At 39.4% G+C, this 144,179-nt stretch overlaps 1 protein-coding gene across 3 annotated transcripts; it reads left to right on the top strand.

The window, feature by feature from the left end:
• The first annotated feature begins 38,969 nt into the window (after window positions 1-38,969).
• Window positions 38,970-128,283, top strand: ZFAT (zinc finger and AT-hook domain containing). Of its 3 annotated transcripts, XM_038164570.1 has the most exons (17): window positions 38,970-41,355; window positions 41,447-52,338; window positions 62,052-62,222; window positions 67,248-67,508; window positions 76,847-77,020; window positions 84,582-84,732; window positions 85,012-86,480; window positions 87,643-87,875; window positions 94,248-94,335; window positions 98,121-98,270; window positions 100,129-100,302; window positions 103,548-103,636; window positions 106,173-106,311; window positions 112,205-112,323; window positions 113,715-113,841; window positions 115,942-116,072; window positions 127,329-128,283. In XM_038164570.1, the coding sequence occupies exons 2-17, from the start codon at window positions 52,320-52,322 to the stop codon at window positions 127,566-127,568; spliced, it is 3,735 nt and encodes a 1,244-aa protein (XP_038020498.1). In that variant the 5' UTR covers window positions 38,970-41,355; window positions 41,447-52,319; the 3' UTR covers window positions 127,569-128,283. The 3 variants fall into 3 exon arrangements, with proteins under 3 accessions (XP_038020498.1, XP_038020490.1, XP_038020507.1); XM_038164562.1 differs by having other exon boundaries at window positions 38,970-52,338; XM_038164579.1 differs by lacking the exon at window positions 127,329-128,283 and adding an exon at window positions 123,243-125,963 and having other exon boundaries at window positions 38,970-52,338.
• The last annotated feature ends 15,896 nt before the right edge of the window (window positions 128,284-144,179 follow it).

The following is a 144,179-nucleotide window of genomic DNA, read 5'->3' as shown; positions in this document are numbered from 1 at the left end:
TGTATATTGTTGTGATTGCTCTCCTGTTGTTCTCATGTGGCATTTCACTTGGGCAGATAGTGATAGGATGAGGTGGGGGATGGTTTTAAACTAAAAGAGGAGAGATTTAGTTTAGATGTCTGAAGGAAATTGTTTCCTGTGAGGGTAGTGAGGCACTGGAACAGGTTGCTCTGAGAAACTTTGGATGCCCCATGCCTGGAAGCATTCAAGGCCAGGCTGGGTGAGACTTTGTTCTAGTGGAAGGTGTCCCTGACCATGGTGGGGGCCTTGGAACTTGGTGATTTTTAAGGTCCCTCCCAACCCCAGCTTTTCTGTGCTTCTACAATTCTCATATGTTCTTCACATTCATTGATGAAAGATGCAACACAGAAATAGTCAAACCCTGAAAATATAATGTATCTATCAGAGAAGGTCTAGAATTAATGAGAGAGAGGCTGTGCATTTTCTTCTTACTGACTTTTCCTTAGGATGGGGAGATGGTGTGAGCGGCATCTGTCCTTCAGGCCTTCTCCTGCTTCTCCAGTCCTGTCTTGGCAGGTTGTTTTGTGATTGTGAGCCTTCCTCAGAGAAACTGCTGCTGAGCTGGCTGCTCCTGCCCGGGAGTGTAGGACTACAGAGAGAACACTGCCTTTCTGTTCTCTCACCCCGTCTGATCCCCTTGGCCAGAGGACGTGGATCTGGCCAGCTTCCAGAGAGTGAATGTGGTGATAAGGAAAAGCAGAAAGACTTTGGAGGACAAAGATATACTGTTACACTGGGCACCAGTAAGGAAGGTAATGTCATTACTGTGACGCTGGTATGCAATACTCAAGGGCAACCTCAACCATGAAGTCACAATTTTTCCCAACACTTAGAAATGACTGAATATTCACTCAAAAAAAAAAAAAAAAGAAAGAAAAAGAAAAATAAGAAGAAGAAAATAAGTCATTTGTAATAGTACCAAGTGAAAAAAAGCAGCAATTCTTGCTTCAAAAGCATTATCAATGTGAATTTGATGGAAAGATGAAGAATATCCTAAAGGATAGGAAGAGAGAGCTGAGAACAAAAAAGCACAGCCACCTCCTGTTTGTTGCCTCCTGTCCTGCTCTGGAGGGGAAAGAAAGCAAGGGAATGGGGAGGCTCTTTTCTCAGGAAGCACAGTGCAGGATGGAAACTCAAATCACATCATCTCACAGGTGACTGAAAGGTACTGACGCCCTCCAGAGTTGCCTGCTGACCCCATCCTGGGCTGTCACAGCCTTCCCTGTAACTCATCCCCACCTCCTCATTGCTAATTGTTTCCTAATGTCCAAGCAGGGTTGCTCTTAGCATGCAACAAATGCCTCTTCAGTCCTGGTTTGGGGAACAAACAGTGATTATCCCCTTTGCAGCATTGCTCCCTGTTGAAGTCTGTTTCTACATCCACATTTTTATGCTGTTTTTATTAAACCAACAACCCTGCTTTGGTCACCCTTTCTCCATAGGGTCACGCTGTACCAATCTCTGAGCTCTGCTGTGGCTCTGCTGGGCTCTGCCCTGTGCACAGAGATGTCTGTGTGCACATACACACCCCCTGCTTCCTAAGGTATGTGTGCCCAAAATGGGACACACACTGCAGGAAAGGTCTTGTCCCTGCTAAACAGAGTGGAATAATGGCCTTTATCTCTTACATGTGACATACACAAGAACGGCTCAACAGCATCTTATCTGCTGGCTTATATCAGCCCCTGGTCTAACACAGCCCTGTATTCTTTTTTTAATATACAGGGGCATAGACTAATATTGACCATTTTGAACTTTTATTGATTTTGTTTTTCTTTCAAAGGCAAAACATTTTGCACTTGCTTTTACTGAATTTTGCTTTATCAGTTCTAGGCTATTTCTCAAAGTTATTATGATTATTTGAATTCTAACACTCTTCCAAACACTTGCATCTTTTCCCAGAACATTATCTTACAGAAATTGTATCTGAGTAAGCTCTGTATCACCAGGAAACCTGGCAATAAGAACATCCAACCAGTGTGGTGCTGGGGCAAACCTGTCAGCCCCAAATGACCTTGTTGGTGTAAAGTGAGTAATTTATAATTTCTCTTCAAGAACAACTTTTTCAGGCAGTTGCACCCTCCCCCTTACAGTGATTTCTTCTGGTGAAGGACATTCCTCCTTCCCAGACATTTTAGCTCTGCCTTCCTCCATCAATTCCTCATGTCTCATCACAGAAAATAGCCTTGAGGATCTGACATGTGCTGATGTGGGGTATCACCTGGGTTAAGCAGAGCCCATCCAGACCAGTTCTCTTTGCCTGTCAGAGAGGACATTTCCACAGGGCTGTGGCAAGATTTTTTTATAACAGCCAAGGCAAACCTGCTTTTCCTTTCCACACTGGGCTGAAGAACTACATGGGATATGCTTTATTCTTAACAACTCCATGTCAGCAACTTCTCATAGGGATGGAGCAAATAATTTCTTTTTAAGTATCTTTACAAGTCTTAGAACTCCAGTGTTTGATTTACAGTTGTGGATCCTCCCCTCCCTTGTTTTTTTCAAATACATAATTTATTTTAATATAAATTACCAGACCTGTCATACAGGTTATACTTACACAAACAGATGGAAAAATGCAGGGAAAGTTTTTGGACACTGGGACTGAATTCTCCCTATCTTACACTCTGAGATGCTTTTATTTTAGCCAGTTAGTGTCTTCCCAAAGAATTCCTGCACACCATGCAAGAGTCAGTACAGTCTGCATGAGCCCATCCTGTCTTGAATGGTAGAAATTTTAAAATATAGCTATAGCCAGCTATGCCAGTCAGCCCAGAGCAAGATAATGGCCCCACTGTTGCTTATTTTGTGGATTTTTCCAATTTTGTTTATTTTTGAAATTTTGTCTCACTGATCACTGTAAAAAAAAAAAAAAAAAAAAACAATTTTCCGAATATTTTCAGATATCTGAAATGATTAACCAAGTCCGTAAATTAAGGAATATGATCCACTTTTTACAAAAGAAAGGGACTTTGGCAAAATAGCTGATGCCAAAAACTTTTTTCTGTTTAGAACATCCCCACCAGCAGGTGTCTGACACTATAAAAGAGAAGTCATCATCCTTCAAGACTGCATCGCAGTTGCTGAGGCCGAATCCCTCCCTCTGCTCTCCATCCAGTTTGTCCTTAGCGTTTGAGGTTTTTCAGAAGAAATTTTGGATGAGGTAGAGCTTGCCATAGCCATTAATTCCCAGCCAGTCTCTGGAGCTACATTAAGCAAGGTTTCCAATAATATTTCCAATTACTTTTTAGGTAACAGCAGTGAATGGCGTTCTGCAAGGAACTCTGAAGGTTGGTGGAGGTCCATCCATCAAAACCTGATGGGAACCGTGGCCTCCGTGGTGTACACAGATGTTGTTCTGGTCTAGGGAAACACTGGAGAGAATAGTTAACACAGCAAGACAAAAGCCACAGTAAAACATTTCTAGCCATATAATTAAAAAGAGAAGAGGGTAAAAGCATTTCTATCCAGCAGAGAGAGTGGAGTAATAACTAAAGATAATGTAATTACAGACTGAAGCAAGAAAGAACTTTTTTTCCCCACGGTTTTCAGTGAGATGGATTACCCTCTCTTGTGGAGGGGACTCAGAAGTGAGCAGAGACTATAATGATCACCAGCAAAGTCCTTCTGGTAGGACAGCCAAGGTGACAAGGGAAGAATGTGATGACAGGTTTGACACACTGTGATGGCACCAGAGCAGAGCCAAAGCCAGAGTGCTGACCCACTTGTGAATGGTCCTCAGGATGAGCATACCAAACCACTAAAAGAGAGTTGATGATGAAGGGTTTGTTTTTATTAGAAGACAAATTAGAACAATCAATTTCTAAAATACAGAAAATTGGATGTTCTGGGTGAGAGACTTCAGCATTAAAGATTTTGTAAGGAAGTCTACCTCCATATGCCCTCCCCTTATGAGAGTCCATGGAAACTTCTTAAGATCCTGCTCCAGCAACCTCAGCAATGAGCCAAGGGGCAACTCCAATGGGATCTGGTCTGGTCAGCCTGGTGCTTTGGCAGAATTTGGCCACATTCAGGGGCAGGTCATGGGGCTACAGGGAGGAGAGGCCAGGGCTCCCCATGTGGGACACAGCTGATCCCAGTTGGCTCCAATGGCCTCACATAGGGACATCTGAGCCCATTGCCCAAGCAGAGGTGTCCAGATGATGCTCTTACTCATCAGGCTCTGTGATAGGATGTCCTGCAAGGAGCACGGAGTTGGACTCCAAGATCCTTATGGGGCCTTTTCAACTTGAAATATTCTATGATTCTGTGACCATAACCCCCATTTCCACCTAGGGCAACTCTTTGGGCCTGTTTTCTCTGGCAGAGCAAAGTCTGGGACCATCTGAGAGCTCTCTTCAGCTACAGCAAGATGAGAGCTATAAAGACAGTGTAGACAAGTGCTCTCAACCCTGGAAGACAGGATAAGAAGAAGAACAATGGCCACAAAAGGCACCATGGAAACTTGAGGCTGGACAAAATGGTAATTTTTTTTTTTAATTTTGAGGGTGATGAAGTTCAGGCATGGGTTTCCACATAGAGGTTGTGGATTTGCTGGGCATTTTTAAAGGTCAAAGCCATGGCTTATCCCAGCAGGTGCTAGTACAATACCTGCTTTTGAGTGAGTGGTTGGACAAGAGACCTTCAGAAGTCTCTTCTGACCAGCACTTCAATGACTGTGATTATAACAGCTGTAAAACAAAAATGTGGTGGACTAGTTTTGAAAAGTAAGAAAAGTAATATAACTCAGGAAGAATATTTGCAGCCACTGCAAAAGAGCTCCCATGCTTAGAATAAGGAGTCTGAAGGTTAAATCCTCCTGAGGAAAACCAATAAAGATAAAGGTGGTATAAAGGAAGTTGGTGAGATCATAAAGATAGATGACCTTGGGGAATAACACTTCCTTTATTTTCAACATTTATTTTACTTTGCTCTGATTTTTAGGGAAAAAAAAAAAGTGTTGTGCTGTCTTTTCAAGGGAAGCATGGCAGGCAATGCTCCTTGCAGGAAAAGTATTGCTGGGCAACAACTGCTGTGTTCCTGCAATTGCTGGAGGGTTGGTAGGACTGGGATCCCTCACAGAGCTTCATAAGTGCTGTGTGGCAGAACCTCTCCCCGATGTATTGCCAGCATTTGGGTTTGGACACAGGTGGAGGCTTTAAAACTAAGCAGAAGAACTGCCATCTCACATACAGGTATGAATCTAACTCACCTCATGTAAAGGGTTTCTACACTACTGGTAATGAGGAGAAGGGGGAATCACAGCCTTCCTGGAGGCAAGTTAACTCCAGCCAGAGGTCCTGTCCTGTTGAGGGAAATGGCCAAGTCTGGAAGCCCACGACCCCTCAAGTATTCCACTGGAAGGGCAGAAATGGCCTGTAAGGGACCATGACTGAGACATGCTATGGATCCTATGCTATGGATCCTGTTATGTGTGGAATGACTGGAGAGGCTGAAACCAAGACTCTTGAAACCTCTGGAATGCAGCTGTGGTCACAAGCAAACACTTCTGTCCCTCCAGCCCCTCTGAAAACTGTGCCCACATCTGACTGAATGAGTTCAGAAAAGACAGGTTCAGTGTGGACTAAGTAAAAGGAAGGGCTTTTTGAAGGACCATGGGAATGGAGGGCCTATTTTATAATGTCCTGTTTCATAAGAAGCCTTGTTTAGTCTGGCAGAAGAGTGGCTACAAGGGAACATGACTGCCTTCTAAAAATACAGCAAGGAGGGAAACACTGGGGAAAACTATTTAAGTGAAAAGCTAATTCTGGTGCAGAAACAGGTGATATAAATTGTCTCAGAAAAAAATTAGTGCAGATTTGTAACCAACTGAACAGGGAGGTCTAATTGCTGCAGTGTGTTAAGAATGGGGGGCATCCAAACTACTTTTGTGACAAAATTTGACAGGTTTGGACCTGCTCATGAGGCTGTTTGTAATAGCAGACAGTGGGACTCACTGACTCAGGAGTTGTTCTGCCTCTGGTGTGTCAGAGGGCAGAGATGCTGCGACCCCCATGCTGTTCTGCCATCAGGGCAGAATTACACTGTTCTTTAAACTGCTTTGATAAACACTGCCTAAATGTTTTCCTTTGCTTTCACAGATTTCTTGTTAATCTCAACACTGTCCCGCTGGTGTCCTGGGGCGATACCGTAGTCCAGCCAAAGCACCAACGCCTTCTTCTGCTCTTTATCTTGTTTTTTTCCAGCATTGTCTGATACTGCCTCTCAAGTAGCATGCTATTCCCTCTTCTCCTTTATCTCCATGTTCTCCAATCCATCTGTTTTGTCCTTCTTATTTATTTTCTTCTGCCCTGTGCTACATCTGCTTGATCTTCTCTATCATCCTGGATCTCTGATTTCAATTCCCAGCTATTCTTCCACTGTTGCCACTGCTTGTCTCCCACATCTTCCTGAAGAGGGGTTGATATTTGATACTTCTTACTTCCAACTGATAATACATGGGAATCTACACCTCACAGATTCCATGTGGAGTGTGTGCCTAACAGGAGTATCATATGATTATGATGCAGAACAGAAATTAAACCAGAGCAGATGTGGCATAAAGTGCGACTTGAGGGACTACAACTGCTCATTTATATGAATGGACCATCCGCCACTCCAGGAGATTGCAAGGCTTGTTTTGGGGAACAGAGAAGCACCACAACTGGGTTAAGAAGGATTTTGCTTGGGAATTTGTCTGCCTTTTTTAGGTGTTAGCCTTCTAGCTGAAAAGAAAGTCCTGGATCCTCAATCCTTTGCTACTTAGCTCCTCCTATGTGGCTCCTTCTCTGGTGTGCAGAGACTCTTTAAATCAGATTTCAGCATGTACACCAAAAGAGCAAAACACTCTCTGCTCAAGAAAACGTATCAACTGAATGTCCACCAGAAAAGCATGATGATCCCATACCCCAACGTGGACACTTAAGGCCTGGTCAGCTGGATGCTCTCCAGGCTCTGCTGGCTGGGTCTCTGTTGGCTCTGCTGGGAATACAGACATCCACCCCAGAGAGAAATGCCTGCACACAGCCCAGTTACATTTAACCAAGTGAAATGCACGTGCCAAGAGACACTGGAGATGCCCCAGGGTATCTCAGATGCATTTATAGGACTGTCAGAAATGACACAGAACCTAGAGTGGACTTGTGACCTTCTGAAGCAAGAGCTGTAGTTGTCTAGGACATCCTAAATGGCACAGAAGTTTTATGTCTGGGCAAGTGAATAAAACTGTGTTTGTCTTAATCTGGAGCTGGATTGTGTCTGAAAAGCTAAAATAAAATTTTCATGTGCAGCTGAAGAAACCAAAAAACTGGTTTTGCAAGCTCCAGAGCTTCAGTGCAGCACCTGTAACTTGATATCGATTATCCACTAAAACCAACACAGACCTAAATCAAAAGGAATCACTCAAATCTCCAAAGAGGTGCAAAAGCAAAGACTGAGGGAAAGGCAGGTGACTGTTAATTGAGTTATATCACAGGATACAGTGGCTGAAGACTTTGATACTGTAAATAAGAAAGAAGTGTTAGAAATGGCCTAAACTGAAATAAAACCAACCTTGAATGAAAGCAAAGTGTTTGCTGGCTCAGAGATTTGAAATTGACTTGGCTGCTGATTCAATGGATCAAAAATTGCATTGATCTAATGTCTCTGACTTTCCACTTATGTCCAAAAAAATATAACTTAAGTACAGCTCGACTGGAAGATTGCTGTCTGAACAATGCTTTCTTTTTCTTTTAATGGAAAATTTCAGCTCAATTTTTCCAGCAGTCCAAAACATCCTCTGCTTCCCACATTGTGAGATGACAACAATGCTCAGCTGTCTTTGGCCTGAGTTGTGGCGCCCGGCCAGAAAGTATCTCAAGTTGTGAAAAGTCTTAAATCAACACATTTTACCACTAAAGATTGAGGAAAAACAGTTTCTAAACTATATGAAATATTCATGTCTAGCATCTTGTGAGATACCATCTGGTTAGATCAAACCAAAGCAGAGCTGATAGTGACAGAGAAATGGGTAGAAAGTGGGGAGTGTGACTTGAAGATTCATTGTTTCATGCCCTATAAAAGAGCACTACAAAAGCAGCATCACTTCAGGAACAATTAACTTTTCCAACAAAAAAAAATTGAAATAAAACTGTTGATATTTTGGGCCTGTTATTAGGAAAAAAAATAATGTGCTTCAGATAAAATCATGCTTCTCATAAGAACATTGATAATTAAATTGTAATTTAATATTTGCCTAAATATTGAAGTGTCGGAGAAAAAAAGCCAAACCCCCAAATAACCAAACAAGCACTTCTACAGCCAGCAAGAAGAATAAACAAAGAACAAATCCTGCTGCAGACATTGTGATTTTCCAGCATTTTATATTCACATTCCCAGAAGCAAATATGTCCTTTTATCCCTAAAAGCTCTTGTTCATGGGGCATAGCACTTGGGAGACCTGCTTTTTCCTCCTGCAAGAGCTACTTTTCTGATATATTACTGCTTGCCCTCCCACTTCCAGTCTCTACCAAATGGCAACAGGTTTGCTGTGCCTTATACAATGGGGCCTTCACGTGCTATTGCAGGGTAAACAGTGGCAGTACAGGTGCAATTGTGAGTAGAACATGGCTTTGATTATTCAGTTACAAGGTCACCCTTGAGTGGAAGGATTGCTGCATAAAACATTGCTGAGCCATCAGTCTGTGGCTGCCTCCTGGTTACATAATAATGTTATTTGAAATGTACTGAAAGTGCTTAAGGCTTTCCCAAAATTGCCAAGTTTGTGGTGCAGTGAAGCATCAGTGGTAAAATGGTCCCACACAGGTGAGTATGAACACAGAGATGCTTACAGTGCTGGGGTTTTCCACACTCTCTCCCTGTTGTTGTTGGCAATTTATCCCTTCCTTTTCTCAAGGTTAATTAAGCTTCGTGCCACTTTGGAGAATAAGGAACTATTGTACCTGGCTCCATGGAGGGGGAAGATGAGGAAGATAGAAATTAAATGGCTGCTTGGAGCATAGAGCTGGAATCAGGACCAGAGTGCTCTCCTTTTCCTCTCTGCACACCTTGTGATAAAATACAAATGCTACCCCTTTAACAGCAGTGTCACTCACACGGTATGGGTTTGGCACAGCCTTTGAGAGACAGGGAAGAGAGCATCAGATGTTCAAGCCCGCTTAATTTGAAAGCTGCCTATAATAAACATTTGAGAACATGTAAAACAGACAGGTCAAATTACACAGTTACATAAATATCGCTGGATTTCTGGTATAGGAATACATTTCTGGTGTTTAGGAATAAAAGGTTTTCATCTGTTCAGTTTAAAAGTGCCTAAAACATCCATGGGCTGTGTTAAAATCTAACATTAGGTGCTTTTCTTTTTGTACTTTCCAAAAGCCTAGCTAGAGACAATTTGGACACAGCATGACAAAACTTTGCCTTAATAATATAAATATCCATACACAAGTAATTTGACATGGTGTGCCATTGCAAAATATTTTATATTAAGTAAAATGACAGTTCTTATCTAGTTCTTATCCACAGAAACCCTTGAAGAAACAATCCATTGCCCTTTAAAAGCCCCTCTCAATTCCTCACTTTCCCATCCATCTTATTTATAGCTCTGTCTTTGTGAAGCGCTCCAGGATCTACGAAAGAGAAGTGCTTAAAAACCTCTGTGAGAGCTGGGATTTGAAATCAGCAGCACTTATGGATGCTATGCATATGAGGGGAAGGCCTGAGTGCAACAGCCTCAGCATTTAAAATCAACCCCACATCCCTGTCCTCGTCAACAACTTTGCTTTAAACCAGCGCTCACCCGACATCTGTATAAATGCACCAAAACGCCTCTTAGCCCTTCTCCCACTTATTTTCGACAGGCGTTTCACTGTGTCTATGAGCAGGGATCCTCCCTCCCTGTTTTCCCTCATTGCACAATTGGCTTTCCATGGGCCTCTTTGGCAGCTCCAGCCCTTTCGGAAAGCAGAGTTCATTCCTCCCCTCCTCTTTCAGCCTTGCATTGAGGAGGAGCTCTGTGGCAGGGACTCCATGCAGCAGAATGTCAATGCCAGAAGTGGCCTTTCTCATGGAAATCAGGTGCAGGAGCCTGGCATTTTCTGTGCAAGAATGAGAGGCATTGGTGGGTTGGGGTTTTTTTTGCCCCCTCCCTTTCTGGAAGATTATATTTGAACTGATGAGCTCTGGCTCTCTCATGCCTTGTGGGTGCCAGATCTTTCCTCAGGACTGATTTCTCCATCTCCTCCCTCACCTACATTGTTGTGCCATCTCCTTTCGTCACGTCCAATTAGTCATTATGGGCTTATCTTGGCTTTTTTTAAGATTTCATGGATAAAAATGCCAAAGAAGTGTATTTGGTTTGAATTTACTCATGCTGAGGACTGTATTTATGTCTCCCACAAACACTGATTATATCACTTGACCTCTGGGGAGAAAAGAAAGGGCTCTCCTTGCTGAAGTGGGGAGCAACAGGAGATGTGCTGAAAGGAAACACTGAGGTCATACTGATACATCCCTCCTGGCCCATTTATATATGCCCTTCCTAAAAGTCAGCTTTTCAAAGTCTTCTTCCTGATTTGGGGGTCAGTAACATGGACACTGCTCTTTTTCAGCATTAAAAATATGAAGGTCCAAGTCCTGGTGTCTTGATATGCAGTTTATCCTGGCTGACAGGCACATCCAGCCCGGATGAGTGTCTGTCACTCCTGGCTGCATCTGGCTGGCCAAACTCGTCCCCTTCACAGCCCTGCAAGCTGGCCACAGTCCGGCTCATGGTTTGGAGACTGGAATTAAAGGAACCCATGAAAAAGCAAATTCCAGCAGAGCTGGCACCTACCAGAACTGCTGTGCAAAGCCAGCAGATGCACATACGGCCTCCCAGGACAGGCTGGTGTCACCTCCACTGCCCACCACGCAAACAATCCTGCTCTGAACAGCAGCCAGTTGCAGTGTTTTCACAAAATCACAGAATATTCCGAGTTGGAAGGGACCCACAAGAGTCACTAAGCCCAGCTCTTAAGTGAATGGCCCATACAGGTATCAAACCCACAACCACAGCATTGCCAGCCAGCAATACAACACTAATTCTACTTGGGCTGGTAAGAAATAAGCCATGTCACAAATTCAGTGATAGCTAGAAATGTCTCTTAAAAATTATTTCCTTATTAAAACTCTGCCTTTAAATGAGCAAGACCCAGATCATGCATGAATTCACACTGCAGATCCTGGTCATGCCGTGATAGGATTTAAACTGGTTTTTTAATACTCTGGAAGAAAGGCATTGTGCATTTCAAAGGCAGGAAAACTGTATCCATGCCCTTTTATCCACCTTCAGGAAAGGTTTGATGAATACATCTCAGCTTATATTTTTGATGAATACAGGACTGTATTTCTGAATGAATATTCTGGTTAAAATCATTTGAAATTTGTCACAGCTCCAAAAATGACAGCAAGTGGCACACATAAAGTATGCAGTGTGTTCTGCATGTCGGGCAGATGAAAGGCAGTGTAATTGCTAATTGATAGCATATTTAAATATCATGCCTGTGTACGTATCTTGACTGAAAGCCCGAAAAATGTAACATGCTGATAATGCACACACCTTTAATAAAACAAAGTACAAACCCAGAGTCTAACACTGACCTTACACACGTTGCAAGCTGCACGTGCTCACAGCTGACAAGTGTTTTAAGCAAAGCATTTACACATAAAACATTTATGCACACACTGTGCACTGAGGCATTGAAATATGCAGCCTTCCATATGTTATACATATTACATATATGATTTCTCTGCCAAGTATTTTGGGAGAAGAAAAAGCAATTACTCATATGTTCTCTAAACAATGGGAACGTGCTGTAAGTTGTGGCACTGGAGAGACAGTTTGATCCCCAGGGAATATTTAAGTGCCATGGGATGTGGAAGAACACTAGAGATGGAAAGGAGCAGGCAAATTGTGATGGCACGAGCTGGGCTCGTGTAAATGTGTGCATAGAAAAGGCAGCATTTAAATTCACAGAACAGAACCAGCCAGAATCAAAGAGAACATCCCGAGTTGGAAAGGAACACCAAGGACCACTGAGCCCAATTCTTGGTCCTGCACAGCACAATCCCCAAGAGTCACACCAAGCGCCTGAGAGCATTGTCCAAACGCTTCTTGAACTCTGTCAGGCTTGGTGCTGTGACCACTTTCCTGGAGAGGCTGCTCCAGTGCCCAGCCACCCTCTGGGTGAAGAACCCTTTCCTGATATCCAACCTAAACCTGCACTGACACGACTTCAGGCCATTCTCTTGGGTCGTGTTGCTGGTCACCTGAGAGAAGAGATTGATGCTGCTCCTTGTGAGGAAGCTGCAGACCACAATGGGTTCTCCTCTCAGTATCCTCCAGGCTGAACAGAGCAAATAACCTCGGCCACATCTCGTATGGCTTCTCCTCCAGACCCTTCATCACCCTCATGGCTCTTCTTTGGACACTTTTTAATGGATTAATGTCTTTATATTGTGGCACACAAGACTGCCCCCAGCACTCGAGGTGAGGCCGCCCCAGTGCAGAGCAGGGCAGGACAGGACAATCCCCTTGCCTGGCTGGCAGTGCTGCCCCTGGTACTCCAGGACACGGATGTCCCTCCAGGCTGCCGTGGCACTCATGTTCAACTTGCCATCGACCAGGACCCTGCATTCCCTCTCTCCCTTCAGAGAGGAAGGAAGCACTGACTCCATGAAGGACTGAGTGCTCCCACATCCTACACTCCCCGGGCACACGTGCCCACAGGAACACCGGACTGTCCCCGGCATTCAAACCCTGCAGCTGACAGCAACTCTGCTCCAGGGTTTGCTAAAAAAAGGAAAGGAAAGGAAAGGAAAGGAAAGGAAAGGAAAGGAAAGGAAAGGAAAGGAAAGGAAAGGAAAGGAAAGGAAAGGAAAGGAAAGGAAAGGAAAAGGAAAGGAAAGGAAAGGAAGAAGGAAAGGAAAGGAAAGGAAAGGAAAGGAAAGGAAGGAAAGGAAGGAAGAGGAAAGGAAAGGAAAGGAAAAGGAAAGGAAAGGAAAGGAAAGAAAGGAAAGGAAAGGAAAGGAAAGGAAAGGAAAGGAAAGGAAGGAAAGGAAAGGAAAGGAAAGGAAAGGAAAGGAAAGGAAAGGAAAGGAAAGGAAAGGAAAGGAAAGGAAAGGAAAGGAAAAGGAAAGGAAAGGAAAGGAAAGGGAAAGGAAGGAAAGGAAAGGAAAGGAAAGGAAAGGAAAGGAAAGGAAAGGAAAGGAATGGAAAGAGGAAAGGAAGAGGAAAGAAAGGAAAGGAAAGGAAAGGAAAGGAAAGGAAAGGAAAGGAAAGGAAAGGAAAGGAAAGGAAAGGAAAGGAAAGAAAAATTACCCCTAAGGGCCTTGCTCTGTAACTGTCTCAGATTCCTGCTTGTGCACTAGGCTGCTGTGGGGGCAAAAAAGAATACATATATGCATACACATGTATATATATATATATATATATATATATATATATATACATGCATAGATACATGCACACACACACATACATGCACACACGGATATATAATGTAAATGTGTGTAATATCAATATTTATATTCATTATCGGTTCTGTGCCCTGTGGGTGACTCCGGGGGGGCGGGGCCAGGCCGCCCCCGGCGCGCGCTCATTGGCCGCGGGGGGCGCGCGGCCCCGCCCCTCCCGCCGGCGGCGCGTGCGCGGGCGCGCGGGGTTGGAGGCGGGGCCAGGAGAGGCGGGGATTGGTTGCCATGGCGGTGACGTCAGAGGGTGCCGGGGGACGGGCGGCGGAGACACGGAAAGGTCAAACGGGAGGCGAGGGCAGCGAGGCGCGGCGGGGCCGCGGCGGCGGCAGCGGGGCACGGCCGGGCGCGGCCGCTCCGCGGAGCTCCGCGGGACCCGCCGGCCGGGCGACGCAGCCCCTCGGTCCCCCGCCGCCTCCCCGCACAGGTACGGCAGGAGCGGCGCTCCGGGGCCGAGCTTGGGGCGGGGGACAGGCGGCGGGGAGGGTGCCGGGGCTGGGTCGGTGACCGCCTGTCGCAGGACCCCGGGGTGTGGGGTCGCGGCCGGCCGTCCCCGGCGGTGGGGGAGCTGGGAGAGGGCTCCCTGCGCTGTGCGGGGTCGGACGGGAGCCCCGCAGGCTCCCGGTGTTCCCCCGTGCCGGGGTCCTTCTCCCGCGGAGCCCCCGGGGCTGTGACCCCGGCACTGTGACCCCCGTGACCCGCCAACACAACTTGGGTTTTTTGGTTTTTGGGTTGTTTTTCTTTTTTTTTTTTTTGCCTGTGGGCCTCAGGGAGCGCTGCTCCCCGCCCCGGCCCCCAGCTTTGCATAACTTGTCTCCCAGTTGACTGTCCCTTCCTCCCTGCTCTTTGCCCTTGCCCGGTGGGCTGTGGCGTGGGGGAGTAAAACTATTCAAGGACTGGGTTTTGTTTCTCCAGGGAAAGAGCTGGGTCACAAACGAGGCAGGCTATCTAATTATATACATATATATATATATCTATATATTTATAGATATATATAGATATGTATATTCCTTTTTTCCCCCACAGCAGCCCAGTGTACAAGCAGGATCCTGTGACAGTACAGAACAAGGCCCTTGGGTGTGATTTTTTTTTTTTTTTTTTAGCAAACCCTGGAGCAGAGCTGCTATTAGCATGTAGAGTTTGAATGCCACAGGCAGTCTGTTGTCTCTTCCTGCTGAAAGAATAATTTAGAGGAGCAGCAATGACTCATTAATAGAAAGTATTAGTTGCAGGAAGGCAAAACTGGGTGAAGTTTCTTACTTTACCACAGACTTACTCGGTGACCTTGGATCAGTCTTTCTGCACCAGTCAGTCCTGTGTTTGCTTTTGAATTGGGAATAGCGGTGCTTTCCAAAAGCGTTCTGTGGATAAACATACTAATGACTGTGAAATGCTTATCTGCTGTAGTAATAAAGGGTAGATAGTGATGCTATTTCTATCGCAGGAGCAGAAAGGCTCCAGACAGAATGTGAACTGTAGTAGCCACCCTTTGATGGAAAGAAGAGCTTGCTTAAAAAGACATTAAATAACCTGTGATATTGCATGATTTGTACTGTGGTCATCTTGCGTTTCATATTTTGATGTAGTGTGTGCTTTCAAAGAGCTGCTGTTCCACGCTGCAAATACTTTGTGGATGGCTTTTTTTTCCACTTCTTTTGGAACAAGCCTCTGTGGTGTCCTCTTCCACTGCTAAGGACACCCTGTGAATTTCTAATGTAGCAGATTATCCCTGATAGTTGACATCTCTGAACTACATGGTGCTTTGAAAGGAAATACTAAGAGAGTGAAGGGAGTGACAATAAGTTCATTATATGTGTAATAAAAGGCAGTGTTAGTTTTAGGAACAGTATTTTTTCCCCTCACTTTATAGGATGCTCTCTGTGGAAAATCAGAATACTTCCAGTATTTCATAGGTAAAAACCTAAATACAGGAGTTCTGAAGCTGAAGGGTTTGACTGTCCTGGTTCACACACTGCTCTGAAGTGCAGCCACTGCAGTAACAAATGGAAGCAGCCAAGCACAGAGCTGGGAGCTGCTGCTGCAAATCCTGACCTGAGTGAAATAAGTTTTCTCTCTTTACAGTTTTGCTTAATACTGACTTGTGCAGCTAGATTAGTCATGGTTTTTCCTATTTTTTTAAATATATTGTATAAGAATACACCAGGAAGAAGCAATGCTTGCCTCATACATTGGACATTTTTTGAAAGTAATTCAATATATAGTGTCTCACTTACCTACTCAGTTTAATATGAAACTTCCATAATCTGATTAACATTAAGTAGGAAAGCTTTTGTGTTGAAGAGGAGGTATGCACAACCCAGTTGGGTTTGGTTTGGGTTTTGTGTTTTTTCTTTTTTTTATTTTTTTTTAATGAACCTGAAAGCTGCTCTGGTAGAATGGCAATTCATTGTTAATTCTTAATATGTAGGTGCCCTGGAAAAATCAAATACCTGGTTTCATAGCTACCCTTAGGCACCTTTAATTTATGCAAGCAGGGCTCACTGAGTAACTACTGTAAGTCTCATTGACCTTAGTAGGTTTGCAGAGGTCATGTTTTAAAACGGGTAAGTTGTGCTTGAACTATTTTCTCAGTAAGTATTAGGAGCAAGTGTTTGTTTACACAATTACACGCTTTTTCCAGTTCTCCATTACATTTTCTGTTTTACTTTAGATTCTTGCTCATCTTAAAGAAAGCTCTCATTAGGGAGGAACACAGGTTTTTGAAAACAAGCTTCTTTTCAAGATCTGGCTATAGCAGAGCAGGCTGCGAGCTTTTACAAACAGCCAGAAAGGCCAGTGTTGGGTTCAGAGAAACTTGGCCAGCACAAGCCAAACGTACACGAGTGACATCAGCATTTTCTGAGCCATTTATGCTGTTCACTTGTGCTGGTTCCCAGCAGTGCCTTGTGTCTTATGTAAGCTCACACTGTACATCCTGTCCCGCTGTTCTCATGCATGATAATTCACTGGCATTATCTTACGGGAGGGGTTGAGAGCTGCTGCTTGTCTCAAATGTCTGCATGCAAGTTTCCTATGAGCCAGGAGCATAACAGTGTCCTAGGAGACATCTGAGGAATAACTTGGAGTGAGACACAGCTTGTCCCCTGCTCCTTTTGGTAATAGAGCTGTAACCACTGGGAAGTCATGAGACAGAGGTTTTACTGGATTGAAGCCTTGATCTGTATCATATGTAGATGGGCCACTAATGCAGTTTTGATGGCTGGTGATAAAACAGCCATGAAACCCAAAGGACTTCAGTGTCAACAGAAGCCTTGATAATGCTAAGACTGGAAAATAAAGGCTTTTATTACACTGTCGCTGCACACTTCTTTTTTACAAGATCTTTGGGAGGAATTGTGTCTTCAGATACTGATCCTTCAAACTTGTCCTTGAAGTTAGCATTTAATCATGCGTAATGAATGTACTGCCACTTGATGGGTGAAATTGAGACAAATCCTCCATTATAAGCACTAAACCCAAACATTTCTTCTGTTTTTCTTGCTTGCTAAATCTAACTGAAACTTGCTGGCATAAAATCCTGCAGTAAAGCAATGTGCATAAAATCTAGTTCTAGGTAAACAGAGCGCCTTCTTTGAACAGTGTCTAATGTTTCATACTTCAGTCTCTTTTGTTAATGCTGTAGCAGTGTGAGGGAGCCAAATTCCTGATTACCTGTCTTGGTGAACGTGTTTGTCCTTGTCTGACTCCATGGCTTGTTTGGAGCAGCTAGAAAGTTTCCTTCTGAGCTCTAATCTGGCACAGCCGTCTACAAGACTGTGAAATTTATAGCTCTGTAGGGGAACCACCTACAGAGGGTAGAAGGGTTGACCTGGAGGAGAAGTGCACCTGGAGAGGAGTGCTGATGTTCCCTGTGGAAGCAACAGAAATCTTTCCTGTGACTTTCCAGAGTGACTTGCTCCGTACAGCACAAAACAGTTTCTCGTTGTAGTGGAGAAACAAGAGGATTGCAAGACTTGACAAGGGGACTGGTTATCTAAAAAGGAGCAGGTGCAGTCCTTAGACGCTGGAAAGATGAACAGATTCCTTTAAGTAAGTTGTTCTTGCAAGTTTAAGGACCTTTATTGGCAAAACATCTAAGAGAAACTTGAAATTATATTTTGAGAAGGAAATCGAGTTATCGCTATTACATTTATTGACCAAAGATAGGGATGCATGGACTTTTCCTAGTGCTTTTGTTATTTATGGAGGGTATGCATATCTATTTTAAAACCATATAGAGGAGAATAGGCAGCAATGAAGTTGTATTTCAGAGCCTTGTAGCAGCTGTAAGAATAAATATCATACCAAAAAAACCAAAAAAACAAAAAACTTCCCCCCAAGCTTCAAAAGTACCTTCATGTGGCATGTTCAGGATTCTGTTAATTATATTTTATTGTATGACAGATACTTATGTAAATATAAAGGTCCACATATATGTTGTCATGAATCAGTAGTTTTTTTAGTAGATGTGGGTGAATAAAATGCAGTCTGGATGCTTAAATCTGCTAAAATATTTATAAGGAGGCTGGCTCTTGGAAAAAATTTCCCACCGGATGCAGTGGGTGTCAGGTCTAAAGGTCAGCGGCAGAGAGAGTAAAGAGAAGGATCTTTTGCATTTCTTTTTCTCCACATTTTTCAAACAAGCATTGTATAAAGAAGCAGAGAATCTTTCTTTTTTCCTAAATTTCCAAGTGCTAACAGGCACTTGGAGATTTGTTCATACTTCAGCTGTTAGTTGTGAGCTTCTTTCTTTAAGAGAGGAGAAAAAAATCCAAAACCCTCAGTGCAGTTAATACATTCATGAACTCTTAGCACGGAAGTTCCTGGTGTAAGTCATAAAAGCCAGATGGAGTTTTAAGTGACTGTCATGTACAACTTGGGGAATGAACATTCCTGCAGCTAATAAAAGGGCCAGATTGGAGCTACGTAATTAATCCCAGCGTCCTTTTCAGTGCATGATAAGATTTGGCTACAACAGCCATGGAGTTAATAGAGACAACTGTCAAGTTCTATGAGGTAGTGGGTTGTTTGCCTAAAATAAAAATACCTGTGTACTTACTCTGGTATGTATCTTCTGGTGATTAGTGCTCAAATTGCAGTTTAAATGGGGAAAAAGTGATTGTGAGTAGTGGCTGACTTTGTCTTGCATCTATCTCCTGTCTTAAATATGTATGTAAATATATTTATACATATATTTAATATGTATAATTTATCTGCATGCATATTATATATATATATATAAATGTTTTTAAAGCAAAAGATAAATGTATAGGGCTTTTTTGAGTGTTACATGGCAAAACCTTTTCTAAATTTGAGCTGATTTGAAGTGTAATGCCTGGGGAGCTCCAGGAAACAATCTTACAATGAAGTTTATTCCCTCTGTGTAGCAGTGTCCTGAAGGAAGTGTGCAGAAAAGTGCCAAAAAAAAAAGGCTTATGAGATGGCACAAAGTCTGTGTCAGATACAGACAGGAGGAGGAGTGGGCAGATGGCAGTCAGTACAGAACACGAGAATAATCAGATTGAGAACAAGCTGAATAGACTGTCAGTATGCTCTTGCGTGCTGCTGCATTTTGTGTTTGGTGAACATACTGGGGATTTTTTCTGTTATGATCAGTGTTCCATACTCCAGAGAGGTAAAAATCTTCAAGCTAGAAGTATATATGAGGGTGAAGGCATACATTCCCACCAGAGTCAGGGGAACTTCTGGATGAGAGAAAGGTCAGTGCTTTCGGAACTATCAGGACTGGAAAACATTTTAAAAATCCGTTCAATTTGTATAGACTTCATCTGCACGTTTATTCAGAGCTACCTTTGGCATGCATGACATGGAATAATATTAAAATGATCCAAAATCTTAGTGCCTGAACCTGTGGGATGATAGATTTGTTTCTCTTTCTGAAAAGGTCTGGAAGGTAGTTAGACTTACTTGTGATAAATTGTTTACATAGCTTACTTTATCTAATTTATTGAAAAACTCTTTGGGTAGCTGTCTGGCCTGAGTGTTCATTGCCTGGCTCAGTGGTGTTTTCCAGATTGTTGGTTGGATGCCCTGTTGGAGTGTGGAATGGAAAGAAGAGCAGGAGGGATGGCTGCACTGGTGAATAATTGATTCTGTAACCTCTCGTGCAATGCTGAGGATTATAGAAAAACATAAATCCAGAAATAGAACAAAAAAAGCCCTTCTTCCTTACTGATTCTTACTTGAAAAAGGTTATAATATCACTTTATAATAATAATAATAATAAGGTATACATATGGAAGAGAGTGTATTGAGATCCAGTTGATCAATAGTAACTTGGTTCTGTTTGTATTTGTTTTGAAATGTTCCTGCTTTTTTCTTTCTCAGAAAGTTCCGTAGGCTAGAAAAGTAGTCAACTAGTCTAACTGGGGAATGCCCTACTTCCCAAAAAAGAGGCATTGTCTGAGCTGGCACTTGAGTGGAAGTATCACAACACACCTTTCAGTTTAAAACTCATTTAGTACAGATAATTTTGCATGCCTCCAGTTATCCTTTAGTAATACCAGCTTGCTCCTTATATACTGTCTTAGCATGCCTCAGTCTGAGCAACAGCAGTAAAGAGTATAACAGCACAAGAAGGTAGAGCAAATGGGGTCTGTATTTCTTGCAGAAGTGAAGGTTAGAAAGATAAAGGGAAAATGATTAAAATGTTCGCAAGAAGTGCCCTAGATAAGATTGTTTCATGTCTGAGGGCATGATGAATCCTGTGGGAATGAGGAAGCTAAAAAGCTGTTTAATTCTGATGTTTCTCACTGAATCAACATGTTAGATATCAGTGGTATTAGTGAAATTTGTAAGAACATGGACATTTTATGTAAAGAATATAGAAATAAAGTAAGTTTAGTCCAAACCAAATCCTTTGCTGTATCCGAGCTATGCAGAGAATGAACATTGGAGGCTTAACGTGAGTATAATAAATCAAACTGCCAGCTGAGCCTCAGAGGGCTTTATTCATGCACTTCATTGTTCTCTCTGCAGATCCAGCAGGGTTCAGCCAAACGCAGGGCTGTCATTCTGCAGATGTTCAGAGTGTTTCCCAGTGTTCTGAGACTGAGCTGGTGTCTGTGCGTTCTCCGTGCTGCTCCGTTCACCGCTCCGAGTGGCCGTGCTCTGACTTCCATGGGCACTTTCACATGCAGGGATCACAGCGTGAGTTTGCAGTTTTGGGTGAGTGGGGAGCTGTGTATATTGTTGATAACTCCCAGGAAAAGCTCAGATTTGTAGCTTCTGGAAAGTGCTTTTTGGCAACAGAAGAGGCCCTGCTGACCCTCTGCAGCTTGGCAGAAAATGTTCCTCAGTGCATGAGCTTCCAAAGCACTTCTCTCAGAGTACTTCTTGGGGCTGCTGGCACAGAGCAGGTTTTTTAGCCTTCACCAAACTGTCTCCTTTCCCTACATCCTCAGTACCAGGCAAACAAAATTAGTAAAACAGAAGGCAGACTTATTAAATAAGATTTAAATGGGAAACAAAAGGGTAAAAGCAGAACAGACAGAAAATTGTGTTCTGGTTTAACACATGGTGACATATCTGGTTGTTCTTACCTAGAGTTCTAAAGCAGGTCTCTGCTGTTGGGCCTGACAAGACAGTAACAGTCTCTCATTAGCGTTAGCTTTAAGTATTCGAAGTTAAAATTACTGAGTTTTCCATCACATCTTCCTTTCTTTTGCCTCATCCTCACTCAGGCACTGGCTGGAGATGGGCACCTTTGTGTTGAAAGAGTTGCTTTTCCATTCTATCTGTATTCATTTTGCTGGCTGACTGGTCCATATTTGATATGCATCAGTACTTTAATGAACATGCTTGCAACATGCTCATATGATTAGTGTGTTTTGTTAACTCCATGTTTTCTGAGAGTATCTTGAGCATTTTATAGAGATCTCATGTCATATATTTTTAGCCTTGCTGATAAACTAAATTATCTGATTATATACAGATCATGCTTGTAAATAAATACTTTCTCGTCTTCTCCCTAGTCTGCTTCTGTTGCAGTTTTGCTTATCTTAAATTATTGTTCAGTAAGCTTACCCAGTAAAACTTTAACTTAAGAACAATCAATATTTCACTCACTTGTAGAAGGATAAGTAAACACATTTTTTCTATCAAATTAGGTTAAGATAAGAAATACTACAGCTAACTAATTTTTAATATTAGTTTGACAGGTGTATACTTTGTCCCAGTAGAACAAAGGCAGTGTTCAGGAATGTTTTTCTTGGCTGTGGTTCTGTGAGCATAACCCTTGGATCTCCCTGTAGGTCAAGGACAAATTTCACACAGCCCTTTGCAGTGGGATAGCTAAGCTGTCTGCTCACAGGATCAGGTACTTTCAGGTCACTGGAACATTTGGAATGTTCTGGTATCAGGGCAGCCAGTTTTTCTGCAACCTGCCTCTCATCTGTTCTGAATATATCAAGGGAGTATTTCAAGGAAATGCTAAGGAAGGTGAAGGTGACTTCTAGGGCTTTATGAAGATTGGTGTGCATATCTCTAGCTGAGAAGAACTTGCAGTGTTCAAATTTGACTCAGCTGTGATACAAGACAGATTCTTTAACAAGGAAATTTATGATATTTTCTTAAACTACTCATCTGTCCATTTTGACTTCCTCTCTTTTTTAGATTACTCTAACTTGAAAAAAGAGTTGCCACATCGATCCAATGATTTAATATTATTAATTACAAAGTAAACGTAGTAGTTGATATCCTCAGATATTATATGATTAAGCACAATTGTTTGGTCTTGCATTCTTTCATTTGATTTCAGCTTGCATGACTGCTTTGAGTTCAGAAACCTAATTAAAATTTTATTATGAGTTTTTTGCTTTGACTATGGTGGCTGAATTACTTGTCTTGATAAACACACTAGTTAGATCAGGGTCTGCTAAGCTGATGTTTCAGTTAAGAGTCAGGGCATGCCAAATATTAACTAGAAGCAGTAAAATCCCGTCTAAGTATAATGAATCTTGTGTACTTAAACATTCCTTGGTTCTAACAAACTGATGGAAGCTGTGATTCTGTATGTTAATGTGAAGTTGCATATTGCAAGATCAGGGAGAAGCTTGGTGTGTTTGTTGCTTTTTCTTACACAATACAAACTTCAGTGTGAAGTTCCTTCTTGTCTGACTTCTTGCTTACATAGAAATTAAGGAACAAGACCTTTATTTGCACAGCTTGAATCGCTGTAATGTGTAATACTACTATTAAATTTCTCCTGAGAGTACCAGACATCCCAGTAAAACCAAACCTCTGCTGCAATTTTCAAAGACTCTTAATCATTAATTTATTGGGGGGGGAAGGGGTAACATTTTCCTAAGTTGCCTCCTTTAAATGAGGTAACTATAAGTTTTATGTCAGTCTACTGGTACACTACAAATCTATTTCTTAATAGTTTAGACAGTTTATAATCTGTGGCTGTTTGCTTCAGTCATTTATTCCCTCTCTGTAGAATCAAGTTGTTTTAGCTGTCTGCTCACAGGACAATCTTTGCACGGGTGGGTCTTGCAGATCATTGGAGGCTGAAGCACTGTGGTGTACAGGCTATTGATAACTCAATGGTGTTTCCTGTCTTTCAAGCTTCTGGTTTAAGTTTTTAAATTGAATTAGTTTGAGGTGTTGTACTTTTAAGTAGTATTTTACTTAAGTTGGTATTTGTAAGATTAAATATTAGCTTTCACTTGCGTACAGAGCTTGACAGATTTTGCCAACTATGATTCTCTCTTTCCTGCATTTAAGTGGAGCCTAAGGCAGCTGACTGTGGCTTTGTGCAAGAGTGGTGAGTTTTGGTGCTTGAGTTTATTGTATACAGATGACTGGAAGCTTGTGTTTGCAGCATTTCCTTTAGTGTGCAGTTGTAGGTCCCATTGTACAGGTAAACTTTTAGCAATTTTCACAAAGCCTGCTTGTTCTAGAAATGCTACTGCTGGTGCTTTTTGCTCTAGCACCAGCTATATTTGAATGCTTCACATTGAAAGATTACAAACTGCACATGAAACTGTCTTTTTTTTAATGAAATTGATTGCTGAGAGGAAATTTTTGATGTTTTTACAACATTTCTCTTGAGCTAATATGGTCTTAGCTCTTTCAACAGGTGAAGAAAGTCTTAAGGACTGTTGCATCCTTGCACTTCAAACTTCTTTTGGGGGACAAGTCTGTTTCATGAACTGAGTATGGCAGGATTCCTATGAAGAGCCATCTGTTTGCTTATTTTTCTATTTTTGTAAACCTTTTTCATATGCAAATATGGTGAAATGAGGTGGGCAGCTTTAATTATTTTTTTAGCTGATTTATTATGATTGATGCCTAGCTTTAATGAGCTTTATTTCTTATATAGAAAATAAAATCTGTAGTGCAGAAAGTCCAGATTTAATGACATTTTTGTGTGGGAGCTCTACTCTTGGGCTTGGCTTGCATCACTCATGCTAATTCTGCAGAGCTGTACCCTTGACCTAATGAAGTAACTGATGCTCATGTGTCAGCAGCATGTGTGTCATTTCCAGTCAGTGAAGGAAGGCAGAACCACATCCTTGGGTGGAGGTTTTCACAGATATTTTTCAGGAATATTAGTATTCAGCAACGTGTTACACCAGCAAAGTCTTCAAGAGAAATTTTGCCTGAGGTGCTTTAAGATGCTTCTGGTTACTCAGAAAGGTTTTTTGTGTATTCTTGTGTTCTTTTGGTTTGCCTTGGCCTCCCCGAGAGCTGGGTGCTCTCGGGACTAACCTGCACTGTACCAAGTACTGGCAAGCAGAGCACTGGGAACAGAAAACAGACTTGGGACTCCTTCCAGCTTTTAGGAAAAGTGATTGCTGTGGAATTGCTCAGCTGATTTCCATGGAGGTGGAGTCTGCTGACTGTGTTGGCACAGAAGCCTGTGGGAAGAGCTCCATGTTAATGTGCAGTGTTAACAAAAGAGGCTGAAGGACAGTGTTCAGACTTGCAGTGGGGGTGAACTTCAATGTGAAGAGTGAAAACCAACTTGATGTTCCTCTGCTGATTTTTTTTTTCCCCAAATGTCAGGTTCCTCTTGCAAGGCATGGAATTATTTAAGCTGCATCTAAATGGTTGCAAAGTTAATACTACCTTTAAGGAAGCGTGGTTTTGCCAAATTAATTTGTTGTTATTTACTCTTTCTCTGAGATCTACATCTTGCTCATATTACTGTTCCCCACTCAAAATGTTGATACCAAATGTCATAAGTATTTCTGTCTTTTTCAGGAGCCAGGGGAAGGGAAGGTTCTGTTGTGGTTAAACATTTCACTTATCTTGGTTTAGCACTGCATTGCCACCAAAACAGGCAGTCCTGGCCCATGCAGTACCTTCCTGTCAATGCTGTTGGTAGAACTGCTCTCCAGTGATTGAAATTATCTGCCTTCTGTTGCAAAAAACTCATATTTTTTCCTCTTTTTTTTTTTTTCCCCAGGATTATTTTGCAGCTAATATAGTGGTTGTCCAAGTAAATTGCATCCTGAAATCCAAAAATTCCTGGAGCAGTAGAGGAAGTAGGAATCCCTCAGCTGGAAGACAGAGGACGTGACTACCCTTCTGTCACAGTCCTTTTGCCATGTTCAATTTAAACTATCCTGAAAATGTACCAGTAGTCAGGCTCTGTGGTGTGAGTATACTTTTCATGGTTTTGGAACAGTCATTGTGCAACTGCCTCCCTCATCAAGATAATTATAAAGCAATACTAAGTTGCATTAAATGATGTTCTTGTTGCACAGTTGTTTTCTCTTTGAAGTACGACACAAAATCCAGCTGCACGTAGTTGTTATATTCTTGTATTAATTACTCTGTATTTTGCAGAGCTAATAAAAATTGCTTCAAGATTAACTTGAGAACAACTGTGTGTTGTTGTCCCCAGAATGCCTGTCACTGTAGGCTGGGTACTGGCATTCTTTGCTGCTGATCCTGCTGAACATTCAAGTCAGGTTTTGGAAGAATCAGAATTGAAGCATGTGCTTCTAGACTTCACTGATGGGCTTGGTTTGTGGATATTTAGACCTTAGGCAGGATTAGAGCCTTTTCTGAAGTGAGGTGCCCTGGGGTAGGTGTAGTTTAAATATTTAATCTTCAGCACAAACTGTGGTTTCACAGATCTCCTCCCATTGCAATACACTACCCACTAATGTGGGCAGAGGATTGGGGTTTGTGTTTTTTTAAGAGGACTGCTTTAGTTAGTTAACAAAAAGGTATGAAAAGCATCAGTCAACACAAAGAAGAGAGTTCATTTAGCTACTAATCTTGATAAAGTTGAGTAGCCCTCATTGTTAGTTTGAAACTTGGTGACAGCATAGGGATTTCAGATTTGCTGTGCCAGAAGTACCCCAACCCCCAGATTTTACTATCAGGTAATGATCTAGGTTTCCCCTTCACCAAACTATTTTGTTGGTTGCATTGAATTGTTGCTTCAACTCATTCCCATGACAGTGCAGTTTTAGGAACCAGTCCTTCTACTCCTGAGTTACTTCTATACTGTTTGTTTACTGTAAATGGTTTATTTTGATTATTACAGAAGCCCTGCCCTTGTAGGCTGACTGAGAAATAGTTTGGGTCATACTGTCCATCTTCAGTATTTAGTTTATGGTGGTTTCAAAAGCTGTATTCAGTACCAGGAGGAAACAAAAATGAGATTTGCTGGGAAAAAAAATAGAGGCTGAAAATCAGTAGTCAGTCCTTAAATGCTGGGAAAAAAAATAGAGGCTGAAAATCAGTAGTCAGTCCTTAAATATAAGGCATCCCTGTGTACTGCTTCAGAGTAACATTTTAAAGTTTTCATGTTCAAAATAGTGTATTGTAGGAAACATTCTGCTGCCTTTTTCAAATTTGAGGGAGTCCCTGCATGCAAGCTAAGTAAAAATATCTTTCATATTGCTTGTTCTTTAAAACACTGGCATAAAATTATAATCTTGAAGGGTTCTTTTTCTGGAAGAACATTGAGTCATCTACAGAAGTGACCATGGGATGGTGTTTGGCAGCATGTTTAAATACAGTATGTTTAGGTATGCAACTTCTATATTCTCTGTAATTTATTTTTAAAAATATTTGGCATCAGCTTATAAAAGTAGTGTTAACATCAAATATTTGTGATTTCAGAACTGTTGGACCTGCTGGCAGTGGAATCTATTGATAACACCTGGTTATTTATAGAAAAGACTGTATTGATGTAATCTGTGGATAGTTCTATATCCAATATTGACTTCATTATGTCCGAGGACAATTATATAAACAAGGCTATAGTTGCTGGAAGCATATCACAGGAGTTAATGAGATGATGGAGATGCAGGTAGAATGGTCAGAAGAGGCTTCTGGGGGGTCTCTGGTCCAACCACTCCAGAGAAAACAGGCCTGTCTCCCTCTGCCTCTCCCTGTGAATGATAGCCCTGAGGCCCTTGACCAGCTAGGTACCCATGGCTGGACCCTCCTTGGTTCCTCAGGCTCCTGCTGGACTGGGGTCCCCACCTGGGCACCAGATGTGTGCAGGCTGGCCTTGCCAGGGTCTGGCCAGGCAGGGACCACCCCCTTCCCACTGGCTCCTGTTCCCTCTGGAGTCTGCCCCAGTGCCTAGGCCCTTTCCTGCAGGGCTGCTGCTGTGCCAGCCCTCCCCAGCCTGTGCTGGGGGCTGCGGGGTTCTTCTGCCCTGGGGCACAGCTTTGCTTTCCTGCCCTAGGCCTGATGACGTTTGGTTTGGCCCCATCCTTGGGCTTATCTGTGTATGTTTATGTTTGTGGAAGTGCTGCCATTCCCTGTGGGAGCCCTCTCTTCCCCGCTCCCCTCCACTTTCCAATCCCCTGCCAGTTTGCTGAGGGTGTGCTCTGCCCCAGCTTCGTGGGTGCTGCTGAGTGTTTGGGGCTCTGGGATAGCCCCTGGAGTCCTAGCTGGCCAAGATGCAGCTGGGTGTTCAGCGGCTGGTTGCAGCTGTGTGATCCAGAGATCTGGCCAGCTTCCCTTCTGTTCATGGAGCTCTGGGCACCTCAGACTCCAGCTGAGTCTGTGGTGGGAGACCTGTCCTGGGAGAATGTTCTCTGGGCCATTCAGCTTTCATCAGAGCCCCCCAGGAGCCAGCCATGCTCTGCCTTTGGTAAATGTTTGTTAACTCCTTAAGATTATCAAAATTAATTTCATCCAGACTTTTTCCATGTTCCTTACAGAAGATGATGGGACTCTGTACTTCTGAGTTCTCAGGCATAAGGATGGTGGGAACCTCCTGTGGATGCCATGATGCTTTAGTAGGTGACAACACTCACAGACACATGGTGTGATTCGTGGGATGTTGCATAAAATACAGAAAAAAACCCAACTAATTTAACAGTTGGTAAGCAAAATTTTTAACAATCAGTATGAGAATCAAAAATTATTTTCATTATTTAGGAAAGAAAAATTCCTACTAAAAGTTACTTCTGTCATCTTCAAAAAGTTTTATGCCTTGTATTGTATTAGTCCAGTAACTAAATTTCAGTTCTTATGTTGTTCCAAGTAAGGAAACATAACTCAAATTTATCAGCTATACTCCCGGAAAATTTACAAACTAGGAAAGTCTATTTTAATTCTTGTTTGTTATAAATTATTGAAGGAGGTGGCTTGATTCCGGGGGAGATGGTGTTTGAGAGGCTCTGAAAGCAGTAATTTTCCAAGTCTATTTGTCAGATGTGATGTAAGATTGATTCTATAATATGGAGTTAATGTTTTCAAAATGAGCTGCTTGGCCAGCACACTGTGTCTGGTTCCAATTACTGTCAGTAAATCCTGAAAATTATTTTCTGAGACAGACTTGGTGAAATCTGCATTTTAAATAGAGATAATCAGTATGAAAGTAGTTGAAAGGAGTTTTGTAATATTTCATGCTGTATGGTTTTGGTTTTGAGATTGTTGATTCTGAAGTGGATGCCATGACTGTGCTGTTCTGGCAGGCACTGTTTCCTCTGTGGAAGCAGGATTACGAATATGCTTAAAAGAATGGATCTCCTGAGTGTTATTGCAAAACAAGTAATTGACTTTCTTAAAAAAAAAATCAAAAACTCCTGCATAAGAACAAAGATGTTTTGTAAACCCCAGTGCTGTGCACTTATCTGATGTTTGTGACTTGCATGCTTGCTGGGTTGAGTTTATTTTCTTTGAAGTAATTTTAAAATAAGTGTATATGCTCTGGGAGCAAGGTTAGGATTGATACCAATGTATAGATTGCTTCTCAGTCTGATACCCTTCAGGATTTAATTGCAGTGGAGCAGTTGAGCCCTCTTTATATACAACAGGGAAAATAGGTGGTTGTGACACTGTACTTTCAGCAGAATCTACAGGCTGCAGCAGCAGCCTCCAGACTCTGCTTTCAAAATCCAGTGTGATGATGCCAAGACTTGTCATATTTGCAGCTATACTCATTTGGAAGGATTGGAATACATTCACAGAGGATTATCCTTAAAATGGGAACATTCCCTGTGGATCTCTTGGTGGCCTGGCCCTTACCAGCTTCTGCAGTAATTTAGTAATTGCTGCAGACTTAGTTGTTGGACCCTGCTGTTAGCAGACTGTCCAAATGTGCCCTTGTTCAGCAAGGTAAGCAAAGGGACTTGGAATGTCTGCTTGCAGTTCTCTACTTGTTCCTTCACAGTGTTACAGAGAACTATTGTTGGCAGCTGATATCACCAGAGAATTATAATTGCAAATGTGAGTGAAAAGTCATTAAGTGAAGGAGTGTGCTAAATGTCTCATTGATTGGAGTCTGGGACACCAGACTCAATTGATATCCACTCAAAAGAACCCCAAACAACCAACAACCTACTTAGTAAATGACATATTTATATAGATTTTTTTTTGTTTTTGTCTTTTTAGGGAGGTTTTTCCATCTGCACTCGGCCGTGTTTGAGTCAGCAGGTGTGGAGGACTTCAGTAGTGAGCTTACTACAAATAATTCAATCTTTACCATTCCTGGTATTTAGGAATTTCGATTTTTTTTTTAGAGGGCACTGCAATGAACATCTATTAGATGTATTCTTAATTTCTGTTTCTTGTCAAGTTTAAGATTGTTTTGTGTCCTTGTGCTTCTGTCTTCCACTCTCTTTGAGCAATCAGATCACTGGGATGAACTTCTGAATCTTATGCTTTAAAGATGCCTTTAGAATGAAAGAGCTCAGATTTACAGGCAGTTTTGTCATCATGGATCAGTGAGATTGGTTACCTTGGAAGAAGAAAAGACAGATTATGGGCCCATATTAGGAGTTGGAAGACTCTTCAGTATAACATGGAGATATGTCAGGTAGAAGGAGCTGGAAGTACTTAGTGATTTGTTTTAATAGTTTATTATTAAATATCTACAATAATCTGTCCCACGTTGAGCAATCTAGTTTCTTGTAGATCTTTACCAGGAATGAGGCAAAAGTTCCTTTCCTGTAAGAGGGAGCAAAAGACGTAAATAGCTGAAACTATGAAATTAGAACTATGCCATGGATAGCAGTAATGAATTATAATGTCAAACCTACTAAGATTGTATAATCAAAATTTCTTGCTGACACTGAGAAAGGAATACTTCAATGAAAACTTGAGGGAAAGGATGGAATCTTTATGTGAAATCTGGCCTAATACATTCATAGTATTCATATTTCTCCTCTAATTTTGTAGTTCTGGTTGTTCAGGTTTCTCTTGTGCATTGGTATGAGACTGTCGTGCTGGAAAAGTTTAAAATCTAGAAAGTGAAAATAACAGTGCATGTGTGCTGTATGTGCTGTAGCAATACAAACAGCTGGATGACTGTGTACTGAGGAAGAGAAATAAAAGTAAGAGTGGTAATACTGTTGCTTTTTTCTGTTCTTGATTGCAGATTAACCTTCTGGTTGGGACTTTATGAGGGTAATTCATTATGATAACTTTTTAGTGTGGTAGATGAGTTTTAAATTTTTTTAGCTCATTTTTAAAGCAAAATGACCTTGAATTAGCCACTTTCTACCTCCTGTGGTGACTGTGGAGATTACCAGTTACTGCAGAACTTCCCTGAAATAAAGACTTAATTGGCCTGAATGACATCTTGGGTATGGTACTCCACCCCGTGGAGAGCCAAGATGCTGTTCCATAAATAAACATATGGTTTCTTTAGGCTGAGCTGTGTTGCTCAGCCAGAGGAATATGAGACTCTGGTGGGGAAGAAGAGGGTATGTAACTGCTGCCATCATTCTTAGGCAGAGCACAGTAAATTTATGACTTTTTCGAACTTTGTTCAGACTAAGATGTGGGGCAGTCTTGAATCAGGATCTGAACTTTATTTTGTCTCACACCATTATCCTTTTTCGGTAATTTGTCCTCCTTAGAACTCCTTTTGACAGATAAACATAATTAATTTACCACACAGACTTCTAGTTGTTTGTTTTACTGAAATAATTTCATATAGTGTATGCATCCAGCTCTCACTGAAATTCCATCTGAGGTGTGCTAGTAACATTCTACTTTCATGCTTTCCCAGATATTTTTAAAATACGAAGACACTTTTTTCCCTCTTTCTTTACAATTGGTAATGTTAGATTCAATCTTTCGTTTTGTTAGAATTCATGTCCCAGTTTAAAAGGTCTTTCTCCCTCTTGTGCTGAATTTATTAGTTGCATTGTGTAAGTATTAGTGATCAAAAGAAGCTGAACATGTTTTTCTGAAAGTACAGGGGAAATGCAGTGTTAAAACTACTTGTGTTCACTTCCTACTTCACCATAATTCCTCATGATGGGTATTGTTAACTTGTGCTACAGTGAACTCTGTGTGGGTGTCAGAAGTTCACTGCAGTTCACAGTGGAAGCTCTTGATTTCCACTGTGAAGTTCTTCCTACTATATTTCAATTTGTGTGCAGTTCAAGGATCCCTTTAATAGTTAGGTTTTAATGTTTAATTCTCAGTTCTCCTCTGGTTAATATGCATCACTTCAAAAAAAAGCCTCATGGCAACAGTGAGCATCTGTCTGCCTCTGTCATGTCTCATCACTCTGTGCTTGCATCAGGCATCTGAGGCTGAATTGCTTTGACTGACAGATGGACTGACTGACAAGATCTTGGCTCCAAACACACACACATGAGCATGTACACACACAGACAGGCTCCTTGGGCTCCCATTCACATTTCAATATTTTTATGTGGCAACTGAGGCCCCAAATACAATGAGTTTCAGTGGTGATGGTGGTTGTAGAGTGAGGAAGTCTTAAGATGTGGGGAAAGAGAAGAGGAAGCTCTTTGGTTATTTGCTTCCTCACCTTCTTCCTTTCTTCTTTCTCCTGCTTCCTGTCTTGCTGCACTTTTTGCTCAAGGTGCTGATGAAAGGTGCAATAGAAGTTTGGTGTGACTGGTAAATTAATGATGGAGGCTTGGGAAAACTGCAGTAAATCTTGGTAAGCTGCATGGCTTTGATTTGGAACTGGTGAATGAACACAAACAGTACTGTAATGGTGTGTCTGTCTCTTCTAAATCTGACTTTTCCATGAGGAAAATCACATGAGGGTTTTTTTAAAGTCATGTATATTGACCAGAAGAGAATTGAGAATTAAACATTAAATCCTAACTATTAAAGAGATTCTTGAACTGTACACAAATCTAAATACAGTAGGAAGAACTTCACAATGGAAGTCAACAGCCAGCATTCACAAATTTTCTGGTAGTTAAATTAGGATTTTAATTTTTTTGTTGTTATTCTGGAGTATTGACAGCTGAAGAACAGTTCCTAGGAGGGTGATCTTACGTTGCTGTTAATGACAAAGAAGTAAATTTCAGGTGTCAGAAGGACTTCATGTATTATTGAAGATCTGCATCATTCCTTGTGTTCTCTGCGTGTGGAGTTAGGAGGGAACTTCACACTTCAAAGAATGGTGTCTCTTATTACTGTTCTCAAGAGAAACAGTTAAAGGCATTAACAGAAGCCAGCAACCAATTTTCTTCAGCTTGTGATGATATTAGAAAAAATCCTGGTTATATTCAGATCTTTTAGTCTTTATGAAAACAAGAGGGCTGTGCCATTAAGGAAAATTGGAGTATGCTCTCTACTTTTTTTTTTTTTTGAAAAGAAGAAAGAGGTCGGAAAAATAGCTGAACAGGCTTCTTAATGAATGTATGGTTTCAGTTTTGACTGACCTTTTCTAGAAATTTGTCTTTCACGCATGTAGTTGTACTGTCACCTGTAATGCCTCTGCCTTTTTCAACACCACGTTTGGAAATGAAAATTTCAAATCCTTTTATACAAATATAATTAGATTGTAAGATGTTATGCAGGTATTTATGGTTGATAGTGAATCCAGTAAAGCAGCAGGAGATGTCATTGCCATGTAGATTGGCATTTTCGTGATGATGTAAAATGAGACAGTAAAACAAAACAAGGTTGTGGAGGATTTGTTCTCTTTGGGCAGGTAACATTGTAGTAACCTTCATTATTCCTTAAGAAGTGTTAAAGAAAGCAACCAAAGAAATGGCTCATTGCAACTTAATGCTCAGCAGCCTAATTAGTCAAATACCATGTGCCTACCTCTGCATGAAATAGCCTATTTCTTTCCAATGTAAAATAGGAATTTTCAGTTTTGGAACAGCCTGAAGAGGCCTTTGTTGCAAATGACCACTGGCTTTTTAGTTATTTATTCTCAAAAATAATGAAGGTCAGCATGGTATCCATAGTGACTGCATGCAGCTTCCTCGTTAATCTTGGCATGCTGCTGCAATAACAAAATTCACTTACTAGTAACAATTTCTCGTGCTGCAGAGGGAGACTTTTCTTTGAAAACTGAATGTGATTGGGTTTCTGTAACTTGAGAAATCTTTAATACATTAGTTTTTCTTCAGTTTTAAACTCCTTGTTGTAATTTCTGGTTGTATGAGCTGCTGTGGAGGTCTAAACAGAGAACAAGCAACCTTGAATTGCTGAAGTTTATGTATAATCTGGCCCTGGAAAACTTGTGACTTGAAAAATTATTTTCATTTGGAAGTGATAAGGACTGCTAAATGGGGAATATATCATTCTGCTTGCAGCTCTGTTAGTGGGAGGAAGGCGTTCTGCTATAAACTACAAAATTAAGGCTTCTAAGTAGTATGTGAATATGATCAAGCCAGAATGGTTGAATGCTCCCAATTCCACGGCGTGAAATCAGAGCATTAGGAGAAAGTGCAACAACCAACTGGGTGAAATGCTTTCAGTAAAATACTTCAGTGTAATGTACTATTTCCTCTTTGAGTATTACACAGTGTGAATACTAAATTTCAATATTATAAAGGTTCTTTTAACTTAGAGAAAATATTGTTGCAGAATTGAATGCAATTGTTGGGGGAGTTTTGATAGGAACTTGAAGATGGGGAGTGAAGTGGTTCCATCCTGAGGCTGCTTTGCCTGTCATCCCATTTCTCTCCTTTAATGCTTACCCAAAGAGAGTAGGTTTGGTTTGGGTTTATTTTAATCAGTTGGTTGTAATAGACCTTTAAACTGATCAAGCAGGATTCTGACCTTGAGGGTAAATATTTCCAGAATTCTGTCTAGTTTCTGTTTCTGGTATTTCTTCATTGAGAGCATGGCTTGTTTTTGCTTCTGTCTTTGATTTTGCATAGAGCTGTATTTAAAACCATTAATATTTATGAGAGAATAACCATTTTCAAAATTCATGGGAAAGTTCAAAGTGGAAGTCTGTTTTTGAGAGCTCCAGGAATGAGCCTATAGGGAAGTAATGTCAATGTATCTTTAAAATAACAATTATTTTATGTCTCTTTTAAATGTATAAATTAAATATATATTTATAAATAAATGTAAAATAATACATAAATAAGATTGAATCTATTTGAACCTAGAGACATCTCAAAATGTATATTGAAATTGAGAAATTTCCATCTAGTTGCTACATTTAGAAATGTAAGTTGTGTGTGAATCTAAAACTATTTGTGCTACTGAATGTAAAAACATGTTTTCTTCAATATTAGCTGCACAGTAATTGGCTGGAATTCTGCAGAAGCTAGTCTTAAATCCTTTCTTTTTTTATTTCCCTCTCCTAGAGGTGACCAGCTGCTCTGCACCAAGGCCCTCGCAGTGATGTATCGTAGTCTGTTGCTGTAAACATCCCCGACTGGAAGCTGTACCAGCTCCAGCTTTCAGTCAGATGTTTGCTGCACCTGGCTATGCTTGGACAACAGCAGAAGGAGAAGCTGTCATGAATACATATGTGCATTTGTGTTTGTCAAGCAGTGTTTCTGCAGACAGAGATGAATTGCCTCCCTGTGAATTATCCTGGCTGGTAGGTGTGATCTCCTGAAATCTGATCTGAAATGGACATCCAAAGCTGGTGCATGCATTGCTCAAAGCTGAGCTCTTTGCTGCTTTGTGTTATAAACTACAGGATTGCGCTTCCTTGGAATGGCAAGTGGTGGTGAACTTCTGCAGTTACCCATGGACCCTTCATTGCTTCATCAATGGTCTGTTTTAGCAGCTTTTGTTACTTAGGGCTGTGGGGACAAATTATTATCAATGCTGTCCAATACTTAACAGGCCTTATATCTGCTGTGCCTTGCTTTTTGTTGTTTTCTCTGGAATTCTGTATTCTGAGTCTCCTTTTGAGAAGGTTGTGCTCCTGATTGTTAGCTGGGCATAACCCAAGAGCAAAATGAAGGTTAAAAACACAATCACCCAGTCTGTTTTTGCTGTTCTCCCAATCCACAGTGTATGGCCTTGTCTGGGGTGTGGTTTGTGCTGCCCCCACCATGGTTTGCTTTTCATGGAAATTACAGCTTTTGAAAGTATTCCTTCAGAAGTCTTCACTGGTTCAGTTCCTGAACAACTTTAAGCAGTCATGACATTAGGAACAGTATCTGCAGAAAAGCATCAGCTTTCTACTTTTCTCCTGTGAGATCTGCACATACTGTTGCCTGGATCTTGCCTGGAATTCCTTTCCTTCTTTGTTTCACTATAGTCTTGTATTTTTAAAGGGATGGCCAATGAGAGTAACTGCTGCTAATAGAAAATACATTCTTGCAATAATCTAGCTCTGTGTTCTAACCCCCCAAATGTTATTTTTTTATTTCCTAAAACTTAAATGAAATACTTTGTTGAATTTACATGTTAGTATACCAAACCTAAGTATTTATTTGTTTAGCTTCACTACAGTGGTTCTGTAAAAGATGATTATGACTAAAAATACAGATACTTTTAAAAAGTAAAATATTTTCTTCTTAACTTCTCAGAATTAAAGCTCGTAGGATTTCTTAGTGCTGGGAAGGTGGGACTAATAAGCATTGGAAAGGTGATGATTTTGAAGCTGTCAGTGAATGACCAAAGGTGATCCAAGGACAGCCATTTTTCTGTGATGGTCCCATTGCTGTAACCATTTTGTTCCTTACCCTGTGTCCTGTCTGGTGACACAGGAACATGTGTGGTGATAGAAGATTGTGAACTTACTTATTGATCTAATTCATTACTAACACCTCTGCAATGATTTTTTAAAAACAACTTGCACACCTAATATAACCTCAGTTAAAATAGCTTTTTTAAAAATAACAATCTTATTTGGTTTGATAAATCATGGCTATATATTTATAAAAAGGACTTTGATGCAGAAGTTGCAGAGCTTGATGCCTTAAAAAAATGCTGGTAGGTGTTTTCCAAGCTTTCTTTGCTGTAAGCATTTAGCATTTCCTAATTCTAGACAGTATTTGGACTTAGAAGAAAGGAAATGGTTTTTGTTAACAAACTTCTTAGTTTAAAGTAAACTTATTATAATTAATCTAGTGTTCATTTTGGTTAGTGCTGTCTTAGCCATTCCACATGCCACGTAAGTGCTGTTTTTTGTTTTGTTTTTTTTTTTTTGTAATAAGCCTAGTTCACGGGCAGTTTGTCAGTCCAGTCTTGTGGAATTGGACTTGTGCATACCTTCATATTGTACTGGTGTCTAATCCATGTGCTCAAACACAGCTGTCACATGTCAGCACATGAAAATAATTTGAAGTGGCTTGTAACTGCAATAAATAAATAAATTTAAAAATCCACGCTGTATTTTTTTTTTTGCCAACTGTTTGAAATGAAAGGATCTGCTTTCTCTGGTCATGAAATGCCAAGTCCTAACATCTTAACGTCTCAAATGTGGCTGTTGTTTGCAGCTGAAGAAGGTGGGTGTTGTAGTGTTGTCCAAATGCATATTTATGCCATGATCCCAGGTGAGCTTTGCAGTACTGGGATGTCTGGGAAGGGATGATGGGGATTTGGCCTGGCAGCTGTGCAGTTCTGGTGGGGATGAGTTGAAGCAACTGTTGCAGAATGAGGCAAGGCAGGCTCACAAACACCGCAGTGAAGTTTGGGAACAGAAGAGGCAGATGTGACCCTGATGCCCAGCGAGCAAATGACCTCATCTTGTTCGTGTGAAGCCAGTGATGTGTGAAAAGGATCAGTTCCTGGTGTTTTGCAGCACAGGGAAATACCTGGATGAAAATCAGGCTGGGGATCCAGAGTGGCCACACAGTGGCCACACAGCTGCTGCTTTTGGGTGGCTGGCATTAGCTGTATGTGCAGGTGCAAGTACAGCTGCCTTTGGTGATAAAAGCTTGTGATGACTACCAAGGCTGACCCTTGCTGAGTACGTGGAGTGTCTGTGAAGTCCAATGTTTGGCTTGCCTGTGGTATTCCTCTGAGCACTTTCTGTGACCACTTGTGAGCAATACCCCAAAGTCCTTGGTGAGTGCACTGGCCTGCTTGAGCACGGTCTTTCCTTGCTTGGAACTCACAGCTGCGTTCAGCAGAATTGCTGGAGCTTGTGTTTTCCTTCATACAAAGAACAATTGTTAAAATATTTGGAGGGCTTCCCCCCTCTTCTATGCATGAAATAATCTGCATCTGTGATTCCTTTTACCCAGTAAAGCTGCAAACACCTGTTCAGAGAAGAACTTGGAGAAGGCTGAGGCTCAGCCTCTTGACTGATTAAGTTCATCAAAATTTTATCTTCCTGCACTGCTAAGGTCTTGTTTGTTCAAGACTGGACATCAAATTAAGAGCACCTGTAAAATACAAGTTAAGATGCTGAAGTTAGGGAGTGTTTTGCTCTTCTGCTGTTAAAATGGCTTGTATTTCTGAGTAGCTGAAACTGGAGGTGAAAATAAGAATGAAAATAATTGAAATTAGAAATGTCTTAAAACAGTTCTAGAGAAGAAATGGGAATTATTTGAAGAACATAAAAATAGGATGTTCAAATGTTGCAACAAATACTGTAAAATTTGGCTCACTAAGGAAACTGGAAATATAAACAAAGGGTTGTTCTTGCATAGAATTTGAGATGGACATTTTTGAGGACTCAGAGTTTGTACCACCCCATGTATCTTCCATATATATTTTAGAGTTGAGTTTCAGTTTTAAAAATTGGGATTTCTAGAAGGTGCCTGTACTGAACATCAAGGGTCTTGGCATGTAAGTGCAATAGCATGCTCTTCTACAGGGGCTGTGTGAGTGAAACATCTTAATTTTGCTTTTAGATCTCTACAACATCAGGATACATGGATATTACTGTGTTCTGATATTCAGAATATTAAATACTAAAATACATAGATTGACTTTATAATGCTAGTGAATGTTATTAAGAGTTGCATGTATGAGTGGTGCAAATACACCAGAGTGTGTCTGTGCAGATCTGTTTTTTGATATCCTGAAAGGCACTGCTGTATTTGTATAGTTCAGCTAATTTTTAGTTCCTGTAAACATCCTACACTCAGCTATAATAAATGGTGGGGCTGGGGGGGCTGGTTGTTTACTTCAACTGACTTGGAAAGGCAGCTTTCCTCAATGACCAAGTGACATTGGCAAGCAGGGAATCCTATTTTTCAGTAGTATTTAGTATTGGAAGCACTAATTTCTATGGAAGCAGTATGTATTTCTAGAAATATCTTCATACTGAAATTATGATTTTGGCTATATAAAGGCCTACATGTTTGTTGGGAACCAGGCTTTAACTGATGGGATCTGTATCTTTCTAATTGCAAATAAACTGTGACAATATATCTTTGCTTGCAAAGCAGTGTCTCATACCCAGATGACAGAAATAATCTAAAACCTTATCTTCAGTTCTCAGTTGCAGCAGTGATTTATTGCTTATTATCTACTTGATCATTGTCAAAGGAAGAATAGATTTACAGGGCACTGTAAAATCAATTCCCAAACCAAGAGATCATTAAAGTAGTAAAACTACTAAGCTTTAACAATTTCTGTTGCCCCTTAATCTTAAAAAATGATAAATATCTGTGATAGGGGAAATCTGCATAGGAGAAAAAAGAAGACAAGCATCTCTTGTTTTCCTAGTAGCTCTTCTTCTATCACGTCTTAGAATCACTGATGGTTCTACTGATGGGTGTGTTATTAAATGAAGTATGGCTTCAGCATCTGGGCATTCTTAGGTACCAAAAAATTTAAAGACAGAACTTAAATATTTTTATTCAAATGGAAGAATGGGGTACATGGAATTCCTCAAGTATAAATAGGCTTCTTGAGGATCACTTTTACAATCTGGGACCCTTGTTAATATTTGAAAGGCTCAGATTCTAAAATCTAATATTTTTTACTTATGAGGCCAAATACATTATAAAAATCAGTAAGAGGATTTGTCCTCATTTAAATTTACACACATGAGCCCCATTTTGCTATAATTTAATATTTTGTTGTGCTTCTATTTTTGCTTACAAACTGAAGAGGTCTTTTTTAATACATAGAAGTCTTTGTGGGCAGGTGTTATGCAATATATGGCACTGAAGGATATTGCATGGAGGAGATAACATCAAATCCTGTATTTGAACATCACCCCTGTCTGTGGGAACACTGCAGTGCAACCATGTGTTTGCTGTGTGTGCGCTTCTGTATGTACAAAACTGTTCTTCCAGATTTTTATTCAGTGCATCTGTTTAAGTGGTACAAAACATGCATCTCCAGCTGGGACGAACTAGGGAAGAATGAGGGAGGCAAGCTTTCCTCCTCAGGAGAGATGATGTAATTAAAAACAAGCTTATCTCCAGAAAGAATCTGCATGTCTATTCTATTCCATTTCCCAGAATCAGGTGCCTTGTGGTGTCCCTGACTTTGCCTGAGAGAACTTTCCTCAAGTTCTGCTGTCTTTGCTTCACCCATCCTGCCGTGGGTTGCCATGCTCTGGGAATGCTGGGTTTTGACAGCTGTGCTGAAGCAGGAGGAAAGTGCCAAGACAGAAGATTTCCCTGGGAGACTGTAACATCTTGCAGCTTTGCTGTCACTTGTTATGTGGTGGTGAATGCTGATGCACACTCTTGACCCATCCCACTGTGATCGCTGCCCTTGCTCCCAGGAAGGAGCACACTGTAACCAGCACAGCTCTCTGCACGGGGAGCAGTGAAATGCTCTTGCTGTCCTTCCTCAGGCTGGATCCCTGTCCTCGCTTGGTGTACCGTGTGCACCACAAGCACACAGAGCCACGCAATAGCACAGTGACAAAAAAGAAAAAATAAAAGTTTGATGGCAAGAAGGAATCCTCAAATCAACAGTTACTGCCACCCAAAATGTCTGAGATTCATCTTTTCAGCCAGTGCCTCTATGTCGAGCTAATTTCCTTGGTAGCACAGACAATGAGGAAACAATCTGAGCAGATCAAATATGGAGGCATATTTGGTATTTCAGCAGACTTTTTTGTTTTGTTGTTTTGTTTTTTTTTTAATGCATTTGAAATCTAGAATTTATACTGCAGAAACTCAAGTATGATCCAACTATACACTTACTGTTATTTTATTAAATAAAAGTTCTGACTGCTTTTAATGCAGTGCTTGAAAACTCATTAGGAGTGAGATGTAAATATAGTAAACCAATGAGCCTGTTGAAGCTTTCATTAATGTAAGTATTTGAATAGTTGGGTTTTTCAAGAGTTAGAGTTCTTTGTGGTTCCAGGTTTCTGGATTTTGTTTAGCTACTCCTGGGTTACATAGGCAGTAGATTATAATGATGCTGTATCAGATTGGCTTCTCCTAAGGGAGAAAACACACTCACTGAAGAGTGTCAGGACCAGTATTTGGCAGGGGGAAGAAGAGGTTTGTTTTTGCTTTCTCTAAGTGAGGATTTGATAGAGGAATGAGTACTGTGTGTGTGTGCACCCTTCCATGGGCTTGGCTGCACTTGTTAGTGTTGTCAGTGCTGTGAGTGCTGACTTGTTTTCTGTTTTGTGAAAATCTTCATTTGAGAATCAGACACTGATTTTGGGACTGTTCCTCCTTGTTGAGGTAATGTTTGGCATTCTGGTTTGCGCTAAACTAAAACTAAACTTCTAGAATATGTGTTCAAGGATTCCAAGCATAAAATAACCCTGCAGAATTTGACACACTGTTTTAAATAGTGTAGTTCACTTTTTTCTTCCATTCTGTTGATGCTTTTTAGGTAAACAGTGATAATTCCATGGTGCCAGTGATGGCCTAACCAAAATGGGATAAATATCTTGGGCAAAGATAGAGTGTGAATGATTTATAGATTGTCTGGAAGTTTTTTATAGATATGACATCAATGGTAAGTCACTTAAAAATTAAATTTCTCTTGAAAAACACAGAGGCATAGTTAATGTGGATTTTTTCACCGCAATTTTGAAAATACATTTATTCATATGTTTTATTCTTCCTGGATTTGTCTTCTATTGCGATAGTATTGCAATAGATGTTTATTGATATTTGCTTTACTTGTCTGTTGTGTTTACTAAGACTCTTCCAAAATTCAGCTCACTTCCTTTTAATCAACTATGCCAGTTCTGACCAGCTTAATTCATGTTTTATAGAGGTTCTGTGTCTGGGGAGAGTACAGACAAAGTTAAAACTGCTTGAAACTTGAACTTAAAACATTATTTTATAGTAGGTGAGTATGAGTAGTGAGAGTCTTAGCTCTGGTACTGAGTTTTCTCTTTCTGTTAAATAGTAGCTGATCCTTCACTTGTCCACTTTTGCAGCCAAGGAAAGCCTGATCCATGGAACAGTACAGAGGCTCTGGAAGCAGAAAGGAGGAAATGCAGTTTATGTCAGTCAGAATTGTTTGTTGTCTGATAACATCACTGTCTCAGCAGGGAAATCATTTCCTGTAAACAATATGGCTTTATCTGAAAAATCTGCTATTTTAATAAAGTGAAAAATTATTTTTCCAAGTTTCACAGAAGCCTTATCTTTGTCTGACAGGAAAAAGGGAAGCGGCAGGGATGAAAGATGCTTTGTGAACTGAGCTCTGTTTACTTAAGCTATGGAAAATATGCTGAAATCATATACATTAAGTGCATAGCTTAATGCATTTTTTTAATAAACACATTTTCCCACATACTATTAAATTAGTTGAATTGACTAACTACCATCTAATGGAAAATGAGATCTATTAACCATCTCTTCTTCTGGAGATGTTTTACACTTGTTCTAAGGAATTTATAAGATAGCAAACCTCTAACCTGGATCACAGACCAGTGTTGCCAGTCCACAGAAGCTTTTTAACTGTGTGTGATGTCCCACTAGACATGAAGTCTTGTTCATCCCATGAACTGCCTGCCATAGCTGCTGTGGGCTGCTTCCTGCCTGTAATGGAGACATGATGCACCCAGGATTTCCACTGTCACAGCTACTTTGGTGCTCCAGGCAGAGGCACTTCTTGGATTTATCCCACACCAAGGGGTTGACATTGGTCTGTCTCTGTCAGCTGGCGACACAAACTTTGTACCTTCAGAGATGTGTTAATGAAATCTGGCTTCTGCTACAAAACAAAGAAATACCCCCAACCCCTTCCTGCTTAAATTGGTCTTAGAAAAAAGCTGGTGTTATAGGATAGAGGCAGAAAAGCAAGACACAAACTCTGTCTTATCAAAAGATGGAATCTTTGAGGGGCAAAGGAGAGGGAAGATAATTTTGTAGAGTTTTCAGATCAGAGGCACTAGTACGTATGTTGGTTCTTTCTGTTCTGTAGGAATTTCAACACTGATGTTACATCTCCCACTAGTAAATGTATTTATATCTGTGTTCAGCTCAGGGATCCTCACATCAGAAAACATAGTGAAAACTTAATTAAGAAGTTGTGAGGAATTTCTTCTATCTATGTTCTTTATGCTATGATGCTTCTTGGTCAACTAAATTGATAGGTGTTTTGTAGGTTTTTGAAGCACAAATTTCCCAGATTTCTCCTTTCAAACTTTTTTGACTTGTTGCTATATAAAGTTTTTTTCCTATTTGGAATCAGTGAATTCAGGAAAATTTAGCCACTTCACATGCTTAGTAGAGAAAATAAATATTTAAATAATCTTGGATGGTGTTTCATGGTAAGAGTAAAGATTTTTATATAGTTTTTTTCTTTTTCTTTAATATTAAAAAACCAAGTGCATGTTGAACAATCAGAAGTAGTTTCCATACAGATGTTCATCTTAAAACTGTTTTTTCTATTTATTTAGGCTGCTAAAGTGCAGATTTACTGTAAAAACTGTGTATATATACACACACAAATACATATATATATATAGAGAGAGAGAGAGTAGTGTAAGAATAATCAAGATCTCGTGAAGTTTTTCACAGGGCAATGCTAACAAGAATGTTTGCTTATTAATACTTCAACTGATGGAAGAGGCAGTAGTTAATATTGTGAGATGCAGAATGAAGGCAGCAATTCCTTCCATCAAAACCATTCTTTTTGATGTAGATGCCATTTTAATTAAACATCCATGTGTGCTGCTGTGTGACAGTGACCATGTGGAGGATTGCACTGTGTCAGGCTCTGACCATTCACTGGCAGTTCTGGTTCTGGAGCTCTTGCAGACATGGCCTGCATGCATGGGAACCACAAGGCATGTCAAGGTTCTGCTGGTCCTTGGCTGGATGTCCTCCACTGTTTCCAAATGGGATATTAGGAAATCCTAGAATACCAAACTTCCCTGAATTTTTCTTTGAGCTGCAGCATTTCTGCTAGAAAAATAGGTAAGTAAGGTCACACTAAAGTAATAACCCCCAAAGGCTTGATCTCAATGACAGCTCACATCTGTTAATTACATTTGATGGTTGTTTTTATGGCAGAGTAGTGCTGCTGATGTGGGACCGTGTAATCTATCTAAAATTGTTGTGACTGAAAGCCAGATTCTGACTCCATAAAATTCCATAACATCTGAGTGACTTCACTGATTTCTAAGGTGTTTTTTTTTCTGGCTCTCATTAATATGAATGAGCTTATAATCAGGCTTCAGTTATGGTTCAGAATATATCAGAAGATAAAAATATGAGCAAATGTAAACTGTCATAAAGCAGGTGAAGTGTCCACAATACATGGGTTTAATCATAAATAAGTTTTGCAAAATTGTCAGCTGAGCTATAACAGGGATGAGTAATTTCTCAGCAGAGTTTCCTTGTATGAACATAAAACCAGAACTCATATAGTTTTATTGGATGTTTAAGTAGTGGTGTCTGTGTTACAAAAATAACCAAACCCAAACCCTTGCCATGGTGTGCTAACGAAAGGAGACTGAGCAGATGGTTTTTAGGGACTGCACTTCACGTGTTATGCAACTGTGCTGTTCTTCCAGAGAAAGAGAAGTGAAGCAGAAAGAAGTCTAGCTAAACCTTTAATGCTTAAACTTCCACTCATTGTTAACACAAAAAAATGACTGAAGAAAGCTCCAAAAATAGAGTATTCAGGTGTGCAAGCTACAAAATTTATTTGTTTTTACCCTCCAATTTGAACAGTTATCTCATTAGAGCAGCAGAGTTACAAATTAAGCACCCTCAACATGTTTTTATCAAGGAGGAAGGGAAAAGGAATAATAAATTGTTCTTGAATGAGGAAAAACCTTGTAGCATGGCCAAGAGAACAATGCCAGACAGAATACAGAGTTGCTTGGGTTTGAGATACTGCCCAATGAAACCTGAAGATGAGAGCTTGTACTGGAGGAGTAATAAAAAAAGAAATTCAAACAGCTTATTCCAATTAAGGAGTATAACTGGAGTTCCTGTCAGCCCTAGTAAATGGTATTTAGAGAAGTGAAGTCACCTTCTCTTACAAAGACTGCCTGTAAAATATACAACTCAGTGTTGTTATCACATTTCAGTAGCTGGAGTATTCAAAAGATAAGCAGTATTAGTGGTTTTTAGGAAAAATGTAAAACTGTAAATGTTCCTTAAAACATTTTGTGGTGTAATCTCTATACTATAAAAAATCCTCTGTAAGAGAGAGGGGAAGGAGGGGTTGGCTAAAATACCCACAAACACTGTGCAGCGTATGTGTTTTCCTCCTTGGAGCAAAGAATGAGTAGGTGGTGACTGGACCTTTTGTCAGTCAAGCAATATTACTCTGAAAAAGGATGTATTTACAGCTTTTCCCTCTTAATGGATTTTCATTCTATCACCACTATTAATTATGTCAAAGAGGGAGGTATTGGGCTGTGGTAACGTGGAAGATGCAGAGATTAATCAGCAAAATCAATGGCATCAGTATGGCACAGATCCCTTAGGTTTCTTTTTCATAAGTACAAATGTGCTCCTTTAGAGTCTTGTTTATATGGGCACAGTGGTCCCATCAACCTCCTTCCGTAGTCACTGGGGAATTCTGGATGCTTCTGACCCTCCAGAAGCTACAGGCAGACAGACCTAGATCATGGCATCACAGAAGGGTTTGGGTTGGAAGAGACCTTAAAGGTCATCTAGTTCCAAGCCTCCTGCTTTTATCCAATCCATCCATCCATCCACCCATCCATCTATCCAATCCATGTCTCTCCAATTTGGAGACAAGGATGTTGTGTGGGACGGTCTCCAATGCTTTTCCATTTCCATAAGTCCAGGTAAATGATGTAAGTAGGTAGTGGTGGTGGTTCTCATTTTCCTGGGAGAGAAGTTAATGTATGAAGATATTTTGCAGAAAAGTGATGAAGATGATTGAGAATTGTACAGCAATCTGCTGAAGTCAAACATATGATGCAATGTCTAATCAAATTACCATCACACAAATCATGGAGGAGCTGTCAGATTTGTATCGTTTGGGCATATCATGCTTGTCAAACTCCTCCTGTAGAGCTAATAAATCAAACCCAGCATGATTGGTGCTGTTTTTCCTCTCTGTTCCACTATCCTATAAATAGCTCCCTGTTCCATGAGAGCCGTGGCAACTTTCCCAGCAGAAATAGGATAACAAAGATGTCTATCCTCTACACCTCTCTTTGTGCCTTTTTCAGTACCACGTAGTGGTGTGGAAAATATTCCATTTGTACTATGAATTTACCTTTTTTATTTAGTGTGTATATATATTTCCTTTTGCCCTGAATCACAGTAAAGGTGAAAAAAGGAAATCAGAGTGCTGTTTGGCTATTGTGCTGCACTTTTTATACATAACTATAAATATAAATAATCTTCTGTTTTAACAGTCCTACATTTTGAAAAGCTTAAGGCAAAGTTTGCTTTCTCACGTGCATTTCTATCACAGTCCAGCTGCACAGTGTTCATTTTGTACTAGACTGAAGAAACAGCACATACTAGCATTTCTTAACTTTCATTTTTCTAGTATAATTTCTTGTCTTACAGGTCCCTGTGTAAGAAAACAACCCCCAATCCAAAAGTACTTAAAAGAACAAGGAAAACTGCCATTTAAACCTGCACAGTGTTCCAGCCTGTGCTGCTGTCTCCAGCTAGTTGACACCACCTACCAAAGGAAAAACATGCTGTACAGCTGTAATAGGATTAAACAGTATAAACCTGCAAGCAGAAATGTGATTAATACAGGGTATTTCTGAGTCCTGCAGTGACTATATTGCTACACTGAGAAAACCAGAATCTTTATTAGAAGCATTTTCGGTATGTATATATTTTTTCTGAAGTTATTTATAATTGTTGCCTTTCTCTCAGACCTGCAGGAGATAATTTTTAAATTAACTGTGCAGTGTAATCAGTATCAGTAGACTATACAATTCTGAGATGTCAAGAATTATGATAAGCCTCATACTAGGCTCTGGAGAGATTTGTAACTGTGTAGTTTGCACTGGCCCATTTTTATTAGCATTTTCATTATAAAGTTGTTACTGGAAGCATAAAGTTAATGTTCTGTAACAAGAAAACAGCAATTATGCAGTCCTAAACAAGAACTCAACATTAAACATGGCAGATAAAAATAACAAGCAGATACAGTTACTGCAGACAGATAATGTGGAAAAAAATAATGTAGCATTTACAGGAAGGCAATGGTAACTTTTCTTCCTTAAGCATAAAACTGGTTGCCAAACAACCCCCTATAATTTCTGAGCATTCATCTTTGCATTTTCAAGTAGAACTTCCAAAAGTGCAGAGCACAAGCTCAAACTGTTTTCCCTTTGAAATCAATGAGAAGATAAAAATCTGATAAAAATGTATGTGTTAATTAACTTAAAAAATTTTTCTTAAACCTGTGTATCTTTTAAGAATGCTCTTTTCTGTGTCCTCCCTCAGAATCTGTATTAAATGGATACTGTCAATTACCTCCACAGCTGTAAATATAGCTCAAGTTTTCCCTTAGTGGAAAAACAGTTTACAAAACCCAGGAAGAGCTGCTTAATTACTTTACAAAGTTTAGTCTTTGCTCTCACTAAACAATGGTCCCTTTTCTTTTAAAAATAATGCAACACGTCCATGGGGCCGGATGGGATCCACCCCAGGGCAGTGACGGAATGGAGGAAGAGCTCGCCCTGGCACTCTCCATCGTTTATCAGCAGTCCTGGCTAAGTGGGGAGCTCCCAGATGGTTTGAGGTTGGCAAATGCAACACCCACCTACGTGAAGGGCTGGCAGGAGGATGGGGGAATTACAGCCTGACTGTGGTGCCATGGTGCAAATCATTGTGTGTGTCACCACATAAAGAGCAATCAGGGGATCTGTCCCAGCCAGCATGGGGTCATGAAAGGCGGGTGCTGCTTGACCAACCTGACCTTCTATGACCAGGTGACGATGTAGTGGGTGAGGGAAAGGCCGTGGATGTTGTCTACCTGGACTTCAGCAGAGCCTTTGCTACCTCCTCCCACAGCATTCTCCTGGAGAAACTGGCTTCCCGCAGCTTGGGCAGGTGCATTCTTTGCTGGCTAAAAACCTGGCTGAATGGCCGAGCCCAGAGTTGTGGTGAACGGTGACACATCCAGTAGGTGGCTGGTCACTAGTGGTGTTTCCCAGGGCTCAGTACTCCATCCAGCCCTGACTAGGATCTTTACAGATGACTGGATGAGGGGATTAAATGTACCTTCACTAAGGTACACCAAAGGACATTAAGGACACCAAACTGAGAGGGAGTGTTGGTCTGCTGGAGGGTAGGAAGGTTCTGCAGAGGGATCTAGGCAGGCTGGACCCAGACCAGTTGTATGAGGTTCAATGAGGCCAAGTTCTGTGTCCTGCCCTCGTGTCCCAACAAAGCCCTGCAGTGCTCCAGGCTGGGGAGAGTGGCAGGAAAGCTGCCCAGCAGGAAAGTCCCTGGGGGTGCTGGCCAAGAGCAGCCAAACATGAGCCGGTGTGTGCCCAGGTGGGCAAGAAGGCTGGTGGCCTCCTGGCCTTCTGTGTCAGCAGTAGTGTGACCAGCAGGATCAGGGCAGTGGCTGTCCCACTGCACTTGGCACAGGTGAGGACACACCTCAAGTGCTGTGTCCAGTTCTGTGTCACTCACTACAAGACAGAGATTGAGGTGCAGGAGCATGCCCAGATAAGAGCAGTGGAGCAGGGTAAGGGTCTGGAGCACAAGTCTGATGAGGAGCAGCAGAGGGAGCTGGGGCTGTTTAGCCTGGAGAAAAGGAGGCTTGGGGTCACTCAATTGCTCTCTACAGCCACCTGAAAGGAGGGTGTATCCAGAGGGGAGTTGGCTTCTTCTCCCAAGTAACAAGTAACAGGAGGTAAAGGCCTCAAGTTGCACCAGGGAAAGTTTAGGTCTGATATTACTGGATATTCACAGAAAGGGTTGTCACGCATTGGAACTGCCCAGGGAATTGTTTGCAAGCAAGCACAGGAAACTCAAAGGCAGTAGAGTGTATGTGTATTGTATAATTGTTAAAAAACCCAGACACACGTTTTGGGCTTTTCCCATTCTATAGAAAGTGCACACAAAGTTGGAGATTTTTTTTTTACACCATTTCTTACAATACTTAGTTTGTTATACCTGAGTTCTGCTCTCTTGTTAGAATGCTTTATGCACTCTACTTCATAAAATGCTAAAGAATTTTTGTCTTAAAATATTGGTATATAATAAAAATCCGTCAGGTTGGAAATTCAAGCACTGGAAGGCCATTAAGTGTCTAAATCAAGGCTGTTGGCATATGTCTGTTTTTATCCTCTGTGGGTATTTTTTGTTGCAGATTCTTAGGTCGCAGTCACATAATTTACTTTCTCTCACTGGACAACTGCCTCATTTAGCCAGTTATTGTATCTTCCCTCTACAGAGCTTTGCCTCATTTTGTTTTGGGTGCTTATGGGACATTTATTGATTTGCTATTTCAACAGAAATTACTTTCTGAAATGCTCATGGGGGAAAAAAAAGGAAAGTGACACACTGAGGTTTAGGGTAAAGCTTCCTTAAGTGGATATCTTCAATATATGACATCTAGCATAAGGGGATTTAAAAGTAAGTATCACATTTAAGCACAGCTACTAAGATTTTCAACTATAGATATACATAAAGCATTTCAAAGCACATTGAAAATGCCACAGTGAGGAAGCAGAAAAGGAGGAATATGCAATTAATTAATGCTGTTTTTATATCATAAATGAACTCAGAGAAAAATTTGTTCCTAATCTGCCTTCATAAAACCTCATGTTTACCTCTCCACAATTTCCAGCTTCTGTAAGAAAGCAGGCAGAGCCTTGTGCTACAGATGAGCCCCTGTGCTGTGTAGCCCTCATTCATATCTAGGTCAGGTACGTCAGCAAGGCTGAATGAGTCAGAGATTCTGAACAAATGCAGTGTATGACTGTGGGATGTGAAAGATTCCCAGAAATAGCTTATGCAAATGGAAATGAAAACTCTACAAAGCAGTACTAATTCTAACTTTTGATTGATTTTATCACCTTAATTCTGTGGGGCTGCTCTAATGGAACAGCCAAGCAAGCTGCACTCTCATTTCACACTTGGGAATACACATCTTCAGTGAAATGCTTTTCCTATTTGTGAATAAAACCATACAACCAGGAAAAGGAGAAGTCAGCATCTGCTGTGCCCTCAATAAGAGCATCCACACTCTGTTCATGGATTCCAGCTCCAGATGCAGGCTGAAGCCCTGTGCAATACTGAACTTGCTCTATATTTGAACTTTGCATTCTCTAGCACTTGCTAGAGATTATTTATTATTATTATTATTATTATTATTATTATTATTATTATTATTATTATTATTATTATTATTACTGTACAATAGTTGGTTCATGAGAAGCCAACTCATACCAGCCAGGCATGGAGGCTATGAGAAGGAGCTACTCAGTGGGCTGAAGAGAAGGAACTGGGAGCTGTATTTCATAAACACTTGTGTGTGCAGGAGCTTATCTGCAAGTGGCTAGAGAGACATCAGGGGTGAGAGAGAAAGTGCAGGAAGCATCTGGAAAGAGAACTTGAGAAAACCAGGAAAGATATTCCTGTGAATGAAAACTGGCACTGGGACCTGAAAAACAACAGAAGATGTCAGGCAAGGGGATGTGCAGGAGGGACAGGGAAAGCAGGGGTGGTGTGGGCCTTGAGTTTTGTCAATAAGGAAACTGTGACAGAATGAGATGAACAGACTGGGATCAGGCTCCTGCTAGAGAGGGGATCTGTTCACAGAATCACAGACTACCCTGAGTTGGAAAGGACCATCAAAGTATCATTGAAATCCAGGTCCTGCACAGGACAGCCTCAGGAATCACTGCTCTCTGTGTGAGTGCCTCACAATTGATGCTGGTGATTCCAGAGCCTGGATCTGTGTTGTGTGTGGTGAAGCTGAACTCTACTGGTGACGAGTTATGTGGCTTTTGACATGATGCCACTTCGAAGAACTTGAGGGTATTTTTATTTAAGCTGTGAAATTGCTGATTCAGAGCTGCAAAAACTTTGCTTCATGAGGCTCTGTGACCTGGCCAGGCACCTCAACAGTTATAGTTTTTCTTTCTTTTCTGACATCCAACAGACAGACCCCCCCCCCCCCAAACATTTTTACTGGGCCAGGCAGCAAAACTCAGCAATTCCAACTCTGATTTCTTGTCTTAGGTAAAGAACAAGCCTTCATTAATGTAGCCTTTTAAATGGGCTTGTGCATATGCAAAGCAGAACTGTATGCAGTATGTGTATGTAAAAAGTAAACCACGTGGCACGTGGATGCTCAAGCAATGGTTCTGTGTGAAGACAAGAGCTTTTCTTGGCAGGACAATCCACCCCACTTGCTGTAGCGAGGCTCAGTGACTCAAGGACCAGAGAATGTTCTTCCAATGCCAAGGTAAGGATGAATATTATTCATGTCCAAAAAAGAGCACAGTCCTTTCCTTTCATGGGCAGTGTGTGCCTGAGCACAACTGTGCTTTCATCTTTATTGCTCCTAGACGTATGAAATGTTCTCCAGAAGACACGTGCAGTGGGTGGGAAGAGGGGCAGAAATGGGCACAAGGAGTCCAGAAGGTAACGAGGGCAGGTCAAGGCAGCAGGCTAAAGATGGGTTCCCAATGTTGCTTCTCATGAGGTCAGAACACCCAGTGATGAGTCTGCTATAGTATTGCTCTGTTTTTTGCATTTGCTCAGAGGAGACAAAAAAAATTTGCAGAGGAGCAACCACAGCCTCTGGAAAGGTCTGGTCTTTCCCTTCTGCCTTCTACTCGAGTCTCTGACATAAATTCTAAAGAACACGTTTTCATAAGAGTTGTCCCATCTAAGTCATTCTGAGTAAGAGAAGCATTGATGAGTAAAGTGATGGAGCAAAGCTCTGTGTAAAGCTGGTGCAAGTTGTGACACCAGTGAGGAGAGGTGACTTTACACACAAATGACCCTGCTTCCTCACACTTGCCTTTTCATGTCCGTAAGCACCAAGGGTGTTTGTTCACAGTCCTGCCAGAGTTACCTGTGGTGACACAGAGGACAAGGGATGCACACCCTGCTTCCCCATGATCTCAGCTCTTACCTCAGAAGGTAGGTTCAAATCAGAAAGAAATCCCTTACTGTGAGAGTGGCAAGACTGCAGATTCTTGAGTCAATTAGACTCAAGATTCACAAGGAACCTGTGGATGTCCCATTCCTGGAAGTGTTCAAGGCCAGGTGGGATAGGGCTCAGAACAACCTGGTTTAGAGGAAGGGCTCCCTGCCCATGGCAAAGGGGTTGCAACGAGATGGTCTTTAGAGACCCTTCCACCCAGTCCAGTCTATGACCACCTCGTATGTGCTAAAGTACCAGGCTCATTAAAGCACATTTTACCGCAGGTGGTGAATTAAAACGCCTTTAGCATCCCGAGGCTGTGTCAGCCTGAGCTGTGCAGCCCCGGCCTCCGGGGCTCCTGGGGCGGGCGGCGGGTGCTCAGAGGGGCACGGGGAGACGAGGCCGGGGTGTGGCGGTGCTCCTGGGTGTCCCCTGTCACGGTGTCCCCGGGTCCCGGATCCTCCTCCCGCCGCTCCCTCAGCCCGCGGGCGGCGCCTCAGGGGACGCGGCCCCGCGCGGCCGCCACCGCGCAGGCGCCGCCCCGCCCCGCCCCGCCCCGCCGAGCCGAGCCGCCACTGCCGTGTCGGCGGCGGCAGATTCGCCATAAGGCGCCGCACGGGGACCCGATTTTCGGTGTTGTTTTATTTTTTTTCTTCCCTTTTCCCTCGCTCTGTTTTCCACGCGGGCCGCGCTCGGCCCCCGGCGCGCTGTCCCGCTGAGCCCCCGCGGCGATGGAGACGGCGGCTGCAGGTGAGCGGGGCCGGGCCGGGCGGGCGGGGGAGCGCGCACGGCTCCACGCGCGGCGGGCGGGGACAAGTAGTTCCGGTGAGGTTGTGGCGCGATCCTTCCGCACGACAAGTAGTTCCCCCGGCGGCGGCCGGCGCGGCATCCAGCGCCCCGCGCTGCACGGCGGCCTGGGGGCTGTGGGAGGCACCAGAAGCCGCCGAAGGGCTCGGGCGGTCTGAGCCTGGGAGTCCTGCTGTGGCCTGGGTGCCAGTCCTGAGGCCGCCGCTTAGCAGCGGGTCGGGAGCAGCTGGGAAGGAGCAGCTGGTGCCGAATGGAAGCGTGGAGACCCCACAGCAACCTCACAGGATGTGAGGGGGGCTGCAGTGAAGCCGGAGAGGGACTCTTCCTCAGGAACTGTAGTGATAGGACGGGGAGTAATGTGTACGAACTGAAAGAGGGGAACTTTAGTGTGGGTATTAGGAAGAAATTCTTTACTGTGACTTTGGAACAGGGTGACAAGGAAAGCTGTGGCTGCCCCAAGCCTGGCAGTGTTCAAAGCCAGGCTGGATAAAGCCTAGTGCAGCCTTGGCCATGGCAGGGAAGTTGGGACTGGATGATCTTTAAGGTCTGTTCCAGCCCCTTTCCATCCTCTGATTCCATGATTCTGTGCTCACCTGGGTTTGAAACACTCATGATCTCCTCTGGCAGCCGCTCTAGATAGAGTTAACAGCTCAAGGTCCAAGATGTGTTAAAGATGTTTCCACTGCACTGTAATCTCAGGCCTTCGTGTGCCTTGTACTGGCCTGGCTTTCATTGGAGCAGTGAACAAAGTTCCTCAGATGGGGCAGCCCCAGGAGTGCTGTGTATGTCCTTTCTGCCTTTCACAATCCCTGTGTGCTGTTGCAGTACAAGTTTGTGAAGTGATTTCGCAATAATTTAATGCCTGTTAATTACCCTGTATACTCTAATTTGGCTTCTGGTTTTCATTTCACAAGTTGAGTTCTTCATTTTTGTAATCCTGAGTTATTTCTACATGTCCTACAAAGTATTGTTGGATAGTTTACAGCTCAAACCACCACTAAGGGATAACAGCCATACTCTAAAACTCAGAAAGTTCAACTGCAACATGAAGAAGAGCCTCTTTATGTTGAGGATGGTGCTGGAACAGGTTGCCCAGGGAGGTCATGGGGTCTCTTTTTCTGGAGACATTTAACACCCACCTGGATGCATTCCTGTGTCACCTGCTCTAGGTGATCCAGCTTTGGTGGGAGGGTTGGACTAGATGATCTCCAAAGGTCCCTTCCAACCCCATCTATTCTGTGATTCTGTGAAACAGGATTTTATGCCGAGGAGAATTGCACTATCAGGAGGATAACTGAGTAGCAGAATAGCTAACAGGTGCTGTGTTAATTATGGACTATTGTTAAAACATTTCAGGACTGCTTTGTATCCTGGGCTTCAACTTTCAGTAAGAAATTAATTCACTTGCTACCAGTGCTACTAATAAATTCATACTTATTCAAGCACATTTGTCTTAATAAAAAGTGTTCTGAATGTGGTTGAACCTAGAACTGTTGTGAGTGTTCAGTATTTTTGATTTTGCTGCTGCTGAGGTGTATCTGACCTCAGATGCATTTCTGTTATGGCTGCTTCCAAAAAATCTGGTTCAGAGTGTTTCATATGGTGCCTCCTGAAGTTGATGACTGATCACACAGTTTGTGCTTCTACTTTGAGGAGTTCTGGGTGGCTTTGGTGTCTGGTAGTGCACCTTACACATTTTGATATTGTGCATTAGTGTATTTCAGTGGAACCTTAAGCAGTGTTGTGTTTAGCCACATGAGGGAGATCTTAGAACATGAAAATAAAAATGTCTTGCTATAAACATATCTATTATGGCTTTTTTTTCCTTAATGATGGAAAAGCTATCCTGTTTCTATGTTTGATAAAGTAGTTATTCTAAACTGAAAATAATTTCCTCCTTATTTGAATACCCTATTAAATCCACGTTATATCCAAGTAATGAATTTTATGTATTTTAGCCAACAGAAGTATGTGGAGACAGTTGTCTTCTTTTAAAGAACTTTATTTAACTTTTTTCCAGGAGCGTTGTTGAAGATGTGTGTAATGCAGAAAAATACATGTTCTTTTATTTGCCATCATCAGTTAAACTCCAGGAGTTTCAAATGCAAGTTTCTTTTCACAAATACAGTATCACACTGGTTAAATACAATGTGTTTGTTCAGGTGGCAGTGCCAGAGGTGGGTCTGGGTGAAACCTGGGGAGCTCGGCAAGGCCAAGTTCCAGGTCCTGCACCAGGCTTGGGGCAATCCCAAGCACAAACACAGACTGGGCAGGGAAGGGACTGGAGCAGCCCTGAGGAGGACTTGGGGTGCTGGTGGGTGAGAGGCTGGACAGACCCAGCCATGTGCTCTGGCAGCCCTGAAACCAAACATCTCCTGGGCTGCATCCAGAGCAGGTGAGGGAGGGGATTCTGCCCGGCTGCTCTGCCCCGTGAGACCCCTCCTGCAGTGCTGTGCCCACCTCTGGGACCCCAGGCAGGGGAAGGATGCTCTTTGAATGCTGGCAAAACTGAGCTACATTAAAGTGTACGTTATGCAGTGTTCTTACTGTGATATGCAGAACACAATGTCAGAAAGTACTGAATTATTTGGATAGTAATTTTGTTTCACTCCTGACATTTCATGTGCCTAACAGCACAGGATGAATGTTTAAATAGAGAGGAGTAAGAACAGGGCAGGCACACGGTGACACTTGTCCAGAATGTGGACTTAGACCTTCTTTTAGGCTTTGCTGAGCCCCAGCCAGTCTCTATCAACTTGGTGCTTCCTGGTCAACTTCTAAGAATTCTGGACACCAAGTGGATGTGTGCCCACCTTGGAGCTGCAGCAGCAGAGCGAGATCAGCTGCAAGGCAGGCAGTAGTTTCAGAGGGATCATGTCCTTCATGACACCTGTTTTTTTCTTCATTTTACACTCTGCCTGTTCTCCAGTCTTCAGTTACATCCTTCCAGGCCACAAAAAAAAAATCTGATTTATTTAACTGCTCATGCATGGAACCATGCTGTGTTTGTTATTGATCTTCCTTATTTCTGTACCTTTTAAGGATGATGATTAGGGTTATTATTATTTCAGTAGAGGAACAATATCCAAAGACGTAAGCTCAGTATGGATCTTTTCTATTTTTAATAGGTCTTTGTATTATAGGACCATCTCTTTCATAGGTCTGTCTGTTTTAGCTCTAAGGTTTTGTTTCTGAGAAGTACAATTCCTAGCCTTATTTTGAGGCTGTCTTTAGAGTGTTTGCTATAATTGAGAGATCTTTCCCAGAAAACCTCTCCAAACCATTATAAAATGACAGCAAATTGAAAAAATTATTTATTATGTGCTCACCTTCTTTGAAGGGTCTTTTCCCTATACAGATTGCTTTTTATTGCACAGGTTCTTGGAGAGGCCTCTTACTGTTGAGATGTTTTTAAAATGTTGCTGCATTCTGCTTTTTATTTTTTAAGTTGCTAAAATTACCCTTAATGACTTGCCTCACTGATTTTTTTTTTACCTTAAATTTGACATAATTTAAATCTTATTTTGCTTTCCTCATTTTTTGTAATTTCTATGAAGATGTTTTCTTCTACTGAAAGTTCATTTCACTGCCATTTAGCTGTGCTAGATTTTTCCTTCCCATTTCCAAAACCTTCTTTGATAATTAGTATCAAATATGATGGTTTTAAATAGCCTTCATGCTGCTTTCAAGGATTTAGCTTGTCTTGGAATTTTTAGTCCTTTTTTGTGGCTTGTTTTGTTAAAGATGCTTTTTATCTTTGTATAGTTTGCATTGTTGAAGTGAAGCATAAACATTTGGTTCTTTATCACTCTTTTAAGAGGGCTTTTGAGTAGTACTTTAATCATGGTTATAGAGTAACTCTCAAATAATGTCACTTTGAAAAGGGTCCTGTGTTTTACTTCTGATAAAGTCAAGAACTGTTTCTCCTCACAGGGTTTCCCTGTCTGCTTGCTGGGTGAAACAGTCATTAATGGTGTCTAAACATTTAATCTTGGCATCCTGTCCTCACCTGACATTTAACCACTCTGCATAAGGCTAATTAAAGCCTACAGTGTATTGTTTCTGGCTTTGTAACCTCTTTTATCCCCTCCAGTGTGCCACAGTCATTGGTACCCCTGTGGTCAAGGTTGTTGCTCGTGTGTAGTCCTTACACTGTGCTTTTCTGGGCACTGTATTTGAATTCCTCAGGAGTTTTGTTACTTGTTAAAATAGCCTGTTAATCAGATTTGACTCTAAGCTGCTTCTAAAAGGCCTTATTTTTAAAAATAATGCATCCCACTTTGTGCTCAATATTTTGGTAGTGGTAGTAACCCACTGGCACTACAACAATGGGTATCAGAAACTTGTTTGAGTGCATGAATGTCAGTAATCCTTGTTTACAGCCAGGCATGCCAACTCTGCCATTTTATTGTGCTTCTTGCTTTACTGTAGCAATAGGTAGGTTTATTTTTTAAAAAGCAACTACAAAAACAGGTTTATTTTTTAAAAAAGCAACTACAAAAACAAACCTAAGGCATTGTTCTGTTCTTTCATGTAAAAAAGTACTAATTTCTATGTTGTCCTTCATTTGTAAGTAGTCTCTGAATTTTACTGCTGCAAAGTGAGTCACCTTCATCTTTGTAGTCAAAATTTTGCACTTGTTATCTACCCTTCTGTCTTAATTTAAAACCATTTTCATACTTCCTTAAATTTTTGTTTGGGTATACCTGATGCTTCTCCATTTTTATTTCTCAACTTATAATTTTCTCTTAGTACAGAGCTGCCTGCTTAGTTCTGCTCACAATGGCACTGTGTTGAATTCATACCCCAGGCACCTTAACTAGTGTGCTTTTGTTTTTCAGTCCTATTATATTTGTATTATATAGATCATAGAATTAAAGAATGGTTTGGGTTGGAGGGGACCTTAAACATCAAGTCCACTGCCCTGCCATGGCCAGGGACACCTTCCACTAGACCACATTGCTCAGGGCTCCATCCAGCCTGGCCTGGAACACTGCCAGGGCTGGGGCATCCACAGCTTCTCTGGGCAACCCGTGCCAGTGCCTCACCACCCTCACAGGAAAGGTAGAAATTTTAAAATATATTGTTTCTTAATCATAAACATTCACAAACTTCAATGTATAAATTACATTGTCTTGTTTGCAGAGTTTGCCAGCCTCTACACTTGCAGGTTATTGAGTAAACTTCATTCACAGCCTGGCTCGGGAAAATGATGAATGTAAATGACTGGGTTTTCCTAAAACCATATTAAATGGGGTTGATTTTAGCATCATCATTTAGTTTTTGCAGTAATGCGTCCTGTACCAAAATTGCTGTAGCAGTCCTCCTTAAAGTTAAAATAAAGTTTGTGGCACTTAACTAATGATAATTAAATGGCCCTGATTTTAGTTAGCAGCTGAGAGTCATGGTTAGGGGCTGAGAACAGTCATGGTCAGGGGCTCCTCTTCTTTGATTGAATGCTTGTTTTGTCTCACCAGTCATTTTGTGCTGGTGAATTAAGAAACTGTTTCTTTCTGTTTAGAATTGCCCAAATTCAGATTAGGGAAGCCCTAAAATAGCTTTTGATTCTCCAGCTGCCACTTCTAGTATGGTTGATTTGTTAGTTTTGAGCACAGGGTTTGTGTGGTGCTGCTGTTCTAATGGTAGCAAATAGTTTGTTTTGTAGCCTTTATATACTTTTTTCTTTAACATTTACCAAGGATAATGTTTTTGATTCAGACACGTGCTATAATACTGGATATTAATTTCTTGATGAATCAAAATACAGAAAATATCCAGAAACCAGCATTGATTTATCTAATTTTCTTCTTTAAGAAATAAAATCAGTTTACAAGTATCTTTATGAAAATAATGATTAAAATATCATGTGGTCTATAGAAAGTATATTTTAAGTAAAACAACAACAGTATCAGGAAAAGAAACTCTACAAAAAAAATCACAAAACCAACAAACAAGTGTCCTGGAGGTGAAGCAATAAATATCAGAGATACACTGTAACATGTTTGTGAAAATTTTGGATGTTTGAAATGGCTTTGAAAATGAAAAGCCTCCAACATGCTCAGAGGAGTAAGATCTGATAAGTAAAATATTTTTAAAGTATTTGACAGTAGTACAGGATGTCATAATTTCTTCTCCTGTATTTGCCCATTCTTTTATATTCAGTTGAAATGTTTGTTTTACTAAGAAATAGTGTTGCTTGTCTTAAACAAAAGTTATTGGCTTTTTACATGCTGCTTTATATTTACTGCTACCTCACATTTCATTGCTTCTACCTAAACAGAACAAGTCTTGTTTATTGTTCTTAGACATTTCCATATCTTACATGTTCAACCTTTGTGTGTGAAAAGTTCTTTTACAAAATAAATAATTAGATTGGAATAGCTGTGCCCACCTTTTCCACTTTTTATTGTACTTGATATCTGTACAGAAACAACAGAAAGAGGAAAAAAAAACAAAACAAAAAGCCCAACAAGACCAAGTCCTAGCCTGATGAATAAGATTTTTAATTGCAGAAAGTTCCTGTTAAGAATTTGATGGTGATGAGGCAACAAAGTTTGTTTTAGCTCTGCAGTAAGTTTAGAAAGAAATAAATTACTATTCATATTCTGAACTTAATTGCTGCATATTTTAGGAAGGTTGACCAGATGCGTAATTATTGATCCTATCAACTTTTTACACAGGCCAACAAATACCCAGTGACTTTATTTTTTTTTTAATTGTGGAGTTCTAATTCCTTTTAAGAGCTCCAGAACTTTAAAAGGCACTCACAGAAGTTGTTAACTCTTGCCTGCTCTGAGTTTTTCACCTTGAAAGGAAAGGTGAAAAGTTTTGGATCCATTAGAATGATTTAGGGTACTTAAATACAGATTTGTGTCCTTTCCCTGTGTGTCTTGTAAAAGTAGTTATTAAAAATAAAACAGTACCCAATGCTGAGACTCCCTTTTATGCAAAATTAATTTTTTCGGTTAGGTAAAATTGATTTTGCACTAGGTTTTGTCATACAATGGTTAAAAGTATATATGACAATAATATATTTCTTGATTCCCTTAAGTACTGTTAATTTCAGTGATCTTTCCAAAATAAGTGCTTCTTTCTTGTCTCTTTCCCCTTCCCACTCCAACTTTAAAGCATAACTGGGCAGTTACTGGTTTATGCTTTGTGAAGGGGATTGGGAATCAGGGAATCTGCTTCCTAGTCTGCAGCTTGCTCTTTGTTTTTAGTAATCCATTTGTTAAACTCCCTTTGCTGTAGATATGCTTAGTGTGAAGAAAAAACTACTAATTAAGCAATATGCTGAGGGTTTTGGAAGAATTAGAAAAAAAAGGCTTTGCTTACGTTATAGCTCAATTTTCCACATAGTCAATTAAGGAGAAAATTATTGGTATTATTTATTTCAGTGTATATTTAGCACAGTTTATAGGGGCAAACTGGAGATAATGAATTACCACAAACATGTTTAGTGAACAGAATGTCCCAGATTGGTTTTGGCTGAATTTCCTGATGTTTGTGTACCTGCATACTTGATTACTGTTCTTTTCTTTCTCTGCATATTTAATTGCTGCCTAATTAATTGCTCAGTTGATTTCCTACATAATTAATTATTCACTAATTAGTCATTGATTCCATGCATAGTTAATTAACTTACTCCTTATTTGATTTTTACACTTAATTGACTATAATTCATTGCTTTATCGCTACACTGCCTAATTAGCAACTGCATAATCAATTATTGTTTGCTTATTCCATACTTGCTTAGTCTGGTGATCAGCAGAGCTTATCCTCTGCTCTCTGACCTTCTTTTCCAGTCGTTCTTCCTAAAATAATTTCTTTACTCTGGTTTCCATCTCACCTCTGAGTAAAGCTCATACATCTTCTTTGTGTTCTCCTGGTGCTTCCTGCACCTTCAGTGTCACTCAGTGTGCTCTGCCACCTGGGCTCTTCACTCGTGGCTTTGGGTGGCCTTGCTAATCAAACACTTTAAACACGCACAGAGGCTTCTGGGCACTCTCCTTGCATTTCTGCCCCTCCCCAAGTCCTCACTGGGAGGAGTGAGAGATAAAGTGGTGTGTGAATACTGATTGCAGCTGTTGAAGGAGGAGACAAGAGACATAACCCTGGGTCTGAACTTCTAGGGGAAACAGCCAGCAGGTCAGGAAGCAGAAACAATGACAAATAAAACCTCAAACCAGAAATGTCTGCTAAATCTTGGAATTTGAACTGGTAAAATGTTTAGGTAACTATTCATAGGTTTTATTTTGCATTTACATTTAAAGAGAAGAGTTGTTATCTGCTGGGTCAATAATAGGCTTTGTGCCCTTAAAAAAAAAACAAAAACAAAAAATAATAATGCTAACTAGGGCAGAACTAGTTCAAACGAACATTTCAACATACTGCAATCAAAACAGAAATATCTGTGTGCTCAAGACAGCAGAATGCCTGAGAAGGAGCCCAGCTGAGCTCCTAAGAACGCATTGATTGTGCCGTACGCTTACATAGCTGCTTGTGTGTAATAAGAGGATATTTTGAGCAACGGGAGCAGTATTGGAGTTGTTATTTCAGAGATGTTGTGGAAGAGATGAAGGCACAGCCTGCCTGTTACTTTTGAGCTGTGCTTTTGTTGTGTTTCAAGGGCAAATACCTGTAAAAGAGACACCTCTGCTGCTCTTAACTTTCAGGACACCTTAAGTACAGATTTTTTTTGAGTGGGGTGTCATGAAAGAGGTAGAATAAGGTTCAATAGGGAAGTGCTTAGGTTTGTTTTAAAAATAGGTGCCAAAACACAGATTGCCCGTTCTCTTACCCCAAAATTCACCAATTATGACTTTATTTCTGTACTTACCCAGTGATCTCTGGTTTGACTTGTACCTCAAAAGTGCTGCTTGTTCCAGTTTGGTTTCAGTGGGTTTATGTCCCTAATTTTCCATAAGGAGGTGCAGGGAGAGTAGCAATTGAAACCAGTCTCTGGACCAGAGCTTCACACATGTAGCTGGAGAACAAGTGTGGTGTTAAAATTGGTTCCTGGTTGGTTTTTTTTGTTATATTGGAACCTGAAGGGAGTAGGGTCTCTTCAAAAATCAACCATTAAACCAAAAGACTGCAGTGTTAGAAAACAGAAGTCCTCTGAATTTTTCTGGCTAAAATCTCTGGCTTTTTAAAATCTGGGATTATATTAATCCTTCTTTATTGTTATTTACTTTCTTGATGCTTTGCTTTCACATCACACTTCAAGTACCTATGAATTAAAAAAAAAAAACCATAAAGATTTGCCTAAAAAGTTGTGTCAAATTTCTGTTTAAAGTATTGACCAGAGGGCGTTTTAATGACATTCTTCATTTGCTCCTGCTGCTTTGAAGGTTTTTAGTTTGGTTTTTAGTTTGGTTTGTTTGTTTTTCTTAAATCAACAGGAACTTTTCATGGAACTCAATGAGGACATCATGTCTTACATATAATTTTACCATGTGTTTGAAAAGTATAAAATTATAATGATGTTTGAGGCTGGAAGGGGAAAAAGGTCTTAATTTGTTCTTCTTCTGCTGCCTGTTTTGTGTCTTAAGTAAATGATATGTTGACTGAACCAAAATCCCAGTAACTCATGGTAACATATATAACTTGCATTTAAAAACACTAATTCCTTATTTTTAAACTTGTTTTTTCAGGGATCAATTCCATCTTCATGTGTAAGCTTTGTAACTTATTTTCACCAAGTAAGTCTGAGCTGTTGTCTCATGTCTCTGAGAAACACACAGAAGAAGGGACCGGTGTGGATGACATCATTATTCCTCTCCAGCCTCTAACAGCGCCCACAAACACAAGCAAAGATGGAGAAGGTACATTCAGAAATTGAGAGAAATGTAATTTTCAGCGTTACATATTTTTTTAATAAAACCTGTGGTGTGATGACTCTGCATTGTGTATAGAGTGGTTTCCATAGTTGGTCTTTATGATAAGCACTGTGCAACTGTCACCCCAAATTTCGTTTAGCACAGAATAGGAAATGTGACAGATATGAATAAACTCAGTGTGTCTTAGGGAATGGTGACATTGGTTCATTAATTTTCAATGTCACCTATAGCAAAGTTTGCTTCCTACAGCTTTAATTTGAGCTCTGTAGTAGCAGTGGGAAGATGGTCTAGCAGCACTTGGAAGCAATCAGGACGCCATGGGTGAGGGCGTGTCTTGAGGCTTAGGTGTCCTTTCTGAGTTGTCTAACTTGTTTGTTGTCATTCAGGTAATGTTAATAGTTCTATTCCAAAAAAGAAGTGGCACAATTAATAATTTATAACTGTGTTTTGATAGTGATGCTGGTAAATAAAGCAGTCAGAGGTTAAATTAGTTACACATAAAAATTTATTGTGCAATGGAAGAAGTTACATTCCTTCCATTCCATTTTTAACTGATCCTAATTTCCATCCTTTGGAATATTAGTGATGGGTTCAAAATAATTCAGAATTTTTATCTTCTTTTATGCCCTTACTGAGTAATGGATTTATATTGCTGGCAAACCTCTTATTTAACACAATTACTAGGATTTTTCAATCATTATAATTTCTGAATTTTAAAATCTATGCGCTTATGAATCAACCGCTCTGTAATATCATACATTCAAGCTTTTTTTTTGTTGTTAACATATGTATGTGATGTTTCTTTGCTTAATCACCAGCAGTAATTCAGTAGTTGTATTAACTTCATCAATGTAAGAAGATATTTCTAATAATGGTCATTTAGTATTTCACTAGAGCTGCTGTCTCCTCAGGTGGCTGGTGAAGAAAAATCTCACCAAGGTATTATTTCACATAATGCCCAAAATTACCAGTGTGTCAGAAAATGATGAAAAAAATTCAAATCAGTTTTCAAAATGTCATTCTAATTTTATTTTCATAGCACAGAATTAATTCCTCGGGCATGCAAAATTCATTTTCCTTTCTCAAATCTTTGTTTCCTGTTATCCCTCCACTACATATGTTTCTGAGCACAGTGAGACTGGTACCTTGTAACATATTTTTATTAATTTTAGTAAAATGACTCTTTTGTAAACTTCTCTTTGCATTTTTGCCAGGAGTATCTGCACTTTCTGTATTGTATGTGTTCAGCATGCATTGTACGTCTTTGAGGATAGTTTGTAACTAACATTATGATCTGCAGCAACAGAAATTAGACATAATTAGCTTTTAAGAAAACAACTCTGCAAATCTTGTGTAAAATACAACATTCTTGAGTTATATATTCATAATTTACCTTTCTCATTATTCTTGGTGAATAGGTTTAATCATCTGATGGGCTTATATGAAGCCACCTTTTTCAGGTTATGTGGCCCAACTCTGACATCTGCTGTCAGTAAGACTGTTAAGGTAAATTACTTTTCCACAGTTTCCAAGTCACATTCTAGGCTTTCCTTAGAATTTTTCCTTTCTCATCAGACACATTGATTAGAGAAGATGGTTCTGAAGTCCCATTGATTTATTTTCTGTCTTCTGTTTAAAAAAAAATACTGTATTCTACAGTTGAATGTAGGATTTGGAAAGAGTTCTTCTTTCAAAGCATCAATTATTCCCTCCTGCTATAGAATCTGCAGCAAATAAAACTTAAAAAGTTTGTAGTATACAATTATTTGTCAGTGAACTAGTCTTTGTAGCAATTCAGTATTGTCACTGAAAGGAGAAGTAATTGGTGAATGACAGTCTTAGAAATTACAACTTTTAGTATTTGGTGACTAATAGATGAACATCTTTTTGTCCTTTGAAAGTGTAATTTCTCTTCCAGTTATTGGTAAATACTGTAGCTACCCCACAGATGGTATAGAAAAGTGAATGCTGAGTTGCTAATGGAGCTATTTGTTCTGCCTGAGTAATGAATTAATGATTTTATAAGTACTGGGGACAAGCAAAGTGCTAGGCATGTCATATGCATTTATTACTCTAGTATTATTTTATTTACAGTGCTCTTTGCTGAATTTTGTTTAGTCACACCACTTTCCCATCGTTAAGCCGTGATCTGTTTAGAGTTGATTTGTTCTAAATATTTTGGCACAATGAAATAAGGCTGGGGGTGAGATTTATATGGTGCATTTGTGTGACACTGTGTGCAGAAGAGTCTGAGTATCTTGTGCTGTTGTAACTGATGAAATGTAAGTTTTTTATACTGACATTTGAGGAAGGATTCATATTGCATAATGCATCAGCCTGTTAAAATACGGTCAGAAGGTTTAAATGCTGTTTGCCCAAGCATTTTGTGACTTCTGACAAACGTTTTGTATTAAATAGATTGATTTGGACAAGCTTATGTGAACAATTCCTGTGATGGAACAGTGTAAAAATAGACACACAATTTATTTCATTACTCTCTTTTTGAAGTGTCTTTTTATGCCTTTGAGTACATAATTATACAGCATGGCACAGAATGTCTTCCCTGGATATTGCCATTGCTCATCCAATAGCAGTCAGCATAAAGATTGGTTTCAGTCAGCCTATAATGAGTGCAAAATCCCCAGAAACAACTAAGTTGTTCTTGAGGGAACAGGGTCTTAATTCAAAATCGTTTTAATGGCCAATTTAAAACTTCTATTTATGACTAAGCATCCTTGAAATAAGTGTTAGGGGGGTTTTATTATTTATTGAATATACTACTTTATTTTTAGCAGTTAAATAGATTCTTTTTTCTAACAAGCAATATTTGATTAACTTGGTTATGTGCTGGCAGATGAATGACAATGTTCCGCTATTAAATTACTGTGTGCTGTTGATCTTAGATGGTTTGAGCTGGAATTTGTATATTGCAGTGTGAAGAGCTCACTGGGGGCAAACTGGGTATAGAGGCAGCTGGAATTTGTGGTTATGTGCCGCATTAAAAATTTAATTCTGGCATTGTTAACTCAAAGTAGCTTGAAATAAATTCTGTCGTGGAAAAAGGAAACAAAGGAGCAAGGAAAAGAAATGACTGTGATAAACCTCAGAAGTTCTGGTGGTGTTTCAGTTGCTCACATGAGCCCTCCTGGTCCTGTGTTTGTTGCTGCCTGCCTCTTGCCACCAAACCTTTTACGTGGTTGAGACCTGCTGTAATTTCTCCTACTGCTGGACACATTTACAAACATTTCTAAAATTTGCACATTCTTTGTTTCTTTGCCGCACCATTAGTAGTCACAGTGATAAGAACTGTAATTTTCTAAGCCATAGCAGAGGTTCTCTCACCAGCCATCTAAAGGAGCAGTTCTCATGTTTCTACTTGCATGCAAGATTTTGTTTCAATTTCTGTCTTAATGTGAAAGTGCTGTTCTGATTTTCATTAATTTTTCACTAAAACAGTCAGGAAGAAGCATCTTTGACCTGATTTTTCTTAATTCCTTTTTGTTGGGTAATCTGATGATTGCATTGTAAAGGAATGAAAAGAATATACACGGAGAATATGGTGGTTGCATTCATTCTTCCAAGCCTTGGATTTAACTATTTTGTAGTAGTCTGACCAGCATCCACATGTGTATTCCTCATTTTGGACAGTTAGCAAACTGTGGCCTTTTGATGGGTTGATGTAAAGATCGCTGTTGTTTGGTTTAATTGTTTGTTAATCTCTTCAGTTTAAATACTGATTGCTGTGATGGGTGGATATCAAAATAACATTAATGGTAACAGAGAGAAGTTGTGAGAGAACTGAAATCACCCCCTTCTTTTTGGCTGAAATTGACAAAACTACTTTTCCTAGAGTAGCATGAAAGTTCAGGACACTGGTGGAGGGTTGCAAAAGTTATGGGAAACAGTTGCTTTTTTTTTCTATTCATAGTAAGGTTTTTTGGCAGTTTTATTATGTTTATTTAAGCAGACAGGTATTCAGTCACTCCTGTAAGAAGACAGAATGCTTTCTTTTTCATCTGATAGTAATTACATGGTTAACTCTAAGCTGTGGTCTCTGAGTAAGGGTTTTGTTTGCCTGGTATGTTTCAGGGAAATGCTGACTAGGTTATAAATAACATGATGCTACCTTCTTCCATTCTCCTGCATCATCTTCCTTTAAGATTACTTAAGTCATTTATTTTTCAATATCCCCTAAATCAACCAATTCAATAGGATCTTTCAGCACCTGTGCTTGTAAAAATTTGTGGTTTGGCTTTTTTTTTTAATATTCTCTTTTAGTGGTTTTTCAGACTTCTACATTGTCAATCTCAATTTATCAGTACAGCAGTGATGAGAGAAATCTTAAGCAGGAAATACAGTTGTCATACATTTTTGTGCACTGCATGTCATAGATTTCACCAATATTTCCTCTACAGAAATATGGAAATGTAAAATTATATTGTATTTATTAGGAGCTGAAACATTTTTTTGCATGACTTCTGGAATTAATTTGTTACCAACAATTTTTTTTTATGCCAGCTTTTGGCTAGAAAGTGCTGACAACCAAGAACCACAAAAAATATTAGGGAACAATTGTTCACTATATTGAAAGGACAATGAGATTTTGGTTCTTAAACATACATTGTTTTTCTCTGATTACACCTCAATACCTGGATAATTTGTTTGAAAATGATTTAAATTAAAAGGCTTTTGTAGTGTTGAAACACAATAGGGCAATGTTGTAGAATACATGTGCTGATACAGTGCTTGCAGTGTAATTAAGTAAAACTGTGGCACTTTGACATCTGCTGATCTCAATAACACATGTGTTATTGCTTTGCAGCTACCAGAAATGCCAGCAAATACCACTGCTTGAAATAAGTTTGTGATGCTAACCTTTTTTTAAGCTTTTGGGATAAGTCCCCTCAAATTTCATTCAAGACACCTATTTTTCTAAGATCAGATGGGTGTTAGCTAATTAGCCGTGGAATTTAATTATAGTTTCCTTTAAACTTTGATTTTCTTTTCTAGAGTTTCTCGTAGCAAAGAGGAAAAGGGGCAGACCAAAAGGGTCCACTAAGAAGTTTTGTGTGGATGAAGATGTGTCAGAAAATAACCCTGTTCCAAGCAAAGAGACTCCAGCTGGGACAGACGAAGGCCCAGAACCATCTGAAGTCTCACCAGGCAGCCTGGAGTGCAGGAAATGCAATCGCAAATTCTCCAACACACGCCAGCTGACTAAACACATCTGCATTATTGTTCTGAATGAAGGAGAAGAAGAAGGAGATGGAGGTAAGAAAACATCCAGCAAAAATATCTGAAGAAGGTTGTGGGACAGTGTGTTTCCACCATGACACCTGGCTTGGAATCCCCAGTGCTGGGTTTAAATGGAGTGGAGTTGTCTGTTCCTTGTAACACAAAAAAGCAGAACTGAACTTAGTTGAGATATTTAAACTTCTTTCAAAGTGGTCGAAATGTTTATTACACTAGTGATTGTCTTACAGCTCCCTGAAATGCTTGTTTTTCATAGCAACTGTTCTGTTTCTCACAGAGTGGAGTGTAGTTTTTCAGTGAGAAGTGGTATAGGCCATGCAGGTGAGTATCACACATAGGTGAGGAAGGATGAGCCTGTACAGGGGTTTCTGTCCTAAGTTCTGTTCTCTTCTTTTGAAGGAGTTTGCTTTTCTGGATGGCTTCTTTCACTGTATAAAAAATAATGTCAAACTCAAAGCTTTATGCAAATGATTGTCTTTGGCATAGGAGAGTCCAGTGTTTAAATGTAGCTTTAAGATTCATTTGCATATATTCAACCTCTCAAATTTCAGTATAGAACAGAGCAGAATAAAGTTATTTTCAGTTATGAGGAACCTACAAATGACCATCTTGTCCAACGGCCTGACCAGTTCAGGGCTGACCAGCAGTTAAAGCTGCTGCTGAAGGCATTGTCCAAATGGTTTCTTAAACACTCATTGGCCTGAGGCGTTGAACCCCAATCTGTTTAAAAAGACAACAGTGAATATTCGTACAGAATAGAGTAGTTGAAGGGATGTACAGTAATCATCTCCTCTACCTGCCTATTTGACTTTTCCCCGAGGTCAATGTCACACACATACAAAGCAATGACTTAGTCCAAATTACCTTAACTTTTTGTGAGTTTTGTGTTAATGGTAAAATTCAGGTTTTGCTTTTGTTACAGTTGCTCAGTATGATATAGTGGGTTCTGTTTGTGGACAAAATTTGCCGCTGATTTTTTTTCCAGTTTTCTGTTACTCTTTGCAGTCTGTTGTGATTATACTCAACTAGTATGACTATTTTGCTTTCATATGTATGTGGAGTTTAACTTCTGTGGCAAAGCTTAATTAAAATAAGCTTAAAATATGTTGATAGAGCAGAGAAGCTCTTGCTTTGATAAAGTACCTGGTTCTATTTTACTGTCATCACTGGCACATGTTTTCAACTACACAAAATGTCAGTTACTCCTGCTGTCTCACCTCTCACAGCCTAAGTGTCCAAGCCCTCTGCTATTTGTATGTGTTAGTTCCAGTGTTAATATTTGCATTATTTTAGAAATGTCACCTTTTCTAATGTCCTTTTGAAATAAACTCTCGGGTCAAAGTATAAACTCAAATTACCTGTTCTTGACCTCTTAGCTCATTAGAGCTCCTAAATCTTATCTTCATTGGTTTCTCTACAAAATACACTGCAAATTTTCCAAACGAAATTGCTCATCCTTTTCCTTCTTCATAAAGAAAATAGCCTCAGTTTGGGCAGATGAAATGTTTTTTGTTTAGTCCCTGGTAAAAGCAAAACAGTCAAGCAAAGTCAAACAGTCAAGCAGCAAATCACTTGGGGTCATCAAAAGAAGGGGTTCCAATTTTTGAAGCTTTCTATCCTGACTGCAAACTGTGAAGGTATTGGGGGCTGGTTTTATCCTGAAAACGTAATTCTTCCTTGGAATACATCTGTGTGTGAAATTCAGTCCTCAGCTGTCTACTGATTACTGTCCCATCACAGGAAAGCTTTTCACTTCTGGCTTTACTAGATGAACTGGTTGAGACAACTTTTCAGTTTCTGAATGTGTAGATGAAAGAAGCGTGTGCATTATTATTTTCCTCTAAGAAAGTGTGTGAATACAGTCAGTAGCTCAAAACACTGCGGAATGGGCAAGAACAGTGTGTTCTCTGCCTAAGGGTCTCTAGAATAATCTCTGTAATATTGCTCATAACCTTTGCATAATCCCAGAATCACTAAGTTTGGAAAAGACATCCAAGGTTATGGAGTTAACTGTTAACTCAGCATGACCACGTTCACCACTAAACCATGTCCCCAAGTGTCACATCCACAGATCTTGCAAACACTTCCCAGAATGCTGAGTCCACTGCTTCTTTGCACAACCTCTTCTGATGGTTGATCACCTTTTCAATGAAGAAATTTTCCTAATATACAATCTAAACCTCCTCTGGCACAACTTGAAGCCATTTCCTGTCATCCTGTCTCTTGTTACCTGGGAGAAGAAGCCAACCCCCACCTGGCTGCAGCCTCCTGTCAGGCAGTTGTAGAGAGTGATAAGGGCCCCCCGGATCCTCTGCTCCAGGCTGAGCACCCCCAGCTCCCTCAGCTGCTCCTCAGCAGACTCGTGCTCCAGACCCTTCCCCAGCTCCAGTGCCCTTCTCTGGACCCACTCCAGCCCTTCAATGTCCTTCTGGTAGTGAAAGGCCCAAAACTGAGCACAGGATTTGAGGTGTGACCTCACCAGTACTGAGTACAGGGGGACAGTCTCTGCCATGGTCCTGCTGGCCACATTAATTTTAATACAAGCCAAGATGCCGTTTGCCTTCTTGCCCACCTGGGCACATTCTAGCTCATGTTCAGCCACTGTTGACCCACAACTCCAGGTCCTTTTCTGCAAGTTTTCCAGGCAGTTTTCCAGCCCTTCTGCCCCCAGCCTGGAGCACAGCATGGAGCAGTTGTGACCCAAGGGCAGGACCTGGCACTTTGCTTTGTGGAACCTCACACAATTGGCCTCAGTCCATTGATCCAGCCTGTCCACATCCCTCTGCAGAGCCCTCCTGCTTCATACCATGGCATCAGGTGTTTTTTTTGCTGTTCTGCTCTTAATGTTTCCTTTATATTATGGTTGATTTTTCTGACTCCTTCTTACTATTAAACTTAGGTTTTCAGGTGGTTATTTAGAAATACAGACAGATCTTTCTTGTACTCTAAGAGTCAATTTAAAACCCATCATTTTATCAGTATTTTTTTTTCTTGAATCCACTTGTTGCCAATTTTCCTAGAGCTGGATGAAAGATTTTATTGAAGGTCTTTGAATCTTCCAGAAATATAATACCTGCTTCTGCATGTCAGAGACAGTTCAAAACTGATGGCTAAAATTCACAAGCAGCTTTGGCTGCAGGCTCTTCTCACTTAGTCTTTGACATTTTACCTAGTACATACAGGTTGGTTTTTTTTTCCTTTTATCCGTGTATTTTCCAACTTGAAATTACTTATCTGTTTTTTTTTGAATGCTTCTGAGATATTTCTATAGTTTTAAAGTTTATACCACTTTCTCATGTTTTTAATTTCTTACAAAGCTTAGCACTCTATGGACATCTGGTTAATAGCCAATGTTTCCACTTTGCACTGTGTCTGGCTGCAATAGAGTTAATTTTTTCCTAGCATCTCATATGATGCAGTGTTTTATATTTTTGACCAAAATAATGTTTTGGCTACTGCTAAAATATGCTAAGCATGAAAATATTGAAATATATATATATATATATAGTTATTCTGTGTGATATTCTCTATTCAAAGAAATCTAATATATGTTTTGAGCTGGAGCTCAAATATTCATAGAGGTTTCCAAGTAATAAAATGTTCTGCTGTGTTTTATAGGTTGACAAGAAAAGTGCTGAAATCCCTAACATGACCGGCATTTAAAACAAATAAATCACTAGAAAACTCTAGTTGAAGCTAGGTTTGAAACTTCATTGAACCTGCTCATGTGTTGGTCGGAGGAATAGCTGGTAGATGCAGTGGGCCTCTGCTGTTCCTTGCTTCTGTAATTAGTGATCTGCACTGATCTCCGAGATCAGTGACTCACTGATAGTTCTCCTGCTCTTTCCAGAGTCACCAAGCCCTACTGGTTACTGACATCCTCTGTGCATCTCATGTGATCCTTTAAAGCATAATGATTGCCTTCACCTTGTGGGCCCATTCACTATAACAGGCAAAAAAGAAACCAAAACAAAACCAAAAAAGGTGTCTTTTTTTCAAATCTGAAGGGTTGACCCTGCCTGGACTGGACTCCAGGGTGCCCAGGAAGCAGCTCCTCAGCTGGACTGGAAAGGGAAAATACAACAAAAGGCTTGTGGGGAGAGATCACTCACCAGTTACCATCACAGGAAAAACAGACACAGCCTCATGGAATTAACTTATTACCAATCAAATGAGAGCAGGATAGTGAGGAATAAGCCCAAATCTCCATCAGAGATGCCAAACTGTATCCCCCCCTGCTACCAAAACATGACCACACAAAGCCAATACAGCACAGGATTAAAAATTGTCAGCTGTATTTCCAATTTCCCCATGTACATGCTTAGTAAATGTATTTTTTCATAGAGGTCTTATTTGCCTAAGCAAGTTTCTGTTTTGTAAGCCAAACTCTGTGTACACCTATTTCTGTTATAAACAAAATTAACAATTCTGGCTAATGATTTGGATCTGGCTGGCAAGATACAAGAGAGGACAGTTAATGGCTGGGGAATGACATTTGAGTGGAAAACAGATTACAATCCCTTCTCTGGAGTGAACCATTCAATCCTCATGAAGTGGGAGCCTACATATATCTTAAAGATGTCACTTTTGGCCTTAGTTTAAAATCGTTTTGCCATTCTAATTTAAATTAATTCTTCCTGTAAGTAGAATGTCATTCTCTGCAGGAGAAACAATTGCATGTGTTAATTTCAAATGGCCAGTTCACTTTCTTTTTTCCAAGCTGCTCTCCTGCTGCTATAAAATATCACTTCTTAGAGGTTAAAAAATAGTAATTTGAATGAGGAGTAGTTTAAAAACATGCCAGTTAAGGCTGTATAGCTATGCCTGTGAAATGTCCTACATCCAATTACAAATGCTGAGAGCAATCCCTTCAATTAATGACTCCAGCAGCATCCTGGGGCCGATGAAGGATGCAGTTGGATGGGGCTCTGGAATCCCTGATTAATTCAGAGCTGGCAGGAACTCTACTGATCAGCAGCCCTGACCATTCCTGGCTGGTGTTGGAGGCAGCTCAGGGTTGTGTTCCTTGCACAAACACGAGTGGCGTTGGAAACACCTGGCACTGGGGAGGGGAGGGCGCTCTGTCCGTCTGTCTGTTGGATCCAGGTGCCAGCTGACAAAGTGCTGAGCTGGCTGCTCAGCAAGGGAGGTGCAGAATGAGACAGTCTGTCTAAACAAACCTGTTCAGGAGCAAACAAAGGTTTTTACTGCCTGAAGAAACTCAGCTATTCAAGTGGCATATACTCCATTTTCTCATAAATCATCTTAAAATCATCCAAGGGTGTTCCTGTATAACCCATGGTAGTTATTATACAGCAGAACTCTGCTAGCTGAGACGGACAAAGCATTTATTTGACACTCTAATCCATGATTCTAACAGTGAAGGATTTTTTTTCCAGGAAGGAAGCTAAATACTGATGAGATGGCCACATAGAAAGGCTGTTTGAGCCCTGTAGTCAAAGTTGAAGCTCTTTTTCATTAAAACATACTTTTGTGTCTCTTTCAATCCTTTCCTAAAGCACACCTTGCACTTCAGAGTTTTTTTTGGTGTACAGAGAGTTCAGAAACAAAGCAGCTGTCATTGAGAGTTAAGGTGTTTGTTCATGTGGTAGTTTGATAGGGAGTGTTGGCTTGAACGATTTTTAAGTCTCAGGTTACACACAGATCACGAAATAGTTCTCTTTGTAGCAAAAAGTGTTGTAAATGTGTATACCCCAGCTCCTTATCAACAAATTGTTTCTGGAAGATTCTCTCAGACAGGAGTAGAATGGGGCTACTGCCATCAACAGGTGTCAAATTAGTGAATAAATGTTAATGTTTAAGTATCAGATCTAGATCACTGTAGAAAGAGGATTTTTAATCAAGTATCATGTGAGGGTGAGAATGTTCTTACACATCCTCAGCACTAGTAGCAGACGTATCATCAGGAAATCAGTGGAGTTTTCTCACTGCTGTTTCTCACCAATCTATGTGTGGACTTTTTTGTGTTAACTGAGATTGCACAGCACTCAGTAGCTTCCTCACACCTTTGCTCATACTGAATGTAATCCTCCTGTTAGGGGGTGGGTGTTTTCAGCTCATATTAAGAAAGCTGAGATATTTTTTGTCATATAGGCAGTTGAGATTGAGTTCTTTGTTTGAAGTATTTACCAGCTTTGGGTTTGTAGGAGAATTTTTTTTTTGTATGGGCATAATTTTTAGTGCTTAGCCTACATGCACAAATATTCTATGTGTATGAAACAGCTCAATTTAAACAAAGAAATATTTTGATATTGCAATTCTGTATGTTGTTTTAAAGTCTTTTAAAATAGTTTTGTGATCTGTTTTAAAAGCAGGGAGACAGTCAGCAGTGTGTATTGTAATACATCTCTTCAGCTTGACCCTTGGTTGGACTGAAAGAACTGCCAAACTGATCTGCCTGACAGAGGCAAGTCAGGAAAGAAAAACAATGTGAAACATTTGTTGGCTTCTGTGGTCATACTTGTTCACTAATATGGATGACAAACAAACTCAAATCTGTGGTTGTCCTTTTTTTAGTAGAATTCCAATACTCAAAAGTTGCATATTAACATGAAAAGGTAAAATGGTTTTATTATTTGTCTTCAGCCACTTCACTTCATCATTAAACTGATTAATGGTTAGAATCTTTCTAATGGTTGGAAAGGAGAGTTTAGGAGTAAGGTGCTTGGATTCTATTCATATAACTGCTAGGAATCACATGATCCTAGTGAAGTGGAGAAAATTCCATTCCCTTCATCAGAGCTTTCATTCCAATATATGGTTCTGGATTTCTTTTAGCTAAAGCATGTTTTGTCCATAGGCATAAAAAAATCTTTTGGGGCTTTTTTCTAATGCTTTTCAGTTTTGCTTACTGCCCACTGAACAAAAGCAGAGTAATTAATTAATTAATTAAGCCAGTATGTGAAGTACACTCAGGGAAACAATTCAATTAGCAGATTACATTCTCAGGCACATGGTGTGACTCTTGGGCACAGTCCTGTGCAGGGCCAGGAGTTGGACTTCATGATCCTTGTGGATCCCTTCCAAGTCAGTTTATTCTGTGATTCTGTGTATTCAGATTCTTTATGAGAAGACTTTATTGTGTTGGTAGGCTGCTCCTGCTGAGAAATTAGTGATAATTCATTTTATTCTTGCTAATAAACTAACAGAGGCTGTTTAATGGAGAAAATGTGAAAATACATGTTTGTTTCATAGAATCACTAAGGTTGGAAAAGAACTGTAAGATAGAGTCTGACTGCTTCCTTCCACCCCTGCTCAGCACACCAAAACAAACCACTGCACAAGCAGGTTCTGTTTGAAGGGGATTTTTCTTTATCTTCAAATATCCCTTTCAAGTATTGCAGAAAAATATCAGTGTTAGAGCTGTGTGCTTTTAGTATAAATGAATAATTTACAGCTATATTAAGGAGTTAAATGGGTACATTATGAAACTCTTTATACCTACAAAGCAGCAATATGTTCCAAAATCATAGAAGTCCACAGAGAAGAACCTAGTTGAGAAGAGGCATAGATCAAGGAATTTTTGTAATGAAATTGGAAAAATCATTAGTAGGTGTTGAAAAGCTGGGGGCTCTCCAGGCAGGGGAGCTGGAAGCTGGGCAGAATCATGGCTGGCTCTGTTTGAATTCAGTTTGCTTTTTCCTTGTTCCTCATTCTGGAGACTGTAAATATGAATTTACACTTTATTATTAAATCACTGTCAGTTGTTAGCATACAGATTTCTGTCTCAGGATGCCTGAGAAAGCTAAACTTCTTCCTGCACACCTTGTTTTCTTCTGCTTCTGTGTCTAGTAAAGAGATTGTGGTTTCTTCAGGTTATGTGATTAGCCTTACCCATGCTGCTTCAGCTTCTGCTTGTGTCCTTCATTTTTGCAAGGAACAACCAGGACACTCTAAACCTTTGTTCCATTAGAGTCAGGCCACAGAGACAGTCTTTGTTTCAATCTCAGCTGAGTATTTACAAAATATTTCTGGAATTAAAACAGCTGCTTCCATGTTGTATATCTTTTCACTCCTTCTGCTGTTTGCATGACAGAAACAAGTCTGGACACACTACAGTTTTGCTCTTACCAGTTTTTATTTATACTTTGTTTTCCTACAGCATATTTTATATATACATGGAATTACTCACTCTGGTGATTGAATCAACTGATGTAGATTGAGAGAGTTAAAAAAAAAAAAAGAAAAATTCACTGGTTTTATTTATAATTTTCTTCCATTAGTTTCTTCTTTCCTTGTTCATGGCATCTGGAACATTTGCATAGTGCCTTAATTTGCCAACTTTGTTTTTTCTTTTCTGCATCTTCTACCCCTTCATCTAATATAAAAAAATTTATTTGTATAAACTTAAGAGTTCTCTGTTTGTTTATCTATGCTGCTAATTATTTATCTATAAAGACACTGTTGGTTTTGTTTGGGTTTTTTTTACTTTTATTGTTTAGAATTTCAATAAAAGAATCCTTCATTTGCTTTAAAAAAGAAATCAGCTGATTACTGGCTATTCATTTTTATCTCAGAAGAGTGTTTTGTATACAGCTGTTGTGTGGCTTTCTAGTTAACAGGTTGAAAACTTACCCTATTTAAGAGGTTGAAGACATTCTGAACAGGAAAAGGGAATGATTCGGAAGTGCAGGCCTTCAAAATGAGGAGTTACATTTTGGGAGCTAGGTTGAACCAAAGAACTATTTTGAACCCTAATTATTCTTGAATCAATGCTAAAAAGAAAATTATGCTGCTGGCTGTTGATTTACAATAACAGGAGTGGAAGAAGGTCTAATCCAAAGAGATTGTCAAAAGACTTTCCCTTAAATAAGATGGATAATGAAAGTACAAGAAAAAATAATCCTAAGATTGTCAGAACAATTAAATATGGAAAAGAGAAAAAGAAATTGTTCATTAATTGCAAAATCCTGAGAATTTCAATGAAGTTTTTAGCATTTTCACAGAAATCCACAATAATGTGAATGAATTTAGAAACACTGAGAGTTCATTTTTAAAATTTTGATTATTTTTCTCTCTTATTTTCTTTGTTTGTATAAGTTATTGTTATTTTATATAACTCTCACTGAGAGTTCATTTTTCTGAGAGTTCATTTTTAAAATTTTGATTATTTTTCTCTCTTATTTTCTTTGTTTGTATAAGTATCATACTAGATTTTATAAATAGAGGGAAGAAAAATTCCCCTTTAGGGATCATGCAGCCCATCTTGTTTTGATAACATCTTTATTTCTAGTGTAGCATAAATTTTCTCCCCATTTGTTCTTGGGGTGTTAGTAACTGTGTTACCTGCATTGCTTTTGTACATAGTTACCTTCTTTTTGATGTTTGCTCTTTAGGTAATGATTCTGACGTTGACCTTGACAGGAAGGAAGATGAGCGAGAAAAAACTCCCAAGAGGCCCAGAGTTCAGAAAGCAGAGAAAACAGCATCAACTAAGGAGACTGAGCAGGTTTCAGGAGCTAAAAATCCTATTATAAGTGTGGTTTTGACAGCCCATGAAACTATTCCAGGTAATCAAAATCGCTTTTTTTTTTTTAATTATGCTGACACTGTATAAAACATTCACTGGTCTAAAACAAAATTGCTTAGAATATTTAGTGTATGAAAAATATTTCGCATTATTTGATTATCTTGATAGAGTGTCCACATCTGGCAGCTATGTAATTGTAGAACTTCAGTCACATTTCTACATAGGTACAAGAAATGCTGGACCTGGCTGTAGTTAACCTCAATTACTGCATTAACATCAATTATGTTTAGTCTCTGAATAGTTTTAAAGAAGAAAATGCTGAAGCACTGACCAGGGAACAGAAAAGTGCATATATATTTGAAAATCAAGTTCTACATAATGATTAGAGGATTCAAACAATTTAGTTAAACCTAGATTTGCATTTGACTGTTTATATAAACCATTAACTGGTTATAAACCATTAGCCATTCTGTCTGACTGTTAGAATCCCTTTTTTATAGTCTTGTGCATTATTTTCAGCTTTGTAGCTTTACTGTTCTTCTTTTTGTTATTATTAACAATTCTGAGTATTTGTTTTGCTTGTAACTATCAGAACAACTTTAAGGTCTTCATTTTGTTGTTGTGGGTTGGAAGCTAGCAGGATTGATGTTGAGATTTGTGATATGCTGGTTCAGGGACTCATGGAGGTGTCAGTAAATTAACACCTTTAGGTGTTAATTTATGGATATAGACAAACCTCCTTTCCTCAGGGCTTTTGGAAAGAGCCATAACTGGAGATTCCCCTCTCCTGGTGCTAAATTTTATGCACTTTGTAAGAGTTTTTTTCTTAGACCTTTACATTTCTGACAAGGACTAGAAGAATTTCCAAGAGGGGAAGGAAAGACATGGTGGATAATGCAATCAAAGATCCATTTCCTCACAAAACTGGCCTAAAAAGGCAAATGAAATAACAGTAAATATAGATAATGAAGCAAATATAGGAAGCATGTGACGCAGAAAAGGAATGTAAATCTAGTGGATGTTACTGCCTTAATTACTACCTAGTAAAATTTTTCTTTGGAAAACCAAAATTTTGGGCTTTCTTGCCCAAAACCAAAAAGCTTTTTGAGATACTCAGAAGAGTAAAATAACTTAAACTTTGGAAGTACTTGGGCATAGTACATCAAACATTCAGAAGGTTTTAATGAACCAAAGGGATTTATGGTCAAGTATGAAGCTACAGCAGTTTTTGAAGGTCCTCTCATCTATTTGACTGATAATTAATAATCTTACTACATTCAAGTTCCCAGCTAAATTATGTGTAATAAAAAAGTCAGTATTCTTCAAAAAGTTAAGAATTGTCACAACTTTTCAGAATTTGGAAATTCTAGAAGAAACTATATAAGTGATTAAAGATTCAAAAGAAAAATATTTCATTTAATGCAATTATTTTATAATTTATTTTTCATTGATTTTCCTTCTTTTTTTTTTCCACAATCCATTTAATTTCCACAATCTAACTTTATCTTAATGTCACTAGCAATTCTTAGACAGTTCCCCTTGCTCAGTAATACTTAAATGTCTGGAGTTTTAAATAAAGATCTTTCACAGTCTTTATCATAGTCATTTTTCTAGAGATTTATTTTGTGCTGAAGAGATGAGTTACTGCTGTAGACTGCTATTGAAGAATATAAATAGATAAAATAGTTCTCCCTTCTCTTCTGCTTTCTTTGTACTGGACCATCTGTAAAGTTAAGTTGAAAATAAAGTTTGAAGGTCCTTAAACACACTCTAAACTAAGTCCTTTCTCTGCAGGCATTAACAATCTGTACCTACCTGTTACCTGGTTTTGAGGGTGCATGGAAATATCCCTTTTTGTGTCCATTACAGTAAAATTCTGTTGGAAGATTTCAGATGACACTTAGAAAAATAGAGAAGGCCTTAAGAATTAGCTGTATTTTATTCCCAGTACTAAGGAGCTACTGAAACTGTATTTTTCTCCTCTTAAATAAAAGATTCTTTTAGAAGTAATGCATTGACACTTTGCTGTAACTTTGCTAAACATTAATGAGGTTTGGGACAATGCTTTGTATCATTTAGATTATGACTAAATGAATGTTTTCAAAATCCCTTTGAACAAACAGGATCAGTCAGTTTTTAACCTCCCAGAAAGGACATTTGGGCAGCTTTGGTTTTCCCTGATGCTCCTCTTCTGTAATGTTTTCTTGGGAGGCATATGAATAGATTTACAGCTATAGAAATCTGAAAGCTGACATTAACCCACAGACTAAATACAGTTTGAATAAAAGTTGTAGTTGTTTTTTTAGTGCAGGCCTTGAAGTTCCTTGATAGGCTTGAGGGGTGAGCCTGGGCAAAGCTCCTGCAGGGCAAGGCCAAGCACAGGGTCCTTCCCCTGGACATGGAGTGATAGGATAAGGGGAAATAGCTTCAAACTGAAAAAAGGGTAGTTTTAGATTAGGTTGTTGGAAGAATTTCTTCACTGTGAGGGTGGTGAGGCATGGAAAAGTTTGCTCAGAGAATTTGTGGATGCCCCATCCCTGGAAGTGTTCAAGGCCAGGTTGGATGGGGCTTTGAGCAGTCTGGTCTAGTGGGAGGTGGCTCTGCTCACAGCAGGCAGGTTGGAATTAGAGGACCATTAATGTTCCTTCCAACCCAAACCACCCCATGGTTTTATAACTGGAGGGATGTGGACACCTCCAAGAGAAGGAATGCTGAGTTTCTGAGCACACCAAGGCATCAGATCGAACACAGGACAGTTTTTTGTAAGCATCACAATTAAGCGAGGGAGTAACTGCAATTATATGCACTTCTGAAAACTGTTTTGAATGGCAGACACTTTTTTTTTTAAGTCTGTTTTTAAGAACAAGTGAATAAATTTGTCCAAACATTCCATCTTCTTGGTTTTTAATGTCTTTTGTTTCCCATGTTTAAATTCTGTAAATTATAAAGGTGTCAAAAACCAATTTATTATTCATGCTCAGTTAGTTTGATTCAGGAGAGATGTGAACATTTAAATTACTATTTTATGTAAATTCTGTAATATTTTAAAGACTCAGCTTGTTACTAGGAGATTAGTTTAAGTTCCTGTGAAGATGGTCAGTGGTAGATTTTTTTTTGTTTGTTTTCAAGAAATACAAAAGTAGTATGAAGTATTCAGCTTCTAGAGAATAATTATTTTTGTTTTCTAAAGGAGTTGTTTGTTTTTTTCAACTACAAATTCTTAATAAAACACTGTGAAGGCTTTTCTCTCCTTGATTTCCACTGTCCATAAAAGTCCACCTGAGTTCTCCTGCTACTCTGTGAGAGGATTCTGTCTGTAATCTATGAACATTTAGTTCTTTCTTCCATCAAAATTTTTGGGCAGTGGGGAAGAAGTGGAAGAATATAATTTTGCTTACTATTTGGGACTGACTTGGTTTAACTGGTGGCAGTCTTTTTAACTGATAACAGTCTTTTTTAAGATAATTTCTGTTCTTTAGCTCATGGAATGATGGTTTTGGGTTTATGACACATCTGAATGGATTTAGTATCAGGCAAAATGATCCGCCTGGGGAAAGGAGGAGGATTGGGACTGCCCCTTTTCAAAGTATCTTGGTCAGTAAGTACAGACTGATGTTACAGGCAAGTGCTGTTCTCCAGCTCCAGCTTTGTGTTCTTCATATCATTGTGCCTGTTGATGCACTTCTGTAGTGAAACACACTAGAAAATTAATTATTATAGAAAATTAATTTGCAGAAGGAGAGATATGGTGTAGATTTTAGGTGGATTCCCTCTCTAATCCTATTCATGAACTCCTGGGCTGGTACTTTTCAGGCATCACCAACATGTAGTTGAATGGAGGGTCAGAGAAAAGATGCTATCCTTATGCTGACTTACAGCAAATGTTGAATTAGGCAAGGTTAATGAAACCTTTCCCCTCAGAATGTGAGCAGGTGTTCATCTTATTGTGGGTTTACAGATTGATTTAGCTCAGCCAATCTAATGTCCAGCTCTGGTGAAACGGGGAATCTTCATCCTCCCATACACGGGTCAGCATTTCTATTTTTGTCTAAATTAAAATGGGTTCAGTCTCAGGGTGACCTAATGTTAAATGGTCCTTTTGCTTTTTTTTTTAGCTTTATTTTGAGGGTTAGAGATGTCTTTGCATGGAGAGCTTTGGGATTATGGGTAGAGTTGGTTTCTGATTATTTGACTTTCAGAACTGTCGTACTATGGCTCACACACATTTGGAGCACATTTCACAGGATATTGTGGAAGCTGGAAAAACACATTCTTTCAAAAAGAGATTGAAAGAAACAAATATTCACTTCATATCCATAGCACATTATTTCAGCTGTACAGACCAGTACAGAGTTATGGTCTGTACAGTTAAAATCTGTTATGTATACCTACATTATGAAGATTTTTTAAAATATATTTTAACTTCAGCTAAAGTTCTTTTTTAAAACAAAAAAAGTTGGTCTAAAGGCAGGATGCAGCATCTCTAAAGGAAAGAAAAATGACACTTATTGTGTAAAGTCTCATGGATTCTGACAGTTGTTGAGCTGGTGTTTGCATTAGATTATCATATTTAATATGTATCAATTAATTTGTCTAAATCCCATCTTGAATGCATTTATATTTTCAGTCTCTGTGACATTATGCAGTAATTGTTCCATAACTTAATTAAATGTGGGGTGAAAGTGCATATTCCTTTAGTTTAAGTCTGTATTGAACTGTTTTTTGTGGGTTGCAAGATAATAATTAGTCACACTTTTTTTTTTCACTGTGTTGCTAATTAGAGTTTTTTCTGATATTTCACTTTCAGTTACCTCTTTTCCAAGCTGAAGGTCTCTGAATTCTGTATTCCTTTCCCAAACAAAATACTTCTGATTTTGTCTTTGTTATTGTTTTCTGGTTTCTCTATATCCTTTTTTTTTTGTGATCTGTACTTGAAGCTTTAGTACATTTGCAGAATTTAGTTGAATTAATAGGAATTAGGTTGATGTTCTTTCCTGGTTTATTTCTGATCCATTTCTAATAATTCCATTACCTTTCAGACTGTTGATAAGTATTGGAGAACTCTGTAGTGAAGGACAGGCTGTTTTTCTAAGGGACAGACTGTAAGACACTGTAGGCCATCTCTGAGTTTGAGCCAGAGATGAGGCTCACTGGTAATGCTTATCTGTAGAAGCTGCTGTCAGAATGCCATGAAGAACTCAAATCCTATTCTTCTGAAGGCAGATTAACTTAGGTGATATTGACTGAAAAGAGGAAAGCAAAAGGCATAAATAAAGTCTAGTAAACTAAAGTCGATTCTGCCTTTAAAAGAGAGATATGATAGTGCTGGAGGAAGGATTTTTGTGAAAGAAATGATCAGTACAGTAAACTTCTTTTTTTTTACCCTGATATTTATATGCTTTGACTTCTTGAAATGATTGCCTAGGGAAACAGGAAAACCTTTATCTTCCTTATTGGCATTTGATGCTTTTAATGAAAAATAAGACCTTGTATGTGTTTGCCTTGTTCTTAGGCATTTCCCTAACCTGAATACTGAGGAAATTCTTTTGGGATTTGGGACATGTGGAGACTAGGCTGGGTAGAGCCTAGAAACCAATTTTCTCACTTCTGGGCATGGGCTGTAGTCATTAGTTTGTGATCTAGTGGTGATTGCTGTAGCTGCTGTCTGTTGGCACCCTCAGTCAGCATCCCAAGTGGGTGGAGGCATCCAATGTTTCTTAATGCTTCCCTATCTTCTAAGGGTAGGAAGTAGCAGCCTCCCACTAGGGGACATGATTGCCTTTTATGAGCAGGTACTTCATCAGCATGACTGAAAATCTGAATCTCCCTCTTCAAGTTTTTAAAAGACATTTGTCTCTCCGTGAAATGCATCAGTAATTTAGAGGCAGTAAGATGAGGATAACCTTGGAGCATTCTGTTCCCTCAAAGTATGCAAAATCTTGGTGAGTTAGTATTTATCTAGTGAGTATATATTCAGTTCACCCAATTTAGGTGATTAAATTTTTATAGTGGTAGTATGAAAGTCTGTTAAACAGTTTGGCAGTCCTTTTAGGAAATGCTCAAACATCCTGAAATGCAGAAGGGCACAGAGGAGAGTCAGTGTGGAGCATTTAATGAGAATCTTTGTCTCACAGTCAAGAAGTGGGTGGCCTAGAAGAGGCAATCATGCATATAAAGCAGTTTAAGACCTATTTTCTTTTAATGGAGTCACTCTAAATATAGAATTTGCTTCTATTTTAAGTGTTCTGAAGTATCAGAACACTTTCCTGGTGTCTGCTGCCTATTCTGTTACCTTTGTATTGAACCCACAGACTGAGCCATGGCTCCTGTGCTGTAATGGCAAGGTTTCATCTCACTGGGACAGTGCAATTTGGGACATGCAATCCTGTGGACAACCTGACATTTTTGGGAAAGGGAGGAACAGGAAGAATAGAAGTTCTGGTAACGTTTAGGGTGAAATCTTGGAGGATCAGTTCTGTTGAACCTGCAGAATCTTTAGTACAGAACTGAAAACATTATTAAAAAACAAGTACTCCAAAAAATCTGGTTTTAGATGCAGCCAGTTTAGTGAGCAACAGAGCTATTGCAGTTTAGTTATTCTGTTTAGTTACAGAGTTGCCTGATGTCCAGTCTGATAGGAAAAGCTTCAACAGCTTTATATGGCCTCTTGTCAAAATATCTCCATTTCCCACTTAAAATGACTCTGAAGGACCCACAGAATCTCTGTTTTTCTCCTTGTTGTCTACAACACTTCTTTCCTCCATGTCCTCCTAGACTCCTCACTAAGTTTTTCACGCCTGTTGTTGGGTAACCCCCACTGTGGTTTCAGAGACTTTATGTTAGTACTGCCTATATTTTATAAATAATATCTTCAGGAATCTGGGCTAAATGCATTCAGTAGAGACCCTTCTGCTCCCAGTGGAGATTGAGAAGTGCACATGGAACACAGATTCAGAATATCCTGAGTCTGAAAGGCTCCACAAAGACTGAGTCCATCTCCTGGCCCAGCATAGGACAGTTCCAAGAATCACACCATGTGCCTGAGAGAGTTGTCCAAACACTTTCTGGGTTCTGTCAGGCTTGGAGCTGTGACCGCTGCCCTGGGAAGCCTGTTCCAAACATGTTCTTTTATTCTGAGGGATGGCAGTATACCCCAAAATAAAAGGAGTTTAAGGAAAAGATGTACATAGTTTTAAATATAGACTAAACTGTCTTTTAGACTAAACTTTTCCCCAACCTTATTTGTGCAACTGATTGGACAGCTTGGTGTAATTTTGCAAAGGATGTGGTATAAAGCAGATTTTATTTAGAAGATTTACAATCTTTTGAAGGTGGAAATATATGGATGTAGGATCTCCTCGTAGCAGGCATCAAGCACTATGAATAAGGCTCTGAGCTATCAGTCCTGGCAAGTTATTTAAACAGAACTGTGATGTAGGTACTGATGGCTTCTGGAAGTGTATCCATCATTAACAGCAGAAACAAAAACTGTCAAAATAATGATTATAGAATTTATTGTTTAATCTACACTTTTATTTTATAGATAATGCATGTTTTCAGTGTGAAATTTTTAATGAGCATTCTTTTCATTCTTCCTTTAGGAGCCAGAAAAATTGTTCCTCTTGAGGCTTCTCCTCATGAAAGTGAACCCAAAACTCCAGACACGACAGTCCAAGACCCATCACAACGGAAAGGATATCAAGAATATGCCATTCAGCAAACCCCATATGAACAGGCAATGAAAACAAGCAGGTAGTTTTGAAGTACTTATATTTGTGTTCATGCAGGATATGAATGAAGTGCTTCCCCATCCATTTTCAAGAAACCCTGGGGTATTTTTCTGAGACCTTTAAATAAAGGAAGAACTGAAAATTAACTATGAATAAGCTGTATAATTTAAAATGTCTTTGGAGAATACATTTTTTTAAAAACTAAGCATTTCTGTCCATTATGAATGTCTAGGGAAATTTCAAACATGATGTTACCAAGGTTCACTGCTGTAAATATAACTGTTTGTTTGGGTTTTTTTAGGTTGGGCCCAACTCAACTGAAAATTTTTACATGTGAATACTGTAACAAGGTGTTCAAATTTAAACACTCCCTCCAAGCACATCTGAGGATTCATACAAATGAGAAACCTTACAAGTGTTCTTACTGCAGTTATGCCAGTGCCATCAAAGCCAACCTGAACGTTCACCTGCGGAAGCACACGGGGGAGAAGTTCAGCTGTGATTATTGTACCTTCACCTGTCTCAGCAAAGGCCATCTCAAAGTTCACATCGAAAGGGTTCACAAGAAGATTAAGCAGCACTGTCGTTTCTGCAAAAAGAAATACTCAGATGTTAAAAATTTGATCAAGCATATGAAGGAAACTCACGACCTTCAGGACAAAAAGGTGAAAGATGTTTTTGATGAGCTTCGCTTGATGACGCGAGAGGGCAAAAGGCAGCTTCTCTATGACTGCCATATTTGTGAGCGCAAATTCAAAAATGAGCTGGACCGCGACCGTCACATGCTCGTTCATGGTGATGAAAGACCCTTTGCTTGTGAGCTCTGTGGGCATGGAGCCACTAAATACCAAGCCCTGGAGCTTCACGTTCGAAAGCACCCTTTTGTGTACGTGTGTTCTGTGTGCCTGAAGAAGTTTGTCAGTTCTGTGAGGCTGCGTGCTCACATCAAAGATGTGCACGCAGAGCTGCAGGAGGATTTTGTTTTTAATAGTTCCATCAACCAAAGCTTCTGCCTGCTTGAGCCAGGAGGTGACATCCAGCCAGAGGCCCTTGGTGAACAGCAGACACAAACTGCAGGTGAATCGACTGTCACGAGTACTGATGCTGTTAACACCCCACAGCCATCTGCTTCTAAAGGTGAATCAGCAGCTGCAGGTGTAAACCACGATGGTCAGCATAATGGTGATGTAAAAATTGATGCAGTCCTTTCCTTAGAATTAGAAAATCCTCTGGTGAAGAATGTAGAAGAGACACTGTGTCAGACAACGGACGTAGCAGTCCCAGACATTCAGCCCTGTGTAACATCAGATTGCTTCCTGCTGAAAAATGGTACTGCTGGCCCTGAGGAGTTAAAGGGTTCTCCTCCAAATGAAGAGGTAGTTACTCACTGCAGTTCTGTAAACGAGCAGGCTGAAGAAATTAATCTTTTACTATCTGAAGACAAAAGTTTAAATGTGAGTCAGGACAATGCAATGACTGAGAACCTTTCAGTTCTTGGAGAGGGAATCCAGTCTGTTCCTCCTGGTGAATCAGAATTAAGCAATCCACCCATTCAAAATTCAGCAGAACCCACGGACCCTTTGGCAGCAGCAGAAGCTGGTGCAGCCACCAGCCCACAAGCAGCCTCTTCCAACACAGCTACAGCCAGTGGAGGGAATGGATCCGTGGCCTTCATGCAGATCCTGGACAGCTTGCAGAAGAGACAAATGAACACTGAGCTGCTGGAGAGGATAAGGAAGGTTTATGGAGACTTGGAATGTGAATACTGTGGTAAGGAGCAGTGGAATTATGTTTGGGGTTTTTAAAATCTCGTGCAGTGAGCTTTTTCCTGCTCCTCCAGTTTACAGTGATATAATTGTATATCTTTGCAGCAGCATTAATTTTGTAGTTCAGTATGGATTCTGGGGTCCAGTGGGATTTATTTTTTGCTGTACAAATTATGTGAAATGAGTCAAATCTCCTCAAAAAAAACCAACTAGTAGTATATAGCAAAGCAATACCTTGCAAGGCTCAATTTTCTGTTGATGTGAAATTTGATAGAATTAGATTATTTCTGTCCACATGCATCTCCCCAAGTCACAACTTTCACTGGGGCCAAGCACAGCAGATTTAGGCATGTGACCAGCATCATCAGCTCAATGCTTGAGCTGCGTTATCAGCTTAGTATAAAATCCAGGTTTTTTCATATCCTGTAGGAGGATGTATAGTAATATACATTCTGTACAATAGAAACATAGATACTGGCATAATTTTGTGTCTTGTTTTGAACCAGGTTCTTTGAGAATAAAATTTTAATTACATGGTATCAGATCAAGACTATCCTGATTGTAATTGTTTGGGTTTTTTAATTTATGAAGTGGGAATAGCACACCATTCCCACTTATTCTAACTGAAAATGTTTGTGTTTATGTAACTGGAAAGGAAGCAATTTGGGATATATTTTGTAGTTTTCATTCTTGAAAAGGGAAAGAAATCAAAATGTGAAAAAACAAGTTTTTGGAATATCATAACATTGTACTTTAGATTAATTGCTCTGAACTTTTTGGTGCCATTATGCCAAAAGGCTTTTAAGAGGTAATAACAAGAAAGAAAGTAACAAAAAATATTTTAACAGTCTCTTTTAGTGTACAGTTGCATTCTTTGCATAAGAGAACAGATGTAAAGGACTTTTTCTTTAGGAAAAAGATCATTGATATGTACTAAAGTTGCTCTTGTTAGGCTGTTTCAGGACATATAACATGATCTTCTTAGGCAAAGGTAGATTTGTAAATATATTTTCAGTACCGAAGGGTTTGTAGACAAACTTTCACTAAAGACAAAAGGACAGGATTCAAACAGTGTGCTTTGTCCTGAAAGAAAACTAGTTATTTTTTTGAATTTTCACTAACAATTGTTTAGGAATTCCTTTCTTCATGTCTAATTCAATTTTCAGGCAAGTTGTTTTGGTACCAGGTGCACTATGACATGCATGTCCGTACGCACACTCGAGAACATTTATATTACTGCTCCCAGTGCAATTATTCTTCCATCACCAAGAACTGCCTTAAGCGTCACGTCATCCAGAAACACAGCAATATTTTGCTGAAATGTCCCACAGAACATTGTGACTACTCCACTCCAGATAAATACAAGCTCCAGGCACACCTTAAAGTTCACTCAGATCTGGTGAGTAGCAAACCAAATGTGTGTTTGTCTGAATTCAGTGTCTTCTTCAGCATTTATAGCATTTGTAGGTCTGTGGTAATACTTGAAGACATAGCTCAGGGTTCTAACCTGTGTGTTCTCTGCATACTTCTGGGAATACCTGACTTAGGACCTTCTTAGAGCTCTTTCCAGGGGAGTATGTCTGTGTCCATTTTCTTTCTTTGGTTTTCCCAGTATTTTCAGATCCTTTGAGCAAGTAGAATAAAGTTGGTACTATTGTTACATTACTTCATTCTGTGAACCTGAATTCCCTTCCTTCATAAATAAATGACTTGTGTAAAATGAAAATATATTCTTCTTAATTACTACAGACAAAAGATATTTAAGTTGTTTAAAAGGATTTTTTTCCTAGTATCTCCACCTAGTTGCAGTTGAATGTCTAACATTTTCTGTTGTGTTGATAGAGAGATCACATTTTAAAGGTTCCTGTCTTGTTCAGAAAGCCTGCCAGAGTGCCATGTGCTAAAACCAGGTCTTGGTAGGCTATTGGTCAGTATTTCCAACAGCTGAAGTTACTTTAAAGGTATTTGTAACAGAACAACACTTCACCTCCTGCTCTTCTTAAGCAGTTACTTCTGAAGAACTTTAAAACCAAACAGAAGAGATGACACAAAAAGGAAAATTTCCCCCCTTGTATCCTCCCATTCTGTAAATATTTGAAATGGAATCTGAATTTGTTGTGAAAAGTGCAGAAAATTCACATAATAGACACTCTTTTTGGATGTTTTTGAATTCATGATGTTTACAATGCCCATCTGACAGCAAAAATCTGTGTAATTGATGTCTAAGAACACTTAAGAAAAAAGAGTCTACAATTAGCTCTTCTATATCCTTCTGTAAGTACCTGTTTTTCAAGTGTGATGAATGTCCAACAGCTCCCACCAGGAAGATCATTTTCATAATTCTAAATAGAATTGAGAAAATGGATTTCATAATTAAAAGCATTGTGATGGCAAGGTCTTTCAGAAGCATACTTACTGATGCTTACTGTCAAATATATTCATTTAAATGGATTGAAAAATTCATGTATTAGAATTTATTTAGTAACTGAATTTGGCAATTCTCATATTGATCTTTCTGCCCACTGCTTGGTGTATTTACTCCATGCATATCTTAGTGAAAAGGACCACTTCTTCAAATATATATCTATGCACAGTTAAATGTGGATTTTAATTTGAAAAATTAATTCTTAATAAATGTTAAAATTTAAACTTCTCTGGAGACAGAAGGTATTGAAATCTCAGTTCAGTTCCTTGTGTCAGTGTGTATCCTTCATCATCTCCTTGCTGTCTGCATTTCAGCTGGATCCCTGCATTATTTGTAGAAGATAAATGATGGGTATTGAAAAGCAGCTTTCCCTTCATCCTTGTATATATCACTGCATGGACACCCACCTTACTCTCTGTGCAGCACCCAAGTCTTGCACTGAATTTGGGATTGGTTATTCTCTGGCAGATGATGATAGGGAGTGTGAATGTGCTGCCTCTTGCCTTCTGTGTTTGCTACACATTGTTACAGGGAAGGTTTGTACTTTTGAAGCCTGGGAATTGAGGTGTGGCTTGATTCAAAACCAAAACTTTGTATATATTCTCTGATTTTCAGTGCTCATCTTTTGCTCCTAGGGCTTTTCATTGTAGATTTTTGATGTTTATTGGCATTTATTGAGCTCCTCCAAAGTTCAAACTGTGACATGACCAATCACTTCAGTGTCATGGGACCTAGGAAAGGGCTGGGCAATTTGAAATTGCTTTACTACAATTTATATTATGAATGAGCTCATGGTAACATTAAAGAGCAGGGTGTGGAATTAAACAATGCTGAAGGTGGTACCTGAGTTTGTTTACAACCCCCAGTGGCTTTTGCCACACTCACTGTGCTGAGCAGATAAACATCACAACGAGGTTTGTCTCTGAAAATATTTTAAGTCTGTATGTGGAATTGATACTGCAACCTTAGCACCTCTATAAAACTGCAGTTCAGACTGAGAACCACCATCCATTATTAGGTGCCTACATCTGCTTTCATGCACATTTTGGGACATAAATTATTCTTGTCTTTGGAAGGATGCTTAGAAATTCCATTATGCTGTTGACCTTTCATGTAATAGCATAGCTGTGGTAGGATGTGAGATGCTCAAGCTCTGATTGCTTATTTGCCCTTCTCTGAGGAGAGTAAATTTTCACATGGTCACTGCTCTGGCTGTGTTACCTCTGCCTCTGGAGCACTGCTGCTGAGCAGTCAAGAATGCAAGGTACTGCAAAGGAAAGCAGTTAACAAAAACATCTCTGGTCTAATGATTGGGCACTCAGCTGGAAAGCTGCTTTTGCTCTTAGTCCTCACTTCCATAATGAATGTCAGCTTGGCATTTGTTTTTACTAATAGTGCACAAAAAAAAAAGCTTGAGTACTGTGTACAGGTGCTTGTCATTTTGTGAGCTGAGTTCTGCTTCTTGCCAGACTTCAGAAAAGTCTGCCTAAACATCTGCACGTTTTTCTGTAGCCTCCTTCACATGTGTGCACAGCTCTCTCCTAGGTACATCACATCCTTTTAGCTGAGTTGCATTTTAATGGAACATCAGTTTAATGCAGGAATCTTTTGGGAAGATTTTTATTTGAATATCATGACTACTGTGGGGAAGATTTCTGGTGGTCTTCACTCCTCAGAAGTGTAACTTGGGAGTCTAATTCTGATCCCATGGGTGTTAGAAATAAAATTTCTGTTGATCTGGATAGATGTAGGAGCAGGCTTTGATTCCTCTAAAAAATTATGCGATCAAATATTGTGTTAATTGAGTCATGGGAAATTTTCCTGGAAATGTTCTGTGAGTGCCAATATTTAGTAGAGGGTTTTAATTTTTATTTTTGTGACTGTATACTTGTATACCTACCACTTGAATTATCTTGAAACACATGCCTCAGAGAAATCAAATTCTCTTCAGAGCACTATAAATGTATAATGCAATATAGCTGATGCTTTCTTAGCACAATTTTAATTCATTTATATAAAGAGAAGTGCATTGTGATTATTATGTAAGTGGCCTTATTTAATAAAGAAATAGTATAAACAAGAAAATTTGTGATAGTATTAGGCTAATTTATTTTCACTAGGTTTAGGAATACTTACATACCTAATTAAATTCCTGTTTTATGGAATGTAAACAACACTTTCAGTCAAAAACCTACCTTTATTTAGGAATTATTTTAAGTTTCTTATATTTTCTCAAATTGGCTAATAGGGATGTTGAGCAAGTATCAGGCAGTGATTGCCTTTGAAATTTAAACAGCTGATTGGACTTTCCAGCTGGTCTCTAACAAAGGTAGATGCAGTGCTCTCCATGCTTTGCTTCTGTTCATGCCCTTCAAAAAAACCTTCAAAGGCATTTAAAAGGCAGGTATTTCAATAAGGCATAGGAAAAATAACTTTCATTCTTGCCAGAGGAGAACTTGCATGCTGAGAATGTGATTCAGGTATTTCTGCAACCTCAGCCCTCAAAGGGTTTCTGTGATCACCTGTGGCCAGGGCACCTGAAGAGCTGGAGCTGTGGAGCAGGGGAGCTTCTCTGGGGCTCTGTGTTGTGGTCTGGATGCTCTGAAATACTTCATTTGCAACAGGGGATCTTTAAGGGCTGTTTTGAGAGTGATGGGATTGCACAGAAGGACTCACACAAGCTCTCGAAGCACCAACAGAAGAACACTCAAGCATTCCAAGCTGACAGCATAAGCTCCAGTACTCTGGCACTGGCCTGGATACGCAGCAAGGAAAGGTTTGGGTTCAGCTGGGCATTCTCTGTGAGAAACTGGAGCTTTACAGACACACTTTGAAGGGACTCAGTGCTCCTAGGCATGCTCTGTTACACTACAAAAGATAACCCTTTTGCAGATCACTTCTGCAGAACGTGGTGTAGATAATTTTCTAACAGCTCGAAAAAAGCTGTTGGCGTTATTTCATTGTTGAAGAATTTTGTTACCATTGTCTTGTGGAAAGATGAGTTCTCAGGACCCATCCATTCATGTTGCTCTATAGCTCTTGATGCATTTACTGATTATTTTGATTTTTCCTCTAAGATATAGGCTTATAGCCTTGCCTTCCTCAAGAATATTAATAAGAATGTGAAGTTGTCACAGTTAACAGCACTTCAGCTGAAGTAGCGTGTGTGTAATGGAGTGTTGAATTTTTATTTTCTTTTTTAACATTTGTCTCAATGTTGTGGTCACACTGAGAAATACTTAATTTAGTGAGTAGTAGAGACCAGTGACACCCAACTGCACATTAAAAGTATACTATTTTTTTTCCTTTATTTATTGTATATTTTATAATCAGATATATAGCAAGTTTGAAGAACAGGCTGAGATCTGTCAACACATTTCAGCTCAAGAGCCCCTAGATGATTTTGTGCTATTTTTCTTATATGTGTCAAATTATGAATGTGATCATGCAACTACATCTTTGAAAAGGTGCAGACATTGCTATGGAGTTCTGTTATGATTAATCTACCAATCTTTATTGGAGTAACGTGTTCAGGTAGAAATCCAGAATCATCAGTAGCAGATTTAGGTTATATTGTTTGAGAGACCCTAATTCTACAAACCAACAGCTCTTTTTCAAGGTTTTGTCAGCTTTGTAGGCTCCTTGAATCTCTTCCAAAACTCAGCTAGTATTCTTTGATGTTCCTTTTTTTTCCCTTTAGATTCTTAGGGCTTAAAATGATGACAGCCCCAACTCCATCACAGCAAGGTACAGCCCTCAGGGTGGTAATCCTTGTGTAGCTGCCATCCCCAGTCCCTGGTGCAGGTTTTCTCACAGGAGCAAATGTCTGTCAGCTCAGACAGAATTCTCCTTGTGCCACTGCCATATTAATGGCAGTGAGAGCTCCATATCCTACAGTTGTGGGAGTGTTTATTGCTATTTCAGCCCAGGGGTTCTGGGGCTACTGCTGGTTTTAACTTGTAGGTGCTTCAACACAGGGATTTGTTTCTCAGAGGTAGATGAGACTGACTGCAAATGCTGCATCATATTCCAAAGCCTGTCTGCCATGAAAACCCATCAGTTTTTGCTTTCCTTTCAAGAGAGGTGTCCGTATACAGCTGTACAACTGCAGCATCTGGACGATAATGACCTCCTTGTACAGTCCTCCTTGCTATTCAGATGCTCTTTGGTCAAAGGTCAGAAACTGGTAGAGTCCAGGACCCTTAGCCTCCTGTGATCTCCAAATTTCTCCCTCATTACACAGGGGTCTGTCCCATTTTGATCAATAATCTTCCTTCCACACTCTTCAGGAAGTATTTCTGACCTGGAATAAGTAGTGAAGTGTCTGTTCTGTGGCTCCAGCTCGCCTTTTCAGAGATCTCTGGTAGGTGGGCAGCTGCACCTCTCCAGCCAAGTGCTGTGTTACCTGGGCACCTGCCCAGCTGTCAGTAGTAACTAGACTCCCTCCATCTGTGGTTTTGATAATCCACTCATAAATTAATCTACTCAGTGCAGAGGTGACTATGACCCACTCATTTGATTGAGCATCCAGTGCCAGCAGGTACTTCTGGAAAGATCAGTCTCTCCAATTTATATTGTGACTGTCAAGGTTTGATTTAAAGTGTAAGGGAGAAAATTCCTACATTTTTAGGAGTTAAATGCATTTGTAAAGACAGGAAAATCACAATTAGACTAAAATTACATATAGGAAGAGATGACATCAAAACTTTCCACTTGAACTTGATTGATAGTGTTAAATTGTGACCCTGAGAAAATCCAGAGTAGTCTTTAAATCAAAATACTAGAATAAAACTTTATCTGTAATACATAAAATGCTGATTATTTATAAAATAGCTAGAAATGTAGACACTGAATAATGAATAGCTAGAATGTAGACACTGTCATTGTTAACTCTGCTGCTCAATTTCAGGACATTTCATAAATCCACATAGTGGTGGTTGTCTTCAGAAGGGTAAGATCTGATCCTGGTTTCAGAAGGATGGACTTGTATAAAAAAAGGAGAAAAACCCCTAAATATTACTGCTTACATCAAATACATTTTCTTCTGTTATGTGGCTTGATCTTTCGACTCCTGATTTTCCACAGAGTCAGTCAGAAGATAATGCTTACATTTATTGTGCATATTCTCATCTGCTGTGACTTGGAGCCCTGTATTCATGAGGATTAATGATGGGCCTAGAGTCTTTTAATATTTCTCCTTCACTTATTTCACTATAAATACATTCATTTTTTCCTTAAAACCGAACCTTGAATTATAACTTTGTTGAGAACCATGTATTACTGAATAATGACTATAGTGATTATACCAGTGGACTAAAAAGGCAATCTCTTTCTTTCTCACTTAAGGATAAAAAGAGTTATTCCTGTCCTGTGTGTGAGAAGTCATTTTCTGAAGATCGACTTATAAAATCTCACATCAAGACAAATCACCCTGGTAAGAAAAAAAATCAAGGAAGATTTTTCAGTCTATTGCAATAAATGAATGAGGTTTTATAATGAGCAGTTTAATGTGAATACATTTCTAAGAAAGAGAAGAGTCTATTTCTAATTCAACTGGTTTAGAGTAAGAATTGTGTTGGTTTTGCAGATGTTAGAATTTAGAGTGAAAAGTGTTACTGTTTGAGCATATTTGTTGTGGAATATGTCAGGTAATTGTGCTAAGAAATCTGGCAAAGGGTGAATTCAAATTAAGCACTGGAAGTTTGGGATCAGGCATATTGACATCCTGTAGCAGCCCAGGAGATGTAAAATTCCCACTGGCCTTACATGAATTAACAGGAATGTGTTCAGGGCTCATGATTTGTCTGTAGCTGCCTGATGGGAATGCAGAGCTGGCCCTGTGCATGCCCAGGTCCCATGGGCTGGGCTGGACCCCCAGGGCCAGCTGGAGTCTGCAGCAGGGCTCCTGCTAGAACCAGCTGGGATGTGGTGTGGCCAGCAGTAATGGAGCTGGCAAGCCTGGCTGGATGCAGCAAACTGCTCCAAACTCTGTTTATACCTTGCATTCTGGTGTCCTGATTTATCAGTGCAAGTACAAGATAACATGAATATGGTGAGTCAATGTGCTGTGCCTGAGTAAACAATTCTTTCTTAGATCTTGGGAATTTGATGCCAAAATGCTGGTGTGGGGACTAATTTAAACCTCACTGATTTGAACTCAGCAAAGCCACACTGGCATGTTCCTAATTTCCTGCTTCTCAGGATCTGTGTTATGTTGGATAGAAATCCCTGCTGCTACTGCAGAGGAGGGAGAGGTGACACTTTCATTAATTCATCTACAGTGCTCCTTATCACCTGACATAATTGGATACAAAGAAGGAAAACACTGGTCATGCTCAGACTGAGCCTAAGGGAAAAAAATCCAATTAAATTCATGTAACTTTCCTTGTCTTTCTTGTCAGATGTACAGCATAATAGGTAAAGCAGTAGTTTATCTTCTTACTGCCACTAGATAGTGCTAGACCCGTGTTTTAAACAATTTCCTTCACTTTAATTTCGTCCTTAACTCCCACTTCAGCTCTTTAGTTACTAAACCTCTTTATTTGCAGACCACTCCAGAGCAGTGTTGGTTGGAGGGCTTGTCGTACGTCAGAGGACATGTCTGATGCAGGAAATTGAGATGAGAAAAGGCTTCTGAACTGTACTGTAGTCAGGAGGTATAACTCCAGTAAGCATAGAAATTGAATCTCAAGGACTGTGCCTTTAAAGCCTTTGTGTGCCTCAGGCAGGGAGCATAGGAGATATTCCTAAATAACAGGACCTGAGAACTGGCAGGACAATGATGTTCTGTGCCCTTACATGTGATCATTAGCCTGTACAGGTCCACTGACTGCTGAATGATCACTGTGTGCTATATCTGAGGTCCAGAAATACCAGTTAACCCTGGAGCCCTGAAGTACTAAACTCGTGGATTTAAATACTCCTGAACAATTCATTTGGTATCTGAATCCCTCTAAAAAAAGTATAGTGTATTTTTTTTTAATTCAAGTAGGTCTTTTAAACTCTTACAATAGAAATAAGGTTTAGAAAGAAAATCTTCACTATTATTTTATGTTTTCATTTTTCATTCTTGTATCATGGGTGAATAGAGCTCAAAGGCAGAATAGCAGATTTATAAGATGTATCTCTATGACACTAAAGAAGCACTAAGTTATGCCTATGCAACAGTTATGCAACAAGCCTCCTTTAATATATGGAGGAGAATTAATGCACAAATCTTTTTTATTTCTGTGAATTTTCTTCTTGTAATCAGGAAGAAATCCTTTATTTGTGCACCACACTTAATTACAAGCCATATAAATGTGAGGGGTCTGATGGTATAAGCTATTAAATACTGCAGTGGCATGAGTGCAGCTGTTTTCAAAAATATAAATTAAAATTAATTAAGATTAAAGGAAAGATGGGTACCATTTAACAGGAATTGAATTTTAAAATGAAATATCAAAAATTAATTTAAATGGAAAGACTTACACATTTATCATTAAAATGTTCTAGATGTCCCCCTCTCCTTCCTCTCTTAGTATCATTCAGTATGCCCTGCTCCCTTGTCTCTTCTGTTTCATCAAGTAGAAAGTATGAAATCAAAAAGTAGTCCTTCCTCTTCTGTATTTACAGAGGGGTTGAATTTTGGTCCCATGAAGGCAGCGAGACAAAAATCTCCGTAGACTTTGGCAGAGCAGTATTTCAAACCAAAGAGATAAGAGAGCTTGGCTTTATTGCCCAATGATTTTTGTACTCAGCAGTGAAGGAGGAGTCTTCTGTTCTGGTCCCAGCTCTCAGAATTATCTACCTTTCATCCACTGTCTGATTTAATATATTTCTTAATAGTTCTGAGGCATGAGAGGCATCAGCTTCCATAGCTCCCCACTGAGCAGACATCCTAGCCTGCAGTCATGAATGAAGGATCTAAGCCATGAAAGGCAGAATGAGGGTTCAGACTTATGGCTGTATTTTTCATTTTTTGGTATCTTAGAACTTATTTCTGCTCAGTTCATGGGCTTTTATAGTTACCTTTTGAGGTTACTTTCCCTGTATATGAGTTCAGGCAGGATTTTTGTGATTCCATTCTGGGATCAATCATCAGGAGACAAGGTGATTTTGGTAAAAATTGAAGTTTAGACAGGAACTTTCAAATTTATAAGATTTGGGGCTTTCATGTTTTAAGGTTTAGATTGCATGAGTGTTGTACTTTCATTAAGTCAGGAGATAGCATTTCATTCATCTGACGTGCATTGAGCAATGTGATTTATTTTTAAAAGCATCTGGCAATATTTTCATTATGCGTCTGGGCCACTTTAATTTAAACTTCATTATTTTGAACTTTTTCACTGTGAGAATCAAAACATTATCTCATATGAAGGAAATACACAGAATTGAGTGTGTCTAGCTTCAATAAGAAAAGGCCAGGAGAGGAATCTTAATTGCTGTCTTCAGCAATCTAATTAAAAAGAAGACAGAGGGAGATTTTTCTTGGAGCTGTACAGTGAAGAGATGTCAGTCAAAACAAGAAAATTCTGACTAGAGCTAGGGAAATAGTTTTGACTGTAAGGATGGTTAAACACTGCAGTGGGCCAAGAGAGGCTGTAGAATTGGCATCTTTGGATATTTTCAGGACAGGACTGGATATGACTCCAAGCAACTTGATGTAACTTTGAAAATGGAACTGTAAAGTTTACTGTACTTGGAGTAGGTGACCTTAGAGGTCCCTTCCAGTCACATTTATTCATTTATTCCATGAGCCTGGTTTTCCCTTTAAAGTGCCTGATTTATCAGAATTCTGACCATTGTAGCTGTGGCTGAAGTGAATTGTCTTCAGATCCTTGACATCTGGAAATCTGGGGTGAAATCATGAATAAAGCTTTTGAAAATATTGAAGAAAAAATTGCCAATTTATCTTACAGGGAAGGGTCACAGTAATAAAATGATCTTTTGTGCCAGTGGCCCAACCGAGTTTTTTTATATTTAAAATATTATTATTTTTTTTAACAGGCAGTGAGGACAGTGAGTTCACAGATCAGGATAGAAAGGACAGAGCATCCTAGAAGGCCTAAAGGAAAAAAAGGTCCTTGTGCTCTTTGTTCAAGTCAGTTTTGAGTGGGAGTAGGGGAAATACAACTTTTTAAAAGTTGGACTGAATCAGGATCTAGCTCTTCAATATTACTTACAAAATAAATTTCCTCATGTCCTTCTGGTTCTTACTACCTTTTACATTTCTCTCAGAGGTTTCAATGACTACTATTTCTGAGATTCTTGGCAGAAGAGTTCAGCTGAAAGGACTTATTGGAAAACGAGCTGTGAAATGTCCCCACTGTGATTTTTATTTTATGAAGAATGGATCAGACCTCCAACGTCATATTTGGGCTCATGAAGGTAAAGCTCTGGTTTTAAGCTTTTGGGCATATAATGAGTCTCATATTCCCCTGAAGCTTTGCTGACATAAAAAAACAGATTTAAGTTTATTTCTACACTCGAATGTAAAACTTTAAGCTACATTGGAGGTTAATTAATCAGTTTAATGGATTCTGGATCACATATGAAACTTCACATTCAGAACATTAACAGACAGCTTAAATTTCTTATAAAAATTAATAAAATTCTGATGCAATTTTTTGTTTTCTAGAACACATTCATAAACATCTATAAGATATTCTATGTGAGTAAGGAGGAGTGAATTAAATACATGCTCAGTATTTTGAAACAAGTAATTTTCTGTATCTTCTTACGAGTCTCTGCTGCTCTTTTTACATTTGTCCAAAAATCCTTGGTCTGGAAATCTGTTAGTAAACCAATTGAAATCCAGTTACTTTGATGTATGCATGAAATTCTGTGAATATTTTAATTAAATCCTGCAGAGCATGACAGCTAGCTGCCACAGACTCAGACAGTGATCAAAATCTCCTAAGATAATGCTCATCATATTTATGACTTTTTTTAGGGAGAAATTCCAGTAATATGGCAACACATGGGTTAAAAATGCCTTGAATTTAGAATCTTTAGACAGTAAAATCTTGTGTATACCCAGTCTTCGTATCTTTATAAAAGGTTCAAGACAGCTTACATGGTCTTTAGTCACCTTAGCAATCTATGGAACAGATTGCCTGTGGTTTTAGGTTCTTCAGCCATTCCTCTGCATGAAGGGGATAATGGGATTTGGTGCTCTCGAACTGGTATCTTGTTTCCAAAGTGTTCCCATCTAGGTAGTTCAGCATATTTGTTTGAATGCTCTGACTCTGAGCTTTCCTGCCTGTGTAGCAGAGCAGGGCTCTTCTCCAGTGGCCTCTCCTCCATTAAGGAGTTTAGGTAAGGCAGAATTTAGGTTAGAGAAATTCCTTGTGTATTCCATAGACAAAGTTCTTTTATTCTGACTGGAACTGGGAACTCATGTCATCTACCTGGCAGGAGAAAGAGGTGAATAGAAATTTCTTCCCAAATCAAAGTGTGCAATCAAGTCTACTTAAACCAGACGGTAATTCTTCATACTTATAAATCTGATTTTAAGGTCATGACTATCAATCTAAAATGTGCAGAGCCTCATAAAACTGTTGAACTACTCTGCCAGTTCAGATTTATTTAGCTTTTCTTTGAAGGATTTACTTTGTTCTTGTAGACCTTCTGTTAGATGACCCACTGAGTATCTGTCTGTATGCTTTGGACAGTTTGAGGGAAGTGAAGTTTTAAGTGCCTGTGTCTGCCTGAACCATTAGCAAATCCGACACTAATTAACCATAAAACACAGCTTGCACATTTAACTTCTGCTTTCATGTTAACTGCCTAATGAAGCAGTCCTCCTTACAACAGGTTCCCTCACTGCTGGTTGTAGTAAACAGAGAATGGGAGTTACCTGAAGACTTCTACAGGAAGACATACACCAGCTTGGCATGAATGTAGGCAGCCTGGATTTTACTTCTAAATGAAGGAAGGCCCAAATACTAGTATTTTCCTGGCCAAACTCAGTACCTGGCTTCAGTAGGGCAATATTCAATTGTGAAAGAACTCCTCTTTTCTCTTAGCAAGTTAAATGATGCTGTCATGAGCTCAGCATCATTTACACAGAAGCTATAGATGAAATTTCTTATTTGTAGTGATCCATATTCTGAAGTCCATGTTGTCCTTGTTGCTCACATGTTGTTGTCCATGTTTCTCACATGATCTGAAATTTCTTTCAAGCAAATGTCCTGCCTGGAAAGGCACAGCCTGGTTGTTTCATGGTATATTATTTCATTTTTAGGTGTGAAACCCTTCAAATGTTCCCTCTGTGAGTACGCCACTCGCAGCAAGAGCAACTTGAAAGCTCACATGAATCGTCACAGCACGGAGAAAACCCACCTTTGTGATATGTGTGGGAAAAAGTTCAAATCAAAAGGCACCTTGAAGAGCCATAAACTCCTTCATACTGCTGATGGTAAGTGCGTTAAATCTATTATCTATTCATTAAATCTATTTCAGGACAATAAATACTGGCTTTACCACAGGCCTTATTAACAAATGCTTTTCAGTTGAATACCTAAGTGTGATTTATAGTTTGTTTTTTTTATTCCCAGCAGACACCATTTGAGTAATAATTCAAAACTTTGTGAAATTAATTTCTGTGAAAGACAGCTGTCTCTAAAATATTAGGTTTCACTGAAATTCATGTTGGCTTTGTATGCCTTCCTTGTTCTTACAGAGAATTGTTTATTTCAATTTGAAATAAATATGAAAAGAAAATTGAGAATTGAAGAAGAAATTTGAAATTGCCAATAGTTCTGTCTCTTACTATTAAGTCAAGTCTCTCACTGTTTTATTCTATGAGAATTTTATTAGGATCCTGGTGTCTAATCAGCCAGTGGTAAACCTGGGCATTTACTCTACAGTCTCACACTCAGCACTTCATTTGCCCTGCAATTTTATCATTTCTGTGATGTCAACTGAAAAAAACAAGGTGCATATCCAGAAAAGTATACCATTTTATACCAAAATTTAGAGCACAACAGTACTTTATTATTCTGTGATTATCATATTGAAGTAATTGAATCTATTGAAGTAATAATCATATTTAACAGAATAAGTTGTACAGACCTTCATTATGACTTTGTAGCTTGATCTTTGTTACTCATGCAATTGTCTGAAACCTCATTCCACTTTTTATTGACCATTTCATTTACATTCTTTTTTTTTTCAAATTACATCTTCAGAGAAAGCACACAATGCTCTGGTACATTTTTAGAATATATTTGAAGTTTCTGTGTCAGAGATATTTTTTAATGCTTATGTCTGTGTGTTCAAGCGGAAGAAATGATCCCTTTCACATCAATATGCTACATCTTACAGGAAGATTATAGTTATTGTTTTATTACCAAAGTTATTGCAGAAATGCTACGTATTGGTAAATCACTTGTTATTCAAAAAGTACTTTCCAGTATTTTGAAGTAACTTGATCAATACCAAGTAGGTCTGGCATATACATTTAAGCTACTTATGTGAGAATCAAGGTTTTACTTATCAAATGCAAACCTCAGGTGATTTATTGCTAGGGGAAGGAGGCAAGTTGTTGTATTTGAATGAAAAGAAAATTTTCAAGCATGATCAGTCTATAAAGAAAAATAAAAAGGTCTCTTTCTATGGCCCCATGAAAAAATCACTTCATGGGGTTTCATTTCAAAAACTTTCTGTTTAGTTTTCACCATCTGGCATGATCAAATAGTGAAATTCAGCAATGAAAGTTGAATTTGTTTTCACTTGTGTGTTAGTTAGATTTCTTGAACAAATCTATGTGTGTGTAAGTCATTACTGCAATTCATCTGAGACTGCTTTGAAATTTAGTGTTGTTAAGAACAGCACTATAGTTGAGCAGGATCTAGCCATGTCTGGATTGGGTTTAAAAGTGTGACGTTAGCTTTAAACATTCAAATCCATGTGAGGAACTGTGTTCTTTTATAAGTTACTGCTAGGTCAGGCTGAAACCTTGGCTCTAGAGGCATTGTTATTACCAGGAGTCTTCTTTATCTGGCTTCAAACTCATCGTCTTCTGGAATAACTCCAGTGACTTTTAGTGGAAGGTGTCCCAGCCCATCACAGGGGTGATGGGGGCTGGAACAAGATTACCTTTACGGTCCCTTCCAAACCAAACCATTCGATGACTTTTTTGGTGTTCCTTTTTGGTAAACCTCCATTTTTCACTGGTACAACTAAATCCAAGACTTAGGCTCTTGTACATTGCTTTTCACACTTACAAAACTGTTCCAGGAAATTCCCAGTACATTTGGAAGGTGAGTTTTACCATTGTCTCCAGTGGAAACAGGATCTCACTGTCTGTGGAATCTTAGGTAATTTTCCTCACTAAGTCCACCCCAGCAAACTTTTCATGCATTTCAAACTCTTGTGAAACAGAAGAGGACATTTGTCACCAGGAATGTGGTTTGTCAGGGAACTTTCAGCCTCCTGAGTGACAGTTTCTCTTGGCCCAGTGTCCCTTCCTGTAGTGACAGCACTGCAGAAGTTCTTAGCAGCACACATCTTGTGTTCTTCAGTTATTTCACAAATAAGTGAACTTGAAAGCTGTTTCACTGTTTATGAGTCTTGTCTTCCTGACTTATGAATCCAAGCAATTTTTGTTCAAATATCAGAGCCCTGCAAGGTGAATTTATGTTGTAGAATATAAAGTAGTTTTGTGTCTGATTTGTTCTTTTCCAGAAGACAGACTTCTCAAGAGTGAGATGGTAGCAAGCAATTCTGTAGTCCAGGGTCATTACTACTTTTGAGTAGAAGTAAACCATAAAGCCTGATTTTCATTCTTTTATTTAGATACCAGAAGGTGCTTCTTAGCTGTGTTTTATAAAAACTTTCACACTTAGTATAAAATGCCTTTACCTTTTTCATCAGCATCTGGAATCTAAAGAAACTCCATCTCTTTGTGATAATACAGAACATTATCTATTCTACTCCTGCTTTACCTTTTTTATTCTTTTACTTTTGGAGTAGTTTTTAGCATATCCTTTTTCCACATCAGTCAAATACAATTTGCCACCTGTGCACATTTAATTCAGGAATGAAGTCCTTCAGTATTTAATGCACTTTGTAATTTGGCTGCAGGTAGCAGGACTGATACAATCTTAGAGGCAAAATAAGGAGAAAGAGAGTGTGAAACCCAGAAAATAAAAGGATGGAAATTGTGTTCATTTAAATCATAAGGGAAAAAATAGATTAGTGAGAGAGACTGCTTTGAGGGGAAAATGTATTTGAATCATAGCAATTCAGTGTTGGAGACAGAAATAACTAAACCCATGTGAACATGATCAAACATCGGTGTTCTAAGGATTTCAGAGTGTGCTTTACAAATAGCAAAGTAGCTGTGCCTGCAGTTGTAAATAATGGATTTCCTTCTTACATTTAGGGCGCACTATAACAATTCTTTTTCTTCTTTCCCAAGTGACTATTCCAGGAGATTCCAGAGCATTTAATGCTTATAATTTAAAGATTGCACTCGAGCCTTTTTTCCTCCCTTATTCTGCTCTTAGCTCTATTTAAACAAAATTTTGCATACCATGTGCCAGACTTCTCTTATTTTTCATTCTTAGCATTTTGGAATTTATCTTTATGAGGAAATAGAATCAGTAGTTTTCTGAACTTAAATAGAAAAATGTATTCCTTTTGCTATTCGCATTGCAGGAAAGCAGTTTAAATGCACAGTATGTGACTATACAGCTGCCCAGAAACCACAGCTCCTACGTCATATGGAACAACATGTCTCTTTCAAGGTAAGTAAAGATATAAATCATGCTTAAAGTGATTAGGAAATACACAGAACTTTAGATAGCAGTAATAAAACTGGCACATTTTCTTGTTTGATGACAATTAACAGTATATAAACATTTTAATATTTTGGAAATTTTGACCTTATATTCAGACTTTTGAGATAGGGTTATTTTGTTCATGACCAATTTGTAATTAGTAGTTTTACTTGACAAAATTATCTATATGTTGCTATATGAAACAAGTTTTTTGTGTTTGATTTTCAGTCCTTGAGTGAGTGAATCTAATATGTGCCTTAAAATGTCCTAGGGAAGTATGAAAGCAAATCCCCTTTATCATTGTTCATTGCCCACGTAAATTTTCCCTGAAATTTGCCAGTTTCTTGTACTACAGATGTGTTCATATACTTGAAGAAAATTGAAGAGAATTAATTTTAAAACACTTACTTTAAAACATTTATCTGAAACATTCATTGGAAAGAGTTTTGAAAATTGTTCATGTTTCTGTGAAGTATTTAGATTAGAGATACAGTTTATTTTAATAAAAGGTAGTATGTTTTTATTTCTAAATTTCACATTAGTTCTCAGTGTGATAGGTCCTAATGTAATGTATTGAAATGTTATATTCTGTAAATAAGAATTATACTGGTTCCTTTTCCAGAAAAGTCAGTATTTTTTATTTAAGAAAATGTTTGTTTTAATGCAAGGCTTTATCTTAACAGTGAACCTATTTCTTATTGAAAACATGATACTATTTGCATATGTAACATCTTTCATTACCTAACAGTTCATTTTACTTCTATAAAGAGTACACTTCAGGCATTCTTAACAAGTACCAGAAAGCAGCAAGGCAAGCAGTCTTGTCAATGATGGTTTAAGTTTTGGAAGACAAGAGTTAATACATTTTGAAAAAATATTTTTTCTGTCTAAAGTATGTGGTTTTGCTCCAGACTTTTATTTTTGAAAAGATTTTTTTTTTTGTAAATGGAAAGACATAATTTTCTTTTTTTGATGGCTAAAGTGATGAATGCACTCACAGTGCAGTTCTTGAAATGCAGCTGGTTCTGACCGTGGGATCTGCCTACACATAAGTGTGACAATTCAGGACATCACCGAGAGAACTGACACTAGATTAGACCAATCAGTATTTGTTTAGAGGAGTTCAAAAAAAGTTTGCCTCCTTCTAGGACAGTTGTTTTCATGCTTATCAGACTCAGAGAAATGTCACTGCTTATGTGACCAAATGATCCTTTATTCCATCATATTTCCCAGCTCCATGAATTTGCAATCCTGCTGTCCAATGGCGGGTAACATGCATGACTTGTACAAGTGAGTGCTACAAGAGCACAGCAGTCTGTCTGCATTATTTTCTTTAAAAAATGACAGTTTCAGCAATAGAAAGAGAGTACCCGTCTTTGAAATATTGAGTAGCTGAATTTTACAGTGCCCTCTGAAGCATAAGGTTAAGGGAGTCTGAACATCACTTTTCTTCCTTATTTTTGCTGTTTGGAACCTGAAGGAAGATCATGAGCAATGAGCTTAGGAGAGTGTTCTAATCAATGTACCCTGACTGCAGACATTTCCCTGCTTTAAATTCAGCTCCTGGATGAACATTTCTGTACCAGCCATTTTCTGCTGAGGAGCTTTAGGTGGGACTGCTGTGCATGAAACATTTTCTGTCCTATTCTGAGGTACTTGACTTTTCCCTGAGGACCTCAGTCAACATCTGCATGCTTTTACAGGACCTAATACTTGTGCAAGCTCCCTATAACTGGGATATATCTCAGTCAGAAAGTTATTATCAAAGGTTACCTTTATCCTCAAATGTTTGTTTTCATAATTTTTTTTCTTTAGGAATTTGTCTCTCTGTCAGTTGAAGAGACGTGTTCTTAAAAAATTAATTAATTCAGTTGCCAAAGTCAGCTCACCAAATGGTCAGAGAAATGCAAATACCAGGGAAAGGTGAAAGAAAAGGGAAAAGGGAAAAGGGAAAAGGGAAAAGGGAAAAGGGAAAAGGGAAAAGGGAAAAGGGAAAGGAAAGGAAAGGAAAGGAAAGGAAAGGAAAGGAAAGGAAAGGAAAGGAAAGGAAAGGAAAGGAAAGGAAAGGAAAGGAAAGGAAAGGAAAGGAAAGGAAAGGAGGAAAATTAGATTGGCTGTACAATCATGTACTTTCAGTTATTTTAGTTTTCTTGCCGGCCTTTTTCAGACCAAAGCTCACAGCAGGTGAGTCATTTAATAGTAGAGAGTCTCCACATGGTCAGACCTGTTATCAATTATGAAAACACACAATTTACTGAATTACAAAAACTGGGTAATAGTCTTATAATAGTGAGAATATTTGTTGTCTTGCACATAATAAAAAGTACCAAATTTAGGTAGTGTTTAGTTACAACTTCAATTTCTTTTGAATTTTCGAGTGTTCCCTTGAAAGATGCCCAAGCCAGAAATGAGCATGGTTTCTTGAGATCAAAACATTGCAGCTTAGACCAGTATCTTGAAGAGGTGAGGAAATACAGTCCAACATTTTCCTTTTTGCTCCCAGCCCTTCCGCTGTGCACATTGCCACTATTCCTGCAATATATCTGGGTCCCTGAAGAGGCATTACAACAGGAAGCATCCCAATGAAGAGTATGTCAATGCAGGGTCTGGGGAGCCTGCAGCTGAAGCTCTCATCCAACAAGGTACATCTCCACCAAATAAGATTTGTTGGTTTGGGGTTTTTTTGCTGAAGCAAACTTGGTGTGAAGGTAAATATTGTGCAGTATGTGTTTTTCAGTTTATTTGGTGTCATAGGATAAATCATTATTCCTTTTTAGTAATTCTGAAATGGCCACCTTCTACCCTTCATTCAGTGTCCTTTGTTCTTGGTTTTTAAGGGTGTGGGAACCAAAGTTTTGTTTGACCTTGACTGTGCTATATGTTGTTGCATACATTTATCATTTACACTTGTTTGTCTCTTTTTGTAAGTCAAGTATCACTGCATGTTGAAATGAATGATAAATTTCTACCATTCTGCTGATAAATTTCTGTGACAATTCTGCAAGGTTGAACTCGAGGTAAGATTCAGCAAACATAAGGAAAGAGACTAAAGAGTAAATGGCAGCAAATTATTCCCCCACTAGAAAAATCCAGGGAGAAAAGAGAGTACAGGTAAAACAGGTTAGGAATTGTTATGCTCAGCATGTTGTTTATGGGCAAAGAAAGCACACCTTGTCTGTGTAAGTAAGCCAAGAATTTATTAGTAGTATAACAGAAACCACAACAGTCTAATTTAGGATTAGTCTGACTCCCATGAGTAGCTTTGCTGTCACACACTGGTAAGATGAACCAACTGATTGTACAGTCAGATACATTTATGGGTGCAAAGCTCCTTCACTTTTAGTGCCTGGTGTGAGGAATATGGAGGAAGAAGAGGAGAAAGCCAGATTAAATATTAAATTGTGTGGAAAATATTTTAATTCTTGATAAAATTAAGTTTCCTTTATTGTTACTTATAATTTTAGAAAGTGTTTCCCCTATTTTTAAGTAGAAACTACAACAGTTTCATCTTTAGGAATCTTCAGTTTCTGATTTTATTGAAGAGGAATAGAGACCAAAATAATGCTGTTGTATTAGATAATGAATTAAATGTAATTCTTCTAAGGTTAACGTTGTTTCTAAATGCTATTTCCAAATCATTAATCTAACACATGTTATTTATCTATTGAAGGCATTAATCCATGTTAAAATACTGAAATCATGACACAGAGAAAGATAACTCAGTTGTAGACGCTCCCTTTAAACTTGCTCTGTAAGGGGAAAATGTGGAACTACAATAAGTAATATGAGTCTGTGTTGGTTTTATATAACATTTCCTTGTTTCCTTTTATCAAAAAAAAAAAACCCAACCAAGTAATTTTAAAAGTAAATATCTATAACAGAGTAGGAATATATAGGATAATTTTATGATTATTTTCACAGGCAGTACAAGTCCATGGGGAACCTGCAGTTGTTTTAAGGAAGTAATATTTGCTTGGTCAGTACTCAGAGCCTCTATTTTGTAGTCACCCAGATGAACGAAAAGCTCTTCACTATCGGGAGCTTTGTTTACCTTTCCAACTATCTGAGCACTGCAAGGAATTATTCCTCTGTAGCTTCTTTTAGGAATAGATAGGAGAGAATGAATTCTTGTAGTATAAATTAGGGATCATACTTGGAATGTTTGGAATGAAGAAAATTACACTGCTTAGCCTTTCCCTTTGGGAGCTGGATAAATGCATTCCTGAAGGTAATTCTTTTCCACTGAAACAAAAGAACTGTTAAGTTGTTGGGATGCAAAAGTAGCCTTAAAATGGAGACATTGGAGTGAGACGAGAGAGAAGAGTCTTTAACTTTTACCTGTGGTGGATATTCTTTTCCCACCACACTGGAACATTGGACAGGATGAAATTTAGCAAGGTCAAATGTCAGCTTCTGCCCCCAGGGTGGAGGAATGCCTGGCACTAGTCTGAGTGGGGAGATCAGCCCTGCAGACAGGGATCTGGTTGGCAGCAGCTCTCCAGGAGCCAGCAGTGAGCCCTGGCAGCCCAAAGGGTAAATCCCATCCTGGCGTGCATTAAACACAGCATGAGCAGCAGGGAAAAGAGAGGATTATCCTGCTGTGCTCAGGGTGGGAGCCCTGAGTGCCTGGCTGGGATCACCAGGTGAGGGTGTGAAGGTTCATGACTGTCCAGAGGATAACAAAGATGGTGATGGGGCTGGAAGCCGTGTCCTGTGAGGAGCACCTGCTTAGAGAGCAATGAGGTCAACACTCAGCCTTGTCTGGTTTGGAGGAGGCTGAGGAGTGACCTCACTGCTCTCTGACAGCTTCTGAGGGGGGAAGGGGAGAGGGAGGTGCTCAACACTTCTTGGGATCCAGTGATAAAACATGTTGGAGTGGTTCAAAACCGTGCCTGGGAGGCTTAGACTGGACATCAGAAAACATTTCTTTACTGAGAGGGTGGTGAAACTGTGGAAGAGGCTTCCCACAGAGGTGATCAATGCCTGAAGGCTGTCAGTGTTCAAGGGACATTTGGGCAATGCCCTTAACAACAGCTTTAACTTTTGGTCACCCCTGAATTGGTCAGGCAGTTGGACTGGATGGTCTTTGTAGGTCCCTCACAACAGAAACAGCCTATTCTGTTCTTTCCATCTCTGGCTTTGCATCCTTCTTTCTCTTCCTCTCCTTACACAGCATTTGTATTTCCTGTGCTGACAGTAGTGCTGTGCCTGTTTTCCACATTCACCTGTGGAAAAGTCAGGCATTTTAGAGTAGTAATGAGGTATCAAATCCATGTAGGAGCTATGAAGTCAGTGTCTCTTCTCAGGGCACTGTAATGAAGAAAGCTATATTAATAGGTGTGATTTCCCACATGCAGCTTCCTTTGCCAACTCAATTTCCTGTTCTGTGATGCATCAGATGTATCTTGCACCTGGGCTCCAAATAAGACCAGAGATTCCTTATCATGCTATAGAAACATCAATTTTTCTCAGTATGTCAATATCTCACTGGGGGAAGAATTGTTCCTGGTGGGAGACATTTGCATTTAGAAGTGATAAACATGAATCCTATTGAAGTTAATAAAAGTTTTCCTGATTTGAAGATCAGAATCTTTTCTGCATTTGGTTCACACAGCACAAACAGATTACTGCAGACACATTATGCAGTATGACAAGTCGTATTTGTCATATGTGACACCTGGGTGTCATACAAGGTAATAGATGTTAGGAAGAAATTCTTTACTGTGAGGTGCTGGAACAAATTACCCAGATAAATTGTGGACGCCCCATGCCTGGAAGTGTTCAAGGCCAGGTTGGATGGGGTCCTGAACAGCCTGGTCTAGTGGAAGGTGTCCCTGCCAATTGGCTCAGGGATGGAACAAGATGATCTTTAAGGTCCCTTCCAATCCAAATCTTTGGATGATTCTGTGAGTTTCTGAGCTGCTTGGGCCAGAAGTTGCACCTTGCTGTCTGACAAGCTTCTGTTTAGTTTCAATTACTGTATTCATAGATCTGAAAAGCAATTTTGGAAAATTATTCATGTATTCATATAAAGGAAAAAGACCTTTCAGGCCTGATATTAAACAAATCCTTTGAAATGAAGGGACTATAGATGAAAAAGAAAAGAAGAGAGTACCAGCAAGCAAAAAGGCTTGAAAAGAAATTGAGAGGGGAAAGTAACAAAGATCAACATCTAATAAAAGCTGTCTATATCTATTTGTATTGTATTCTGCTTTTTCTAAGTTACCTACTGAGCCCAGAGTGAATTACCTCACACTTGCTCTTCTCCTCTACTCTCAGTTGGTTTTTGACTGCATTGCAGGCACTGCAATAAACTTAATTGGAAATATTTATATGAATGTAGACTGCTGGACTGTACTCAAGATTCCTAGAATGAGCTTATAAATAAATGAATGATTTACAGAAGAAGGACTGTGCTCATTGGAGCAACTGCATTGATAAGGATAGACAGCCGTATTTAATTTCTGGGCTTGTGGTTAGAAATTGGAATGACACAGGATCAGAGAAATGCTTGGGATTTTGAAGGGGGTGTGTATGTTTCTTTGTTTAAGTAGAACTCTATGATCTGACATTTATTTTAGTATTATGAAGTAATAAAGGAAAAGAAACAGCATAAGAATTTGATACATTCTGCAAAGGTGGCAAGAATATTATGCATCACCCACTAGTTTTTCTGCAAGGCCCTGTCTATGTGCTCATTTGATGGCTTATTTTATAGTTTCATTTGCTTTGTGCTGGGCAAGTCACATACAATTTTTCCCACATTTGTTTCTGTTCTCCTCACTGATATTCCCTCCCATCCATAAACATTTTGTTTACATGTCTGAGAGACAGATTTTGGTTTCTGTTTGTGCAGCTTCTGGTGCAGGCCATACATGAGGATCCAGTTGTGGCCTCAGTGTTCTGTTTTACAGCTCTCATCATGAGAGTGCTGTCTTTATACAAAAATGGAAATTGTTTTGTGGAGATTTTAGACCAATAAATAAAAAAGAGCACATGTCAATGGAAAAAAGTTGTGCAGCTATGTAAGATCTGCCTGCAATGTTTTGTTACAAACATCAGTTTTGTTACTGAAAATAGTAAAGGTGTGTAATTCATGTACACTCTCTCTATGTTACCCATTATTCTAAAAAAATTATCTAAAAATTTATTTTTCTGAGCTTCCATATCAAGTGACTGATACAGAATTATATATTACCAGTTGAATTTTATGCTTCTATTACTTGTTATTTAATTAAAGTCATAATGACAAAAGTTACAGATTTAATTTACCTGGTGTGTTGTTATAATAGTTCTGATATCGAAGTCATGGAGAAAAGTGTTCACTGCTTCACAGCAACGTGTTTTTCCTAATACTACAGATTGGTGTGAAATTAAATGTGTAATTTCATTTTCTGTAACTGATAATATTATCTAATTTAATCCATTCTAATCTGAACTTTTTGAGTTTTCCTTAGTAAAACTGCTCCAGTTTTTCTTAGAGATGGAATATTGAGCATCTGCTCTAACAGTGAAGTTTGGTAAAGACTTAGCAAGGAAGAGGGTTAGTATAGTAACAATAAGTGTCAGTGAAAGTAAGCGTCTCTCACCCTAGATACTGGATGTAGTTACCTTCTGGTTTATCAAAGTAAAAATTTTTTTTCTTTTCACCTGGTTACCATATGGTAGCTTTCCATTAATGTAAAATGGGATTTTTTTCTAATTGCCTTGTTCATAAAGGACTGTGCAGCCAGGTCTTGGCTTATATCCAGCTTCTGTGGGTGTGCTTGATGCCTTGGAACTTGATGAGTGAGAATCATCTTTTGCCACAATGAAGCAGAGTCAGGCTTGTGGTAGCACACACCAAGCACACACTTGTATCAGATTTGTTACAGTGAGTTCTGATCACCTAATGCAACAATTTATCACATGCAGGTTATTCTTGTTCTCTTTAGTCAATAGAGGGGAAAAAAGAGAAATACTTATTTGCATAATTACAAGCAAATGAGATTGAACATTTGACCAAACGACTTTCATAAGCAAAAGAAGTAAAACCTCTTTAATCTTGTATAAAAAAATTGGATTCTCATGATTTTATCATGCTTTGATTTTTACCTGTAATGCTGCACACTCACACATTAAACATTGTGCTAACTCCTTTGCATCATTTTGTCAACGGAAAACTTTATTTACAGTTTGCATGTTAACATAAAACTCGAGAGCAAAGATATTTGGGTAAAGAGAATATTACATTGTTAATGCTTCCTAGTTTACTTTGCTAATGTAGGAAAAAAAAACCAAACAATGTTTGTTTTGAAACTTGAGAAAATTAGAACAGCTGTATTAGAGAAGACACATTTAAAAAACATTACTTAAGTATACCACTGATGTATATGTTAAATATTAACATATTTCATATTGGACAAATGGGTAAAAGAAAACATTTTACAGTTACATGGCTTGATTGAGATGGGGTCAAATTTAAAAGATTGTTCCTGTGTTGAAAAGAAATTTATATGAAAATAACTCAAAGAATTTATTTGTGTTTTCTTGTAGGTGGTATTAAGTGTCCTGTTTGCAGCTTTGTGTACGGTACAAAATGGGAGTTCAACAGACATCTTAAAAACAAGCATGGAATGAAGTTGGTGGAGAATGATGGGGAGACCAAATGGGAGGTAAATTAGAATAACAATGGCTTTGAACCTAAGATTTTTTCAAATTCTGGGGAGAAAAGTAAGGATAAAAATAAGAAATGTGGAAAAATGTGGTTCTGACTTTATATAACATCAGAAGGTCATGGGATCTTGTCTTTGCTTGAATGCATGCCTTGCTATGTCTGTTAAATTTTAATATATGGTAGAGTTAACAACCTTGTAAATGCTTATTTTTGCATTTTAGGCTTCTAGTCCTCTGTTTGCAGCAGAAAGGGGAAAAGCTTTAGCAAAAAAAATCTGAAATTGAAAAACTTACTGCATTTTGTAATATGCTGAATATTATATTGTTGTTAACTGTAAGAATAGCAAAGCTGCAGAAAAAAGGTTTATGTCTTGGTCCAGAGAAGGCTAGAATCTGGAAAACTGAATTTTTAAATTGACCAGCTGAAAAATTTATAATGTTATGCGAAGTCTTCTATGATATGTTCTGTGTTTTCATCTTCAGTCCTGGTGATGCAGAATTGATGGGAAAACCACAGATTTAGGCACTTTCATTAAAAAATTGTGGTTGGCCAGTAGAGTGTCTTTCACTGCCCAAGCAGGTTGATTTTGATATCCAGTGAGAGGAAAAAGCCAGGAGTCAACTGCAGCTGGCTGACCCCCACAGTTGTAGGCCTCTTCTGCTTAATTTCAGTCTGGCTCCTATCACAAATCTAATGCCTGATTTGGAAGAGCTGACCTGCAGGTCTTGTCTAACAGTTATTGAGTGTCCACACACAGAAGGATGTGTCTTTGAAAAACACTGGAGCAGGTTCTATTTGGACAGCTGTTCAAAGTAGGACAAGCATTTTAAAATGTAACCCTTCAAAGTCCTTTATCCATATTCCAAATATTTCTTTGTACACTTTCCTTGTGGCTGCCCAAAGCTAGAAAAATAAGGGGACATTCTGGGTGCAAGAATAACTGTTGCTGAATTGGCAATAGAATCCCATCAGAGCTGGAGTATATATTGACAGCTTATCTTGAAAAAAATATAGTTTTTTATGGGAAGGATAACTTATCAAAAAATGCCATTTTTTCAAGTTTCTGAGGTGTTTTAGCAGATCTGCATTATAAATTCATTTTGCTCAAAAGGTCTTTTGTAAACCCTGGTACAGTCTACTGTTAGTTCCAAGATAACTGTGCAACAAAAATAAGGTCAGGATAACTTTGAATCCTTAAAGCAACTTTTGATGTAGAATCCAGAAGAATGTTGTGGGATGATTATCCTGTCTCCCATGTAACACTCTTCTTGAATTCTGTTTCACCCAGTATAGCTCTTGTTACAGTATTTGTTGTCCAAACTCATTCCTTATTGCTGTTAAATCACTGAAATGAGATTATTCATGCCTTGGCTGGGTTTTGTTTCCAAGTTAACTGCCGAGGTTTCTGAAGAAGCATCCACTCAGTATCTCCATATCACAGAGGCTGGAGAAGATGTTCAAGGCACTCAAGCTGCTGTGGCTGCATTACAGAACCTCAGATACACTACTGAGAACAGTAAGTTACCTTTTCCCTAGGTTGGAACACAAATACACCTTTTCTTCCAAAATATCCAATTGTTTTGAGTGTACTGGGCAATATATGATCTCCTGTAATCTCCTATTAAAAATTATGAAATAAGATATCCAGAACTTACTTCTGGGGGGTTATATTTTCTTTACGTATAAATGAGAAATTATAATTCATTATGAATTCCTATATCCTGAAGTCATTAATACTTATCACTGCCTCTTTTGCACTTTATTATTAGCTGTGTGGAATCTCCTGCCTATATTATTAAATATGCTGTGAAATTAGCTATCTTGGCAGAGTAGATGGTGTGTATCTAATGACAATTCTCTGGCTATTATTTTTCTCCCTCTCTGGTTTTAGTCAGCAAGACTGCAGGAGTCACATGATGGAATAGCTCATTTACCACGCTCCCAAGACAGCACTAACAATCTCAATTTTGGTGGTACACAAAACTAAGTGAGCTATTCTGTATCAGGTTGAAAAGGAAAAGAGTAGCATTAGATAATGTCTGCTAAGTGGGAAATAACAAAAACCAGGAGAAAAGAAAAAAATGCCCAGATTTCTGAGAGTGTTAAAACAGCAGAGACTCGAGTAGATGTTCCTATGTGTTTGGGTTTTTTAAATTTTTTTAAAATACATGTAAATAAATGCCCTGGTTATAATGAGACAGCATTTTACAATTGTTTACCATTGCAGTCTTTATAGTTCACAATACAGATACATGTCAAAACCTCTCAGTTTTTATGGATTTTCCCATCATGTTGCAATTAAATTACATTATTGCCAGTTTCTGTATATTACTTTAATGAGTTCAGATTCTGAATAAATGAAAACTTCTTGAGAAATTTTCTTAAACTTCTGTATACCTAAACTAAAATAAATATTGTCATGGAATGTACTGTACATAGCAGTCTTTATTTTAAGCATGAAGCTATAATTTTTTGAGTAATCGTCTTTTTAGAGCATCCAACTTCAGGTACTCTTCCAGCATATTCCCTCTTAGTAAAAAACAGTAGTATCTTGTCTAAAGGCAGTTTATAGTTATAAAAACCCAAAGCAAGCAAACCTTTTTCAATACTCAGAACTTGTTTCTTACATAATTAACAAAATATAGCTACTTTCTATTTGAAATTAAATTATCTGACCTAGACTACCTATATTGTCATAGTATCAACCTCAGTTTAAAAGAGTTTAAGTTAGGAAATCAGATTTATTCTATTTTCTATCTTTTTTCTATCTCTCACAGTGATTAAAGCAAATATAAGGAAGCTTTACATGGCCCTGACAGTTTCTTTCCCTGTCTGACATCTCCCTCATGCTGACAGTGGGGATGTAGGAACGGTGAGCCATTGGTGGGAATTTGTATTCCTGCATAACAAAAACCATTTTTCTGCATTTAGGTCTTTGACAGCTTGTGAGAAGTGGGAGTACAACTATAAATGTTTTCTTTGGGTTTTTTTTTGTAAACATCCCTTTCCTTTGGCAGGGCTACACATATCAGAGCATTTTTTAAAAAGGACAGACATGTTTTTAAACATGTTCTGCTCCAGTGTTTATAAAGTGATCAGTATGAGTTTTCCCAAGCAATTAACCTTTTCCTTCAGCAGGTTAGTGATAAAACTTCTTCATTTAGGTTGAGAGGTACCATAGGACCAGACAGAGGGTAAACACAGGTTTCTAAAATACCAAATGGCTGTTCTGGTTATAGGTATACAGGCAGGTTCTGTGTAAGGTGAATGTCTGGTAAATACACATTTGGATTTTTAAAGTCTTGCAGCTTCCTAATTCACAATTCCTGCTATGACTTGTGGCTGTTGTTTCTTTATTCAGTGTATTCTTTTAGATCTCTTCAAATAGGCATAGAAGTAATCAGTGTGGCTGCACTTGCTGATTCATGCATTCCCTGGGCAAATTTGTTTTGTGAATACTTCCCTACCATAGATCTGTTATTAAAATGTCACATTATTGAGCTTTTTGAATTGTACCAACAGCACTGCAAGTCAGGGAATCAGACTGCTGTTTGATTCACATAGCCTTAGAACTGTTCTCCTGTGATGATCTTATGGCTGCTGTCTTTCTGATTAGGTGAAAGACTGGATCCAACAGCTGTAAACATCCTGCAGCAGATCATTGAGTTGGGTTCTGAGTCCCACGATGCCGCTGCAGTGGCTTCTGTCGTTACCATGGCACCTGGCACGGTGACAGTGGTGAAGCAGGTGAGAGCTCCTTTCTTCTCTAAACCAGCCACATTTAATTTTCATATATATGCTGTGAAATGGGTGTTACTTTGCAAGGGACAAATTTTAAATGATCATTCAAGACACATAGAGAATTTTTCCTGATTTTTCACTGGGTGTTGTGTGTATGTGTGTTTACATGTACATGTTTATACATATATATATATATATATATATATATACACACATATATCTTTATACATCTAAAACTGCGTATAGTTTTGTGTGTATATAAAATACGAATTAATAAATACACCAGTATGTGTATGTAGGTATGTGTGTGAAAACACAGCTTTTTTTCCCTAGCAGGTGTTTTCAGGTTTTATAAATTAGCGTATTTATTTTTTTGTGCAGACACTTAATGCCATTGTCATCTAAAAGATTCAGGTGGTCCTTGGTGCAGCAAGCAAAAGGAAATAATTTTCAACCTGAGATGCCTATTTGGTTCAAACATCAAGACTTTTGCTCAGTATTTCCTCCTCACAGGTGTCTACTGACTTCCATTTTTCATTCTCCTCTCAGTGTTCTTTAAACTCTGCTTGTTCCTTCTCTTTCAGCACAGCTCTTTGCTTGTCCCTTTCCCCACTGATTCACTGGGGTCTCTGCACTCAGTGATTGACAGGTGAGGAAAGTACATGAGAAGTTTTAACTTCCCAAAGAGTTTAAGTAACTCTTTTTATTTAAAGGAACCAGAACTGATTATTCTGAGTGCTAAAACTAACTTTTGAGTTCAGCATTTTTTGTAGTGTTTTGAACATTGAGTTCATGAGAGCTCCATAGAAGTAGGAAGTTCATGGTCTGTGAAGTACTTGGATAATTCCTAAGCTTGCTGCCCAAATGTCACAAAGACAAGGCAGAATTTGAAGTCAGAGCATTTTTAGATGTTCCTTTGCAATACTTAACAGGTATTTTGGCTAGAAACTATGTAAGAGTTTAGGGCTTTTTTGTATAATAACATACCCAAATCTGAAAACTAAATTCAGTCATTAAAGAGAAGAGACAGTGTGGTCCAATGATGTGCAAGTTTCAAAGCAACTTTTATAGTACAGCCACTACCAACGTGGCTGCTGTGCTACAGAGATGACCTGTTGAGGGGTTGAGTGCAATATTAGCAATTGGTGTTTGTCAACATTATTGAAATTAGTTCTTCCCTAAAGAAATTCATCTTTTGAGGCAGCTGTTGTACTAAAGATACAGGAGAAAGTCGCTGCTGAAGGAGAACTGCCTAGAGAATGTTTTGATAGCTGAGTGTTGAACTTTAAATATACAGGTATTATCTCTGATCAATACCTGAGTCATCATAAAATCTATTAACTTCCTTGTTGGACCCTCTGAATTTACTGGTAACTTTTTCTAAGTAAATATTTTTATTCCAAATTAATTTTCTTCTTCACTTTTCAATCCATATTTCTAGGCTTCTCAGTTTGCAGACTGCTAAGCCTTAATCACTTCTTTTTCCCTGTGTACATCAGTGACTGTCAGTGATATCAAATTCTTACAAGCACCATTCCTGTATTAAATGAAATATTGAATTCTCAGAGCACAGAATCTCTTTGCTACTTTTCTTTTTATGCCCCCTATCCCCCTCCCTTTATAATCTTCTACAATTTTAATTTTTTTCATTTTTCTCTGTTCTTTTATTTTTCTTTAGAAATTGGTTTTCTGTCATAGTCTGGTCTGTTATACAGCTGTAGTTCCTTTCCAGCTCTTGTCTTCCAACCAGAAAATTGCTTCAGAGTTACGGGCACACCCAATTTTATTCTGAGGGAAAGAAATCTTTAAATGTTATTAGTTGACTTTAATCCTCCCCGTTAGAAACTGTCAGGTTTTTTCTTCAATGCTGAGTTGCTTTCTGTGGAATATCCCTCATTTTTTAGCTATGACTTGGTTGAGTTTTAATTATCATAGGTTCCTAATTGTTAACCTTGAAGTGACCTTTAGATATGTTCATCTTTCACTTTCCTACTGGAAAATGTATTCCGCACTTTCTTCTGTGACCTTCAGCTTCTCTTGTGGATTGTGAGACAAAGAATTCATTCAGGGTGTCAGCAATCTATCGACATCATCTGTCACTGAATTTCCACTCCTGCTTTTTAAAGGCCTCACAGAGTCCTTGCTTAGCAGCTTGGATCCATTTTTTCTTTCCTTAACAACATTTATTGTAGTTGTCCTGATTTTTATGCTGTTTGTTTTTTTTCTTTTTCTCTGAGGACATATATTACCCATTTCTTATATCAGTTCTTACTTTCAAATCTCATTTTTAGCTAGCCCTTGCAAGTTTCCTTCATATTTCTCTATTTGCACCAAGAAATTTCTTCTAATTCTAAACTACTAGAATGTTTCAAAAGCATTTTTTTTTCTTTTTGCTGTAAATGTTACAATATAGTGTTCTACTTTTGTCTCCTCGTTCCTCCCTGGAAATTTATTTCTCCCACAGCTGTCCTTGTCCTTATTTTTAACTCATAAAATTCCCATTTATACTTTATCCTTAAAATCTTGTATAAATCCAGCTGTATCTCTCAGTAATGCTGCTATGCTCGTGCTTTAGCACTTCCCTAACCCGTGTGCTCACAAACTCTGTATTTATCCCTAAGTCCTTTTCAGCATCTTGGAAGATATCTGATGTATTAATTAGATCTAACTGGTGTGGTTTTAAAATTGTTTTCTACTAGGTCACAGCACGTAAAGGATACTATGTTTGAGGGGTTCTTCTATTAAATTATTGTTCTGCTTGTAGTCTTATTGCAAGTACACTAAATTATAAGTACACGTTATAATGGACGTGAAATCAAGATCAGATTGTCCTTCACAGCTCCTGAATTGCATGTGGAGAACAAAATTTCAGTTCTGGCTTAGGAAACTTCATATTTCTTATTTTTACAAATGATTATATTAAAGAAAAGGCTTTGACAACATAACAGTAACCAATTCCAGCCAGAATTGGGATTCAAGTTATGATTTTAAACCCCAAAAATGCAAAGTTAGCCCTGCTTAGCTTGTATTATGTTTGGTAAATAGGAATCATTGTTGGCTCTGTTAGTGTATGAGACTTCTCCAAGGTTTTGTCTGGAGCCTGAAATGGTTTTTTCTTAATTTTGCCTGTGAGTCAGTATACTAATCTGTTATCAAAGTTAAATTTTTTCTAATTTGGGATAAATCCAGTTGTGTGAGCTCTGAAAATATGCAGCTGCTAAGGAGTGTAATATAAATATCTCAGCAAATGTCTGAGGGAAAAAAAAGTTAGTAATATGAAGTTTTACCAATATGAATGGAGACTGGCAAAAATCCCCTTTGAAGGTTTGATCACAGCATGGCAGGAGAAGCCCATCCTTGTTCAGTTACTAGGGATCCACTCTGGATCTCTTTGTAAAAGAGCTGATTAAGATATTTCTTCATGGCAGGACATTTGAGTTGTACTGCTCTTCTTAAACACAAAAAAAAGTAGCAAAGTGGGGAAGAGAGGACAGAGTGCTGAGATTGAAGAACAGCTAGGAAAGAGGTTAAATGCTTAGAAAAGCCAGGAAATACTCTTCATAGTGGATGGTGAATATAGGCAAGAGACTGGGGAGAAAGGGGTTTTGTGGGAACAGCACATGGGAAGGTGAAGGGACTGGAAGGGTAAAACAAGACACTTCCCTTTCTGCACATTCGACTCTCTGTGTCCTATTACAGATGTACTTTTGCCCTTGTGCCTCAGGGTGGAGATTGATTCATTTGTTTTTTTGGGTTTTTTTTGCTAGACGAGGCTGTTCAATCCGTTATTTATAGGGGTGGACTGTTTTCCTGGCTTACATGCCAAGCATAAGCAGTCAGGCCAGTATCACACACACCCTTGATTTACAATCTCTGCAGGTCTGTATTCAGAGACTGGTTTTTCACACAAAATCTGTGTGTTAACTAGAATAGTATTATACTACAAACTGCCTTGATCTTTAGTTGTTTCTTTCAGTTAGAATGTATATCAAACAAGGATATTAATTGTTCCATAAAAAGTTTCTTTCAAGTTAAACATTTGTTTTACTTAAATACTGAGTTTCTTGTGAGGAAACATCACCCTCAGAAATGAACAGTCCTGATAGGTTATTCTTTTGCAGAGGAGATTCTTTCATTGTGTAGTTCTGTAAGTAACTCTCCAAGGAAACAGTATTCAAAATGCATATCTTTGGTTTCACAATATATGAAGAACATCCTTGAAAGATTCACAGGGTATCTAAATGTAACTGGCCTCATGAGCTTCTAGGTTATATTTAAATGGTTCAGAAGTTAGCAAGGGCACAAATAGGCTTCCGTGGACTGGATTCTAAGTAAGTTAACTGTGGTTATATTCTATTTCCTAAAATAATAAATATTACTTTTTTGCAAGGTTTGCAAGTGCCTATTCAAAGAGCTGTGTCAGAGATCTGAATTCAGACTCTGGTCTGAATCCCTCACTGCATAGGCCAGAACATCAGAAGTATTTCCTCTTCTTGGTCTGTGTCCATCAGCTCTAGTTTCTCTTCCAGTTATTGCTCTCCCATTTCCAGTGTTTGTTAGTTCCAGCAGGAATGTTTAATGGGAGCAAAATAGTACCTGATTTAATTCCTTTATTTTTTTCATAAATGCATAATATTTTCATAATATTTCTTGTATCAGATCCCTTTGATACAAAGAGTTGAAAGCATGTAGGGTTCTCTGTCCAAATGTGAGTTTTTATTTTTGCCTCAAATTACTACTACAGAGCAGTAGAATTTTGGATTGCAAACCAAAGGTTTACATTGGTATGCACTATTTTATTGTAACCAGTTAAATTGGATTGCATGTCATCTGTTTTTCAGGGTTTTCCTCATTTAGATAGTGATGGACAAATTTTCTGGTGATTTCTTTTTTTCATAGGCCTGTGATACTGCACTGGGTTTGTTTGCTCTAGAACCATTACTTATAGCTCACTCTGAAGATGGCTGGGAAGTTTGTGCTAATCACTAGTCATTGTTATTAACCACTGAGGTGATTATATCAGCCTTTCTGCACAGTTGTTCATCAGAAGTCCAATTTATTTCTCAACTCTGTGGGATGTCTTTCCTATTTTTCAAGCCAGAGAGCTGATTTCCTCCTCAGGAACATTGTTTGGCCTTGCCTGCAGGTGAATACCTAAATGGTGCCAATTTGTTCTGAATGATGGCTCCACTATGGTTTCTCATTTCAACCTTTTAGCTACAATGGTTGCCCAAGCCATCATTATGTTATGCTTCAGTTAACTCTGATAAGCTTTTTTCTGACATTCAGAGTTTATGTTTTATCCTTTTTGTATTCTTTCAGAAAAAAACTCAAAGATTACTTTCTCTCCCCTTCTTGTCATTGCCTTCTCTTATCCTGTTTACTTGATGTTCCTTTTTATACCACATCAAACAAAACCTTGTTTTCCTTTACTGAATTTTCTACTCCTTTCCAACTTAGAGTCCCATTTCTCATTAGCTGTAAAGATTTTGTCTCCTACCTTTGCTCAGTCCATGAAGATTTAGTTGCTTATTACTTTTTTCAAACAAATTTCTAATGCCTTCTTCCATATTGTGCTTAGTTGTGTATATTTTTAATGAGGAGCAATTTTTACCTCATTGTCTTGTCTCAATTACTTGTCCAAAATATGATGGCAGCAATTATCTGTGAATAGGCTGTTGTATATTGACACTAATGCCTGGCACACTGAACTACCACTGTCTCATTTGTGTTTTACTCTCTCACCTCCTTTTTGCTTACTTTGTCTTGTTTTATGCTGAAATGATACTGAAATTATAAGGCCTTTGGGGCATGAACTTCTCTTTTCATGTAGCACAGCTGATACAATCCAGGTCCTGATCCAAAGCACTGCCTAAGTATTAACAATAAAACACAGCAGTTGGCTGCTGAATTCTCTTTCTTTTCCTTCCACTCAGAAAGATGAGACAGGACTGATGATTTTACTGCTTCTGTAGACTGAAGTGAAAGGTTAAATCTGTTTCTGAAAAGGATAGTAACTTATTTTTAACTTAGACATAATGTGTTCTGGAGAATAAGTATATCAGCTATTACAATAACTAAACAGATCTTTATGAGAAGATAACCAGAAAATATTGGATTTCCACATGTTTCACCATTTATTTTAGTTCCTTTCATCCTTTTATTCTGTGATCTCTTCAGGCTCCAGTAAAAACCTACCATGGTAAGTCACTTTCTTCAAAGTGACAGCAGTAGGAATGCAGAGCAAAGATTATACATCAGCTCAAAGCAGATCACAGAAAAGAATTTTATAGCGTAGCACATCTTCAAAAGTAAATACCTATTATTAGCATGGCTGTCACATGAGAGGCTGCTGAACATTGTGCTTCAGCAGCACACCTTGTATTTCAGTCTGCTTGGATTGATCCTGATGTGATGATAGGTGCTGGTGGTAATCTAGAAAATTTACTAGTACAGGGAGTTATGTACATGTTGATTGTCAATTTTGTAGTTGCTTCAGACCACAGAGCAGTCTGATGCTTCCTGTGGCAGTAACAGCAATGGAAAGTTTTAAATGGGGCAGATGGGACTGAGGCCCTCTTTCCTCAGCCTTTGAGGAGTTCTCATCTCTGTAAGGTACAGATAAAATCTCAGTCAAGATCCCTGTCCTGTTAGAGCTCCTAAAACAATGGCAGTGTTGCCATTCTGCCTCAAAAGGAGGTGGGATGATCCAGAGTTCTGCCAGATGAGTGCCATGTCCAGCCACAGTCTCTCTGTTGGGATATATTCAAACAGCCAATTGCTATAACTTTTAAAAATCTGCATCAACAGTATGAAGATTTGTTTGTCCCCTTGCTGTTTTTATTTTATGCAAAGCAACTCTTTCATACTCAAGCCTCTTATTATTCCAAAACCATTATGCACCAGATTGTCTTTGTTTTGTAGCTCATTATAGAGATTCAAATGATCAAATTACAGAGTTTTCTGTGTGTCTTTTTCACACAATATAACTGTATGTAAACCAGAACTGAGAAAGAGATGAAATTATTCAAATGATGCTGAACAAAGCTTGTAGGCACCAGTGTAAGCTGACACATCACATATCCAGGTGCTCTCTGTGATCTCAAATGCTTTCATTTTAATCCTTTCTGCAGATACTTTGTATATTTCCTTACTAATATTTTATGATATAAATAGGAGCATCTGCAGCCTCATGTAAGGTTTTGAAAATCTGAAAGATCTCTGTGAATAACTTTTCTGCTTCATGGTGAACTGAAAAGCAGCATTCAATCTTAAATCAAGAGAGGGATTCCACTGAGGATTTGAGGACAGGCCCACCAAAACTGTTTTGAGCACAATGGACCTGGAACTCCTGCTGACTTCAAATAAAATTGAAGATATTACAGTATTTCACAAAATGAGCTCTAGAGTAAGGAAAAGGCTTTACCATTTTACTGCAAATATTTTTTCTTACTCCTTTTCAGGAAAGGGAAAAAATATATTTTCCTTATTGGCATGAACTCATTTATTTCAAATTTTAAAATACTTTCTTGTTTTGAGAGAAAGAGATTCCTCCAAGAGAGACCCATTTGTAATGAATACTTCCATGTATTTGGATGGTCCTTGGATATGTAAATTAAGAACATTAGGAATTTAGAGATGTTGAGCTTCTTATGAAAACATGGTGGTGAAAGTCCCATTGGCTTTCGTGAGAGACAGATTTAGTTAATAAAGGATATTTATGCAGGTACTGACTTGATTTAATGTGCCAGCTGTGTGTGGCTTCAGCTCCTTGCTGTCATTCTTTAATGAAGGATAAGCAGACAGATGCTTTTCAGCTGACTCTCAAACAGAAAAGAGGTCTTGGATGCTGCTCTTCAAAAGATTTCAGAAGCCAATAAAGAGAATTGAGTGTGGTGACTTCGTTCATTCAGATGGCAGCTGTCCCACTGTTTCATCAATTTGAGGGATGTAAATTAACATTTTGAGATTATTCCCTGTGGAACAATCTAATAAGAACCAAGCAGAAGCATGTAAACATTGAACTGATTTGAAATGTAAATATCCCAAATAATGTGGTGATTTGTCAAACTAAAAGGATTACAGATAGCTGTCCAAAAAAGATACTGGAAGCTAGAAACACCAGAAATAAAGGCATTAGTTTTCTTTACTCTGCATGACAAGGGTAATAAACCCACATCGATAAAGTCAGGTAGGGAGTTTAAATTAACTTTCTTTATTGGCCATTTTCATTTCAAAAGGGTGTAAAACTGAATAAGTATTAGATTGCTGCTATTGAATTGAATGAGATTCTGCTTTTGTTTCATTTTTGTGTCAACTATGCTTTATTTATTTTCCTCTCTTCATTATTTATGGACATTCACAAAGCTATATTTAAAATTATTTATGGGTTTTGATTCAGAGTGACAACAGTGAGATCCATCTCATACTGTGTTGTGCATTCTTGCAGCTCTTAGCAAATGTAGTGTAATTTTTCTGGCCTGAGGCATGTTGTCAGAGGGTTATGTGTAGTACACTAGAACAAGAGGGATTAATGTATATTGCATAATTATAGGGCCACATTTTAGACACCCCCATTTCTGTATTTGTTTGAGCATCTCTACATCAAGGGCTGTAATTGTGAGCTGATTCATAACAAGCTGTGAGATTCTAATTATCTAACATTTATAACTGCAGCTTCCTATCTGAATTCAGTGGTGATTAGACTTTTCATGGCCTGTTGCAATATTCATTAGTAGATCTTGTGTATGTCCTTAACTTCCACAGAGCTGACAGTGGAGCAAGTACCCTCAGGAAAGAGGAGAGGACAGTTATGAAAAGAGAGTTTGATATAAGAATTCACTAAAGCTCAGTTGCTTTCAATAGGATTTAGGGTTTCTTTAATTATTTAAAAATAAAAAAGGGTGCATTAGGAGCAGCGATAGACAAAATTTTACATTTCTGTGTTTGGTTTTTTTTTTTCATTATTTAGCTCCTTGCTTTTCAAAGAGAGGCTCAAGCTTCCATTATTGGGGGGTGAAAGGGCCTTATAAAAAGAGTGAGTGATTTTGACAGATAGGGAAAGGACAAGGGGGGTTGTTTATAAAGTCAAAAAGGAGAGACTTGGATTAGATGTTAGGAAGAAATTCTTTAGTCAGAGGGTAGTGAGGCATGGGAACAGATTGCCCAGAGAAGTTGTGGATGCCCCATCCCTGGGAGTGTTTGGGGCCAGGCTGGATAGGTCTAGTGGGAGGTGACCCTGCCCATGACAGAGGGGTTGGAACTAAATCATCTCCAAGTTCCCTGTCAATCCAAACCATTCTGAGTCTATTACTCTTTGGTTCTATGATACCTGCATTTTGAGGCAACATAAATTGTTCTTTCTGAGGCTGGTTGCAAATTTTATTGTGTCAAGAAAACATCCAGCATCATCTGCTTGTGTTGAGCTTGAACTTCAGCAGGAGCTGTTTAAACTCTATTTCAAATAAAACATTCAGATATGTTTGATAAAAGAATGTGAAAAGGTCTTCATTTCACTCCTGTACTTTTTGTCCCCACAAACTGAATCCTGTGCAATGACGCCAGAGTGAGCATTGGTGGGTACAACTGTGCTGTTGCATTAAGATCAGTGACAATGGCCAGATTCCCTTTAGATGTTAAGTCTTTCACCAGATAAAATCCACATTTATTTCATTACTATATTACAGCCATACTGACTTGGGGCCCTGTGAATAATTTAACACCCGGACATATTTGTTATTTTTCAAGAAAAAGCTTCCTATAGCCTTATTAGTTGAGTGAAAGTTCAGAGTGCTGTGAAGTCCCAAAGGGCTTGGAAATCTCTGAAATCTTTTTCTGACAGGTATTTTAAACACAAAATAGAAAAGTCAGGAGCAAATTCACTGTATAACAAAGAGAATGTTTGCTTAGGGAAAAAAAAAAAAGAAAAGAGAATTGGGAAAACAAACATATAGAGCCTATTTTTCTCCTTGCTGGTCTCTAAGGGACCAAACAGATCCTTGGAATCTCCACTGTAGTTCTTCCCTTCTGTTCCCACTCCCGTCTTAAACAGCATCAGTGATCCTAATTATATTTACTTGAATATGATTGTGCTACTGCTGTTTGCTTTTGAGCCAGCTTCTAACTAAAAAAAAAAAAATTAGCCCTTTCTAACTTTTGTAACTTAGATTCCACACTTCATAGAATCTACCTGTCTGACCTCTTCTTTCTAAGATCACTTAAGAGTTCAGTGCTGCAGGAGCACACTGTGCTCCAGCAAACAGAACCATTGATTCCTAGAATGGTTTGGATTGGAAAGGACTGTAAAGATCATCTCCTTCCAACCTTCCTAACATGGGTAGGGACACCTTCACCTAAGAAATGCTTTTGCATATGTCCTGCTGAAAAATTACTGAAATATATATACTGAAAAATTGCTGTTCCGTTCTCTCCTTAAAAGCAGATTATTTTATCACTAACACTTGAGAGAATTTCTTCCACATGACTTACATTTTCCTGATTTATTTATACTTGTCTGGAGTACTTCGCATAGGAATTTTATATGGGTCTGCTAGAGGATTAAGATTTGGTTTTGCATTCTGGTATGTACTGTATTTCAGTAATTGACAGGCACTTGTATGAATCTGGAATTCAACACCAGATTGTGTTGCTTTTTAAAATTTTGACAAGAAGCAAAATGTTCAGTAAAAAATCCTTTATTTTCACTTGTTTCTGTCACTCTCCTTTCAATAATGTAAACATTGCTGCCTCACAAACAGTAGACCTTAGGAATGTATTTCAGTGATATTTATATTTCATATTTTTCAAATAAAATCCCTTAATGTTTAAAGTGAAATTTGCACTTCTAAGAGCAGCCATTGACTAGGGAGAAAGAGAAAGGTGGTACAGTAGGTGTTTTCTCACATGGGTTTGGATGGGTTGTCAACTCAATGCTACTAGAGGAATTGATTGAGTTCAGATTTATTTAAATAAAAACAGTTTTGAATGAGTGACTGCTGAGAGATTAAAGCTGTCTCTAAAGATCAGTGTTCCTGAAACTTTGCAGCTCTCTGTGCCCAGAACTGAGATGCTGTGTTGGTGTTTTCAGTATTCTGCCTAGCTACACACTCATTAATCAAAAGTGCTCGCATTTTCTGCAAAACTGACATTTTCTTTCAAAACTGCGTGATTGCTAATTTGTGTGCTGTATTTCAATTAATCATCACAACACCAGGTACTTCTTGGTAAGGTGAAATTTCTGTAAGCTCTCCACTGTCTCCCCAGGTGAAGGAAGAGGAGCAGTCAGCCAACCACACGCTGATGATCCAGGAGACGCTGCAGCAGGCGTCGGTGGAGCTGTCGGAGCAGCATCACCTGGTGGTGTCCTCAGATGAGGTGGAGGGCATCGAGACAGTCACTGTCTATACCCAGGGTGGCGAGGCTTCAGAATTCATTGTCTATGTTCAGGAAGCTGTGCAGCCTGTGGAGGAGCAAGCTGTGGAAGAATCAGTGCAGGAGCTCTAGAGAGCACTGCTCAAAGGAGATGATTTCTTGAGTTGCCAAAGCCAGAGGTTTGGGGTTTTTTGTCCCAACCAAAAGCAAGCAAGCTGATGGATTTTCAGTTGATTTGTGAAGTGATCTAACTGGATTGTATCAGTAACTTAGATGTATTATGTGCAAAACCTTCTCAGACTTTTTTGTTTCTAGAAAATGCTTTTAAGGAAAAAGTATTCTTCCCCTTCTTAGAAGATCTCTCACTTGATTCCTGTAAATTCACACAAATGCTGTTTGTTCAAAACTGTGGTTATCCCATGATAAAAACCATCTGTAAAGATAGCTAGAGTGTCTGGAAAAGCCCATACACCCCATTTTATACATGCTTCATTATTAGGATTAATATTACTGATTGGGATGTGCCTCGACTTGCCTGGCCCTGCATCTGAACCAACAGCAGCAACTGAGGTGTCTTACCTCAGAGACACTACTGGCTAGCTGGATGTTGTGGGAGGGCAGGAGAGGACAAGTCCAGGCATGCCAGAGCCTCCGGCAGGGCAGGAGAGGACAAGTCCAGGCATGCCAGAGCCTCCGGCAGGGCAGGAGAGGACAAGTCCAGGCATGCCAGAGCCTCTGGCAGAGGGTCCACTCCTCAGGTTCTCACTGACAGAGAGGCTTTAAGGCGATGGTGAAGGAAGGAGTCGGTTCTGATGGAGGGTTTTGATCCAGAGATTTTATTCTGGGCCGTGTGGCCCCGTGAATCCAGTAACAGCTCCAACAGAACCGCAGCCGCCTGGTCTGCTTGCTCTTTTATCTGGGGGAGAGGGGGAAGGGACGGAGAGGAAACCCACCAACCAGGTACAGGGCAGGCAGGTCTCAGGTGAAAAGGACACCTGGATGAGCCAATGGTCCCCAGGGGTGGAAAGCATCTTTTGAACTCTGCCAATCACTCGACGCCCTTCTGGAATGCCAGGACTGACAGACAGCTGTGGTCAGGGTGGGAGGAAAGGAGACGTGATTGGCACCTGGGGAAGGACCCGGACAACTGAGGCAGGCTATGATGTCACACTGCAACACTTCCTATGTTCTTGACTTGGCTGGAAGCAAAGTTCTTTTTTCTATAATTCAAAAGGGCCTCTTAGCTCTGAGTACATGCTTAGAAAGTGTCTGCCAAATTGTGGATCTAACCCAAGCAAAGGCTCTAGTTTTAATTAGAAACACACCACAGATGGACTGTAGTTTATACCTGTGAGATGATCCTTTGAGTTTGGGAGGTATTTAAAGCCATATGTGATAATTCTGGGTATCAGTAGGATGACTGTTATTTAGCTATTTGAATAATGATAACTGTTTCCATCCCACTGAATAAATACCTGTCTAGTATCATAATGTGAAACCAAAACTGTCAAATCAAGGAAATATTCTTTTGTTTTTAAGAAAAAAAATATATTCAAAAGATTTGTAAATGCTATGAGGTGTATGTTCATATGTTTTAAACAGACATGCTTGTAAATATGACTGTGTGAAAAAATTTGTACAAAAAGCTTAAGTAAATATTGATGAGAATCAAGATATTCTTAATTATGCATGTATATAGTTCCAGATTTTTCTTCATGAATCTTGAATTGTTTCTGGTTTATTATTTTTAAATTTGAGCTATAAAAATTATTAATAAATAAAAAAATTGTCTAATGTTTTCTTCTAATGCTGCAATTTCTTAAGTGGTGGTTTCCCTTTCATAGCTAGTTAAAAAGTGCTGGTGTGCATTGATTCTGATGAGTTATTCCTGCAGTTAGTAGTCTCTTATCAAGACCGTACCACCATGAAATAAAGGCAGACCTTTCTATGTGAGGTAACTTATTTAAGGGTGTCCTGGGTAAAAAAGTGGAAAAAAACTTTTGGCTAAGTGGATGTTATGTAGTGAGTTGGTTGTCAGCATCTTCTGAGTCTGCTGGGTTCTCTTGGTGCTGGGCAAAATCAGAGTGCAAACCTGTAGTGACAGTTTCTCCCTTAGCTGTGGCAATGGGGAGTTAAAATTTGTTAATGGAAAAAAACTGAGAATTGCTTGACTTGGGTGCAGCTTTGTTTCCTCTGGTTTCATCCTGAGGGCACACCAGGAGCCCCAGGGATGTTAGGTTTGTAGGGTGCAGACCTTGTTGCCATTTTATGTCACTGTCAGGGTTGATTCTGTGTATGTTCAGCAAACTTGGCAAGAATGAGCCATGAAATGTTTAGTAGCATTTGTAATGTGACAGAAACTGATGCATCAAATGTATCAGTATGATTAATCTGGATAAGAAACTGTGGTTTTGTAATTACTGATTGAAATTCAGTGTTGATTTACAAGAACAATACTTTCTGTTATCTAGAAGAGAAGAAAGTCTCAAAAACTTACAATTTATTGAAACAGCCCATTTGCTGTTAAAACCACTTTAGAGCCTCTTGATTACATGTGCTAACAGTTGTGAACTTAGTGTAAAACGTCTCTGAAAAGAGGACAGAGAAATATTTTTCTATGCATCACTCAAGAATTCTGAAGTACTTTGTTTCAGATAGACTGAGTAATTCTGTCTGGAAGAGGTGTGGCTGTATTTGGACAAAGTTTTGGGGTTTTGTTTGTTTTAATTTTAGTATATCACAGCCATACATACCTATGTAACTTAAGTCTTGATATAGAATTGGTGAGTTATATCACATTCTCCTATACTAAATCATAAACACTTGAATTTTCTGTATCCTTTTTTAATATTATTTTAAAAATACTTTTCAATTCAGGACTTTTTTTTCCCCAGCTCTGTCTCCCATGACCTAAACAGCACAAATTATTGTTGCTTTTAATGACATGCTTTCCAACAAGATTACAGAAGTGACATTGATGCAATTCAGATTTTCAAAACATTTCAATATATTTAATTCTTCTACTTAGTCCACACAGCATCTTAGCACTGAATAGAATATGAGCTACAACCATTCAATATTAATAAAGGAAAATGATTGCACATTCCAATAATTTGCTTACAATATGGACATGTGCTTTACAAATTAAAAAAAAACCAAGCCAAACCCAAAACACAGGAGAAAACCTCTTGCATCTCAAGAAAGTGCAGTCCTGTTAGCACAGTTAGTAGAGAAAGGAAGAATGTAGCAAAAATCATACTGCAAGATATTCAGTTGTTCAAATTATTTAAGATCCAAGATCCAAGGGCAGAAAATCTGGTGTATGAGGGAATTCAGGACTTGATATTTGGCTTGAATTCTTCACCTGTGGAGGAGTCTGATCACAGAAGGTTCAGTGAAGTGTCAATGGAAATGTGGAAGTTGACCAAGTGAGGAAGTCTTACCTTTCTGGCCCTTGTGAAAATCTAACTCTTGGGACAAAAGCATACTGAATGTTTGAGACTGACCACTCAGGGAGAGCTTTCCTAAGCCCCACCTAATCTTTTATGGAGGTAGAATTACCAACCCATCTGCCCTAAAAGACTGCAAGCCTGTCTTGTCTTACCTACACCTAGAGTTGTATTTATGTAAGAGCAGTGAGATTCAGCTGAGGACTCTGCTACTAGTATTGAATAAAAATAAAGTTCATTTTATTTTGTAATTCTTTTCATCTGTTAATGAGGATGACTGCTATCAGCACTCACAGAGCAGAGCTTTGTGAAACAGATGGTGTGCACAAAGTCATAGTTTATGGGTGGTTATATTTGGGTTTGTGTTGTTGGTTGGATTTCTTTACACCAGATTACAATTTTTGCTGTTTGTAGGTACGTTTGAGCTGTATCTGAAAGTTTGAACAGGGAGTGACATGAGCTCATTTGCAGATGGCATCATTAACAAAAGTGTGGCTTGTTTAGGTAATGCTAATCCTGCAGTGAACTGCAGATGTTCTGCTCCCTTTTGTGATACAATGACAGTGAGGTTACTGAGTGGTGCTGCACGTGGCTTGACAGCTTCTCAATTTGCATTTCCAGCTTTCCCATCACAGCAGACATTATTTCCATCAATAGCAGCACTACTCCATTTGTCTTTTTTCTTCCTTGAAATGAGGGCAACTTTAATCTGGGAAGACTTTCATGTTCACTCAGTCACAGAGATGTATTTTGGCTCATCCTGAGGATCAGACTTGCTATTAGGACATAAATATGCAGAATCATATCCATTCCTGCTATAGTTCCACCAGGTAAGTGATTAAGGTGATCTTTCATGAGTTCCTGTTCTCAAATTACCTGTATTGTGCTTTCAGTGATTAAAAGCAGCGCCACACATTTCGAAGGACAGTGCCAATTACAGATCTCTGATATCTGCCAAACAAAATATTCTGTTCAAATCCATTGTGCTCCCCACCCTGTCAACTTTCAAAATGGTTGAAGCAGAGAAAGGAAACCAGCATGTTTCTCTCTTGATAAACACTGATGGACAAAAATGCTGTGTCTGTGATTGATACCAGGTCTGGTCCAATTCCATGCCATACACTCTGTGATGACACTTCTGGAGCAGAGAGGTTGGACCAGGTGACCCAATGTGGTGTTTTCCAACCTGACCCATTCTGAGATTCTGTGAAGTGCCTGTGTGTACCCTGATCAGCAATATTTAAGGATTTCACCAGAGGGGAAGGAGCAGAGTTCAGTGTGAAACAAAACCATGGAATAAAATCATCAAGGAAAAGAAATATTAGGTCAAATAACTGAATTAACATCCTGTTGGGAAGATCTGTTATCCTAGCAGGTAATACTTAAAGTTCATCTTGAATTGCTCTGTTTTTGCGCTGAGTGAAATACAGCCAACCATTGGGAATGAGCTCAGTGGGAAGGACAGGGCAGCTGACCTCAAAGGTTTCTCTGACACCCCAGGTTTCTGGCCATTTAATGACAGCAAAAGAGAAAAAAGTGACAGAAGACCTTTTTTTATATTCAGAACCACACCTAACAAGAATGCTTGTCAGAGCTCACTCTGAAAGAATTGATGGGATGGGCTTTGATGGCATCTTAAGAGCAAAAGCATCACTTACATTTCCTTATTCTCAGGTCACATATTCTTCATAAAAAGTTCAGTGCAAGGCTTGAAGTGAGTAGTGGCTGCCAATAAAGCAGAAAAACAAAATAAATGTCTCTGACAACACTATAAATGACCTTTATATTCCCGATAAAAGTATTTTTACAAGCTGGTTTGCTAAACGGGGATAAAGAGAGAAATCATAGTCAATATGTTGCACTGAGCTCTTCCTGGTTTTTGAAATGTTGCAAGTTTTCCTGAAAAGTGCAAATAACTATCAGCCTAGGTAAATTTAAAGGGATCAGAAAGTCTTCACCGTCTTAGAATGAAAACAAACAATGGGAATTTATAGAGCAAGCCTTGCTTTGGGTTTTTCTTCAGTTCAAGGAATGTTATCTTCTGGAAAATAAGGGATCATTTTGTGTTATGTACCCAAATGAAACACACTGCAAGTGTGTTTTACAGGAACACATAAAGATATATGAGAATGAGACCACAGGAGCTCCACATTGGTAATATTCTTTATGGGCAAGTAGTGAAATAAGGGACAAAATATCACAGTGGATTACAGAGCCAGTCAATGTTTTTAGACTTTGCTCTGGAAATTGTTCCCCTTTTTGATTAGCCTTTATAGCATTTATTTTGCTACTGCCATTTGGAGTGAAAATACTTTCTGGGAGCTGAATTGGCCCAGGGTATTAAAAGTAGAGTACAGAATATTTTAGGGATGGATAGCTTGTTCAAATACATGTTCAGATAGTATTAGTCAAATACTCCTTTCATCTAATGGTGACTGAATGAGTGAGAGAGTTCAAATCAAAGATATGACAAAAAGGTCCAAGTCAGAATATCTCTATGCTTTGTGCATACCTCTTACCCCTTGGTCAAAGGCCAATCAGTTTCTCCAGCAGAAACAACCACACTTCACTTGCCACAGAGTTTGTCTGGACAGTGACATTCTATTTAGAGTTTGGGTTTAGCTACTCAGATTGCATTTTCAAACCTTAAATGAATTGCACATGCAGCCTTTTCTGTTTGGAGTGTAGTCCTGCTCACTCAGAGATGTTTTCCATTTCTGTTCAGGTCATTCCCCTGTGTGGCCATGATATTTTACGAAAATCCTTTTGTCAGGATTTTCTTCTCCTGAGAAGCTGAGAGGCCTCAGCTTTAAAATGTAAACAATTTACTATCTGCTGCTGTGGAATGCAACAGGTGCTTCCTTGATTGGTCCATGTTAGGTGTTTCTACTTTATAACAATCAAGGATGCAGCTGGCTCAGACTCTGGTCAGTCACAAGGCTTTGTTATACATTCCTTGCAATTCCTGTCTCGCCTTCTGATGCATCTTTCTCCCTGTTCTTTTAGTATAGTTTAGTGTGGCATTTTTAATATAATATATATCATAGTATAATAAACCAGCCTCCTGAAACATGGAGTCAAGATTTCTCTGTCTCTTCCCTCGTCCCGGCTGCCCTGAAGACCACACCCCTGGGCTGGGTGTTGACTTGAACTCCTGGGTGGTGCCACAGCACAAGAGCTTTTTACTACCAATTGTAGTGCTTACAATTCTTATGGCATAGATGTTCTCTTTTGTGAGGTCAGAACATGTGATGCTACAAAAATTATTTACTGAAGTGCTAGAGAAATGTCTACTTTTGAACCTAGAAGTGTTCACCAGGACTGTGTCATCCTCAGGAGCTGCTCTCTCCATTTGCCAGCATTGACTCAAAGCTTTGCCAGCAGAATGGGTGTGTTGGCTTTGGTGGCTGGGGCGTGACAATTTGGCTTCTGTGAGAAGCTCTCAGGAACTTCTCCCCATATCTGTCAGAGCCAGTGCCAGGCAGCTCCAACACACACCTGCCACTGGCCAAGGCTGAGCCCAGCAGGTATGGCTGCAACTCCTCTGGGATAACATATTTAATAAGGGAGAAGCACTTGTTTTTCTGGGATAACATACTTAATAAAGGGGAAACTATTGTGCAAAAGGAATTGCAGGCAGAGTGAGAATATGTAAGAGAAACTCTTTGCAGCCACTAAGGTCAGTGAAGAAGGAGGGGGAGGAGGTGCTGCAGGTGCCAGAGCTGAGATTCCCCTGGTGCAGCCCGTGGTGAGGCAGTTGTATCCCTGCAGCCCAGGGAGGTCCATGGGGATGCAGAGATCCACCGGTACCCCACACCAGAGCAGAGAGATGCCCAAAGAAGGCTGTGATCCCATGGGAAGCCCTTTCCTAGTGGGGTCCTGGCAGGAGCTGTGTCCCTGTGGAGAGAGGAGTCCAGGCTGGAGCAGTCTGGGCAGAGCTGCACCCATGGGTGGGACCCAGGTTGGAGAAGTCCATGGAAGACATTCCCATGGGAGGGACCCTGTGCTGGAGCTGATCTGGAGAAGGAAGCAGCAGCAGAGACAAAAAAAAAGTAAAGGGAGAAAAATATAGGAACGGGGTGGGGGGAGAGAGACAAAGGGAGAGAGAGAGGAGCCCCCGGAGTCAGAGATCAGTCCTCATGGAGGTAATGATCAATGCTCAGTTTATTGCAAATCTGAGGGTACATTTATACTAGTGGCGTGGGAATATACTTGATTGGATACAAAGCAAGGCAAAAAGCTAACATAGACTTAGTCACGTAGCAGACCTTAGTAGAGGTATCAGTAGAACATTTTGCTCCATATCTTCTTTGCTTATCCTCGGAACATCCTGCTTCACATCCCTTCTCCTTGGGCACATCTTGGCAAGTGTGTCCATAAGGTCTGTCCAAGGGCAGCACATCTCTGCTAGCACGTCTCTCTGCTAGCAAGCTCGCATGCAGGGTTGTGCAAGCAGGCCTCTCAGAGTAGGGTCTGCATAAAATGCTTTCTTCAAAAAAGTGTGATGAACTGACCTCAGCCCCCATTCCCATCCCCCTGCACCCTGAGGGGGAGGAGGTAGAGCCATCTCCCAGCAAGGAGGGAGACATGGGGGCAAGGGTGTTTTGTTTTACTTCTCATTAGTCTTAGTAATAAATCCAATTCATTTCCCCAAGTGTGGTCTGTTTTACCTGTGACAGTAAGAGGTGAATGATGTCTCCCTGCCTTTAGTTCAACTCAGTGACCCTTTTGTTATATTTTCTCTCCCCTGTCCAGCAAGACAGGGAAGTGACAGAACAACTTTGGGGGGCACCTGGTGTCCAGCCAGGGTCAAACCAGAACAAGAGGTCATGTAGAAGCTTCCTAATGTACTCCAAGGGAACTGGAGCATTATCTTAATCCTTTACACTTCCCTTGAAGCATACTGGGGAGCTTCACCCAAGCCTTCTGCTCCCAGAGCTCTTGGGCAAGCTCAAGGAGCCAGCTGGTCATGAGCATTTTGGGGACTTCACTGATATCAATCAATATGGAATTTATGGCTTTGGAAAAGAGCACAACAGTGACAGGATAAAACTTACACTGGTATGGCTAATGCTGGGACTATCCTGATTCTATGTTTTAATTTTGTACTACTTGAATATATTTATTTAGAGTAAATTCTTTTCCCACTTGCATAAGTAGATTTTTTTTTCTGGCAAAAGGTCTTTGCTAACATAATGCATCTGCATTAGAAATGTGGCCTGCTGTAGTTCTCTCTCTGCCTCTTAAGGTATGTTTAAACTGAAAACAGGACAAAGCTGTAGATGGTGTACTTCAGCCACTCTCATGCTTTAATTTTCCTGGGTCAGAATTAAAAGGAATAACCAAAGCAACAATCTTACAGAAAATTTAAATTTCTATGTAACTTAGCAGAAAATAAAGGGACTGCCACAATGATTATGTTCCACTTTTTGGGGATTAGTCTAATGATATTTTTGTTTTACTTTACCTGAAGCTGCACCAGAACTTCCAGCTTTCCATGTGATGCTCTTAATTACAGAGCCTCTCCATAGCCTTGTCTGAACTGTGATAAACAAGGGAATAAAGCAAACCTTAGACTTTTGTGAAAAGTTGCTGTTACTTTTGAGTGAACTTAATGTTTCTTTAGTCTTACTTAAAATAGGCACTCAGCATGGAACCTATTCCATGGTATTTTATACTAAGGAGGATGGAGGATGCACTATGAATAAAGCTTATTAAGGTTTTAAGGTTTTGTGGGGTTTTCCATAGGTTTGATTTGGTTTTTTGTTGTTTTGGTTCGTTTTGGTTTTTTGGTTGGTTGGTTGATTTGGTATGGTTTTTTTTTTAATCATCACCTTAAAAACTGTTGCAGAAGAAAGCCAAGTGTAACTAGTTATGACAAACATTTATATAAAATAAATATTTTACTATGTCACATTCTGTCCTTTTTATTTTTCTAATTGTATGTAATAGAATTCAAAATTTAGTCAGTTGTAGTAGGTACTGTAAAATCCCAGCAAAGATCCTTGCCCTGAAGGTCTTAATCTCTTTCACCTCCAAGCCGGTGGGATTGATATGAGTTCTTAAAATACAGGTTTTTTCTAGAATTAGAGTAGGAGGTAGCTGTAAATCTGTGGCATGACCAAGAGAAGCTGGGTAACTTCATGTTGTCTTTCCTCTTGGAAAAAAAAGAAAGTTTCAGAAATTCTAGAAACTGATATTTCCTCGGCAGATGAGTGGAAGCACAAAAGGACAGACATTGGCTGAGTGATGGCAGCATTTCAGTTATGCTGTTTTCCAAGCAGTTATGGTTTTGGTTCGTATTTTCAGCATAGGATTCTGCATGGGACTGGCTTTGAACTGTAGATACACTGATTTCAGGTGTCTTGTCATATAAATACTGTCCAACCCCCAGTGGGAGACTTTGTAGATGCTTTGGCTGGGATCAGTGTGACACCAGGGCAGGCATAAACACAGCTTTCAAAACCATGCACAGGTGATATTCTTGAAAAGTCTGATTTGGTAGTGTTGCAAATTAGAAGTCTGTCTGTCTTGAATTAATACTATTAATGTGTTTATCAGCAAATTTTATAATTTTCTGTAGGGAAGCCACTGCGACTTCTTTCCTCCTGGGCACACCTAAAAGCAGAGAAGGTGTTTTGTCTTAGGCTACAAACTGTGGGTTAGATTTTCTTCTCTCTCTCCACACCCTTGTTCACCAGCTGTTGCAGTCTGTGCTTTATGTTGGTTCACAGAGACTTGAGGACACTGACTACTGTGAGGCATCAATAAAGTTTCTAGGCTAGATGTCAGGATGTCCCATGTCACAGCTCAACATGAAGCCAGATTGTCATTTAATTGCATATTTCCCAGTTGAAACCAGATCCATCTGAATTGGACATTCATGCTTTTTCCCTGGTGCTCTGTATTCAGAAGAATGCCTTGCCTCTCTCGCTCTGCTTTCAGAGCCCTTGGGGCTCCTTTGTTATGCTGAATGCTTTGGTTGGTCCATTTTTCTACGGCTGTTCAAGGCAGTTTGCCCTATCCCCATTCTCAGAAATGTAACAGGATTCTGTGTATTAGAGGATTTTGCTTGTTCTAGGTCCTGCCTATAAAACAGAAGGCATTAAGGCTTGGATACTGTGTGATTTACTGCAAACCCAAACCATTTCACTGAGCCTGACACCACAAGGGTACTTGAATTTGGTTTAAATCACCCTCCCAGTGATTTAGAAGGGTTAGTTAAATACCTGATTTAGAAACTAATGATTGTGCCTATGTGAGCTGGCAATTATGCATGCAGTAATTGAATGTGCTTAGGAGCACGTATCATGGAAATGGGAACCAATGGGATTATACCACCTCCCAGGAGGTTTTGAGATTGAGAGGAACAGCAAATATGGTTAAAAAAAATTAGCTGTGCATATGTAGAGATTATAAAGCACCAGCAGACAAACAACAGAACTAAATCTCCTCTGCCAATGGCTGGGAGTTCATTGCCACTAAAGGAGTATCCAGCTGGATGTGGATGGAGATGGGAGCTGCGTGGGGAGCGCTCCTGACACGGGTGTGGCTGGGGAACTCGTGCAATATCTGGAACAGGAGATGAAGCTGCTGTGGAAACAGATGCACAAGAGTTGCTCAGGACTTGCTGAAGAGCTGCACCACCAATCCACAGCATCCAAAGGTCAAGTCTGCTTTGCACAAACCAAAGCATTGCAGCAGCTCTTCGGGCAGGTAATGGCCCACAAAGGTCCCACCGGCTGTGCTGTGTCTGAGCCAAGAGCCCTTGGGGCTGGGGTGCTGCAGGCAGGAGGGGAGCAGTGAAAAAGTCAGTCCAGAGAAAGAGGAATATCCAGGTGCTGTAAAACTTTTACAAGTTTAGAACTTTCACCTGTAATATGTAGCTGATCCTGTAATATGTAGCAGAAATGCACAGCTACTAATAAAGCATTTCTCCCTAGCTGCAGCTCTCTCTTACATCTGGCTACACAAAACTCGTGAATGTGTCTATGACAGAATTGTCTGCTGAGTGCAAATGGAGTCACAATCCTACTGAGTTATTCCTGCCATCCTTCGTCATTCATGGACCTCTTGGAGCAAGTCCACAGAGATGATCAATGGGCTGGAGCACCTTTTCTATGAAGACAGGCTCAGAGAATTGAGATTGTTTAGCCTGGAAAAGAGAAGGCTCTGTGGAGACCTTATGGCATGTTCAGGTTCCTAAAGGTGGTACAAGAAAGCTGGAGAGGGACTTTTTAAAAAAGCATGGGATGATAGGACAAGGAAGAATAACCTCGAGCTGAAAGGTAAGGGGTTTATATTGGATGCTAGGGGAAAAAATTCTTCCCTGTGAGGGTGGTGAGGCCCTGGCACAGGCTTCCCAGAGAAGCTGTGGCTGCCCCATCCCTGGATATTATCAGGGCCAGGCTGGATGGGGGCTCTGAGCAGCCTGGGATACTGGAGGTGTCCCTGTCCATGGAAGGATCATTGGACCTGGATGATCTTTAGGGTCACTTCCAAACCCAAACGAATCTATGATTCTTTGAACCTCATTATGTATTGTTGCAAGTAAATTTAGTATTATTTTCCAAAATACTTTTAAAGTTCATAGCATAAAACTAGAACTTCAGTTTATAGTTCCAAATTAAGTTGTTTGGCATTAAAAAAAAAAACAAAAAAACAAAACCTGGAAAATAATTCATCTGTATATTAATATCTTTGTGCATTGGAAGACATCTGGCCACTATTGTGGTAAAGGCTGAGATGTCACTGAAGTTTAGAAGGATGTTGCCTTAGTGCAGAGTAAATGTCTGGGTTTTGGGCTTTTTTTTTTTTTCTAATCTGCATATTAATTACTATCACACAGCTGATGGAGTGGGCTGCAGCTAGATTCATCCCATTTAAATCAGTTTAATCCTTTGCAAGCTTGCAAAAGTAATTATTCTGCATTTCCATCTAACGCTGTGTAGTACAAACTTCAATCTGTTCAGCTCCTGCTCCAGACCCTCAGTGACCTTTCTGCTCATAAACCAGCAACACTGACTGGAATTAATTTCTTCTCTCATTGGGAACATTCTTGTATTGATCCATTCTTCATGAAAGATGGTAAACTGTTACCTGCTGGACTATTCTGTGAATAATCTCTCTCTCTCTCTCTCTCATTTTTGCTTTTATCAGTGTCTTGGTTTGAAAAGACAGGTTTCTGCTAAGGAAGGCAGGAGCCTCTCTTAAAATGGAAAATGTAAACCCCCTCCTTCCAAATTATTATAATTTTGAAATTAAGGGACTCTCAGGCAAAGATATGGGAGTAGGAATATCAGCTCTTTATTAGGAAAAATAAAAATGCAGTAATACAAAACAACACTGACAGAATGCAGAGTCAGAATACAACCTGACACTCTTTGGGTCAGGGTGGTGGCAGCATCCAATTGAAATGGTGGCTGCAGCCCTCCTGCAGTGCCAGGTGTGGTTCTGTTGGAGCAGGGATCCTGGAGAAGGGTGGAGTTTTCCTCTGAGGATCCAGTGGTGGTGTAGATGGGCCTGGTCTTCCTCTGGGAATCCAGAGGAAAACAAAGCTGCTCCTCTGGGAATCCAGTGGGAAAAGGCTGCTCTGGTGTTCCAAATGCCAGATTCTATCCAGGTAGGAATGCTTGGCTGCTCCCCCTGGGCAGAGCATCTCCCAACGGGTATGATGTAAATTTATCAGTCATGCAGTGACACTCAATGGCCATTAACAGCAGATATCTCCCCAGAGGGAGGATGCGTCATGGAAGTGATATGGAAAGCTGCCCAATTAGCAGAAGATAACTGCCCCACCTCTAACAGATGGCAATAGAGTACACACCCTGGCCACATCTTGCATTTGTAAACTAAGACAATCAGCCTCAGTGTTTGGATCATGCATCCCATGGCATGGCTTTCCTTTCAGCATGGAGACCATATTGCCATTAATTCCTGGTAGCGTTTCCTGGCGCTGGGAGTCCAGCAGCCTCTTCATCTGTTCCCTGTGTTACATTTCTGCCTTGGCAATGAGACATTCTATGCAGCTTAATTTGTCCTTTGGCTGGATTTGTCTGCTTCATCAGCTTGATTTAATTGACCATCTTGTGAAGTGAAGCTGAGGTGGAGCCATTCTGCTGATGGGAGGGCAGCAGGTTTAGTGGGCACAGCCCCTTCTGCTGGGGCTGCACCAAACACATTGATGTGGCAGAAATCTCTCAACTCCACTCTGCTTTGGGATTATCCAGTCCACACAGCACTGCAGTGAATCACTTCCTTGTGGATTTGGGTTTCAGACTCTCCCATTTATTCCTACTTTTTAAAATTTTTTTGCAAAACTTGTTCCCATGTCAGAGCTCATTGAGCTGGAGCCTTTCTCCCATGACCATCATTAACACAATGATGATAATCACTCTTTCTGAGTGTTGCTATTATCTGTTCTGGTTTTCACAAGTATTAAGAGAAAACAGTGAACATCCCTTGATGTGAAACTTACCCATGGGGCCTCTTGCAGGGCTGTGACTGCTGCAGGCAAGTGGCCTAGAACTGGAGCTCTGACGACAGCATTCTTGCAGCCTTTCTGCTGGGCACAGGTGGCAGTTTGTTTCAATCATTCTACAGTTAAACAAGATGTAGAAAACATCCCTCTATGGAAATTTCAGCCTTCTCAGGTGATTCAGAGATTATTCCACCTACAGTTTCTAGTATGTTATTTTTATGTGTGTGCTTAATCCTTTTATATAATCCTGCTTACTTGTTAGTCTTTCAAAGACAGATAATTGCAGCTTTTTGAACTGATGTGGAATCTCAGACATGTTGTGACTGGTGGGGATTCAACAGTGATACAGACAGGTGAGCAAGATGGAGCTTACTGCAGCTGCTACATTTAGTTACGTGCCGATTTTAAACTAACAGGCACCATTTTATTACACATTATGAAATTACAGAGTGGTGATAGTAATATAATTACCATTATTAAATATTCCTGTAGCTGTACCAATTGAAACCTCAGCCGGAATCTTTCAGAGTTATCTGAGAAATTACAGTCCCTGTCCAACCAGAATGCAAGCTGAATTCTGAGGTACCTGCGTGGTCCAACAAAGCACCTTACCTGTCATGTTTTCTTCCAGAGCTGCTCCAGGAAGAATGCACAGCAAATAAAGGGTCTGTTGTCTTGGCAATTTGGGAAGGAAAGTGAGGACAAGCCTCTGCTGCCCAACCTTTCACACTCCCCGGTGGTATTTGTCTTGTGAAGCAACAGCAGCTGAACTTCTCCTGATTTGCATTCTGACAATACCAGGTAATCTCAGATCAAGCTGCTGCTGTGGGGTGGGTTCAGGACTTGTTTCAGGAGCAGCTGAGCTGTTTGTACAGTAGGAGAGGGAACAGTTTAATGGAAGGCAGTGTCAGCACCTGCTGTGGCCATCCAAACATGCCACCTCTTCACTTGTCAGAGCCTTACAGGTGTGAAAATGAAAATTTGGCTCCAAAAGGACAAGGTAAAAGGAAAGAAAATTTCAATCTCTCAACACAGTAACTGGTGGATTAATTTGTTACTCCCTGAGCTCAAGAAGAGTTTTGTTGATAATTTTGGAGGCAAAACTCAGTGCACTTCTCCACTTCCAGTGGGACTGGAAGAGAGCATCCTAAGTGAATATGGAAAAAATGTAACATAAATCAAATTTTCAAGCACTCAAACAATACATTTCATTCTGCATAAGGAAAAAAAACTCATTTGGCAGCTGCTGCTGATACAAAATGTCAAAGATTACAAGTTAATTGACTCTCTAGCTAGGACTTGCTTATTACCTTTCAGTAAGATCTGTGTGCAAGACAAATTGAGCTTTGAGCAACGCATGGAACAGCCGTGAAAGACTTAAATGGGAAAAAGCATCATGAGCAAAGGACATTGAAAGTCTGCTGCTGTTTGCTGTTCTGCCTCATTCTTTCTTCCTTTCTAGTTTCTAGTAGTTTCAGCCCCGCTGTGGAGTTTTTTTAATTAAAATCTCCTCTAAAAATGGAGGGGAGGGGGGGTCAAGCAGCCCCAACCTGCTGTCACTGGCTGTATAGATTGAAAAAATAAATGGTCCCTAGTCACAAACATGAGATGGAGAAGTAAGAATAGGAATGGGGGAAAAACCAACAACCCCCTGCTTTCTAAACTGTCAGGTCTCTCTGAATCTAATCCAAAATCCAGTGGAAGAAAGGAAATCTTTTTTTCATCAGCTTCTGTGGGCTTTGGAGAGAGCTCTCTACTGGAGTGAGCACCAGCTGTTCTTTAATGACTGTAATTGGTAACAGCACTGCAGTAGGGAAGGATAAAGGGAGCTGTATTCAGGTCCTCATGGAGAAAAGGATGTTTGGGCAATATTTTGTCCCCTGTGTTTGTAACAGCAGTGTGTAGTGAACCTTTGCTGAGGGTACTGGCTGAATGCTGGGAATGTCTCCTCTGAGGGCACAGAGGTGGAGACAAAGGACTGGCTTTGGCAGCTCTGCCTACGACTTAATCCTTGTTTTGCACTTGTCTGCCTCCCTGCATCTGGGAAGATCAAAGAGCTGGAAATTAGGAAACTCTTTAAGGCTCGTGGCCCTTTCCTGGGATCAGCCACTCACACAGGTGCTTGGCTGCTCTGTGAGGGGTACTGCACATTGAGAGCACAGAGAGATTTTGGCTGAACACATCAGGCGTGTGCTGCCGTGCTGCTGGCAGAGTCAGAGGGAGCCCCAGGAGATTTTCTGGTGCCTGTCAAAAACACCCCCACCGCTTCTGTTATAGATGACTAATGAGATGGTTGGCTCTCACAATTAAGGGGTGAACATTATATGTGTGTTAAGAGAGGTTTTTGTAGATGCATAGTTTTATTACTGCAATATGTCTTCCCCCCCCCCCCACCCCGCATCATTATCACCGGATGGCCGTGGTAGTAATTTGGGGAGGGTGGGCTTGTTACTATGGCAACACCTGACCTCCAATCAAGATGTAAGAAAGTGATCTCCATCACTGGAGGGCAAGGAAGGAGTTGGCTGACAAGACTTTAGGAGGAGCTAGAAGTATAAAAGGTGGAGCATCCATTTTGAAGATAAACATGTGGCTGTTAGTCATGGTCAGGGGCTCCCAGCGCTGTAATTTTTCCTTATTTAGTCCTTTTGTTGAGTTTTTTGTTAAAGTTTTATAAACCTTCAGAAATTTAAAAAAGTGAGCAGTCATTTCCCCACAATTTCCAAGCATCTGGAAAAGAGAGCAGAGTTGTTTTCTTCAGGAGCCTCTGGAAGTAGCTTGTGTTGCTCAGCACGGTGGGAAGAGACCGCTGTG

Source organism: Motacilla alba, chromosome 2, assembly GCF_015832195.1.
Source record: "Motacilla alba alba isolate MOTALB_02 chromosome 2, Motacilla_alba_V1.0_pri, whole genome shotgun sequence".
Lineage (NCBI taxonomy): Eukaryota > Metazoa > Chordata > Aves > Passeriformes > Motacillidae > Motacilla > Motacilla alba.
Note: the sequence above shows the minus strand (reverse complement) of the source record. Positions and strands in the feature narration are given on the sequence as shown.

Coding starts and splice junctions, on each gene's coding strand:
- ZFAT (XM_038164570.1), top strand. Junction 100,303..103,547: donor ACTCCTTCATACTGCTGATG/GTAAGTGCGTTA, acceptor TTCGCATTGCAG/GAAAGCAGTTTAAATGCACA. Junction 103,637..106,172: donor AACAACATGTCTCTTTCAAG/GTAAGTAAAGAT, acceptor TTTTGCTCCCAG/CCCTTCCGCTGTGCACATTG.